At 44.5% G+C, this 144,179-nt stretch overlaps 1 protein-coding gene and 1 pseudogene across 3 annotated transcripts; one reads left to right on the top strand and one right to left on the bottom strand.

Annotated features, from left to right (window-relative positions):
- The first annotated feature begins 31,156 nt into the window (after positions 1 to 31,156).
- Positions 31,157 to 124,969, top strand: DPMS1 (Nucleotide-diphospho-sugar transferases superfamily protein). 3 transcript variants are annotated; one of them, XM_086528770.1, is made up of 9 exons: positions 31,157 to 31,268; positions 119,567 to 119,725; positions 123,005 to 123,104; positions 123,203 to 123,236; positions 123,322 to 123,398; positions 123,487 to 123,512; positions 123,631 to 123,795; positions 124,123 to 124,237; positions 124,621 to 124,969. In XM_086528770.1, exons 2-9 carry the CDS (start codon positions 119,613 to 119,615, stop codon positions 124,723 to 124,725), a joined length of 735 nt encoding a protein of 244 aa, XP_086384896.1. In that variant the 5' UTR covers positions 31,157 to 31,268; positions 119,567 to 119,612; the 3' UTR covers positions 124,726 to 124,969. The 3 variants fall into 3 exon arrangements, with proteins under 3 accessions (XP_086384896.1, XP_086384895.1, XP_086384894.1); XM_086528769.1 differs by having other exon boundaries at positions 31,160 to 31,276; XM_086528768.1 differs by lacking the exon at positions 31,157 to 31,268 and adding an exon at positions 73,460 to 73,601.
- LOC147442663 (uncharacterized) lies at positions 31,615 to 37,272 on the bottom strand (annotated as a pseudogene).
- Positions 124,970 to 144,179: the final 19,210 nt, after the last annotated feature.

Genomic DNA, 144,179 nt, shown 5'->3' with positions numbered 1-144,179 from the left:
ATGATTGTAATTTGGGTTTGGTAATAAAGCAAGAGACCTTCGCTACCAAGAGGCAAGTTGAGTTAGTATATACATGTAAAAGTAGAGATTGAAACAGGCACGCTATTAAGACGAGACACAATTTACCACGAGCACTGATTTTTGGAAATCCTTTTCCCTCCAAGTGCTCGGGAAAAATCATTTCCTCGAGCATGCAAATTTCTTTCCACTGAGTTTGCCAAGAGGAAATTTTAGGCTCGTCCATTCACTGTTTCTATGATGTTCAACGCATGAGCATGGTGGGAACCCTAGACCACCAACACACACTTGTCCACTAGTTTATTACTCCCTTTGAATTTGATGTTTCTTGCATGTGTCCAAATGTGTCAAATCCATTTAATAGATTTGATGGTAGGTTAGCTTTAAGACTTAGTGAACGTTGAGAAAGAGAAGGGAGGTTGTAGTATATAAGTGGTCTTGCTGCTTCAAAAATTAGAATCCTTCTATTGGCAGGCCCTCGTGATCCCTCACCTTGTTATTTCACCTTACATTTCACAACTTCACATGGCTTTATATTTTTTGCATTTTATAGCTTGATTCCAATTAGTGTTAACATTCAAGAAAGTCTCTTTTATTAAGCGGTTGCTGATCGAGTTTTCCTCTCACAAAGAAAAAAATCGGGAATACTAGCAAAATTTTTGAGATTTGTAAAATGTTTGGACGACTTTCTCACATATTTCATCCGTTTTTCATTTACCATGGTTTGCAGCTAGCTAGTCTCGATTTTCAATCGGTTCAAGACTAAGTTGATGCAATCCTTTCCCAAACACTGATACCAGTTTAAACAATTTCATCACTTTCTTATTGTTTTTGAAAGCCATCATGACACTTTCACTTGTTTCTTTTTCTTGTTGCAAGATTGTATTAGAATTCCATCAAGAAATTTACAACTTCAACTGAAGCTCATGCCGAGCCTCGAGTGATAGATAGTTACATTAGTCGTACCAAGTACGGAACTATTAACGAACCTTTACACATGACGACTTGATCGGATGGCGAGAGTCGCCTAATCCATTCATCCGAGTTTTTCCCTTTTCCTACCACAAATGAAATCTCCTTGCTTTCCTACACTATCTTTGAGAAGTTAGCCATAGATAGTCGTTGTCCAAAACTCGGCAGTTCCTGGTGTTGGGGTATAGGCGTCTGTGCCTTGCCTGGCCGCCCAGAGTCTGGGCGCCCACTGACTTGTATACCTTATACATAGCATAAGTGTATAGGGGGCTGCTCACTCTTGTGTATGACATTGAGGGTACAGGAGACGTATGTTTGTCCTTGTCCAGTGGTATGAGATTTACCCTACGTCATGTGCGTTATGTGCCAGATCTGAGACAGGATTTGATCTCAGTCAGACAGTTACGGGATAGTGGATGTCAGATTTCGCTACGAGAGCGAGATTTTGTGATGCATTTGGGTTCGCTAGTGATTGCAAGAGGTGCCAGGAGTGGTACAGGTTACCCATTGCATGTGGATCATGGGAGAGACAGTGTTGTCTCTGTGATCACGCAGCCAAGTAGACAGCGAGAGAGCAGGCGAGTCTCTTTTGCTTGTGGGTTGCAGGATGCTTTGCATGGAGTGCAGAGTAGTGAGCACGTTGTGCACACAGTTGGGGCACGACTTGAGCAGTCACACAGAGAGGTGACAGAGTCAGACATGCATGCTTTGCTAGTGACTGAGCAAAGCAGAGAGTCAGTTGTGCGAGATACTTCTATGCAGGATAGACAGGTAGAGCGGTCTTGCTCTAGTGAGTCACGACAGGAGAACGTTGTGCAAGAGTCTATGCATACGGAGTTAGAGCATGAGAGCTCTAGTGAGTCACAGCAGATTGAGTGGTCATGTTTACAGTGGATGATTGCAGAGGAGGCTGAGATGTCAGCAATTATGCAGTCATTCCTTTCTATGCTCGACAGTGAGAATGGGGATATAGTTGTGCAGGATATGTCTTCCAGTAGACACCTAGAGCAGCTGGTTTGCTCTGAGGTTGCACGACAGGTTGATGCGTCTTTTGCAGACAGTCAGGAGATGCATGTGGCTGACACGCCTTGTCAGTCAGAGATGCCTATTGCCAGGGATATATATGTTGATGCATGCTCTGTAGAGCTAGCAGGGCCCCCTAGCATTGCATCGGCATTCGGTGGTCTCATGTATGAGATGTTGATCTTGAGACCAGATATCGCAGTTACAATGGGAGCATTTTCAGTTGGGGTTGTCAGTCGTTTGTTGACTGATGATGGCATAGTGCACGAGGGAGATATGCACGTATTGCGTACATACTTGCAGTACGTGTGCGGTATGTCTGGTGGTGTATGGACTTACACGGGAGCAGGACAGCCGGATGCACACGATCACAACCAGCTAGTGGGCATCGGTTGAGAGCCCTTTTCTCTCACCTTTTGTAGTCTTTAGAGTAGGTTCCCTTGCTTAAAGGCACAGTCGCCTTTAAGTGGGAGGTTGTTGGGGTATAGGCGTCTGTGCCTTGCCCAACCGCCCAGAGTCTGGGCGCCCACTGACTTGTATACCTTATACATAGCATAAGTGTATAGGGGGCTGCTCACTCTTGGAGTCTCCCCACCCACATCGCGTGTGTGTCTCCTTCTCTCTCTCTCTCTCACTCTTCGTCTGTGGTGCTCCCCGATCCCCTTCACCTGGCCTTCCAAAAATTATTGAAGAAACAGTATCTGACAATTTGAGTACGGACTAGAAGCACAGGATTTTGAAAATATTTCCCACCAAGGCACAAATCCTTCTTAAAGAACCCAATCTTCCATGTTCTCTAGTGCACAGGGCTCGACCAGATGGGAGGGTTGCCTTAAGCCAATTCTCTGCCTTTTACTGACCACATATATTAATTCCTTGCTTTCCTATACAATCTCTAAAAAGCTATCCCCAGAGAGGTCGCTATCAAAAACACGAGAGTTCTTGGCCTTCCAGATATTATGGAAGAAACAATATCTGACAATTTGAGTACAAATTAACAGTGATGAACTTCTAAACTATTTGCCACCAAGGCACAAATCGCTCTTGAAAAATCCTTTTTCCACGTTCTTTGAATCCATTTCCACAACTTTCCTGCGAGGCCTCTAATAGACGGGCATTCCATGAAAAGGTGGCCGAGGTATTCACTAGCCGATCTACACCCTCAACATCTATAGAGTCCGATACCACGTGCTTGAATCTTGACTCCTATAGGCAAGGCCCCCCAAAGTACCTTCCACAGAAATATCTTCATACAGTGAGGCCACTGTGGATTCCAGATGTTCTTCGTGACCTCCACCCATCGAGCCTCCGACCAATGCTTCTTCCACTGCTTGTTTCATCCTTCTTACATTTTTTCTCCAATAAGGGTTCAAGGAAAGTAGCTTTAGACAGCCAGAGGGACCAGTGCAAGATGGAGTTCTGGAAGTATCTGGTTGATTCACCCCATTCCAGTGTCCTTGTTGCTCTAACGCACTTTTGCACCAACTATCCTATGATACCACTCAGTTTTAACTTGGCCCACCTCTGGGCTAAAAGTTTGGTGTGCACCTCGATCCCTTTCCATTGACCACCTTCAGAGAAAAGTTTTGCCGTGTCAATCATATCCTTGGTCATGATAGCCCAAGACTGGTCTTGATTTGCGATGGACACCACAAACTTGTCACATAGGGCCTCCACATGAATAGATGGGTTAAGAATTCCAACGCCACCTTTGATCAGCGGTCTAGCGATGCCTTCCCACTTTGCCCATTGCCACGGTGCCAAGGTTTTAGTGTTTTTTCTCCATAAGAATCTTTTAACGGGTTTTAAAAAGCCCTTGCAATACATTTGGCCATTTTGAGGAGCGGGCTAGTGAAGGCAATATAGAGAAGCATAAATGAATTGATCACCCTGACCCGAACCTGGAAGGGAAGCAACACATACTCCCACCCTCCCATTTTCCTTTGAATCTTCTCAAGGACCCACTAAAACCTTTGCTTATGAGTAACGTCCACTCGCACGGGGGGTGCCAAAGCCTAAAAATCCTACCTTTAGACAGAATCTCCCCACACCACACCGATGGGTCAAAGAGTCGTTTTTTGTCAAGGAGATTAGTCTACACTTCTCGATAGTGCACTTTGATCCAGAGGCCAGGGAAAACGTCTACACAATCTCAAGGGCCTTCCTGAGCACCTGGAGGCAGGCCTTCAAGAAGAGGAGGTAGTCGTCCATAAACATCTTGGCGAGGAGCTAGTTGTTCCCGGGCAGGGTTAACCCTTGTATTTCCCCCCGCTCAACAGCAGCTTCGAGCATCGTGATCAAAGGATGCGACCCAATAGCAAAGAGAAGAGGGTCCAAGGGGCATCCTTGCTTGATCAATCTTTTGGCTTCAAATGAGCCCACAATGCTATCATTGAATAAGAGCTCCGATAGGCTACCCACACCAAGAGTGTGTATAAGCTAATAAAGGCACGGCCCAAAGCCAAGTGATTTCAGGACATCTTCAATGAAGGACCACACAATCCTATCATAAGTCTTGTCCAGATCAAGCTGAAGCAAAATGCACTCTTGCTTTGTGAATGCTGCGTACTCAATGCCAACCATTGTTGTCAACATGTTGTCATCAATAAACCTTCCTTTGATAAACTCGTGTTGATGAGGGGAAATGAATCTATCAAGGAGGGGGTTCATTCTAAGAGCGACTGCCTTGGCAATGATTTTGTATGCCATCGACATCATAGTTATGGGGCGCCAATGCTTAAGTTGCGAGCAGCAAACCTTTTTGGGTATAGGTTTGATAAGCCCTCTTTTCACATTGAGGTTCAAGGACCCCTTGTCCAGAGCTTGTCCAGAGCCTGGTTAGCCATACACAACCTTTAGGTCCCCCCAGAACTCCCTGAAGAACTCAATGGTCAGACCGTCCCAACCTGGGGATTTCTCCTTGCCAAGACCTTGCAATGCAAGCGAACATTCATCTTCAAAGAAGGCCAACTCAAGACGATTGGCTTTAGGTTAGGAAACTTTTTATGTTGACACTCTCTAACAAGATCGCTCTGGGTTCATTCACTTCTTGAGAGTGCGTCTCTAGTCGGCCAATGATTTGGCTAAGGTGATTGAGCAGCATCCCAATCATTGGATCTTGGTCATGAGTAGCATTCTCATTCTCATCTATGAGCGAGTAGACGGAGATACGGCTCTTCTTGATTTTCATGGCCCTAAAGAAATGTGCTTGATTGGCAGCCACTGGCCAGAGGAAGGACTCTCTAGATAACAATCTTGCCCTCTTGACCTCCTCGAGCTGTTGTTCAGCTAGGTTGGCTTTCACTTCCAGCCATCTTCTGTGCTCTTCTTCGGAGGCCAGCCCAGAAGCTTTTTTGAAGTGAGATTAGAAACCTCCTCTTCAAGCTGCTTCCAGTGTTCTACCTGAGCCTTTTTCGTTTCGCGAGCCCGATTTTTTTTCACTTTTTGTATACTTCGAGCAGGCTTTGGGATTTTCCAAATTAACATCTTTATTGAGTTTGCACAAGGCTTTCTTGGTAAGACTTCTATATAAAGGGTCCTTGAATAGGTGAGCCCCAATAGTAACAAGTAGCTTCTTACTCCTGTTGGGGTTCTGACCCCCCCCCCCCCCCCCATTGGCTTCCCTAAGTTCCAAGTGTAACGGCATATGGACCGACATGCTCTTAGTTGGTAGCACCTTCAACCCAAGAAGCAATGGGATCCAATCAACTTGGTGAGAGCAGTAGCACATGTTAAGGCGGGAAGCCATGCGGGCATACTAAAGGTTTGTGTAGTGAAGCCTGACGTGTTGGTCCACGGACCCGCCTCCCATAGGTCCATCAAAGCCCATTTCTCATAGAGTCCCTGCCATTTAATTTCTTCAGAACCTACCAACATACTGGGGCAGAGCTTGTTTTAACTTTGCTCTTCTCTACCATATTAAAGTCACCAATTAGCAGCCACTCTCCTTCAATAGGGGAATCCCTAAGGTGCATCCACAATTTGGCTCTATCTTTTGCATTGCAAGGGCCATAAACATTGACTATAGTGATAGGCTGGTCTGCCCATATAATTCTCACTCCTAGGGCTCCCCCAGAGACGTGATTAAGGACCACTTTTGGCTCCAAGTCCTTGTCCACGATAGAGAGGACTCCACTGAACCCATCCACTCCCTCTCCATAAAACAACTGTTTCTTTCGCAATGCCTGTTTTCTTTTGTTGTGAGCATCCAAATGATGTTCTTGGATGGCCCAATAATTAATTTCCTTCTCCTTTCTAACTTCCTCCTAGAAGAGGGCATGCTTCTTTTGGGTCTTCAAACCTTTCACGTTCCATGACTAAATAGCTAGGGCTTCCATCGTTGGGAAAGGGGTACAAACTCTTCAATATCTAACCCCTCCCCGGACACGTCATTAATGGCCCTAGGAGAGTCAGGAGGTTCCTTAGGGTCAAGGGACGTCTTTTCTTGCAACACTTCAAACTGGTTGTGGAGAGGTTCGACACAAGACATCCCCTTGAGAAGTACGGGGGGGCGAAAAGAAGAGAATCCCTTTCAAGGCTCTGTTAGACTCTGGTGACATGTGTTCTATTGCCACCACCTTCACCCTTTTGGCCCTCTTTAGTCCTGAGACCTTCACAGCCGACGTAGTTCTCACTATCAAAATCTTAGGTGTAGTTGCGGGCCAAAATTGTAGAGGATCCGAGAACCACTTTTAGTGTAAAGTGTACTTCTGATCCTTATGTATGGATTATCTTTGCGAGGGCATTTGGGGCTTTGCATTTTGAATCTTTTCACCTCGGCTGTCTTCTCTTGCAACTTGGTGGATTCATTGTCACAAATCATAGCCTCTTTTCCCTCCCCTATACTTGTCCCTTTGCAGCTCTTTACATGTTCCTTGCCCTCTTTCACTAATGCAACCTTGGTCATGACATGATTAATACTCCCTGGATGGGGGGCCTGGGTTGTAGGCTCTGAGTTCGCTTTAGTCCTCATGGGGCAATCATTGGAAAAGTGTCCAAATTTGTTTCACTCGAAGCATGCCCCAAAGTAAGTCTTGAAGTTGAGTGAAACGGTAACAAGACCAGTTTCAACATTGATCACCATGATTTTGGGTGGAGTCTTGGATCCGTCCTATCTTATACAAACCCAATTGGAGGACCTTCCAAGACCCCTCTTATTAGAGACAAACAAGGGGTGCCCAGTTGGCCAGCATCTTGAGATTATCCCATAGCTAACTAGGTAAGCCCACAAACTCGACCCAGACAGGATTAATCCCTTGTAGGGATTATGCCGAGTCGAACACTGGATCCCATGGTACAACATAGAGTGTAGTCATGTTAAACATAAGGGGACCTTTGTCAAGGATTTTTGAAACGTCAAACACCTCCTTAAACCTAACTGAGAATAAAACCCTTGACTAGGAAAGTGGTATTTTCAATTGTTCCCCCATTCCCAAGGATTTACGGCCCCTGAATCCATTTTATCAGCTCATATCTATTTGGGATTCTCCCATTGAAGCCAAATACTAGTGTCGGTTTAGTTTGCAGAGGAAGATGCTTTTTGAGAGATTTAGAGGAATCGCGACAAAAACAACCTCCGTAACCACAACCTGCTGTGGGAGATACTTCTTAAGAGCACAGAAAGCTCAATCCACCAACCTGTCTTCGAAAGACGCACCTTCTTCTCCCTGTGAGCATGTTCTTTTGTTACCATGCAGCACTTGAGGTCTCAACAGTTGTGGTTTTAGGGTAATACTTAGCGTAAAAACCTTTCAGAATTCTTGCAAAAGAGATTCCTAGTCTAAGAGCTGAAGGAGAAGCCGCCACCTTGTCTCCATCCGTATAAAACGTGCCATGCGCTTTGTCAAGGCCATGCCAGGTGCCACCGAGTGCAATGCCTTTCCTCAACTACACCGTGATTCCTGACATCCCTCCCACTTGAAACTGGCACCAAGATAGGACTCCTCCTACTCTTAGATGCCAACTCAAGGGGGTGTTAACATTCACTTATGTCATTTGGGTCCCTTGACCCGAAAACACCTTTCCTCATCAGTTCCACTTACCTTTCAAAGTCATCATACTAAATTAGAAGATGAACCTTCCAGGGTCAAACTGGTGGGAATTCTCTGATTCACCCTTGGTTCAAGGTCATTAACGGTTTTTTCCTGGTTAGGACCAAGCACAGTCGTGAGTGCGTTCCCCTAAGATGAGTGGAATTACTACGAATCCCTCGTTCCCAAGTTTGGTTCCCCCTCCGTAGATCCAATTCCCGTTCCACATGCTTGACTCGACTTATTGGACAACATAAAATTGGGTTCAACTTTTCGGCCAACAAATTCATTAGGAGAAATATGGACTTTGCATTGGCTTTGTAAGGAATCCTAATTTTTAAGGATTAAGACTAATGTTGTGTAGGGTTAAGGGGACAAGGGCATTGAAGAAGGTAGTTTTGAGTAGGCTTTTCTAGCCTTTTTTTTAGACAAATGTAGGATGTGGACCTAAGAAGTTACTTTCTCTCTCCAGCTTTTTGAAAGTGAAGGAAGTATAGGGGTGCAGCCACATCAGCAAAAACGTGGGTCACTAAGAGCCAAAATTTGACTTTTTTTCAAAAAGCTTATTTTTACTTATTTTTGACTTGAAACTCCTTCCCAACATATATACATATTCAAAAATCATTTTTTGACCCTTTTTTTTCCCTACAAGCTTTGAAAGTCCATTTTTTTCAAAAAAAATTCTCTCAAAAACTAAAAATCACTTTGTTCTCTCTTCCTCCTCCCTCCTCCCTCCCTCTCCAATCTCTCCCTCCCCCCCCCCTGCCCCCTTCTCTCCTCCCATCTTCCTCCCTCTCCCTCCCCCTCTATCTTCTCATCCTTTGCTTCCTCACGCAACAGCTATCATGGTGCTTACGGACATCACAAATCATTTGATTCTACCACCATGTACTTTGCACACCAAAATCATGCATATTCGCTTTCTCACGACGTTTGCACCGAAGGCCATATGTGAGGGTGCTCAAAGGTCATCACAAGAACGTCGCGTCGCTGGTGAGACGAATGTTGACATTTGAGTGGACGGCCATTTGTACCCTTACGATCCTATAAGCCGCTTCAATCCATCCTTTAATAGCCTTTCAACATTTCTTCAATATCTTGGGAGGGGAGAAGCACGCTTGTTAGGCTATTGCAAGCGATTGTGTATGGGTGCATGTGCTTCTTTGCATATGTGGATGCACGAATGTCAGGCTCTCAGCTCAAGATGGCAGCATTACAAGATAGTATTGCCTCTTCGGAGAGGGAGGTTGAAACTCTTCAACAATAAATGCAAGAAAAGAATTCCCACATTATGAAGCTTGCCAACACCATCACATATTTGAAAGAAACACCCCTTGGTGCAAGGGAACGCAAACACACGTATTCATCCATTGAAACCCTTGCACATTCAGATGGAGCACGCAAACAACGAGTGACAACCACAAGGTGATTTTGGCTTTACTTGAATGATACATTTTTATTTCACACTATTTTCTAACATTTATCTTATTGGTTGCTAGAAACTTCATCCAAGAGGCATGTGGTGGAACTAGCCAAGATGATCTAGTCAACCTTCTCACTAGTTGTCTCAATACCCATGATGTGATTTCTATCTTACAATCACCTGGAGGTAATCACATTAAGGATGCAGTCACCAAGGACCTTATGCGCAAATTGAGAAATGTGGTTAGTGAAGATGACGTGCAACAAGCTTGTGACGAGGTAGGGATCAGCACCAAATCCTATCAGGCTATTTCTCAACTCCTAAAGGATGCCCTCAAAGAGCATGGCATTGTGGAAAACCTACTTCCCATTCCGCACAAGGTCAACCTTGCAAAGACCACAAACGAAGATGTGTTCTCCCGCATTGGGGCATACCTACACATTGAGGATACAATGCCAACTTTACTTTATGCTTTGTGCACAACAAAGGCAAGGGGAAAAGGTAAGAAACACTCCATAAGACCCACGGAGAAGGGCTTCTTTTACACATTGTGGAATAATATATTTGTGGACCTTAAAAGGCTTCAACAAGCCATGCTTAGATTTTATGAGTTGCCTGCAGAAGGTGACACACTAAACTTCTTTCTTTTGACTGTGTTGTTATCCTAGAATTTGAATTATAAGGTCTTGTCGCTATTTATTTTGCATTGCTTGGCACAAAGGTCGCTTTTGTGCTAAAACTCGATGAACACCATATTAGAGAGTTTGAGACTTTAGAGCCAATTTGAGAATCACCAGTCTTGAAGATTTGGCCATATGGACAAATCTCAAATTGTTTTGTAGAACCAAAGCTTCCACAAGGTAGTACTTGACAAGATCTTCCAGGTCTTGCTCTCAAACCTTTGGCTAAAATTTGACCATGTGGTCAAATCTTAAGCTCTTGTTGAAAGTGGAAATTGGGAAATTCTCAAAGTCACTAATATGGTGTTGATGAGTGTCAAATAGTGAAAGGTCAAAGGTTAGAGAGTCTAAGTGTCACTCTAATGAATGAGGCCCTTTTGCAAACCAAGCGAAGGGATTCAGTCGAGCCATCTCCCACCCCATCTTTTAGTGTGCAATCAGAGAAAGACATTTGGTGGTTGGGTGCTATTGAGGTGCCCAAAGAGACCAATGGAGTACTTTCATGGATTTTTGAGAGAACTCCATGGATCACAGAAGTAATACACTCCCAAAGTGTAGCTGAGAAGTTGGAGGTTGAGGGTTTTGGTAACTATGATGTGAAGTGGCACTTAGGTCGGAACCTGAAGACCATAAAGTGTTTGCTTGGCTGCAAACAAGGGGCTTCTTCTCTCATGCCTTGTCCATTTTGCACTGAAGGATACAAACCTAGCAAACAAAAATCGCACAAGAGCTCTGCAAAGGTTGGTTCAATGCTTCCATGGCAAGGGGATGGAGAACAAGGGCTAGACTGTCGTGATGTCGGAGATAAAGGCAGAGAATGGGAAGCGTCTATTTTAAGATGTCCCATGCTCAATGCGCCAGACCGTGCAAAAAAGGACCAGGTTTGGACTCCAATCTTTTCACTTCCTCTATCAAAATGTACATTTTTGTACAATACACGCATTCATGCGTATTTTTTAAAGGCTATTGAAGCTACACATTGACTATGCTTTCACAATGAAGCCATTGGAAAAATCTCAGGAAGTGATCAAAAAGGTGGAGGCACTCTTGAATTCCATTGGCTGTCATGGTGGAAATGTGTCTATCGTTGCAAGGGAGGCCCATGAAATTGTGCAACAAGTGTCAATGAGTGGACAAAAAGCCAAACACTTTTTAAAGAAAGTAACCCAAGGAAAGCCAGATCGATATGATGCTCAAAACAGCTCCAACCAGTAGGTAGGTAACCTTTGGGAACTTTGGAAGGAGTTATGCAAAGCTACTATTGGCAATGATTCAAATGGAGAGCTTGCAAACAAGCACAAGCAAGTTTGGGCACATTTTGATAAATTGGTCAAGCTTATGGGCCTTAACAGCACAACAGAAGAACAACTCCAAACATTTCAAGAAGCCTTGGCAGATTTTACCAAGGTCTTCACCCTTTCTTGGGGTGAAAATAACATCACACATTACATGGTAAGCCATGTACGTGGTGAACTTATTACAAGAGATTGTTTTCATTAAATAATGTGGATCATTTACTCATGTGAACAACATATCTTGTTTGCGCATGGTGCATTTTTTATGCACAAATATGGATCGCTTGAGATTTTTAGCACTCAAGGCATGGAGAAGTCCCATTATCGAGCAAGAGGGGTGTACTTCAAAAATACTGGACATGGTGGTGGAATGGTGCAATCCAATTATTTGGAGGAGATGTTCAATTGTTTTTTTTGCACAATATTTTCTCGTAAGCTCACAATGGAGCGTGCACGACAATCTAAGATTGCCAAGGAAGTGCAGAAATGGAATCGTCAAGAGCACAGCAACAAGTGGCAAATGTCGCAAGGCCCCGCCAAGCATGTTGTATTGCACCAATGCATTGTGCGACAAGGGTCTAAGTGGATTCTATGCGAGTGACTACATGTGGACGTAGGGTCCAACTCTTGACATGTTTTAAAAAAAAGTTTGGTGCATCCATTTAATAATAATAGTTTTTTTTTAAATTAGTGTGAACAGGGCCCTCTTAAAATGGGCCCTTATAAATATTGCATGCTCTCATAAATCACTCATTTCTAAAGTAGAGTTGAGCTCTTACCATTACCAATGGCGCACACCAAACAAACCGCAAAAGAGCATCCGCCTGCCAATAGAAACATCCTCCAAGGATGTGAGAAGCCGGCATGGCTCAAAGGCACAAGAAAACCCCCACGAACACCTAGCCGTTCCAGGCACTCGTGGACATGGTAGTTGGGTCCAGGAGACATTGAGAGCAGAAGATACTTCACCTGCTTAACAACAAACGCCTAGACGTAGAGTGAAGCAATGCACCCAACGTTGGCAAGAAGAGCAGGCTCATCAAACACTAGAGTTTGATAGGGAGGACCCGCCACGCCACACTTTGCAAGTAGGACCATCCAGATCTTGGGTGGTCCATACATATAGTGAATCAAACACAGAGCCACCATGGTAGTGAGCTGATATACCACGCTGTTGTGCGTGTATGGCGTGGTGTGTGCAAGAGAGGGGAAGAAGAGAATGGGGAAGGGGATGATACACAGACAGCCTCTGTTTGGGTTAGTGGAGAAGAAAGAGAAGAGTCAACCCTCTGCCTATATTGATTAGGTGAAATCAAGTGTACAAGGGTGGTTTCCCACGGCCACCTAGCCTACACCCCAACAACCTCCCACTTGAAGGTCATGGTGGCCAATAGTGGCATTAGTATAGTTAATCTATACAAAGTTGATGAAGCATTGCTGAGGCTTCATCCTACACCCATAAGTTCTATACAATGTGTAAATCTCTCCGAGGCTAGGCTCTTTGTGGGAGCATCTGCGGGGTTGTCGTCAGGGTGAACCTTGACAAGCTCGATACGCTTGCCAGCCAATGCATCTCGTATGACAATGGTATCTGACCTCTATGTGTTTCAACTTTGAGTGAAACACCGGATTCTTTGCCAAAGCAATGGCACTTTGACTATCACAATGTAGTACTGGAACCTCGTAAATGCCCAAATCTCCCACTAGTGAGCCAACCATATGGCTTCCTTGCTGGCCTCAGACGCAGCAACATATTCTGCCTCAGTGGTAGATGAAGACGTACAATCTTGGAGACACGATCTCCAAGAGATAGTTACTCCAGCAAACATGAACACATAGCCAGATGTGGATCTTCTACAATCTACGCAACCCGCATAATCCGCATCCGTGTAACCTACAATAGATGCATCACTGTTTCCAAAGCGCAAACACTTGCTAGCTGTACCTTTCAAATATCTGAGGATTTTCTTCACTGCTTCCCAATGCTTCTTGCCAGGGTTTGCCATGTACCTACTAACCACTCCCACTACATGTGCAATGTCTGGTCTTGTGGCTACCATAGCGTACATCAAACTGCCAACTGATGAAGAATATGGTACTTTCACCATTTCCTCTTTCTCAGCCACTGTCTTGGGAGAGTCTTCCTTGCTAATTTTGGAGTATGCTTGCATTGGGGTACTCAATGACTTCCCCCCCTGCTTACTAAAACGTTGCAAGACTTTGTGAATGTACTTTTCTTGAGATAATTCAAGAATTCCACATTGTCTGTCTCTCTTGATGTGCATAGCAAGAAAGTGATTGGCATCTCCCAAATCTTTCATGGAAAACTGAGTGCTTAGCATCTTTTTCAACTGATTGATCTCATCAATTGATTTGCCTACGATAAGCATATCATCTACATACAAGATCAAGATGATTAAAGAACCATCGTTCAATCTTTTTGTGTGTAAGCAGTGATCCTCTTGACTTCTTATGTAACCCTGAGACTGCATGAATTTGTCGAATTTTTTGATACCATTGCCTTGAACCTTGCTTGAGGCCATAGAGTGCCTTTTTAAGTCTACAAACCAATTCTGTCCTCGTTGGTTTTTGAGTTTCACATACGAAGCCCTCTAGTTGTTTCATGTAGACATCTTCATCTAGATCCCCGTGAAGAAATGTTGTGTTCACATCCATTTGGACAAGTTCCATGTCCTGGATAGCAACCAAGCCAAGCACAGTGCGAAGTGTAGTCATCTTGACTACTGGAGAGAAAATCTCATCGAAATCCACACCTTTTTGTTGCTTGAAACCCTTGGCAACTAGACGAGCCTTGTATCTAGGCTCGGGACCTTCCACTATATACTTCTTTTTGTATACTCACTTGCAAGGTAAAGCATTTTTGCCTTTTGGTAGTTCAACCAAATCCCATGTCTCATTAGCCACAATCAAATTGTATTCTGATTGCATAGCCTGCTCCCACTTAACGCTATCATCCATTTGTATAGCTTCTTTGTAGCAGGTTGGCTCTCCACTGTCAGTGACCAAAATGTGGTGTATACCTGACTCAAACCACTCGGGCGCACGTGATACTCTCTCAGAGCGTCTCAGTGCCTAACTGCTGGACTCTGCTCTCTCCGGAGCAGTAGTAGTATCTTGCACTTGAGGAGTAGGTGCAACACTATTGAATTGAGTTGGTTCGGAGGCTACATCCTCAAAACGAACACGTTTGTACTCAACATCTTTGATGGGCTTCTTGTGCATTTTTGATTCATTGAAACTCACATGTGAGGTATGAATGACTTTGTTCGATTCTTGGTGCCAGAGAAGATATCCCATCTCTCCATTTGCAACATAGCCAATAAAAATGCATTTGTGTGATCTGGGATCTAACTTTCGACGAAGTTCTTTGGGCACATGTGCATATGCCTCACATCCAAATACACATAAATGCTCATAGCTTGGCCTTTTGCCACTCCATAATTCCTCTGGAAGTTTGAGGAGAACTAGGTGACCTATTGATGATGTGCACTGTTGTCAGAACAGCTTCCCCCCAAAACTCTGGAGTAAGCTTCGCCATAGACATCATAGAGACAACTCCCTCTTGAATCGTACGATTCATTCTTTTAGCTATCCCATTTTGTGCAAGTGTGTATGGAGCAGTAAACTGCCGCCGAATGCCTCTTCTATTGCAAAACTCCTTGAACTCCATGGAGACGTATTCTCCACCGTTGTCCGTGCGAAAAGCTTTTAGCTTTTTTTCTGATTGGTTCTCAACCATGGCGAGGAATTTTTGGAATGTTGAAAAGACTTCTTCCTTACGCTTAAGGAGATACACCCACACCTTTCTGGTAGAATCATCTATAAACGTGAGAAAGTAGTTCGCCCCCCCTAGAGTTTTATGTGGCATTGGACCACACAAATCACTGTGCATCAAGTCTAGAGGTTCGCCTAGTTTCTTATTCAATGGCGAAGATGTCAATCTAGTCTGTTTGCCATATAGACAATGCTCACACAATGGAAAGTCCGTGTAATCTAACACAGGTAAGTAGCCAAAACGCTGAAGTGTTTTCATTCCCTTTTGGCTAATATGCCCTAGCCGGCTATGCCACAACTCAAGAGATGGCAACTCAGCAACATAGATAGAGTGTTCGTCGACACTCGAAACAAACAAAGAGTACAGGGATCTGTTTTTATTACCTTTCATCATGATAAGGTTGTTCTTGCGAATCATCCAAAAATGATTACCAAAAACTGTAGTGTAGCCAAGATCATCCAATTGCCCTATAGAAAGCAAGCTTTTTGTAAGCTTGGGCACATGTCTAACATTCTAAAGCACAAAAGTAGTGCCATTATGCATCTGAAGTTTCACATCACCAATGCCAATAATGTCAAGCTCATAGGAATCACCAAGCTTGACAATTCCATGCATGGATGCATAAGAGGAAAACCACTCTCTATGCGGTGTGACATGAAAACTTGCACCAGAATCAAGAATCGAATTCTGTGCATAACCCTCATCCTGTGCAACCAAAGCATCTGGAGTGAGATCTGAAGTGAAAATGAGAACATCTAAGGGATCTGTTGTCACCTCGGCATGAGTCTCTGTGGTCATAATGAGCATCATTGGAGGAGGAGCATCCTCTACTGCAGTGGTAGGTATGGGAGACTAAACAACATTGAGCTCTTCAATCTTTACCATACTTTTGCCTTTGCCAGAATTATCCTTTTGTATGTTTTTCTGATCTCTTAGGAAACTGTGACAATCCTTTTTGTAATGACCCTTCTTGTGGCAATAATAACATTCGACATTTCTGGCATTGTGGTCTCTACTTTGGTTCCTGTGTCTGCTAGGACTACGAGGATTTCGCTCTCTACTTTTGATTTTGTATTTGTTCCTGTCACGGCCTCTTGCCTTTGTTGAACTTCCAGCCATATATGCATCTCCATGACTAGCACCGTCGAGAGATTTACGATGAATCTCTTCAGTGAGCAGCGCATCTGTGATAGCATTGAACTCTAACTTGCCATTCGGAGCCAAATTGCTAATGGCTATGCAAAAGATATCCCATGAACTGGGTAGAGAGCATAACAAGAATATAGACTTGAGTTCATCATCAAACTCCTTAAAGCACTGCGATGTCAGCTGACTGAAGAAGGAGTTGAACTCATTTAAGTAACCAGAAACTGTGCTACCTTCTTTCATGTTGAGCTTCATAAGATTTTTCATGAGAAAAACTTTGTTGGATGCACTTTTGCTCTCCCATGCTAAACATAAGCTATCCCAAAGTTCCTTGGTTGTTTTCTTTCCTATAATAGTGAAGAAGATTGACTCGGCTAGATGTAGACGTATCGTAGCCATGGCTTTTGCATCCAAAAGATCCCATTGAGCTTGTGTATAATCATCATCCTCTGCACGCTCTTTCAACGGTTCTCAGAGACCTTTGTTTATCAAAACATCTTTCATGCGCTCTTTCCACATGGTGAAGTTGCTGCCATCGAACTTCCAAATGAAATACTCCTCCTTTTTTTAAGAAGAAGCCATCGCTGACAAGAGGGTTTGAGAGGTGCCAAACTATGACGAGAAGCTGTAGAAATTTGGGCAGAGTAACCTTTGTATCGGGAGTAAAATCCCAACCAAAATAGACTCAAAAGTGCCAACAATGAAAGTCACGACTCGCGGGAAGTAAATCCGACAGAGTCTCCTTAGTATGAGGAGTCAAAACTCAACTCAAAATACATATTGACAGGAGCAAAGCGAACCCCGAACTCCGACAGCCTCTAAAACACCGGGGACCGAATGGCGCGCCTCGAGCCTGTCATGGTAAAGCAAACAGGGGGCACCACCTAGCTTCAGCGGCTAGGACGCAAACAACACACCACCATAACAAAGTTTTCATCCAAGAGAGATGGATGCTTGGGAGTAATGATGAAAAGGAAAGGGAATGAGATCAAGTGAGAGAGAGAGAGAGAGAGAGAGAGAGAGAGTGAGGGAGGGGGTATAGCGGCTTAGTACTTAGGCATCACAAAAGGATGGCGAATCCGCACACCCTTCACACATACACAAGCTCACTCCAAAACACGAGACTAGGTGGCGATCCGCACACCTCACATGGACAAAACATTGCAAGAAAACATACTCACAAAACCTCAAGCTTTATTTAGAGAATTAGGCGATGAAATGGGGAGCATAGGGTAGGGGAATGAGAAGGGAGAGAGTGGTAGAGCACATGGCGGATAGGTGGGAGTTGATGGGGGCGAAGACTCGCACGAGGATTATGGCCATCATCCTTCATTTAGTTGCCCTTCATCTTCCATAGCCACGGGTGTAGAGGTCATGCTCAAGACAAGCATGGTGATTGCGGTGATGGTGATGGTGTGGGTGTGTGTGGGTGTGTGTGCACTAGGCACACACACAGTGCATAGTGTGTTCTTTGGTGATGTTGTGTGTTTTTGTGTGATGGTGACCCCTCTTTATATAGGGGAGGAGGGGGGGGAGAAATTCTAGAATTTAGAAATGAAGAAATCATTATCTATATAGGCCATGTGACTATGGGCCCCACTTGTTTGGCTGTGTGTATATGTGCCAAAACAGCAGTCTCATGAGAGAGAGACTAAGAGAGAGAGATGGGTTGATGAAAAAAAGTGAGAGGTGACATGGAGAATAAAGTAATTACAAGAGGGGAGAGAGAGGAGTGTGTTCAGAGGTGAATCTGTGTGCAGATGTGTGTGAACACAAGAAAAATCAGGTAACCACCGGGTGGGGATGGGTCTGTGGGCACCTTTTTTTAGTGAAACTGAGTGTGTGTGAGTGTGGGGGAGGTTATTTAGCTACAAGACAAGAGACATGGCGCCCTTTAGAGAGAGGGGGGGGTATTTGGGTCATGGGATATGATAGGAGAGAGAAAGGGGGGGTGGGGTATACTATTTTGGAAGATAGGGTAAGTTGCATGTGAGTTAGGGTGCATTATTGGTGAGTTAGAATGCATTATTGGTGAGAGGTGGGGTAGCTTGAGGGGAGAGAGAAAGGAGAAAGGACAAGGGGAAGAGAGAGGGGGTTGACCTTTTGAGTGGAGGAGAGGAAAAGGGACACACGGCGGGGCAACAGTGAAGAAAAAGGAGGCAAGGTGGGGATGGGCTGCCCCGCAGGCATGAGGTGGCCTATTTTACCTTTCTCATATATTTACATAATCATACTTCATTTTTTTCTTACTTTTTCCAATGTCTTTTATCACTCCCTCCCTAAGAGGGGGTTTTCATGGGGTGGGGACGAGAGAAGAGGGGTATGGGAGCTTGGCTTGTGAAAAGCCCCCATCAATATAAATGTGCCAAATGCACTAACTGAGCATCTGCTGCACAAAACCACTGCTGTGTGACTGCCAACTCGGTGTCAAAAGCATAAATAACCGTCGAGATACATATCCTATGGCGAGGGTACCGTAAAGGGGAACTCCAGCTACCTATACCACCGAAGGTGTTTCAACATTCGAGCACACCCCAGCTCAAAGAAAACCTCATGCTATCGACCCTCCAAAGGCTAATGCAGACACAAATGGACTAGCCACAGTCTTAGAAAGGGCTCTTCTGGTCCGAGTCTCGAAAATGGCCGCGAAAAACTGCCAAAATAGCCAAAAATGGCGCCACACGCCATCATCTCATCTTAAGAGCTTCATCAAGCATAACTATATTTTTTGGTGGCAGGCACAACAATTTAAAGAGTGCTTACTCAGGTTTCCATCAGATGTTGTTGTTTTGATCATCAACTTTGCCGAGAATTATCGATTTAAAATACAAAATGAGATATAGTCCATGCATTGGTGGTCTAATCAGGTTACGATACTTGTTCACATTACTTATGTGAGAAACTCAGGAGGTGGTGTTGAAACGACACTCCATTTTTACATATCTGATGATATGTTGCATGGCACTCTATTTGTACAGCATTGTTTTCTTCTTCATGATGACAAGTGATTGAAACAAAAAGGCCATTCTTTACGACGTCATTGGGTGTGGTCAGATGGTGCAACATCTTAGTTTAAAGCACGAAGACCTTTCTACTTTGTGGCTAGGTATTATCGATTGACAGGTCTGCAGATAATGCATAACTTTTCATCATCAGGATATGGAAAAGGCGAGCACAATGGAGCAGGGGCACTCATAAAGAGAACCCTCACTCATGAGGAGTTAAACCAGATGGCTGGCCTATGAAGTCTACAGCTGATGTAGTCAACTATCTAAATGAAACATTTCAGCATAGATCTAATTTCATTGCATTGATGGATATTCACAAGGTAATCCATGCACTCTATAATATCGGGCACTCATGTTTTTGTGATTCATGTATCTGTGGGAAATGGAGAAGATGCAAGAACATACAGCATGTAGAAGAATGGAAATATCTTATAGTCCAACCATTATTGGAATCAGACGATCCTTGCAGTGATGAAGACGATGATTCCAAAGAAAATAACAGTTCTGATTTCAATTTGCCAATGCAAAATGTTTCTAACCTCCCCATGTATGAAGGGAACTCTGACTATTTGTGTGAATTGTTGTCAATTGGTGACAACTTTGTAGTCAAGGTAGTAGAGAAAGGACATGATTTTTATCTGATCAAATACACCAAAAAGATGTAGCAGACAGTGAAGGCACAAAAGGCTGCATGGCACAACAAAAATGTTAGAGGGGGGAAAGTAGTTGAAGGCTTGTACTATGGCCAAGTTGAAGGCAATTTTGATACATACAGCCTTCTAGATCATACACCTCTAGTTATGATCTACTCACACCTTGTAAGGGCAATACGGTTTCCCATGGAGCCTATCCTTGGATGCCAAAATAGATTCAGGTTATCTATCAAAATTTATGAAAACATATACAATAGCATGCCATATGATGATGAGAGTGATCAAGATGAACTAATCATGTAACAAACAACACCAAACACAGAGGCAAATTTCTATTACGATCTCTTACAGTACTTGTGTTAATTACCAAAAACTCAACCATGTACTTCTTTTGATAGCGTAATGTCTTTTTGTTTCTCTTGAGGTTCCTCTCTTTCTGTTCTTGTGTTCTGATAGCAGGTACCAAAGAATAACTTGGGTTAATCATCCTATCCCAATAACTTAGAATAGTTACTGAAACAAATGTGGCAGTACCAAAGATGAATAGTACCTAGTACCAAAACTAGTATTGCACCAACTGTAACCCACCTACATGATATTTTAGTGCATCCTCTCTTGATGGCTAATGTCCACAGTACCAAACTTGGTACTATTAAGTACCAAACTTGGTACTGTATATTGCTAATGTACAGTACCAAATAGTTACATAACTAAATGTTGCAGTGCCTAACATGTATAGTACCAAAAGAGTACCCAAGAAGACCAAATTGAAGTTAACAAGTTGAAAAATACACATTTCAAGTAGTTGGAAATAACAAAATTACCATAAATGGTAGTAATATTAACAGTTGGATATTGAACATTAGTAGCCAATTGGGATACATCATATATTTGGGGGGTCAAACCGATATGAATAGCCTTCCATCTCTACAAAATAATCAGCAAGTGGGGAAAAATCATCTTCAACATCAAACAATGGGTGTTTCCTGCAATAGGCAAGTGGGCAAGGATCTCTGATCCACTCAACTAACCAAGGCTCTACTATATCGGCGAGATACGAGGAACCCTTGGGCTCCACTCCTGGCTCAAAAGAACGGATCGGCAAGCAATTGTCGTAATCATTCTTCAAAGACTTATAGCGGGTGTCTTCAAGAAGGATCGTGTTGCTAGTGTTGAATTGTGGGTGTTTTTCCCACACTGTTCGCAACTTCTTCAAGAAAATAGGCTTCTACCAGAATTTATTGTCAACATACGGAACACATTTTAAACTATCCCACCAAATCTCACAATCCTCCTGAGAAAATATGTCTGCATATACAAAAGAAATCATATAAGACTTAATCAAAACAAGGCTGCACATCAGCTTATTACTCACTTACTCCAAGTTACATTACCTTTTATGAATTTTGGGTTCTTCATAACTTTTGGGAAGCAAGTATCCAAGATTTGCATCAGTTTAGGCTTCATGCAACAACTCCAAATCATAACGCTTACTCGAGCTGCCAATACTTCCAAGAAATCTTAGGCACCTGGCCTCAACTTACAAAAACATAAATTATTGACACGTATTCCTTGTAACACTTGCTTCAGTTCCCATTCATCTTTTGGTAAGCTAGACCAACTCTTCAAGACCACCCCATTGACATCAAGAATAATCAATCTGCCCTTTGATGCAGGAAGATCCTTTGGAGCATTACACTTAGTGTGCAATGGAAAGATAGATAGCCCTAGAGTGATGGGCGTATATACAATGCAAGGGGGGAAAACCTCCTAAAGAGGGAAAAAATGCCTCGACGATCCTAGTGTGTTCACACACATCACTACCACATGTATATGGTAACAAATCCCCCTTGTAGTGATGCGGTGAACAAGAGCTGGCACATGAGTAAAGGGAAGTGCCATTCCGTGAGGACATGATCAGTCCACAAAGGGGAGTAAGCCCAAAGCTTTGCAGAAAGCTTTGAGCTTCTCACGAGACAATGCCTTTGTGAAAAGATCTGCAAGGTTGTCCTGTGTTGGCACATAAGCCAAGCTAATCTCTCCTGCTGAGAGCCACTCCTTGACATAGTGGTAATGCACCTCAATGTGCTTTGTGCGAGCATGAAAAATTGGGTTCCTCGCAACTGCCAATGCGCTCTGGCTGTCAGTGTAGATAGTGTTGGCAGTGTCATGTCCAACACCCAAATCAGCCATAAGGCGTCTGAGTCATACACACTCAATCGTAGTTGTGAAGACTGCCCTGTACTCAGCCTCACAACTCGAAGTGGCCACAGTAGGTTGCTTCTTGCTCAACCATGATATACATGAACTTCCAAGCATGAAACAAAAACCACTTGTGGACACTCGCGTGTCAAAACAACCAGCCCAATCTAAGTCCAAAAAAGCATGTAAGTCTGGCGGCAATGATCCCCCCTTGCGATAAAACAAGCCAAGATGTAAAGTGCCACTAAGGTAGTGGAAAATCTTCTTGACATCCTGCCAATTCTTAGACCGTGGGCTATGCATAAATCTATTGACCTGTGAGACTGCAAACTGAATATCTGGCCTCGTGTTGCATACATAAATGAGGCAGCCAATAGCAGTTTGGTAAAGTGACATCAATAGAATCGCCAGCATCATGTAGAATCAACTTCAAACCTTTTTCCATGGGAGTGGCAATAGGTTTGCAATCCTCAAGTCCAAACTTACATAGCAATGTCTCTATGTAACTTTTCTGACACAAGGCAATACCAACATCACACTGCTTAAACTGTATGCCCAAATAATGATGCAACAGCCCCAAATCTTTCATCTTGAAAGTAGCATTCAAACCAGACTTAAATTCAACAATATGTCTCTCATTTGGTCCAGTGATCAACAAATCATCTACATAAAGAACCACAATGAGAAGTACATCACCCTCACTTTACATACAATGTGCTTTATGTTGGACTGTTCTGAAAGCCTCGTTTGACCAAATCAGTGTCAACTTTCTCATACCAAGCATGAGGAGATTGCTTCAACCCATACAAAGCCTTCTTACATCTGCACACTTTGTCCTCTTGTCCTTTCACGACAAAACCGCGAGGCTGCGTTACATAACTTCCTCAAATATGTCACCATTCAAGAAAGCAGTAACAATGTCTGATTGATGTACATCCCAACCAAAATGAGCTGCCAATGCACATAGAAAACGCAGAGTAGTCATACAACAAGTGGGAGCAAAAGTATCTTCATAATCTATGCCTTTTTGTTGTGCATAACCCTTTGCAACAAGTCGAGTGTTATGGCGATCGATATCACCATCCGGCTTGCGTTTCAACTTGTAAACCTACTTTGTACCAATGGCCTTTTTGCCAGGAGGCAAATCACATAAAGTCCATGTGTCATTTTCTATAAGTGCATCATATTCTGACTGCATGGCATCCATCCAATTTTTTGAATTATGTGCTTCATCAAAAGACAGAGGTTCCTCAACATCATGTAAGCTAGACACAGCCAAAGCATAACAATCTGATGCATAAGATGCATGGTGAGAGCCTAAACGAGTACGACTAGACAAAGGTGCATCCAATTTACTGTCACGCAATGTATGCACCAGCCATTTTGGCATACCTCTAGCCAACTCATTTTCAGCCCTTTCCTCATCGAGTACATCATGTACATCTACATCAGTAATAGGTTGATCTATAACATTTTTTGAAACCCCCATAGGCTGTACATTTGCCTCATTGGAATTTACATTCGAACTTCCACCACTAAAAAGAGACAACAAAGTGTCATAAATGTCCTGTGAGCTTACATTAATGTCTCTAGTACATGACATCAAGGGCTGAACAGAATCTTCCACAAACACTACATCCCATGAAACCAGAATACGCTTTGTTTGCGGATGATACAACCTGTGCTTTCAGCACTATAACCAACAAAAATACATTTGACAGCCTTATCATCCAATTTTTTGCGTTGTGTTTGTGGCACCACAGCATATGCCAAACAGCCAAAAACACACATGTGCTCAATAGAAGGCTTTCTATCATGCCATGCTTCATATGGAATAATAGACTGCAAAGCTTTCGTAGGACACCTATTAAGTACATAAGTGGCACACATGATGGCCTCAAGCCAAAAAGAATGCGGCAAAGCTTGACTTTTGACCATACATCGTGCCATTTCCGTAAGTGACCTGTTTTTCCTCTCAGCAACACCATTTGCTGAGGCGTATAGGACACTGTACTTTTGTGTTTTATCACACGACTAGCCAGAAATGCATTAAATTCATGAGACATATACTCCCCCCCTCGATCAGAACGGAGGGTGCCCATAGTACATTTCGATACATTTTCAGCCATGGGTAGAAATTGTTTGAAGCACATAAAAACTTCGGACTTCCCTTTAAGCGGAAAGACCCATGCATGCTTGGAGTAACCATCAATGAAAGTCACGAAGTATAGGTAATTGTCCAAGGACGGAGTTTGCATGGGCCCACAAACATCACTATGCATAAGCTGCAACCTGCATGTGGCCCTAACTGAACCATCCTTTGGAAACTTAGACCGCTGCATTTTACCCAAAATACAACCTTCACAAACATGATTGACAGGTGCTTCAAGAGGTGGCAAAGAAAAACCATATCAGATTTTTGCAAACGCAGTAAACTGGCAAAATTCAGATGACCAAAACGTGCATGCCAAAGTTTTGCATTTGAAATAGCCCTTGAATCTGCAACTGCATTTGCAAAATTTTGTCCACACTTGTCATACAAAGTGAGCTTATACAGCCCATGGCACAAAACGCCATATGCAACAATTTCATCACCAAAACTGAGATCATGAACTGTACATCTATCATCCACAAATTTGACTACAAGTCCAAGTCTAGCAAGTGCAGAAACAGACAAAAGATTCTTCTTGATCCCAGGTACATAAAGTGCATCAACAAGTGTGAAAGAACTGCCATTTGCAGCAGTAAGCACAATCTTTCCAACTCCCTGAACAGGATAAGAGGATTGTTGGCACAAATCACTGAATTCCCATGAGGGACAGACTCGAGAGAGGTGAACAATTCACGATGTGAGGTAATGTGCTTTGTAGCACCACTGTCAAAATACCACACATGTGAATCGACAGTAACTGACATGCATGCATCATGGACAACAGGATTGTAAATGCACTCTGCACTAAAAGCCCATTCTGCATCAACATCAACTTCACATTCTCCTTTCACAGAAGACTCAACAACGGCTGCATTTGTAGTGGAACCAGCATTTGCAGTGGAACCACCCTCTTTCTTCTTAGCCTCTTTGGCCTTCAACTTAGGGCACTGCTTGATCACGTGATCATTAGCTTTACAATAATGGCAATGCATCTTCTTTTTGCCCTTATCACCAGAATTTCCAGACGAATTGCTGCCAGCAGAAGCATTAGGAACATAAAATTTTCCACTCTCGCAGAAGAACCATAAGAAGTGGCTGCATTACTGTTACCACCTTTTCTTTGAGCAACAATAAAGGCCCGTTCAATTGCACGCTGTCTAGTCCTGTTTTTCTGGAAAGTGACTCTTGCAACAGCAATGTGCATAATGCATCAAACTTGACAACTTTAGGATTTCCTTGGGTCATAAGTCTCCAAGTACTAGCAATAGTATGGTAAGAATCTGGTAAGGCATCAAGAACAGTCTGGACAAGGGAACTGTCAAAAATGACTTCACCTGCAGAAATAAGTTGCTCGTTGATATCCTCGACACCAGCAAGGAAAGTGTCCATGTCATCTTCCTCATGCATAATCTTCGATTCCAACTCTTTACGCAGCAAAGCAATTTTAGCCTCATTGCGGCTTGCGTAAAGACCTGCTAGAATATCTCAAGCCTGTTTTGCAGATTTTGTTGAACGAATGTGAGGAACGATGGTGCACTTCACAGACAACACAATCATGCATGAGCTTGCGCATCCTTTACATCCCAATGAGCTTGTTCTGCCATAGGCAAAACAACTCTAATAACAGCAATCCTTGCAGCAAGACCTGCAACATCCTCAACATCGCCTACATCCTCAGAACTAGGACGTACATCAATGCCCTGCACAATGTTCCAGACGCCCTTTGACACAAGAACATGTTGCATTATATAAGCCCACATAGGGTAATTGTCCCCATCCAACCTGTCCTCAGCAGCAAACATCTTGAACACATCTGTGTTGTTGTCAGCCATGGTAAATGTTGCACCTGATGTGAAAATTGCCCGAAAAGAGGAGAAACGAAGCGGGAACAACACATGCTATATAGCACAAACCGTAGAAGACTGCAAGGCACCTGTTATGCAGAAAATGACACTGACAGAAATTCTGCACAAATTACGAAATTGCATGTGCAGGCCTGCCTGTAGTGGAAACGGAGGCCGAAATGAGCAGGCGTGTGCTAGAGCAGCTGGCGACTAAGCACGAGAGGACGCAACCTACTCTGATACCAATTGTTGAAATTAGGGTTGCAGAGAAACGCACACAGCTTGTAGAAGACGAAGGAAGCTCAAGGCACACAACTGAGAGTGTACTACTTAGTGTGCAATGGAAATATAGATAGCCCTAGAGTGATGGGCGTATATACAATGCACGGGGGAAAAACCTCCTAAAGAGGGAAAAAATGCCCCGGCGGTCCTAGTGTGTTCACAGACATCACTACCACATGTATATGGTAACATGTATCCACCTATCCTAGCATCACCATATCAACCTCTAGCATGAATATGTAAAAGAATTTCATATCGCTCATCTCCGTGGTACAAGGCATCTCTGTCCTAAGAGGATCAATTCGTTGCGTCTCGCTGGAGCATGGCCACTCTGACTCTGTATCTACAGACACGTCATGCAAAACACTATGGAGCTCATCCACAAAAGTACATGTTTGCAAAGTCATCGAGACTACACCGTCTCGCACATGTGATTCAAAGCATTGAAATCTATCACTACCATCGGTGACTGCTCTAGTCGTGCAATCAAAGAGTTGTCCTACTCTACATGTCTGTCCTCAGACCCTACATGCACAACAAGTAAAGTGTCTCACTGCTCCTCAGCAAAGTGTACTTTCCTAGACTACGAACGTTTGCATGGCAAAGGACTCACAAAGACTATGGCATCTCTGACACCAAGAACATAGAGAAGAGTCAAACGAGCACCATGATGGCCTCACACTATCACAAGCAAACCTCTCCTCATCAAGTAGGACTCATCAGTCAACCAAACATGACACCCATGATCTCTACGCTGCGAGATGGACATCAAACTCTTATTAGCATCAGAACATCATGGACCACAAGCCTACTCCCACTGGCAAAATGCAAATGAATGTCACCCACACCATGAGCACCATCCTATCTCAGAGCAGAAAATGTGCTAAACCACTCCTTGCGATGAGTAACATGGCGTAAAGCACTACTGTCTAGCTGTCGATCATGAGACAAAGTCCACACACACCACTGTCACTTCCATCCACCTCTCTTCACTGCTACCATGTATGTGATAGTGATGTGTGTGAACACACTTAGGACCGCTATAGCATTTTTTTTCCTTCACTAGGAGATTTCCCCCCCATGCATTGTATATATGCCCTTCATTCTAGGGCTAACACCTTTCTATTGTGCAGTAATCAGTACGCTCTTTGTTGTTTGCCTTGAGCTTCTTCATCTTCTCCAAGCTGTGTGTGCATCCTTGCAACCCTAATTCCAACATTCGACACTAGCGTGTGGTACAATCCAACAACATCTCAACCTAGGTAGTATGCATATATATATATGTGTGTGTGTGTGTGTGTGTGTGTGTGTCTTGATGTAAACGATCACAAATGTAGAAGGGTGAGTGAGACAAAGGTGACCCAGTTTCAACAGAGAGGAATGTGATGGAGCTATTTGACATTTTAAAATTTAGAAACAAAACGAATTGAATAGAAATAGAAGGGAGGCCGCTGGGCCAGTCTCTAGTGAGGTGAAAAGTAGAGTGTTGCAAACTTGCATGTGTAGAGCTAGAGGCATGAATGCTTACTTTACAACATCACAAATCACGATAAAGAATGGATTGGTGAGTCCTTGAAGCTACACAAACTTCAAAGTATTTGACTTCTTTAACAAGTGTGCATGTACACTTTAATGAGACGTGTACAACTGATAAAAAAAGCTCAGAAACGGTGGACACATGGCACTCCCATGTAAATGTGCGCCCAAGTCTCTCTTCCTCTAAGGCCTTTTTAGCAGGCCAAGAAAGAGAGTAGTCTGGACTACTACTCAAAAAATGTTTTTCTTATGGTGCTTTATCTGAAGGGAAGATAAACCCATAACTACAACCCATGCCTAGAAATTGAGCTCTACAAAGATCCTTTTTACATAGTGCTCAATAAAACCGATAGCCTACATGAACGGGATCTTCTTGCACTTTCCCTTGCAAGCGGCCACCTTTTCTCTTGCACTTTTGCCTTTTCTTGCATAGATGGTCCACCATAACTACGAGTTTTTTGCCGCAAGGCATGACAGCTCAATGCATAAGCAAGCAAGCATTTGCGTAAGCAAACATCACTTGTTCAAGGACATTTGTTCTTCTTTGGGTAGTGCCATTCTGCAAAAGTGCAACTTGTTAAGTTTTTGTATCTTTGATGGTCTTTGTCAATGGATTTGCCATAGACTCCTAGTTATTACTAACGTTGCAATTTCTACACAATTAATGAACTTTTTGTTTCCTTGATGGTCTTTGTCAATGGCCATATAGACCCCTAGTTACTAATGTTGTGATTTTTACAAAATTAATTAAATCAGCATTAGTTTGCCGCTGCCCATTGTCTATATTGAAGTCTACACATAGTGCAAGGAAACTAAATAAAAAGGAATTCCCTAATGGCTTTAATGGCTTAACAAGCTCTCCTAATGGCTTCTATTCACTACTTACATAGTGTAAGGACACTCTAAGAAAACACAAATGCACTAGACCATCTCTATTTATATGGACAAAAAAAGTCTTTTGATTTTCCATTTCCATAGGTCTTTTCATTTCCTAAACTCACCCTTCACTTATGTACTTAAGATGTTTTGAAATGCTTTATAATTTTTCGAGATTGGGGAGACTTAATGGCTTCAAAAAAAATAAATTCACTACCTTATAGTTACATAGTGCAAGGAATCTAAATGCTAAACAAAAGGTAAGGATGAAGAAATGGATACTGGACCTACTTGCTCATACTCTGTAGCACATACTCGCAGGTTCTCCCTTTTATCTGTTTATTACTTAGATTCTTCCATGGAATCTTTGGTCCCAACTTAGTCAATCCGTTACTTTTTAAAAGTGGTACAGAGGATTTGAACTTAGAGCTTGTCGAGTATCAATCACTTTATGGTTCTCCTAGACCACCCCAACTCCGCGAGATCCTTGATTCTTACCTCAATGTTAACATTAGGAAAAAAACAGATTGCTCATTTTCCTGCCAACTACACACCCATCCACTTGCGCTCCCGCTTGGTCCGTCTTTGCCCCTTGCTTCGAGTTCGGTGCCACCTCTGCCTCCTTCATTGCCCCCCCCCCCCCCCCCCCCCCCCCCCGTTTTTCTTGCTTCGTTGGCGATGCAATATCATTTTTTATTCGGCTCTGCATTTCTTTTTCAAAATGGTAACACCTACTGGTTACTTTGTTAATATATTCAATTCTACACAGATTCCATGCGGATCTCATTCGGAAGACCAGATGCTGTAAAAGGACAATTGAAGGAGTCAAACTCAACCCCCTGAGCAGAGAAAACCTACAAGCTTATAACGTAACCAACTGAGAAGCCACGTTGAGCTGCAATTCCGGCGATTTTTAAGTTAAAAAAAAAAACAAACGCCCCCTGCCTCGCCGACCCTTGATGAACTGCTCGTTCTCTGCCCCGTCATCCCTCGTGAACCCTGCGCTCCTACCTAGGCTTGGCTGCCTGCGCTTTATCTCCTTTTTGCCTAGGCATGCTCGCCAAAGCGGCATCTGTTCAGATTCTAAGCGTTTAGATTTTTAACGATTAAAAGGTGTTCCTAATGGCTTCAAAAAAATTAAAAGGTGTTCCTAACTCAAAACATGCTTAAGCACTGATGAGGGCATGCAGCAAGTAGTAGTGACGTGTGAGAGAAGGATACAGGCAACCCTGATGAGGGCATCAATTAGCAACGCAAGAGAGAAGGATAGAGAGCAAGAGCAAGAAGCCATACACGTCTCAAGGGCAACGGAGCTGACGACATCAGCTAGCGATGCGAGAGAGAAGGATAGAGAGTGACAGCAAGAAGCCGTACATGTCTCGAGGGCAACAGAGTCGCAGTAGCTAGAGGCCATAGGGGAGAAACATTGATTGCATTTCGGATATATACAAAATGAGGGCATCATAGACCTTCATTATTGTTATATAGAAACACAAAGCACTCTTGACCTTCCAAATCCTTTAGGACTCCTCCATCTCTTCATTTCCATCTCATGGAATATTTCATGTTTTGTAAGAATTTTTATTAGATTGGGGAGACCTAATGGACCACTTCTTTTTATATGGAGATGACTTTCCATTTCCATTGGACTTTTCATTTCCTAAACTCACCCTTAGCTTATGCATTTATCTTCTAAAAGGTTTTTTACCCCCTTCAGTGTAAGATGCTTGCACTCCAAAGTAGAGGCAGAAGCTACCCACGTGGCACACTATTATTGGATGCAGTAAATAAAGCAAGACGTTAACGTAAAGCTAAAAATAAAGCAAGACGTTAACGTGCCGATGGTGGTAATATAAGGACCCTGTCACACTGGGGCACCCAAAACATGGCCAAGCAGAGGTGGCGCCCTCCTATTCGTCTGCCAAAGAGTGATTTCGGGACTAGAAGCTTTGTCAGATGGCCGGCCTCACCAGCCCGGGCCAACTTTCCAAAGTGGTGGCCATCTCTCAAAGAGTAACCCGCGAGCGCACGTCACAGGCTTTGAGCTCTGACCATCAGCGCGAGACGCGGAGAGTCTACCACCTGGCCAACGCACGTTGGTTGAAATGGAAGCCTACCTGCAGATTAATATCCCAAGTGTGACACGAAATGGGTGCCCACCCAAAAAAATAATGGGTGCCCACCCAAAAAAATTCGTTGGGCAGGCGGCCCAGTGTGACAGGGGCCTAAGCAAAACGCACAGCGAACAGGGCATTAAAAGAAAGGAACGCAGGAGCTGTAAACAGCAATCGCAGGAGAAGTTAGGAGAATTTTCTAGCAGGATTCGATTCAAGGTAGGCAGGTACTTACACATGCCTCTGTCTGTGTGTGTGCGTCTTTGTGTTACACGTGCCTGTGTGTGTGTGTGCGTGTGTGTGGAGAGAGAGAGAGAGAGAGAGAGAGAGAGAGAGAGAGAGAGTCCACCGGCAAAGCTTGACACAGCTCAAAGCAGGCAGCCTTGCAGGACAAGCTTGACACAGCTCAAAGTAGGCACCCTTGCAGGACTCAGCAGACAGAAGGCCGTAAGGTTGACAGTGTCTCACTGTGTGTAGAGTCGCCCTTGAAGGGAGGGACGCTCAGTCCTCAGTGCTCTTCACATCTCAGTGAGGACCCAAGAGGTTGTACTGTGTAGCAGCTGGATTGAGAGAGAGAGAGAGAGAGAGAGAGAGAGAGAGAGAGAGAGAGAGAGAGAGAGAGAGAGAAGTAAAGCTGAGGGTTTGAGACTGTAGCGACAGTCGAGAGCGTCGAAAAGCCTGATACCGACACCGACTTTAGCAAAGAGAAGCCCAGATTCCAGAGTCTAGAGAATTGAAAACGACCAAGTAAGGAAGAGAGAACTCAGAACTTCAGGGGAGAGAGAGAGAGAGAGAGAGAGAGAGAGAGAGAGAGAGATGGTGACGTGCGCTGCAAACAAGTAAAATTTTCTTCAATTCGCGATTGTCTTGCGTGTTGGTGGAGGCGGGACCGTTTTCTGATCCATTCACAGCCTTGCAAACACTAAGACAATCCTCTGTAGTTGGTCGAGGAGTGGGATTGGAGGCTCCCACAGGGCAATGTCAGGGTTGGAGAGGAGCAATTGCTAATGAGGATGGGTATGCACTTGAAGGAGAGGCAAGAGATGAGCCTCGATATGCCGACCAGGAGGGACTTCACCTCCGGTATCGAAGGGAGCATAGACGAAAGGTACCGGAGTAGGGTCAACATTACCGCTAGGGTCAAAGGGGTTTGAAGAAGAATCTCTTGGTGAGGGAAGTTGTTTCAAGGCTAAATAACTGAGCTTGTGTTGCAGAAGAGATGGCATGGCAAGCTGAGTGTTGCTTTGGTAGAGGCCCTCAAAAGAGAAGGGTTGGAAGTAGTGCTCAGAAGTAAGAGGCATAGCTTTATAATCATCAAGCAAGTCCAACGTGGAAAGAAAATAAGAGTGAGGAATAACCTGATCAACGTCAGCAGGTGCCTGACCATTGAGTGGGGCAAGAGAAGCTTGACGAAGTGGTCTATGCATCGTGCAAAGTTGACGGTGAATGGATGCGTTCTTCGCAGCATCAGGTGCAAGGTGATGAGTGTTTGTTTTTGGATTGTCTCGCTTGCGAGGATTGAGGGTATTCAAGGGTTTCGGGCTGAAGCTACATCTATGAAAGCGTCCTTTGCAGTAGGTGTATATTGAACCGTTGGCTTCAAGACACCACCTGGCTTTGCCGGTTTGAACCAGAATTTTGAAAGTGGTAGGAGCAGTGGGTGAATGACCCAAGGCGGGGTGTTCGGCAGTAGAAGAGATCGCCGAGGTTTGCTCAGTGTGAGCAGCTAGATGAGCCAAAGAGGTGGCGTTTACTTCATCATCATGAGCACCATGTAGGTGTGCAGGTTGACAGGTGTGTAGGCCGGTAGCAGCATCATGAGCAGGTTCAAGAAATGCTTGTGTGGATTGAAGGAGAGCCTCTGGTTTAGCATCACGGCCAGTAGAAGCTTCAAATGGAGAGGCCGCAAGAGGGGTTGGGTGCGTTGATGACGTAGCGTCTGGGCTAGCAGTGCGAGAGAGGGGAAGGGCTGAGATGGGTTGAAGCATAGTAGGACCTGCAGGATCCGGGTTCACAAGGAAAGCACCATATGCAAGGGGTCGGCTTCTTGTGGATTTACCCACAGCAAGAGCTTTAGCATCAAGTGCGGCGTTGGCATCTGCGAGCGCAAAGCTAGGATTGGGGTGTGCAGCATCATGTGCGACAGCGATTTTGGTGAAAACCTCTCTTTTGCAGGGTGAGCGGCAATCATGGCCACAGCAGGGTCGTCTACATCAAGTGCATCAAGGGCAACCGGAAGGGTTGCATTTGCAAGGAAGGTAGCATCAGAGTTTTTTGCAGTAGTGTCTTCGGCCTCCAAGTGCCCAAGGAAGGTATCGATGATGGTTGCATCACCATCACAATCAACATCTGCACTCTAGGATGAGTAAGGCAGGGGTGCGCCAGACTTGTCTGTGTCACAGCAAGACGTGGTTGGGGAACCTTAACCACCAAAGCAGCATGGCTGGAGAGGAGGGTTTCAATGATGGTAGCGACATCAACATCAGTGCCAAGAGTGTGGTAGGCTGGGTGGGTTGCGCATGCATGGAGGAGCCCGGCTAGAGCTTGCGAACCAGGCGTCGGGTGGTCGTATGACGAGCCTTGAAGTTGGGGCTATGCCTTGTGCGAAGACTGCTGAAGCAGTGCCGTGAAAGCTGCAGAATGTTGGGCGTTAAAAGTGCCCACCGTCAGCAAGTGCATGACCATTGAGTGGGGCAAGAGAAGCTCGACGAAGTGGTCTATGTATCGTGCGTAGTTGACAGAGAATGGATGCGTTATTGGCAACATCGGGTGCAAGGTCATGAGTGTTTGTTTTTGGATTGTCTTGCCTGCAAGGATTGAGCGTATTCAAGGGTTTTGGGCTGAAGCTACATCTATGAAAGCGTCCTTTGTAGTAGGTGTATACTGAACCACTGGCTTCAAGAGGCCTCTCGGCTGTGCTAGTTTGAACCAGGATCATGAAAGCGGCAGGTGGAGTGGGTGAATGACCCAAGGTGGGGTGCTCTGCAATAGAAGAGATCGCCGAGGTTTGCTCATTGTGAGCAGCTAAATGAGCCAAAGGTGTGGCGTTTACTTCATCATCATGAGCACCATGCAAGTGTGCAGCCTGACAGGTGTGTACGCTGGTAGCTGCAGCATGAGCAGGTTCAAGAAATGCTCGTGTGGGTTGAAGGAGAACCTCTGGTTTAGCGTCACGGCCAGTAGAAGCTTCAAATGGAGAGGCCGCAAGATCGGCTGGGTGCGTTGATGGCGTAGCGTCTGGGCTAGCAGTGCCAAAGAGGGAAAGGGTTGAGATGAGTTGAAGCACAGTAGGAAAGGACCATATGCAAGGGGTCAGGTTCTTGTGGATTTAATGCATGGCAAAAACAATACACCTCAAAAACAATAAACCTCATCCTAAAACACTGTCGTAGTGTGTCCATTGCCACACACATGCACATATCCATAGTCATCTGCTGCTCTAAAACCAGTCCAAGCAACCAGCCAGATGAAGTTGCTCGACTGCCATTTCCGCATTCTCGAGGTATACGTTGCCTTGCTGCCTTGCGGGCTGTGATTCCTTCTTAGCCCATATATTTTAACCACCATAAGCACGAGCATGATCGCTTGCCAGTAATCCATTCATCATATTCAACATCGCATTCCATGATCATGGGCCCAGCCCAAGCCACTCGCCAAACGAAACAACTCAAATGAAACGCAGGCTGGCGGTGTTAGGTGCAGCGCAATGATTGTTTGCGCTTTGCTCAAGATGAGTGCTCCGAACTGTGCTCAAGGTTCCTTTTGTTCTTATGGAAGGGAGAGCCTTCCGTTCTTAATGAGAAAATGCTATGATCACAAACAAAGTGAATGGACACTGTACGTGCAAGTGTATGAGATTGAGAGATAGAGAGGGAAGAGAGATACGACACCAGAGACGTTGTAAAACCCTCCTCCGAAGGCCCCACTCTCGTCGGCGAGAGTGGTCTACTATTGATTGCACAATCTGGTACAAATGGTATGCATGAGACTGATGCAAGGCTAGGCTATGTCGACGATGACGACGGTGATGACGAAGTCGACCTAAGGGCTGAAATCTGCAATCTTTCTACTGCTATCCAAAAACGCTATGGGCTGAAATCTGCAAATCTTTTATCTGCTGAATTCTGACTCTATGTCGATGGGGACGATGCGACGATGACGCGTTGAAAACGCAGATGGTGAAATCTGCGTTTTCCGGGTTGAAACTGTAAACCTTGCGGAAATTGATCGTGCGGCGAGGAACTGCTGCGGGAAGGTGAGATCTGCAAGGTTCGGGACTTGATCTGCGATGTCTAACTGTTGAAAACTGAAAACGCTGGTCCTAGGGCTGATTCTGTCGCGATAGATCTACAAAACACTGAGGTTGTTGGCAGATGCAAAACTGAAAACGCTAGGGATCTGGTACTGCTTGAGGACGATCTGGAAACGCTAGGCTGTAGGATACTGTGGCGACCAAGCAATGCTGAAAAACGCCAAGCAATGGGAGTGTCTGATGATGGTGAAGACCCAAACTGAAAACACTAGGCTCATGGAGAGGAAAACGCCAGGCTTGGGGGTACTGCGGGTTCTTGCTGAGAAGATGCCTGTTGAGCATGTGCTCCTGCCGTCTCTTCCTTTAGAAAGTGCTAACTTGGGTTTGCTTATATATTTTCTTAGCAAAATTGCCCTACCTACTTTTGTTGGAAAGTCACTTAAAAATAATAAGTAAAAAATGTCAAAAATAGGGAAAATAGGCTAAGTGCATTGGAAAATTCCCCTAACTGATTCTAATGGCTTCTGATGGGAATACTGATGATCATGCTGTGTGCAACCAGAGGATATGCATCTACACTAAGTGATTGGATATGCACGGTCTACGAATAGACTCACAAAAGTGCTAGATTACTTCTGAATCTAGATTGACTGGACTGACTGAACCTTGATCATGTTGTAGCTTGTCCACGGACACATAGGGTTGGATGTGTCACGAGACATCCCCTCCTTTTCAAAGTGATGTACTGGTACCGAACTGTATGGCGGCGAGGGTTATCGCCAATAGCATCCGGAATCCTGGAAGAGACTCTTCGCCGGCCCACTCTGATGTGTGGGTCGTGCGGTACTTGAACTTTATAAAGGTCTGCAACGCTTGCTTCTTTGGGCCGCACTGAAAGCGAGACAAAGTCTTCTGTGGCTCCTTCTTTGCTTCAACTTCGTCTAGAGTCATGCTTCTTTCGTCTTCAAGAATCTCCATGGCTGAAAATTCTTGAAACCATTTTCAACACAAAACCATGAATATACCTATTCCATGTAAAGTGAGTGGAAAAAATCTCTTCTTCACTAAAGACTGTGTATGCAATGTAGATGAACATAGAGACGGAGTGACAACCCGTTCATCAAACACATGCAAACAATGAGATCGAATCTTTCTCTTATGATCTAGAGCAATCAATCGTGGCAAAACACAATGGAAATCCCCACGCTTGGTGCTCATACTTTCATATGCTTGTTCGGAAACTGTGTCATGTCAAGGAAGAGACATGGAATGTGACTTCTTTACATATATACCTTTCAACTTTTCATGAAAAATCCGCATACATTTGTGCTCATCCATGAGTGAAGTGTGCTCAACGTACAATATGTCATGTCTAATAAAAAGGATCACATTAAGATGCTGACTAAAATACAGGAAACGATCACGAATGAAACATTCGAACAGTGCGTGCGTATCAATCATGCGAACACATAATACTTCCTGTGAGGACTCTGTTGACCTAGGCTCGAGAGCCAAGATCGCTTCTTCTTGAGGGATCGAATCGTCCTGTGGGTGTTCTTTGGACCTCGACTCGAAAGCCAAGATCGGTTCTTCGTGATTGATCGAATCTGCAATGAGGTTAGCTTCGCTAGAAAAAGCATCAACTAACACATCATCCTTGTGAACAATCACATCTTCTCCATGCAACTCATCATGCTTGTGAGAAATCACATCTTGATCATGCAAATCATCATGCTCGTGAGAAATCACATCTTGATCATGCAAATCATCATGCTCATCAGTATCATCCAAATCATCATGCTTAGCAATATCATTCAAATCATCATGCAAATCATGTGTGTCTTGCTTAGGAGAAGAAGAGATTGAGAGAATCTCCTTTTCCTGATTCTCTTGCATCTGTGCTTGAACTTGAGAAAACAGTCGCAAGAACTCTTGCATTCTTGCTTTTGTTCTCGCAATCAAATCTTGCTTCTCTTTCTTTGTTCTCGCGATCAAATTTTGCTTCTCTGGCTTTGGCTTCCAAGCGTGTTTGCTCGCTCTCACGCGCTATGGCTGCCATTCTTTCTTGGTATTTGCGCTCTATGGCTGCTATTCTTTCGTCGCTTTCTAACTTCCTGTCCATCATCCTCTTGTCGAAAGCCTCCATAGGAGTTAGTGCAATCCTTGTCGTAGACGGGGAAGGGTCAGAAAAACCTCCTGGTGGGGAAAATTCTTCTTTGCCTCTCTCATGCTCATCACCTCCAAGCGAAGTATCCATTCCGCTTCGAGTGATGACCATTCTGAAGTCGTGGGTTCTTGTGGTTCTGGGGTCCTTGGGTTCTTAAGTTCACGGGGAACTTGGGTTCTTGGGGGTCTTGGTTCTTTGGTTCTTGAGGGTCTTGAGGTTCTTGAGGTATTCTTTCGCTTGCAAACCGCGCTTGAGAAGGATCTTCTCTTCACCCGAGTTCTACTCTTTTCCGCGGGCGCACCGCTTGGCGGCCTTGCGCTCACACCAAGGTTGCTTTTTCCCACCTCACGTCAGTTGGCCGGCCGCTAAGTGGACGGTCCACTCTCAATGAGTGAAAAGAGACACAAGGGGAGGCTGCACAAGCCCTTCTTTCCTGGGATTCCTGTCACTGTTCAAAAACACGATTAGGAATCGACACGCCCAAGCAAACTTGGGTTCGTGCGACCTCAACAAGCAAAAAAAAAAATTATGTGGTTCTTGTGGTTCTTTCCTTGAGTGATACAGAACACTGCCAAAGCTCTGATACCAATGTTAGGTGCAGCGGAATGATTGTTTGCGCTTTGCTCAAGATGAGTGCTTCAAACTGTGCTCAAGGTTCTTTTTGTTCTTATGGAAGGGAGAGCCTTCCGTTCTTAATGAGAAAATGCTATGATCACAACAAAGTGAATGGACACTGTACGTGCAAGTGTATGAGACTGAGAGATAGAGAGAGAAGAGAGATATGACACCAGAGATGTTGTAAAACCCTCCTCCGAAGGCCCCACTCTCGTTGGCGAGAGTGGTCTACTATTGATTGCACAATCTGGTACGAATGGTATGCATGAGACTGATGCAAGTCTAGGCTATGTCGACAATGACGACCGTGATGACGAAGTCGACCTAAGGGCTGAAATCTGCAATCTTTCTACTGCTATCCAAAAACGCTATGGGCTGAAATCTGCAAATCTTCTATTTGCTGAATTCTGACTTTATGTCGATGACGATGTCAATGGCGACGATGCGACGACGACGCGCTGAAAACGCAGATGCTGAAATCTGCATTTTCCGGGCTGAAATTGTAAACCTTGCGGAAATTGATCGTGCGGCGAGGAACTGCTGTGGGAAGGTGAGATTTGCGAGGTTCGGGACTTGATCTGCGATGTCTAACTGCTGAAAACTGAAAACGCTGGTCCTTGGGCTGATTCTGTCGCGATAGATCTGCAAAACACTGAGGTTGCTTGCAGATGCAAAACTGAAAACGCTAGGGATCTGGTATTGCTTGAGAACGATCTGGAAACGCTAGGCTGTAGGATACTGTGGTGACCAAGCAATGTTGAAAAACGCCAAGCAATGGGAGTGTCTGACGATGGTGAAGACCCAAACTGAAAACGCTAGGCTCATGGAGAGGAGAACGCCAGGCTTGGAGGGTACTGCGGGTTCTTGCTGAGAAGATGCCTGTTGAGCATGTGCTCCTACTGCCTCTTCTGCCAGAAAGTGCTAACTTGGGTTTGCTTATATATTTTCTTAGCAAAATTACCCTACCTACTTTTGTTGGAAAGTCACTTAAAAATAATAAGTAAAAAATGTCAAAAATAGGGAAAATAGGCTAAATGCTCTGGAAAATTCCCCTAACTGATTCTAATGGCTTCTGATGGGAATACTGATGATCATGCTGTGTGCAACCAGAGGATATGCAACTACACTAAGTGATTGGACATGCACGGTCTACAAATAGACTCACAAAAGTGCCAGATCACTTCTAAATCTAGACTGACTGAACACTGATCATGCTGCAGCTTGTCCACGGACACATAGGGTTGGATGTGCCACGTGACAGGCGGTCACCGGAACCTGCATTCTCACAATATGGTTCATGCAAAAACCACCGAAAATTCTGCCACCCTTTTCATTACATCGTCTAGTCGTAGTGATCTTGTCTCTACTACGCTGGCTATTCTCATGCGCACTCATGTTGTGCTTCCGCTCCGTGAACAATCCTCTTTGACGAGGGGGAACCCATCGACTAACTGCCCTCAACATCCAGCTAAACTCTCTCTAGCCTATTTGAAACATTAGCCCTTGACTATCCCAGGTCTGCTCAAGCATCCCATTCAGTTGCATTCCCTCTTGGTTACGTGCATATTTATGTCTTGCATGTTTTGCACTCGTGGGCTGCTCAACTGTCCCACACTTTGCTTCTTCACAATTGAGCACGCCACAAAACACTATCGACTCGTGAGGCTCCTAACAGTCCCCACCCCAACAGTCTTCAAGATTTACCTCTGCCTCACAAGCCAACAACTCCCCATCACACGGGGCATGACGAGCACTGCATCAAACTTCATGTATCAGTTCTTCCTCATCATAGGCATTGACATTGCTGGGAAACATTACACCCAGCTTTCTCGCCCATTTCTTCCTCTTGATATCTACTCACAGACCTAAGTCTCCTAAAAACATGAGCAGAGCAGAGGTCTATTGCGCTGCTCGCTACTGCTGAACGCCCCTCCCCTGCTGCACCATCGCTGCCCAACCCCCGGCTCATTGCCTCTTGAGATCCTGCCCACTGTCCGCCTTATCCGTTCTCTCTCCCCCCCCCCCCCGTCTTCTTCTTTCCCGAAGACTCTTGCAATTGGCTCTGGCAACATTGTTTCTTTGGACGGTGCTCGACGCGCTTGGTTGCAGAGTCTCTTTACCGTCCACTTCTTCACCACAGCAGTAGACACAGATGGAGGCTCCAGCTTCGCCACAGAGGGACTGGTCCGAAGCCCCCTCGCCCGACCCGGCTGAGCCCACCATTCGACTTGCTCTTTCACCGACAGAGCAAGCGAGCCTAGCCGCAGAGGTAGAGTGCTTGCAGGCGACTTCTGTCATCTGCAAGATTCTCGATACCTGACCTAGCAGAGGAGAGCTACGTGACCTTCTCTAGGCCCGCCTTCTCGCAGAGGTGGGCAAGATCTTGGACGTACAGATACTCGGACGAGGTTACTATCAGATTGAGTTTGAGACCTCCGAGATGGCGTCCAAGGTCATCGCTATGAGTCCATTGACTATCCGAGAGCAGCACAAGTCCACTTTCGACAGTGGAGACATGGTTTCGACCCTACTTCGGATGTTCTAGTAGAGGAGGCAGACATCCCCATCTCCGTCTGCTTTCCGGGTTTGCGGAGGGAGTACTTACCACTTTTGTCCATGATTGGCTCAGCCATTGGGACTGTCCTGGAGACACCTCCCACGGCAACCTCAGTAGCTGCCCAGGCGGTTGGCATTCCCTCAGTTCACGTTTTGGTCAGAGACACTCACATGCTCCCGAAGGTTATTCTTCTGCCTCGGGTGAGTGGGGGTTGGTTTAGACAGAGTGTGGAGTATTTGGGCCTCCCGAACCAGTGCTTCATTTGTCGACAGATGGGCCATCTAGCAAAGGCCTGTCCACGGAGGAGGCCTCGACCTACACCTCAGCCTCAACCCCAGCCCTTGCAGGCTAGCCAACAGACACAGACAGACACACAAAGCACACATTGTTGCCAAATTGGCTTTATCTGACAGAAAAATAATTCTAAATGAATTATTGGATTTATAAGTGAGAGGGTTTTCTCGCTTGGAACACCAAGGAAAAATATTTCTAAATGAATGATTGGAATTTTAAGTGAGAGGGTTTTTCTCACTGGAGACATCCGAGTACAGAATATTCCTAGTGCGTCATTCAGAGTAATGACGGGAGCACTGTGAAAGGGAATATCTGTAAGGCCACCAGGAACGGGTACTTCTGATGCGTCACATCGGATGGGTGACAGGGAGCATCGGGAAGAAGTATTCGACCATCCGGGAACGGACATCTCTGATGTGTCATATGATGGGTGACATAGAGCATCGTGAAGGAGATTGTACCGTAAGTTCGGTAGGAAAGAACTAGGTGATGGGTATTCCTGATGCGTCACAAGGTGGGTGACGGGTGCATCGGAAAGGGAATATCCATAGTCGGGAGGAAATTCCGAACTATGCTAGAATTGTGCACAAGGAAAACGCAAGCACTTGAATGAAGATGGATTCAGAGGAAACTTTGAGGAAAAACAGATGCTTTTTGAGAAAGCGGGATTGCTTTTCTGGAAAGCAGATGCTTTCCTGCGAGGAAGTCTATGTCTGCATTGCAACTGTGCATGTGATTGCATCCAGGGACGCTTGGGAAGTGCTGTGAAAGCATTGTTTTTAACTTATAAGGTTTTATTGAGTTTTTGGGCAGGTTCAGACTATTTTTAAAATACGCCGGCCGCCCACTTAATAAGTGGACAGCCATCTGATAGATAAGGCAACAGATGAGCCAGCGTTTTCTCTCTTTTTCTGACAGAATAGAAAAAAAAATGATTTTTTTTTGAAAAATTAAAAAAACGGCTGCGATCTCTACGCGAGCAGCTATTCGTGCCCGTGGCAGCTATAAAAGCATCACATGCCCTCACTCAGAGGGGAGGACCAATCTTTGCAAGGAGGAGATGCTGCTGCAGATTTCAGCCATAAAGAAGACGTTGCCGGTGATGCCCATGGCTGCCCCAAGTGTACCAGATGTCGCCAAGACCTAGTGCGCGAGTTCCCTCGCGAAGAAGTGCCTACGAAGCGTGTTTCCATCGTGACAAGTTGCTGTTTTTCTCTGTTTTTAGCCCATAAACGTCGTAGACGGGGCTGATTTACGAGAAGGAACCCGAGAACACACCTCTTTTGTGTGTAGGATTGGAAGAGAGGATTTTCTATGGAGAGATCTCTTCCGGGGAATTGCTTTTCGAGAACGGAGTTGCGTTTCGAGCGTCGAGACTTTGAAGGTAACGATTTTCATGTTATGAACTCTGAGTATTTGTTTGCAGGTGTACTTCCCCTTAGTGAGGGAGTAGGAGCAGAGGAAGGTATGAGCCTTTGTAGGAGAAAAGCGCTCTGAGGAACTAGAGCCGGATCAGCCCAGGGGTTTCGTACCCGAGTTTGGGAAGTAGATCCACGGATCGGAGAGAGGTAGTCTCTCAAGTTGCGATCCGGAAGTTGGGATTCCCAAGTAAGGACTTCGTGTCCGGGAAAGCAAAGTTGTTCTGCGGGAAGAGGACTCTGGAAACAGAGTTCTAAAAGAGAGTTGCAGGGATGTCATGCTCTGAGTCTGGAAGGTGAGATCTAGAGGCGAGAACCTTGATTCTCGAGAAATTGGAATAAGGAACGGAAGTTCCTTGGAATAGGGTTTTGCCCTAGGAATCGGAAGCTGAGGCTTCCGGGAACCATAAAGTCTTATTCTAGAATGAATGTGGTAATACGTTCGGTTCAAGTGCTTGTATAGACTTCTCCTCAGTAGTAAAGATACTATTACGGGGGGAGGACCAGCCCATCTTCTGGTCCCCAGTACTGTGTCGATCTTCTCACTTTATCTCTCTCTCTCTCTCTCTCTATCTATTTCTCTCTATATCCTCTGGCTTCAATATTAAGTGATAAATTTTATTTATCCGAGTATATTTTATATTGCTATGCGCTCCCGTTTGTGACACATGTAGAGCCACCCTCTGAGCCTGAGGCTCCAACGGAGGAGGGATGGCATCAGGTCCGCGGTCAACGATGACAGGGGCAACATCGAGAGCCTGACACTCTAGAGTGGTCCTCAGGTGCCTACTCAGCAGCAGTGGGTTCCCACGGGGAACTGGTTTGGTCCTCTTGAGCAGGATGAGGTCCCTGCTCCAGCCCCCATCCCAGCTTCACCCTCGACCCCCCCCCCCCCGAGTTCCACCCCTCTTCCTCATCCTCCCCCCCGCCCCTCTATCTCTGCCGCCTCTCCCCCCCGCCCCTCTTATCTCTGTCACTCCCCCCCCCGCCCCTCTTCTCCACCGCTCCCCCCTGCTCCTTATCCCCCCCCTCTCGCTTCAGTTCCACAATCGACCCAGGGGGCAGGGCCTTCTCTGGCTGCTAGGAGATCTCTTGGCAACGCCTTTGCCACGAGTCGCTTGGCAAGAGAGGGACAGCCTTTCTTGCGGCCCCCTCTACAGGTACAAACGTCTCCCCTTGCAGCTATCCCTCGTGGTCTGACGAGCATTGACATCCGGCGCCGATGGGACTTCTTTGACTAGGACTTCACTCGTTTTCTCGGCGACCCCTCAACTGTCACCAGCGTGTGACTACTATCTATCCTTTTTGTTGATTTCTTTCTTATTATCTATTTACTTTCACTTTTTGGAAACACCCCTCGGGAAATCTAACTGCCCTGCATTGCATAGCTAGTGTGGAACTGTCCAGAGGGAGTCCAGGCCTGAGGGCAAGAGAGCACTAAGGTTGGACAAGGACTATGGTTAGCCAAGTGGGGTCATTGACTAGCCAAAGTGGAATCCTTTGCTACAGAGGCTACATTTCAGTTTTGGATGTGGCCGCAGTGTACAAAGAGGGTCGGATGACCTAGAAAGATACAATGGCAGCATCTCCTAAAATTTAGGGAACTGCTATTTTGGGACCTGAAAATGTCTTCGCGTCATTACGTGCAGTTTGACATGGGGATCATTTTGTTACTCTGTGGCCAAGTCAACAGAGGCTGCAGGTGAGATATTTTTAGACCCGAGGGTCTAAAGCGGGAAAATGCACAAATGAGTGACACTTGGCACTCTGAGGCCAGTTTACTACTTATAGAGAAGGCAAAAACGTGATTTATAGCTGGGAGGCTCATTTTGCAAGTCTCTGTCACAGGTTAAGAGCTATGGAGTGCTTGCTTTCCCTCTTATGCACAGTGCGGTGCCAGGAGTGATGCCCTGCACGCTACGCACTGCCCTCTCTCTCCCCTTTGGCAGTATGTTATGCCCCTCTAGTGGGCTCTTCATTTGACTAATGTACAGTTGTGTGGGTTCATGCGCGATTGCCGAGGCAAGAGCCTCTTGCACAGGTACTGGATTAGCTAGCGGCTAATCCCCCCGCAGGTACAGGTGAATTCGGAGAGGTTTCACGCCAGAAATCTCGTCCGATTCAAAGGGCAAGTAGCCCTACAGGTGCGGGAGCTCGAGGACTTGCTAGGGATGCGACCGGCACGCGAAACGGAGCCCGAAACAGTGAATTACAGCCTGCTGTGTATTTTTGCAGGTTTAGGGTTTTGGCCCTAAACGGACCCTAATACCCCCAGGAGGTTCGGGGACGCAAGGGGACCGCTGTACAGGCGATCTGGCGTATTTTCAGGGCTGAAAACAGAGAATTCAGCGTGCTGCAGATTCTCGCCAGGTTTTGCAAAGTGCCCGTATGCGTCGGGAAAGTCAGTCAATGCGTGGGAATACTGACCGTGAAGGGTTCTAGTACAGTTATGCTGCCGAAATCGGGCTGGAACAGTGGAAATTCAGCCGAGTTTGTGCGGGGCAGCTTGTAGGAACCACAGCGTTTATTCCCTCTTTTGAACAATAAAGAAATACCGAAAGGGGCGCCTAAGTTAGGGGCCAATCTGGTGTCTGTCTACTCATACAGGTGCAATCTAGCAGCCTGTATCCCTCTCCCCTTTGTTGTGTCTTGAAAGTACAGGTAAAATAGACGACTAATAATGGGTGAAAGCTAAATCAAGGTTTAAAGTAAAGTCTACCGCCCTTTTTAGATTGAACAGGTCGGTTTCATGGTTCCATCGACGGGATTAAATCACTTTTTCCCATAGAAGTGAGCCTTGGTCAGTTTTCGGCTTGAAGACACAGGGGATCATAGACGAGACACAGGGAATTGTAATTATGGCTGACAGACCAGATGATGTGACTGAAGAGGTTTCCTCTTCACAGGGTCAACAGACACATGAAGTGGGTGAGTCCTCAAGACCACCACAGACTGATGATGATATATTCAGGACCCAGTTGGCTACTGCTGTGGCTATGTTCACACAAGTAATGCAGAATCCGAGGTTTTTAGCCTTTCTGCAACCTCCGGTTCCGTCTCAGCAAGTTGGGTCACTGGATCATATTCAAAAGCCTGTTAAGGCTCGAACACAGGTGATTCATACCGCACAGTCAATGGAAACACCTGTACACTTGACGGAGAACATGCAGTCTCCACAACGTATGCCTAAGGTGCAAGAACAGGTGGCTGAGATGCCAGTTTTTCAAGCTGTACCAGTTCAGCCCGCCACCTTTCAACAGCCTATAGCTGGTTCTAATGGGCAGGGAAGCAACTTACAGGCTATGCAACAGGTCTTCCCACCACCTTCAGTACACCCTGGCTATTTTGGAGGTGGATCGGTATTTCAGAGCATGGCTGGTCATGCACCTGGAAATCAGTTTTATACGCCAGGAACAGTGTTTGGGGGTGCTCAAACGATGATGCCTAACCCCATGTACAGTGTCATGGGTATGCAACCAGGGTTTCAAAGCACTCAGGGACAATTTGGGATGCCACAAGCAAATTTTGGCATGGCTGGAATTACAAATCAGCAGCCAAATATGGCATTTCCAGGTCAAGTTAATAGCGGCCAAGGAACACAGATGAACCCTAATAGTGTTCCCATGTTTCAGTCACTTCCATATGACAATTTAACGCCACTGGAGAGGCCAACTCCGTACAAAGAAGGTGACAAAGGTGTGTCATTCACGACCTTTACAGGGTTTGATGACAGGAAGAAGGCTCTCTCATTCCTCCAGCAGTTTGACAAGGCCTATGCAGGGGGGAACTTTACAGAGGCTTCAAAGGTCCGCAAGGCAGCCACTTTCTTGACAGGGAATGCGGGACAATGGTGGACAACTTTATTGCTTCAAGGGCAAGCTCCGTCCACATGGATTTACTTCAAGCAGATTTTTGCAGCAGCATGGTTATCTGATGATTTCGAAGCAGATGTCATGACAGAATGGCACCAGCTAAATGCTGCCACTTGCAGAAATCTGGATGATTACAATCGGAAGTTTTGGAAAGCTCTACTTCCAGTAACTTCCTATAGGTTTGTGCCATTGACAGAACATATTGAAAAATACTGTTGTGGCCTACCCAAAGGATTGAGAAAGTACTGTACGAAGACAAAAGTCACTACTTTGACGCAGCTCATCGAGGTAGCAAACACTGGCAATGGTTTGCTCAAGGGAGAAGATTGTGAATTTAACAGTGGCGTCAAGGCAGGATCAGGCAAGAAAAATTCAGCCAAGAAGCACGTTCCCAATGAGGCTCCTAAAGGGACTCAGGAGTCAGCCAACGCAGGGAAAGACAAAGCTACGGCTGAATCAGAAAAAGGACCAGCAAAGAAATGGAAAAGACGTTTTCCTCGCAAGTCAGAAGAGCAAAAGAAGGTCCTGAGGACAGAGAACAAATGCTTTATATGTGAGCAGCCTGGCCACATTGCTTACAACTGTCCTACAAAGAAAAGGCCAGCTGATTCTGAAGACAAGGAGGACAGGAAGGGAAAGAAGCCCATGGCTGGTCTAGTGCCAGATATGGTGGGCGACAAGCCAAATTCAGATGCAAGTGAGCTTTGCAGAGCATGGGGAAAGGTTAGGGATCAAACAGTGCTTATCTTCTTTGATCCAGGTGCCAAAGCCAACTTTATTTCCCCAGAATTGGCTTCAAAGTTGGGAATCAGACCTGAAGAGATGGGGTATACAGCAGAGGCAGGTTTGGCATGTCCTGGCCATACAGAGGCTGTGACACCCATCATTGGAAAGTTGCGTCTACATATCCAGTCCTATGTAGATGCTGAAGAATTTTACATCATGCCACTGGACGGATGTGATGTGTTGTTAGGTATTCCTTGGTTGTTTCGTGTAGAGGGAATCATGGATGCCTACAACAAAAAGATCACTGTACAGAGCAGGGGAAAGACTCACATTCTGGATGTAAAGCTTAAAGGGGAGTCTATTCCTACTGTATCAGCTTCTGCTATTACTTCTGTAATGAAAAAGCATCTTTCTGCGTACTTGGTTTTTGCACGTGAAGTGTCAGATTGTGATGAATCAAATTTATCTGTGCTAGATAAAGAAAGGTCAATGTTTTTACAACAGTATAGTGACTGTTTTTCCGATTCATTACCGTCTCAATTACCGCCAGAGAGACCCGAGGACCATGCGATAGATTTGGTGCCAGGCTGTAGCCCACCAAATAAGCCTCCGTACAGGGTTAGTGCGGCTCAGCAGAAAGAGATAATGGGCCAAGTACAGGAGTTGTTAGAAAAGGGGCTGATTCAGCCCAGTTCATCTCCATTCTGTTCTCCAGTGTTGTTGGTGCAGAAAAAGGATGGCTCATGGCGTATGTGCATCGACTACTGTGCACTGAACAAGAATACCATCAAGAATAGGTTTCCTATACCTAGAATTGATGATATTATGGACAAATTAGGAGCAGCTATGCTTAGCAGGATAGATCTAAAGAGTGGGTACCATCAGATCCGCATTAGATCAGAGGATGTGCACAAGACTGCTTTTAGAACAACGTTTGGCCTTTACGAATTTTTAGTGATGCCCTTTGGTCTCACAAATGCTCCTGCTACGTCCAATAGGATGTGCTACGTTCAATAGGATGATGGACAGAATTTTCCGTCCACACCAGCAGTTTGTTGGTATATTCTTTGATGACATGATAGTCTACTCAAAGAATGAAGAGGAGCATAGGCATCACTTGGCCATTGTGTTCAAAGAGCTACGCAGTCATAGGTTGCTCATCAATGCAAAGAAAAGTGAGTTTTTTCTGGAAGAGATTCACTTTCTGGGACACATTGTCTCAAAGGACGGTGTCAGAATGGATCCTGCAAAAGTTGAAGCGATCAAGTCATGGCCAAATTTGAAGACGGTGCATGATGTCCGAAGCTTTTTGGGACTATGCTCCTATTACAGAAGGTTTATTCGAAATTTCGCTGAGATTGCTTCACCTTTACATGCTCTTCAAAAGAAGGCAGTCACCTTCAGATGGACACAGAAAGAGATTTCAACTTTTAATCTCTTAAAGGAAAAGATGACTTCAGATCCAGTCATTGTGTTGCCGGATCTTAGGAAGTCATTTGTGGTCCAGTGTGATGCCTGCGGTAGTAGCATTGGTGCAGTGCTAATGCAAGATGGCAGGGTAGTAGCCTATGAGAGCAGAATTTTGCAAGGGCCAGAGATGACCATGCAGGTCTATGAGAAAGAGTTACTGACTGTGATTCATGCGCTCTTAAGTTGGAAACACTACCTGCTAGGTGCAGATTTCGTTGTCCAAACGGATCATCAGACCTTGCGATACTTCTTGACACAGACAAAGTTATCTGAGAAGCATATGCGATGGGCAAATATCTTGTCCATGTTTCATTTTCAGATTGTGCATGTGGAAGGCAAGAAGAACGTTGTGGCTGATGCCTTATCAAGGAAGCCACAAATTTCAGCTGTGTCGATTCCTTATCATCATGAACTTGATGATATGAGAGAACAGTATGCAAATGATGAAGATTTTGCAAGGGTCTTCGAGCAACTAATGGATGGACAACGTCATGAACACTATCTTCTTAAAGACGGGTTCATGATGATGCATGGCAGATTGTGTCACAAAGCCATTGCGACGCAAAGTTATGGAAGAGAGTCATGTCCCACCGTATGCAGGGCATCGTGGTATCGATGCTACAGTTAAAGCGGTTGAGACATTCTTCTACTGGCCTACATTGAGAAGAGATGTGGATGCCTTTGTGCGAGAATGCCTAATATGCCAAAAGGTCAAGTTTGATAGGCAAAAGGCACCAGGGTTATTGCAACCACTACCTATTCCAGATAAACCATGGGAAAGTATTGCTATGGATTTTATCTTTGATCTTCCGAGAACGCAGACAAGAAACGATGGTATTTGGACCATTATTTGCAGATTCAGCAAACAGGCTCATTTTATTCCTGTCAGGAAGAAGATAAAGCCAGATCAGATGGCACGCTTGTTTATGAGCAATATTTTCAAGTATCATGGCATGCCACAATCGATTGTTAGCGATCGTGATCCACGCATGACAAGTTTGTGTTGGAGAGGCTTGTTTGAGAATATGGGCACCACGCTCAAATTCTCTTCGTCATTTCATCCTCAAACAGATGGGCAGTCAGAAGAGGCAAATTCTACTGTCCTAGATCTGCTGAAGTGCTATGTGTCAGAGCATAAAGGAAAATGGGAGCAATATTTGCCATTGGTGGAGTATGCATACAATAATACAGTGCATTCATCAACTGGCCAGGCACCCTTTGAGATAGTTGAAGGTGGCAAGAAAGTTCCTCCCATACTGCATACAAAGGACAAGATATTTGAAGCAGATAAGTATGTTCAGGACATGGATGAAATGTACAAGAAGGTCAAAGTGGCCTTAGAAAGGACTCAGGCAAAGCAAAAGAAAGCAGCTGATTGTCACCGTCGTGAAGTGGTATATTCACTTGGTGATTGGGTGCTTTTACGCTTTGAAAAGGCAAGGTTAAAGAAGATGAAGGGCAAGGAAAGACTGTTTCCAAAGCTCAGCATGCGTTACTATGGGCCTTTTCAAGTGTGTGACATAATCAGTGATGTTGCATATAGGCTGAAATTGCCTGACAGTTGGAAGATTCACAATGCGTTTCATGTGAGTCTTCTTAGACCCTATGTGGGTGATGTGCCAGAAGATATGCCAGCTGAAGATCAGCCGGAAGTCGAGGAACTTGACGAGATCTTGGTCCCTAAACAGATTTTGGCACACAAAGAAAGGAAAGTGAAAGGCAAGGTTGCTAGGCGTTACTTGGTAAAGTTCAGAAACTATCCACCAATGGATGCTAAGTGGATGGAAGAAGGTGAACTTGCAGAGTCACCAATTGTGTTATCACTTTACCTGGAAGCCTTCGATTTGCAACCTACCTTGACCCCTTGAGTTTCAAAGCTACATGGATTGTCAGTGTGACAATGGCTTGTGAAACAAATGTTGTACATGGTATTTAAAGTGAGCTCAAATGAAATACCTGTTACATGAATGTTAGAGCTGTACAGATTGTCAGTTTGGCAATTGCTCTTATGGAATGTCCAAAAGTTTGGTTAGTGCTATAGAAGTGAGTATTTCTTGTCAGTTTGTCAAGGATACAGTGATTGCTTCTATTGAAGAGTACATGTGTAACTGCATTCTTAAACTATCGGTTTGGGTATGCTCGAAAGTGTTACGGGATCCAACGTGTACTATAAGACAGTGGCAAAATGTGCAGCTACCATTTTGTCATTGGAAAGTTAGTGACTCAAAGCAATGGCAGAGTGCGAAGCTACCACTATGTCATTGGGACAGGGTTCACACGCAGGCAATACATGAGTCGACGAGGTGTTGAATACACCAGGGTTGACAATGAGCATGTATGTGTCGTATATGTGTCGACATGTGTTGCATACATCAGTGTTGACAGTAAGCTTGTACGACATAGATGCAAACGAGGACGTTTGAGATTTCAAGAGGGGGGTATGTCACCAGCGTGTGACTACTATCTATCCTTTTTGTTGATTTCTTTCTTATTATCTATTTACTTTCACTTTTTGGAAACACCCCTCGGGAAATCTAACTGCCCTGCATTGCATAGCTAGTGTGGAACTGTCCAGAGGGAGTCCAGGCCTGAGGGCAAGAGAGCACTAAGGTTGGACAAGGACTATGGTTAGCCAAGTGGGGTCATTGACTAGCCAAAGTGGAATCCTTTGCTACAGAGGCTACATTTCAGTTTTGGATGTGGCCGCAGTGTACAAAGAGGGTCGGATGACCTAGAAAGATACAATGGCAGCATCTCCTAAAATTTAGGGAACTGCTATTTTGGGACCTGAAAATGTCTTCGCGTCATTACGTGCAGTTTGACATGGGGATCATTTTGTTACTCTGTGGCCAAGTCAACAGAGGCTGCAGGTGAGATATTTTTAGACCCGAGGGTCTAAAGCGGGAAAATGCACAAATGAGTGACACTTGGCACTCTGAGGCCAGTTTACTACTTATAGAGAAGGCAAAAACGTGATTTATAGCTGGGAGGCTCATTTTGCAAGTCTCTGTCACAGGTTAAGAGCTATGGAGTGCTTGCTTTCCCTCTTATGCACAGTGCGGTGCCAGGAGTGATGCCCTGCACGCTACGCACTGCCCTCTCTCTCCCCTTTGGCAGTATGTTATGCCCCTCTAGTGGGCTCTTCATTTGACTAATGTACAGTTGTGTGGGTTCATGCGCGATTGCCGAGGCAAGAGCCTCTTGCACAGGTACTGGATTAGCTAGCGGCTAATCCCCCCGCAGGTACAGGTGAATTCGGAGAGGTTTCACGCCAGAAATCTCGTCCGATTCAAAGGGCAAGTAGCCCTACAGGTGCGGGAGCTCGAGGACTTGCTAGGGATGCGACCGGCACGCGAAACGGAGCCCGAAACAGTGAATTACAGCCTGCTGTGTATTTTTGCAGGTTTAGGGTTTTGGCCCTAAACGGACCCTAATACCCCCAGGAGGTTCGGGGACGCAAGGGGACCGCTGTACAGGCGATCTGGCGTATTTTCAGGGCTGAAAACAGAGAATTCAGCGTGCTGCAGATTCTCGCCAGGTTTTGCAAAGTGCCCGTATGCGTCGGGAAAGTCAGTCAATGCGTGGGAATACTGACCGTGAAGGGTTCTAGTACAGTTATGCTGCCGAAATCGGGCTGGAACAGTGGAAATTCAGCCGAGTTTGTGCGGGGCAGCTTGTAGGAACCACAGCGTTTATTCCCTCTTTTGAACAATAAAGAAATACCGAAAGGGGCGCCTAAGTTAGGGGCCAATCTGGTGTCTGTCTACTCATACAGGTGCAATCTAGCAGCCTGTATCCCTCTCCCCTTTGTTGTGTCTTGAAAGTACAGGTAAAATAGACGACTAATAATGGGTGAAAGCTAAATCAAGGTTTAAAGTAAAGTCTACCGCCCTTTTTAGATTGAACAGGTCGGTTTCATCAACAGACCATGGCGCAGCCTGCTTCAGTGTCCATGTTTTGTTCCTTGCAGCTAGGGGGACAAAGGCCTTGGACTCAACAGTTGGCTTCTCCTTTCCCCTTTGCGGCAGGGACCAGACTAAGTAGACTCTCGACTCAGTGTTGGGATGGTTGCACACAGGTCCTAGAGTTCTCTCACCACATGGGAGAACTAGGAGTTACAGACATGCTTTAGACTTTGTGGCCATTGGCCAAGTTTGCGGTGACACCTCCGGATTCAGCAGGATGTAGACACATTGTGGTTTACTTCTTTGCTGATACACAATGCTTGTCATGCTATGTATACATTCATGAGGTCTTCTGGACAGAGGAGGTTGCATTACGTACGGCTCGCTCTGCTTAGGCTTGGGCCAGGCACTCGTTGCAGTCACGCCTATCTAGAGGACGCTCGGATGCGGATTACTCCCTGTCCAAGCCAGCCTCGAAGATAGCCCGTCTAGCTGCTGCGGCGGCAGCATCTGTTCTCTCTCGCTCCCCATGAGGATCGTCTCATGGAATGTGCAGGGACTAGGTGGGCCCCAGTTTCAGCGTCAGCGGGGCCGACTGCGTCAGGAGCTTCAACGTTGCCTTGTGGGAGGAGAGATTGATCTCCTTATGCTTCAGGAGCACCATCTGTGTGAGAGCCGCATTAGACGTTGTGGTGAGCTCTTGCGTGGACGATATGATACTTTTTGGTCAGCGGCTTTTGGACCTGGAGGCATCCAGGGTGGGGTATGTATGACTATTGCGGACTCTTTGCAGCAGGCCATTGTGGGCAGAGGGATTATTGTGCCAGGTAGGGCTCAGTGGATTACTATGCAGGTTCAGGGTTGCCTAATGGGCTTTCTGAACATCTATGCGCCCAATGTGGCGAGTGCGCGAGCAGAGTTTTGGTCACAGATAGTTGAGTCTCTGCCGCAGGCAGAACATTGGTGCATAGGAGGGGACTTAACATCTTGGAGGACCCTTCTGAGACAGGATTGGTGGTAGCCATGCTACTGTGCATGGAGTTGAGCTGGCAGCTTGGGAGAGGTTTTGTATGACTCTGAGGGTCTCGGATGTTTGGCAGCACTCTGGTTTTGTGAGGCCCCCAGACAGCCTTGCCTTCTCTCATTCGGACCGCAGAGTAGGAGTGAATCTATCGCGGATAGATTGCTTCTACACTAGTGACCATTTCAGTGACTTGGGAGGGACAGTGTGCATTCTGGCAGGGACTTCCTTCTTGGACCATGCACCAGTGATCCTCACAGTGGCAGACAGGCAGAGGTGTGGGAGCACGATGCTTCGCAATCCAGAGAGGGTCTTGTTGGACTCAGCACTCAGAGAGCAGGTAGAGGCTCTCTGGACAGAGAGCTTGGACAGGTAGGATTCTCCTGCTGGCAGAGTGGCCTCAGGCCTAGCTCAGATTAGCTGTTTCTTGCTCCAGGAGTCTGGCTCGCCGGGCTGCAGCGAGAGAGGAGGAGTAGCATCTCAGACGGGGCATTGCTTCGTTATAGAGGATGCAGGAGCAGCATCCAGACAGTCCTTGGTTAGAAGAGCAGCTACAACAGGCTCGACATGAGCTTGTTAGCACAGAGGAGAGGCGACATGAGTTTGCTTTCCACCGACAGACATCTCAATGGACCCAGGTGGGCGACGGAGTGACTGGTGCTTTCTTTGAGGCAGTGGGACCTCGTCATTCGCATGCCAAGGTCAGTCAGTTGAGGAGGCCTGACGGGTCAGTTGCTTCTGAGCCCGAGGATATGCGTGCAGCTGCTACTGCCTTTTACCGTGAGTTACTGTCTGCAGAGTCCCAGTCAGATGCCTTGTCTTGTGACTGAGGAGATGCGTCAGAGGCTTGAGCTGCCACTTCAGCTTGAGGAGCTGCACACAGCTCTTAGGGCCCTCCCTCGTGGTAGCTGTCCAGGTGAGGATGGGCTGACTCCCATTTTTTTCTTGGAGTATCGGGAACTGCTTGGCCCAGATCTCTGTAGTGCTTTTCAGTACATTTTGCACACAGGAGTGATGCCTGCCTGACAGCATGAGTGAGGGCCTGATCTACCTCATTCCCAAGGAGGGTGGCTCCTTGGATGAGATTCGACAGTGGCGCCCCATCACCATCCTGAACTCAACCTACAAAATTCTTGCCAAGGCTCTGAGTTTGAACTTCTAGAGAGCCTTATACATGGGACTCAGACAGGTTTTGTCAAGGAACGCAGTATCCTTGACAACATATTTACTTTTTGGGAGGCTTTTGCCCTAGCACGGCTCTGTGGTGAGGACCTACTGATTCGTCAATACCAAGTTACTCTCATTCTCAGCTTGTAGATTTTTATTTATGTGGTTAGTTATCTCAAAGAGTCATACTAGTTAATTTTACTACTGAATGAAGTCCGAAGAGCTCCATGAAATTTTTCACTTGTCTACACTGATCCAATCCTAAAAGGGGGTCGAGCATCTTACTGCAGCTCGCACAGCTTTCTTGAGTGTGGTGAATTGGTTAGTTCGTGTATTTCTCTGCTTCCATGATCATGATTTGGTGTTTCTCTGCGTTGAGAGAGAGAGAGAGAGAGAGAGAGAGAGAGAGAGAGAGAGAGAGAGAGAGAGAGAGAGAGAGAGAGAGCTCTATGATGTCTCTGTCCAGACCCTTTTTTCTCTTTGGGCAAGTTTTGCTATGTAGTCTCTTCCTTAGAGGGGGGCTCTGAAAAGGAGCCTTGTAGCTATTGCTCCCTGTGGGAATTGTTAGTCTAACAGATGCAATGCTGCAACGTTTTGCAGTTTAGACTAGTGAAAATATGTAACTCTGATCGCAACCCCTCCCTGTGAGAAGCATGTGGGGTTGTTATGTCCTTTTCTAAAGAAAGAAACATAGGAAACACTTTAGACTCCATCTTTACTGAAGTCCCATGGCATGAACGTATTTTGTCGATATCAACAATTAGAGCGAGTTCTGAGGGACATACTTGTTTATATTGTAATCTAGTGGTTTGTCTTGTTTTCAAATCTCTAAATGCTTGATTTCATGAGGCCTTGCTTTAGCTTTACATGAAACCTGCAACATGTTAATCTCCTTATAGCTTCCAACCTATACTTCAAACTAAGAGTTACCAAAGTTGAATGTACAAATTCAGCCTATGCCAAAGAGTTTCACTTGTGATTATTCTAAACGTGAAGCAATGTGATGTTCTCTGGGCTGACCCGCGACCTCGTTTACCCTCTTTTCGAAATCACTCATCTGCTATTAACAAAGAGACCCCTGGGATGCTGTTCATATAGGTGGCCAGGCTCCTTATTTGTTCAAATTGTCTGATCAAGTTCAAGCTACGAACTGAGCATGCATCAATCTTTAGCTTTTATGTCAAGGTAGTTAAAACCTAATCAAAGTGAGAAAAGAAGTGGTCAGGAGCATGTGTGAAACTAATGGACTCGAGAGAGATGGTGCCATGTGTAGCGGAAGGGTTTAAGGATTTTGAATACTTCACACGAACACAAGGTTACTTTACTTCACTTGAAAGAGAATCGAACACAATGAGAGAGAGAGAGAGAGAGAGAGAGAGAGAGAGAGAGAGAGAGAGAGAGAGAGAGAGAGAGAGAGCATGTCGGGTCTCAACCACTCTCAAGGACTCCCTTGCACTTACTCTAAATTACTTTCATATTGTTGATACAATGGCTAAATCTTGAATGTTGATGCTGAATGCTTCATAAAAAAACACTAGGTTGGATCTGATGTTGACGTTGAAGATCTACAAAATGCCAGGGTTGATATGATGTGATAGACTGAAAACACTGATGATGTTGAAGGTGCTAGTGATGGAAACGTTGATGGGTGTTGTGTTGAATGTTACGTGCACATCTAACCCTATGTGTATGTGGACAAGCTGTTCCTACTCCTAGGGTATAGGAAGCCTAGGAAGTGTTTTGGCACCTTTCTGAGCTTGTACGCAGGCCGTGTATGTCAGACACTTAGAGTAGTTGCATACTGAAAGCGCAAAGCAGAAGGTACCGGGAGAGCTAGCGCTAGAGATCGAAGCAGAGAGAGAGAGAGAGAGAGAGAGAGAGAGAGAGAGAGAGAGAGAGAGAGAGAGAGAGAGAGAGAGAGAGCTCACGTTTTTTGGGAAAACTCAATAAGTGAGTTTTGGGTTTTCCCACTTTTTATATAAGTGACTTTAAAAAAATGTGTACAAAAAGGGGTTATTTAAGCCTTTAACCCAACAACCTTCCACTTAAAGGCGTCATTAGTATGCAATGTTCATGTTGAGCCTTAGCAAGACTTTTGGTGAGAACATCTGCAGGGTTATCCTGTGTACGGATCTTAGTCAAGGTGACTAGACAATCCTCCAATACCTGGCGTATGAATTGGTACCGCATATCTATGTGTTTGGTATGCGCATGAAACATGGCATTTTTGGCTAAGTAGACAGCACTTTGGCTATCACAACCCAACACGGGTGTATGAGCAGGCATGCAAAGTTCTTTTGCAAGTCTGTCCAACCAAATGGCCTCCTTTGAAGCCTCTGTGGCTGAAATATATTCAGCATCAGTAGTACTCAATGCCACAATTTTTTGCAACCTAGAACACCAAGAGACTGCACCACCAGCAATGGCAAATACATATTCACTGATAGATTTCCTGGGATCCATGTCACCTGCTATGTCTGCATCACAATATCCTTGCAACTTTAAGTCACTTTTTCCATAACAAATACACTTTGATTGTGTACCTTTCAAATATCTCAAAATGCATTTGACAGCTTCCCAATGCGCTTTGCCAGGATTTGACATATATCGACTAACAACTCCCACTGCATAAGCAATGTCGGTACGAGTGGCAACCATAGCATACATAAGAGAACCACAAGCTGATGCATATGGGATTCCCTTCATTGCTTTCAATGCCACCTCATCCTTTGGACAATGTGCTTTGCTAAGCTTAGTGTATAGAGATAAAGGTACTCCAAGAGGCTTAGCATCAGCCATATTAAACCTGTCAAGTACTTTTGTAATGTACCTTTCTTGAGATAAAAACAACAATTTAAGCTTTCTCTCTCTTTTAATACGCATGTCCAAAATATGCTCTTGCATCACCCAAATCCTTCATAGCAAATGCTGAATTTAGCGTATGTTTTAGAGCATCAAGACTAGTCTTATGTTTCCTGGCAAGCAGCATGTCATCAACATAGAGAACAAGAGTGATGGTACTACCATCTTCATCCCTTTTCGTATACAAACAATGATCTGCATGGCTGCGTTTAAAGCCTTGAGACAACATAAAAGTGTCAAACTTCTTAAACCACTGCCGTGATGATTGTCTCAAACCATACAGAGCCCTTTTCAGTTTGCATACAAGTTCCTTGCGTGTAGGAACTACAAAACCTTCAGGTTGTTTCATATATATGTCCTCTTCAATGTCACCATGCAAAAACGCTGTCTTTACATCCATTTGATTCAATTTCAAATCAAGCATTGCAACGAGAGCAAAAAGGACACGTAACGTTGTAAGCTTTACAACCGGAGAAAAGATTTCTTGAAAATCAATTCCTTCTTTCTGTGCATATCCTTTTGCAACCGATCTTGCCTTGTACTTGGGGTTTTTCATCCACAATCTTAATCTTGTATACCCATTTGTTAAGAAGAGCCTTCTCCCTTTAGGCAATGGCACAAGATCCCAAGTATGATTTGCATACAAGCATTTCATTTCCTCTTGCATTGTAAGCTTCCACTTACTGCTTGACTCACATGACTTAGCCTCTTTATAAGTAAGAGGTTCACCCTCATCTGACAACATTACATGATGCAAAGAAGGATTAAATCTCTGCGGTTGCCTTCTCAAACGAGTTGACCTGCGTACCCAATGATCTACGTTCTCAGGCAACGGTTCTACATCATAAGGCAGCTCATTTTCAGCTCTATCATGTTGCTGAAAATCATTTTCAGCCAATTCAGGTGGCTGTCCATCCTCATTAGGAGCATCAAAATCATGTCCTACCTCTTCTGGCTCAAGGTTAACCGGTTGATTATCAATTTTAGCTTGCGGTAATGCATCATGAGGCTCTTTTTCAACATCAATGGTTGGCACGGAAGGCTGAAATCTGATTGTTTTCTTGTCAGTATCAGATTTTGTAGCATTCTTAAGCAATTTTGCCTCATTGAAAACTACATCTCTGTTGCGTATTACCTTTCTAAACTGTGGTAACCACACTCCTATAGCCCATTTCACCTTCTTCCCCATAACCTAGGAAGACTCCTTTAATGGACTTCATATAAAGTTTTTTCTGAAGTCATTGCATACATGAACAAAAGCTTCGCAGCCAAATACTCTCAAATGATCATAAGAGGCAGGTTTGCCTGACCAAACCTCCTCTGGAATGTCATTTTTCAGCGTACTATTAGGAGAGCGATTGCAAATATGAACTGCAGTTTTCAATGCCTCCCCCCAAAACTCTTGGGAAAGATTAGCAGTGGACAACATGCAACGCACTCTCTCGCATAAAGTACGATTATACCTCTCAGCCACACCATTAGAAGACGGATTATAAGGGGCTGTCAACTTCCTTTTAATCCCATTTTCATCACAAAAATGCTGAAATTCAGCAGATACATACTCTCCTCCATTATCAGATATGAGACATTTAAGCTTAGTACTCTTTTGCGTAGTGACAAAAGCATGAAACTTCTTAAAAGCATTAAAAGTCTCACTTACTTTTCAACAAATGCACCCATCCTTTCCTAGTACAGTCATCAATGAATGTAACAAAATACAATGCACCACCAAAAGACTTAACAAGCATAGTTGTTAGGTGGAGCGGAATGAATGTTTGAACTTTGCTCAAGATGAGTGCTCCGAACTGTACTCAAGGTTCCTTTTGTTCTTATGGAAGGGAGAGCCTTCCGTTCTTAATGAGAGAGTGCAATGAACACAAACAAAGTAAATGGATACTCTGCGAGAAAGTGTATGAGATTGAGAGAGAGAGAGATTACAACACCAGAGACGTTGTAAAACCCTCCTCCGAAGGCCCCACTCTCTATGGCGAGAGTGGTTTACTTATGATTGCACAAATCTCTACGATGCTTGGACTTTCCGACGATGTCGACGACGATGAGGACGACGACGAGACGGGCTGAAATCTGAAAACTCTAAGGGCTGAAATCTGCAAATCATTATCTGCTGAATTCTGACTCTATGTCAGGGACGATGTCGATGGTGACGATGCAAGGACGACGCGTTGAAAACGCAGATGCTGAAATCTGCGTTTTCTTGGCTGAAACTGCAAACTTTGCGAGATCTGACCGTTCGGTGAGGATCTGCTGTTGGAAGGTGAGATGTGCGAGGTTCGGGGGTTCTTTTGCGAGTGCTAAAGGCTGAAAACTTAAAACGCTGGTCCTATGGCTGATTTTGTCGTGATGATCTGCAAAAACGCTAAGGTTGTTTTGCAAACCAAAAATGCTAGGACTGGAAAGGGTCCTCTGCTGCTGTTGGTGGCCTTGCAATGCAAAACGCTAGGTTGTCCTGTTGTAGTCTTGTCGCCAAGTCGATGCAGAAGCAAAACGCTAGGTTGATCTTGTCCAAAACCGCTAGGTTGTTGCTGGGATGCAAAACGCTAGACCATCTGGGGGTGTCTTGCTGAGAAGTTGCCTGTTGAGCAAGGTGCTCCTGTTGCCTCTTTTGCCAGAAAGTGCTAGCGCTAGGTTTTTATTTATACAAACATAGCAAAATTGCCCTACCTACTTTCCAACAAAAGTCACTTAAAAATTAATAAGTGAAAAATGTCAAAAATAGGGAAAATAGGCCTGTGCACTCTAAAAATGCTATTGATGGGATCTGATGGGAATGTGATGGTCATGCTGTGTGCAACCAGAGGATATGCATCTAATCTAAGTGTCTGGACATGCACGATCTGCAAACAGATGTGTCACTCTTGTCGGCGAGAGTGGTCTACTATTGATTGCACAAATCTCTACAATGCTTGGACTTGCTGACGATGTCGACAATGATGAGGATGACGACGAGACGGGCTAAAATTTGAAAACGCTAATGGCTTAAATCTACAAATCTTTATCTGCTGAATTCTGACTCTATGTCGGTGACAATGTCGATGACGACACACTGAAAACGCAGATGCTGAAATCTGCGTTTTCCGGGCTGAATCTACAAACTTCGCTGGATCAGACCGCGCGACGAGGATTTGCTGCGGGAAGGTGAGATCTGTGAGGTTCGGGACTTGTTCTGCGGGTACTGACTGCTGAAAACTGAAAACGCTGGTGCTATTGTGGATTCTGTCGCGAAGGAATTGCAAAACGCTAGGTCGCCCGCTGCTCCAAAAACACTAGGGCTGAATTCTGCTAACGCTAGGGCTGATCTGCTGTCCACTGTCGCCGTGAATCTGCAAATGCAAAAACGCTGGCTGATCTGATGCAAAAACGCTAGGCCATGTTGTTGGGGGTCCTGCTGAGAAGGTGCCTGTTGAGTGATGCTCCTGCTGCCTCTTCTGCCAGAAAGTGCTAGCTTTGGTTTGCTTATATATTATCTTAGCAGAATTGCCCTACCTAGTTCCCAACAAAAGTAACTTAATAAATAAGTGAAAAATGTCAAAAATAGGGAAAATGGGTTTAATGCACTGGAAAATTCCCCTGATGGAATGCTTATGATCATGCTGTGAGCAACCGGAGGATTTTCATCTACTCTAAGTGACTGGTCATGTACGGTCTGCGAACAAACTCACAAAAATGCCAGATCACTTCCTATTCTAGACTGACTTGACGGAACTGAACCCTGGTCATGCTGTAGCTTGTCCATGGACACATAGGGTTGGATGTGTCATGTGACATCCCCTCCTTTTCAAAGTGAGGTACTGGTACCGAACTGCATGGCGTCGAGGGAGATCGCCAATAGCATCCGGAATCCTGGAAGGGACTCTTCGCCGGCCCACTCTGATGTGTGGGTCGTGCGATACTTGAACTTGATAAAGGTCTGCAACGCTTGCTTCTTTGGGCCGCGCCGAAAAGCGACACAAAGTCATCTTCAATGCTTCCACTTCGTCTATAGTCATGCGTCTACCTTCTTCAAGAATCTCCGAGGCAGAAAATTCTTGAAACCACTTCCAACACAAAAACATGAACATACCCATTCCATGTAAAGTGATTGGAAAAAATTTAATCTTCCTCAAAGACTGTACACGCAATGTAGATGAACAAAGAGACGGAGTGTCAAACCGTTCATCAAACACATGCAAAACAATGAGATTGAATCGTGTTTTCCTGATCTAAAGCAATCAATTATGGAAATTCACAACGGAAATGCCCATGCTTGGTGCTCATGCTGTCTTGTGCTCTTGCTATGACTGTGTCGTGCCAAGGAAGAGACATAGAATGTGACTTCCTTGAATGCAAACATTTTAGCTTTTCATGAACAATCCGCGTACATCCGTGCTCATCCATGAGTGGATCGTGCTCAACGTACAATATGTCATGCATAGGAAAAGGGATCACATATAGATGTTGACTAAAATACAGGAAACGATCACGAATGAAACACTCGAACAATGCGTGCTGACAAATCAGTCGAACACCTAATACTTCCCGTGGGGGTTCTCTGGACCAGGCTCGAGAGCCAAGATTGGTCCTTCCTAAGGGGGTTCTTCCTGAGGGGGTTCTTTGGACCTCGACTCGAGAGCCAAGATCGGTTCTTCGAATCGGAAATGAGGTTAGCTTCACTAGAGAAAGTATCAAACTAACACATCATCCTTGTGAACAATCACATCATCTTCATGCAAATCATCATGCTTGTGAGAAATCACATCTTGATCATCATGCAAATCATTATGCTTGTCATTGTCATCCAAATCATCATGCTCATCATTATCATGCAATTCATCATGCTTATCATCATGCAAATCCTGTGTATCATGCTTTGGAGAAGAAGAGACTGAGAGAGTCTCCTTCTCCCGATTCTGTTCAATCTGCGCCGCTTGGACACTAGAAAAGAGTCGGAACAATTCTTGCATGTGTTGGGCTCTCTGTTCGGCCGCCAAGCGTGCTTGCTCATGCTCACACTCTAGGGCTGCCATTCTTTCGTGGTACTAACGATCAATTTCTGCTTTTCTTGCTTCGCGTTCTAACTTCCTTGCGTCGCGTTCTAACTTCCTTTCCATAAACATCTGCTCCAAAGCTTCCATAGGAGTTAGTGCAATCCTTGGCGTAGATGGGGAAGGGGGAGGGTCAGAAAAACCTTCTGGTGGGAAAAATTCTTCTTTGTCTCTCTCATGCTCATCACCTCCAAGCGAAGTATCCATTCCGCTTCGAGTGATGACCGTCCACTGAAGTCTTGGGTTCTTAAGTTCACGAGGAACTTGGGTTCTTGTGGGTCTTGGGTCTTGGGGTCTTGAGTTCTTGAGGTTCTTGAGGGTCTTGAGGTTCGTGAAGTTCTTGGGGTTCTGCTTTCACTTGCAATCTGTGTTAGAGAAGGATCTTCTCTTCACCTGAGTTCTTCTCTTTCTTGCGGGCTCACCCCTTGGCGGCCTTGCGCTCTCACCAAGGTTGCTTTTTCCCACCTCACGTCGATTGGCCGGCCACTAAGTGCACGGTTCGCTCTCAATGAGTGAAAAGAGGCACGTCACTCTTCAAAAACACGTTTAGGAATCGACACGCCCAAGCGAACAAGCAAAAAAATTTTGTGGTTCTTGTGGTTCTTTCCTTGAGTGATACAGAACACATACCAATGTAAGGTGCAATGGAATGAATGTTTGAACTTTGCTCAAGATGAGTGCTCCGAACTTTGCTCAAGGTTCCTTTTGTTCTTATGGAAGGGAGAGCCTTCCGTTCTTAATGAGAGTGCAATGAACACAAACAAAGTGAATGGATACTGTGCGAGTCAAGATCGTTTCTTCGTGATTGATCGAATCTACAACGAGGTTAGCTTCGCTAGAAAAAGCATCAACTAACACATCATCCTTGTGAACAATCACATCATCTTCATGCAACTCATCATGCTTGTGAGAAATCACATCTTGATCATCATGCAAATCATCATGCTTGTCTTTATCATTCAAATCATCATGCTTATCATTGGCATCCAATTCATCATGCTTCTCATCATGCAAATCATTGTGCTTATCATTGTCAATCAAAACATCATGCAAGTCATTGTCAATCAAATCATCATCATGCTTCACACAATCATGCAAATCTTGTGTATCCTGCTTTGGAGAAGAAGAGACTGAGAGAGTCTCCTTTTTCCGATTCTGTTGCATCTGTGCCTGAGCGTGAGAAAAGAGTCGCAATAACTCTTGCATTTGTGCTTTGTTCTCGCGATAATATTCTGCTTCTATGGCTACCCTTCTGTCTTGGTACTCACGCTCGATGGCTGCCATATCATCTTCGTAGGCTTTTCTTTGTGCTTCTCTTTCTTGGTCCAACTCCTCTATAGGAGTATGGCAATCTTTGTCGTAGATGGTGAAGGGGGAGGGTCGGAAAAACCTCCTGGTGTGGAAAATTCTTCTTCGCCTCTCTCATGCTCATCACCTCCAAGCGAAGTATCCATTCTGCTTCGAGTGATGACCATTCTAAAGTCGTGGGTTCTTGTGGGTTCTTGGGTTCTTAAGTTCACGAGGAACTTGGGTTCTTGGGGTTCTTGAGGTTCTTGAGGTCCTTGATTGGTGAGAATCTAGGGTTCTTGAGGTTTTCTTTCGCTTGCAAATCGCGTTGGAGAAGGATCTTCTCTTCACTCGAGTTCTACTCTTTTCTGCGGACGCACCCCTTGGCGGCCTTGTGCTCACACCAAGGTTGCTTTTTCCTACCTCACGTCGATTGGCCGGCCGCTAAGTGCAGGGTCCGCTCTCAATGAGTGAAAAGAGACACAAGGGGAGGCTGGACAAGCCCTTCTTTCTTGGGATTCCCGTCACTCTTCAACAAAACACTATTAGGAATCGCCACGCCCAAGTAAACTTGGGTTCGTGCGATCGCAACAAGCAAGAAAATTCTTGTGGTTCTTTCCTTGAGTAATGCAGAACACTTCCAAAGCTCTGATACCAATGTTAGGTGTAGTGGAATGAATGTTGTATTTTCTCAAGATTAGTGATCTTTATTGCTCAAGGTTCCTTTTAGTTCTTTAGGGAAAGAGAGAGCTTTCTGTCTTGTAGAGTGCTGTGGTCACGAACAAAGTGAGTGGCTTGTGTGTGCAAATGAATGAGACTGAGAGAAGGAGAGAGAAGAGATACGGCACCCGAGAGGTTGTAAAACCCTCCTCCGAAGGCCCCACTCTCGTCGGCGAGAGTGGTCTACTTATTGATTGCACAAAGGTGTACAATGCGTATGCAATGGACTATGCAACTTGGTCTATGCCGATGCCGATGCCGATGCCGACGACGACGACGACGACGACGATGATGACGACGATGGCTGAAATCTGAGATCTTCTAATCGCTGAATTTCGGGACTGTTTCGGTGGCTGAAAATGACTGTTTTGGCTGCGTTTTCTTGGCTGAAAAATGAGGTTTCTTAGGGCTGAAAACTGATGGTCTTTACGGGCTGAATCTGCTACACTTTAGGTGAATGATGCCGGTCTTAATTTGCTGCTGAAATCCAAAAACGCCAGGGGCTGAAATTGGTCCTTCTGTCGCCGGGGTTCTGCAAATGCAAAAACGCTAGGCTGATCTGCTGTGTCGTGATGATGCCGGGGCTGATCTGCTGTGCACAAATCGCCAAGGCTGATCTAATGCAAAAACGCTAGGTCTTCTATGGAGAAAACGCCAGAGTAGTCGCGGGGGTTGGTCTTGCTGAGAAGTTGCCTGTTGAGCAAGGTGCTCCTGGTGCCTCCTCTTCCATTTAGTGCTAACTTGGGTTTGCTTATATAGAAACTTAGCAAAATTTCCCTACCTACTTTTGTAGGAAAGTCACTTAAAAATAATAACTGAAAATCCCAATAAATAGGAAAATAGGCTAAATGCATTGGAAAATTCCCCTAACTGATGCTAATGGATTCGGATGGGAATTCCGATGATCATGCTGTGTGCAACCGGAGGATATGCATCTATGCTAAGTGACTGGGCATGCACGGTCTACGAATAGACTCACAAAAGTACCAGATCATTGCTAATCTAATTTGATCGGATTGACTGAACCCTGTTGTGGTGTAGCTTGTCCACGGACACATAGGGTTGGGATGTGTCACGTGACAGTGTGTCCTGCTGAGAAGTTGCCTGTTGAGCAAGGTGCTCCTGCTGCCTCTTTTGCCAGAAAGTGTTAGGGCTAGGTTTTTATTTATATAAACAAAGCAAAATTGCCCTACCTACTTTCCAACAAAAGTCACTTGAAAATAAGAAGTGAAAAATGTCAAAAATAGGGAAAATAGGTGGATGCACTGTAAAAATGCTACTAATGGGATTTGATGGGAATGCTGTGTGCAACCAAAGGATATGCATCTAATCTAAGTGGTTGGACATGCACGGTCTGCGAACAGACTCACCAAAGTGCCAGATCACTTCCTATTCGAGACCAACTTGACGGAATTGAACCCTGGTCATGCTGTAGCTTGTCCACGGACACATAGGGTTGGATGTGTCACGTGACATGTGTCACGTGACAATAGTGCATACATCGGAGTTTTTAAGATCAAGAGGATTAGCTTTGCGAGAGACACCAGAGTAATAAGAAGATTTCTTTTGCTTTCCATAAAGACAATCATTACAAAAATCCAAGTTTTTGCCTTTTACATCAACCCTCTTCAAAGAGGAAAGCACATCAATACCCTTATGGCTCATATGGCCAAGTCTCTTATGCCACAATTCTGTGTGTGAAGCAACTTTAGCAACAACAATAAACTTACCAGGTAAAGCTTTGCATAGAAGATAGTACAAAGTACCCTTTTAGACCCTTTTACAACAAGCATAGAGCCCTTAAGCAACTTCCATGAACCCCCAACAAAAATGGTCGTATAACCATGTGCATCCAATTGAACAACGGATAGCAGATTTTTCTTAATGCCTGGTACAAACCTGACATCATTAAACACAAGCTCTTGACCATTGCTAAGAGCGAAACGCATAGTACCCATTCTCTCAATATTGCAAGCAAAATTATCACCAAGGTACACCTTGCCATAATTGCCTATAGCATATGTAGCACTCCAAAGATGGAGTCACATGGAATGAAGCACCAGAATCCACTATCCAAGACTGGGATAGGCCATCATTAGCACTAAGTAATGCATCCATGACATCTTTCTGCAAGATAAGCATGTCTTCTGCATTAGTTATCACCAAATCTGAGGAGCATGAAGCAGTGTAACAGGGAATGGCGGACGGAATGGGGCCCTTCCGTTCCCGGAACGCGTTCCCAAGCCCCGCATCTCCTCGAAACGGGAACGGGAGCGGAACGCTGTTCCCTTGCTAGGCATAACCGGAATGGCAACCGGAACGGGGCCCGGAACGTGGAACGGCAAATCCGGAACACCAAAGTTTAAAAAAATGACAGTTTGGGGTAGGTTTTTTGAACTTTGGGGGGAGTGTTTTTTCCATCCTCTCCTATATAGAGAAGGGCTTTAAACCCTCTCTCTCTCAAGCTCTCTACCTCACCCTCTCCCTCAAGCCTCTCTCTCCCTCTCCCTCTCCCTTTCCCTCAAGGCTACCGTTCTGGCTTCCGTTCCTGTTCCGGAAACGTCCCAGAGCCCCCCGTTCTCGTTCCTCGTTCCCGTTCCCCGTTCCCCGTTCCTGTTCCGTGTAACTATGGCATGAAGCCGCAACCAAAATTTCCTCAACGTCTGACAACTCCTCAATGACCACACTAGAGGATACATTTGCATTCTTAGCATCCCTGGAGGAATCACCTGTTGATTTTTTCCCTTTCTTCTCATCTTTCTTCTTCTTTCTTGCATTTCCTTCTTCCTTTCCTGCTCTTTCTTGAAATACCTGCAATCGGGTTTCTTGTGACCCTTTCTGCCACATTGATAACAAGTGACATCCTTATCTTTTGTCTTGGTCTTACTTCTATTTTGAGTCCTGTTGCCCGCATCACGCTTTTGATTTCTACCTCTTGCATTGCAGGCAGAATTGCCACCTTCCCCACTAGACTTGCGTCTAATCTCTTCATTGAGAATAGACCCTCTCACATCGTCATAAGTGAGGGTGGGATTGTTGCTCAAGGAGAGAACCAAAGTTTCCCAAGTATCTGACAATGTCATAAGCAAGAAAATAACTTTCAGCTTGTCATCGAATTGTTGAAGCCCATTGTCCTGTAACTGACTCAACCCACCTGTAAAAGCACTCAAATGGCTCAGAAGCTGACTTCGAGTCATGAAGCTGCATATTCACCAACTTTCGCATCAAAATGCACCTGGTTCACAGGCGTGGTGTTTTCATAATTGGACTTTAGCTTTTGCCATATTGCATAAGCAGAGTCCAAACGCTTGATGTCCGTCAAAATGTCATCATTGATAGCCATTTTGATGTAGGTCATAGCCTTCTTATTTAACCTGGCCCACTCTTTGTCAGACAAACCTGGTGGCTTATTCTGTTCCAATGCACCTTCACAATCCTTTAAGAAAAGGATACCTTGAATGCGTTCTTGCCAAAGATTGAAGCCTTTACCATCGACCCGTTTGATTTCCATCAAACTTTTAGTGTCAGATGCGGAAGAGGAAGAAGCCATCTTAATTCAACCACAAGTGTGTATACAAGGGAGATGCAATAGGCCGAAAATTTCAGCAAATAGTAGCAACCACAAGACTTTGCATACAAAGAGCCACAGTTTCTTTACATGAAACAGTCCAAATCTGAAATTTCAGCTGAAATGTGCAATTTCAAGCATTTGTACTCAGCTTTTCACTTAATTTGTCATGACAAACATCAATACATTTGATCCCACAACTTTGGTACACCTGCGTATCACTGTTTTGACCTGTTATATGCTGTAAATCACCTGTTTTGACCTAAAAACAGCCTGTTTTGGTGACCTTTTCGACCCCGGAAGCAAGGGGCGTCGGGATGGAAGCGAAATTGATCGCGAGAGCGCAATATTTACTTGTTGTCTAGCAGACTGCGCAGGGTTGTTTTGAAACCCTAGGGCTCTGATACTAGTTGAAAGCGCGAAGCAGAAGGTACTGGTAGGTGCGCGTCGCGATGTAGTGTAGGATTGGGGCAAGAAACAGGAGGCACAAAGCAACAGAGAGCTAGCGCTAGAGATCGAAGCAGGGAGAGAGAGATAGCTCACGTTTTTTGGGAAAACTCAATAAGTGAGTTTTAGGTTTTTCCACTTTTATTATAAGTGACTTAAAAAAAATGTGTCCAGGTTCAATGTGAACCTGCACAAAGTATAAAAATGTACAAAAAGGGGTTATTTAGGCCTTTAACCCAACACATACCCTCTGATTGCACAACCCATGATCACTAGTATCATGACTCAGTACCTAGCATGAGTATTTTCCACCATGAGAACCCAATTTTATGATAGCATGTGAACCACCTCTTATAGGTCACTTAAATTATTAAGTGACTTAATGATTTTCCAAATCGTGGAAGGGTAAAGGGAGACTACTCGACCCAGAGTTAGTCACCTATATAAGGAGGGCATTGGCGCCATGATGAGGCAGAAGACCCAAGTGCTGAAGACCTAGGAGCTTAGTTCAGTAGCGCTCCTCAAGAGCAAGCCTTGGCGTTTTCTCAAAGCAGCAACATCAGCTGCGTTTTCACAATTCAGCATCAGCTGCGTTTTCAGAATTCAGCGTCAGTTCGTTTTCAGAATTCAGCATCAGCAGCGTTTTCAGAATTTAGCATCAGTAGCGTTTCCAGTTTCGGCCATAGCTTTTTCAACGGTTTCAATTTTCAGCCCATCGCCGTCCTCGACGGAAGCAAATCAGCCCTCAGCTTCGTCGTCGTCGACAGCCTTGTTGTCGACATAGTCGTCATCACTCCCAAGTCAGCCAAGAAGAAATAAAAAGCCTTTTAAATTTCAGCCATTTAACTGGCGCTTTCTTGTTCAATAGAAGGGTGTACCACCATGTTCGAGCATTTCCCTTGAAGAAAGAGGTAGCCCTCTGAATCTTGGAGTGCTCTGAGTAATGCCCTCCAGAGAAAGCTATATCAAACTGCTGTATGATGAAGGCCAAAGTCCTCGAAGCATCTCGGAATCCAAAAAAAGTGTCAAACTTAAATGAGTGTCCACCTTCTTTAAATTCTCGAACTTTCTTGCTTTTGTCTTCGAGGAAGTCATACTCGTTGGCTTTATAGAAATGCTTCTTCTTTGTGTAAAATCTGTGATCGTCAGAGTTGGAACTATCTGAAGACGAGTCCTCTGTAGAACTCTCAGAAACTGGGCGAAACTTAGGCTTCTTTGCCTTTTTCTTGCCCTTTCCGAAGCTTTGCTTTTTGCTTCGCTTTTTCCCTTTCTTGTCTTCTTCGCTCAAGTCAGAAGAGCTAGAAGAAGAAGAAGAAGAAGAACTGGATACTCCTTCAAATCGCACATGCTTCTTCTTATTTCTTGCCAAGGCAAAAGTAGATTGACGATCCAAATAACCCGGGAAGTCAGTTCCTTTCTTCTGCTTTTTGTCGTGCTTTTTGGCTTTGTTGTTCGCGTCAAAAGGTTGAGTAATCCGTGTATCAACCACCTGTTCCAATTCTTGGTTTGTAAACATCCTCGGAGTAGGAGGTTTCTTAAGTGCCGGTTTGAGGGGTGGCTCTGTGGCTTTCTGCCACTGGGTGTGCACTTCGTCGAAGGATGTCTGAGTCAAAAATTTAGCAAATTTCGGATCTTCACAATGTTGATCATCATCTTTGTCACGTGATGATCTTTGTCGCGTCGTCAACCAATTGTCGACGTTCCATCTCTTCAATCTCCGCCTGAGTAGGCAGAGGCAAGCCATACTCTTCCTGAGAATCTTCTTCGTGATCTCTTCCCGCATCCCCAGATGCAAAGGAAGTTGATTGTTCGTTGTTGGAATCCATAAGTGCCACGAGAAAAAGGATCGGATTTCCTTGTAGAAGAGAAATCAGCCGCACTCTGATACCACTGTAACAAACTTGGACACTCCAAGTCAAGATTCTACCGCGACACAGCAGAGATTCACTTCAAAACAGTTCACAATTCACAATTGATTCAACACGGCCCGGCGGAGTTCCGTGCCTAGAGATATTGGCCCCAAAGATTGGTGCCCCTTTCGGTATTTCTTTTTGTATTAATCTGTGTTCAAAGTACAAGAGAGTGGGAGGGTTCTCAATCTCAGACTCTGCGTCCAGATGCTCTGAGTTGTGAGAGCCCTGCCCACGTATTTAAAGGTTATAAGGGATGCCCAAAAGCTGTCGATTTTAAAAGCCTCTTAAAATAAAGCAATGAGTCTAAAAGATGTCCCAAAAACTCAGCCAGCACAAAAACAGTTTTCCGTACAGCTTTGCCACGTCATCAGCTGCGCCAAAAACTGCTTTTCCGTACGGATGCCGCATCAACACTGTCTCCGCGTTTTCCGCAGGAAAATATGGGACTGCCACGTCAGCATGGTTTTTGCATTTTAGCCTACTGCCAGGTAGTGTGGGAATATCTGGGCATGCCACGTCACCGGTTTGTGACATATACCTAGATGAATCCAGGATAAGCCCATATTCACCCTTGAAGGAAAGTGCAAGGTATGGACCCATGGTAGTCACCCACAAGACAAGATAACCATCAGCTCCATCATGCACAGTATTGACTAAATACCACGACATCCCCACTAACATCGTCAGTGCCCAATAGTGGGTGTAGAACTAGGTACTAACATATGCTCTCCAACCTAACACACACACACACACACACACACACACACACACACACACACACACACACACACATGAGCATACATCAACACAGTTCAGCGTACTGAGTTTCTGTCATGACTTCGGAGATCAAGGGCAGACTCAATCATAATGAAGCCTAGCACTAAAAGAAGCATTAAATTGAAAAAATTAGCACAAAAATGAGGTAGTTGATAGGGCATACGCACCACTAAAGATAGAAAGAACTAGCACAATATCAACTGGTCGTAACTCGAATGAAAACTTCACAATATGAAGTTTGCATGTCCGCTATACGACTAAAAAATATACCTAGATGAATACAGGATAAGCCCAGATTCACCCTTGAAGGAAAGTGCAAGGTATGGACCCATGGTAGTCACTCACAAGACAATATAACCATAAGCTCCATCATGCATAGTATTGACTAAATACCACGACATCCCCACTAATGTCGTCAATGCCCAATAGTGGGTGTAGAACTAGGTAGTAACATATGCTCTCCAACCTAACACACACACACACACACACACACACACACACACACATGAGCATACATCAACACAAAGTTCATGACTCCGGAGATCAAGGGCAGACTCGGTCATAATGAAGCCTAGCACTAAAAGAAGCATTAAGTTGGAAAAAATAGCACAAAAATGAGGTAGTTGATAGGGCATACGCACCACTAAAGATAGAAAGAATTAGCACAATAGCAACTGGTCATAACTCGGACGAGAACTTCACAATGTGAAGTCTGCATGTCCGCTATACGACTAAAAAATATACCTAGATGAATCCAGGATAAGCCCAGATTCACCCTTGAAGGAAAGTGCAAGGTATGGACCCATGGTAGTCACCCACAAGACAATATAACCATCAGCTCCATCATGCATAGTATTGACTAAATACCACGACATCCCCACTAACGTTGTCAGTGCCCAATAGTGGGTGTAGAACTAGGTACTAACATATGCTCTCCAACCTAACACACACACACACACACACACACACACACACACACACACACACACACACACACACACACACACACATCAACACAAAGTTCAACGTACTGAGTTTCAGCCCAAGTCTGTTACACGGCCTATGCTCAGGGATTTTGGGAACGGAATCGGGAACGGTATGTAGGGCTTCACGCTCTAGGAACAGACAAAAACAAAATTGAGAGTTCGACTCTTGGGAATTTCCCACAAGGAAAGGAATATACCATTGAGTCTTATGATCTAGAACGGAGGGGTCACTCCGCTTCTTGTGCTTGTAAAAAGACTCTCCCCTAATAAAGATTCTCTTTGGAGGGGGGGGGGGGGACGAGCCCATCTTCAGGTCCCAAATACTATGTCGATCTTCTCCCTCATCTCTTTTGAGTTGAAATTTTATTCATTTTCAGCTTGTTGATTATTCATGTGCTCTCCCGTTTGTGACAATATTCATAGTAGGCAAATGCAAACTGAGAAATGTTGCAAGACGGAAAGGGATCTCCAAGCTCTCTGCAAGGCATATACACTGGCTAACATTGACCATAATCAACCCCTTCTACCGCACAAAACACTCTAGATGGCTGGCTGAAAATATGCAAAGGTACCAAGCACAAGCACAGACCGTCGCACACAAGTCTCCTCTTGCCTTCAAGACACGGCCCCAATCTTGTCCAACTCATCGTTGAAAAGCAACACTCATCCGCTACCTACTAGCCAAAAAACGCACACTCTTAAGAGTTCTTCACGACAAAATTGAGGCAAAGCACCATCTGTCCCCTCCAAATTGAAAAACGCAAAGTTGAAGTAGGTCTCCACAATGAAAATGCAGCCACAAGCTCACACTCTTGCTGAAAATATGCATCCCAATCAGTCCTTCACATGCTCTCAAACCACTGGTAGAGCCTCACAAGGCTGGGCACAGCCACAAAGAAGCCCTCTCACTAGATCTAGACATGAAATCCATGAGATGCCCTACAAAGAAGCCCTCTCTTACTAGATCTAGACAGAAAACTCTTGACACTGTGAAAGAGACATTTAACCACTCTCTCTTGGCACCAACCAACACTAGAGTGATGTGTCAAATGCACCAACTCACCTAGCACAAACCATCACTTGATTGATGTGTCAGACCTCTACTCTTATCTTTTGTGGCGTACCTATTGTGAGTGTGCACGTATAAAATCTGTTGCGCCGGTGTGAAATGATACAAAATAGGATGTCTTATGAACCAAAGGTTAAGGGATGGTTGTCTACAGCATTCTTTCTTTGTGGAACTAATGCATGCATGTCATCGACTGATGATTGAACATTGCATGAAGTAGTATCAGTTGATATGCTTTCTTGGGTTTTGTTTTCACAAGTGTAATAAAGGGCAATCTTCTTGAAGAAGGGAATATGAAGAACTGAGGAAGGCCTGCACACATAGGAGCCAAGTGTACAAACCCGCAGATCGTGCCAGAGAATCCTCTGCTAATTTCTCCAAAATCAGGGGCTGTAGGGACGTTGATAACATGGCCTTGTACGTACTTTGCTGATATGGAAGATTTTGCAAGCTGATGCTTCGTGTAGTTTTTTACCCCAAAAAAATCAACCAGTTAGTTTTACCATGGCTTTTACATCAGGGCTTATGAATAAGAGGCCATAATGTCAGTTGTATGTGATTTTTAGAGTGTTATGTTTGAGTAAAGGGCCTTGTCACTTTGTTTGATTAACACAAATAAAGAAATACCTCCTCTTGTGTAGAGTGTTTATCGTTTTCAATCATGTTTCCAAGTTAGTTTCACTTATTCACCGCCTGGCATATGGTACTAGCCGGTTACTTTTGTCTAGACTTGATCTTTGTACTATACCCGGTGTTTAGGAAAGTCTTTATTCCTAAGAGGCCCGGTTTCTTGCTTATAAAGATGCAAATCGAAAATGCTTGTAGAAATTTCCAGGATTTTTGCGATTGGCTAATCTCGATTTTCAGCCTGCTCAAGGCTAAGCCGAGGCAAACCTTTCTCGAACACACACTAACTATACAAGATCAGCCCATTGTCTTCTTTACTTGGCCATATCCAATCTTACAATACAAATGCAAACGATTTTCACTTCATTGTACAAATGTGACAATACGAATGCAAATAATTGAAGCCCATCTCTTTACAGAGTGAAACCAAAAGATCCAAAGATAGAAGCAATGTAAGCATGTGTGTGTAAATATTGAATGTTCTGGGGTTACCGAGAAACATACCAAAAATCTGCTGCACAATCGCGTACTGTTGAAAAGCACCACAATTGTTTCCTTCGCCATCTTCAAATTTCAGTTTAAAAGTTTAAGCCAATACTCGGAGTTCGTTTTCCCACACTCAGAGCAACAGGTACCGATTGTGTATTTGTGATAAGAGTTGTTTTGCAGGTACTCCATCACAGAAAAGGAGCAAAGAAGCCTTTGACTATGCTCACGGATTCTGGGAACGGAATTGGGAACGGTCTGTAGGGCTTCATGTTGTAGGAACAAATGGAAATAGAATTGAGAACTCGACTCTCAGGAATTTCCCGCAAGGGAAGGAATTGACCATCGAGTCTTATGATCTAGAACAGAGGGGTCACTCCAGTTCTTGTGCTTGTAAAAAGATTCTCCCTAGTAAAGATTCTCTTTTTGGGGGGGGGGGGGGGGAACCCATCTTCTGGTCCCAAATACTATGTCGATCTTCTCCCTCATCTCTTTTGAGTTGAATTTTATTCATTTTTCAGCTTGTTGATTATTCAAGTGCGCTCCCGTTTGTGACAATATTCATAGTAGGCAAATGCAAACCTAGAAAGGTTGCAAGGCGGAAAGGATCCCCAAGCTCCTTGCAAGGCATATACACTGGATCACATTGATCCATAGTCAACCCCTTCTACCGCACAAAACACTCTAGATGGCTGGCTGAAAATCTGCAAAGGTACCACGTACAAACCGTCGCACACAAGTCTCCTCTTGCCTTCAAAACACGGCCCATATCTTGTCCAACTCGTCGTTGAAAAGCAACACTCGTCCACCATCTACTAGCCAAAAAACGCACATTCTTAAGGGCTCTTCACGATGAAATTGAGGCAAAGCACCATCTATCCCCTCCCAATTGAAAAACACAAACTTTAGGTAGGTCTCCACAATGAAAATGCAGCCACAAGTGGCACTCTTGCTGAAGATATGTAGCCCAATCAGTCCTTCACATGCTCTCAAACCACTAGTAGAGCCTCACAAGACTGGGCACATCCACAAAGAAGCCCTCTTACTAGATCTAAACAGGAAACTCTTAACATTGTGAAAGAGACATTAACCACTTTCTCTTGGAACAAACCAACACTAGAGTGATGTGTCAAATTTGAAATGCACCAACGCACCTGGCACAAACCATCACTTATATATACGTAGATGAATCCAGGATAAGCCCAGATTCACCCTTGAAGGAAAGTGCAAGGTATAGACCTATGGTAGTCACCCACAAGACAATATAACCATCAGCTCCATCATGCATAGTATTGACTAAATATGTAAGGTGCAGCGGAATGAATGTTGTATTTTCTCAAGATTAGTGATCTTTATTTGCTCAAGGTTCCTTTTAGTTCTTAGGGAAGGAGAGAGCCTTCCATCTTATGGAGAGTGCTATGATCACGAACAAAGTGAGTGGATATTGTGCGTGCAAGTGAATGAGATTGAGAGAAGGAGAGAAAAGAGATACGACACCCGAGAGATTGTAAAACCCTCCTCCGAAGGCCCCACTCTCGTCGGCGAGAGTGGTCTAACTTTGATTGCACAAAGGTGTACAATGATGATGCATGAACTGATGCAAATGGGGGCTATGTCGATGACGACGATGATGACTTTAGGGCTGAATTGGGCCCTCTGCTATCTGCTGTCCACAAGGGGGAAAATGCTGAGGATCTGGGTGATCTTGGGGGTGCTTCTCATGGCTGAAAATCCCTGGTTTTGGCAAGGGGATTAGGGCTGGAAAAAAACGCTGATGAAGCTAGGCTTTGGCTGCGTTTTTGCTGCTGTGATCGTAGGCTGAAAACGCTGGAGCGAGGCAAGGCTGCGTTTTAGGGGCTGAATACCTGCTGTAAAAACGCTGTCAAGGGCTGCGTTTTTCCATGCTGAATATCTGATGTAAAACGCTGATTCCTGCTGGGTGTTTGCAATCCAAAAACGCTAGGCTTTGGGCTGCCTGAAGGGGGGAAAAACGCCAGGGAAAGCAGCTTTTATGGCGATGGCTGAAGCTTGGGAAAACGCCAAGGGAGAGATAGGCTTGATGGTGATGGGAGGTGGCCTCACCAAGATGGCTTGGGGAGGGTCTTGTTGAAAGAGGGAGGGAACACCTGTTGCTTGGTAGTCTGCTGTGCTCCTTGCTCATCTGCCCTATTTGTGCTAACTTGGGTTTGCTTATATATTAACTAACCCAATTTTCCCTACTGAGTTCCCAACAAAAGTCACTTAATAAATAAGTGAGAAATGTTAAAAATAGGGAAAAAATAGGATAAAGTCACTTGAAAAATCCCCAAACTGACTCTGATGGAATCTGATGGAAATGCTTATGCTTATGCAGTGTGCAACCAGAGGATATGCATCTGCACTCAGTGACTGGGCATGCACGGTCTACGAATAGACTCACAAAAGTGCCGGATCACTTCTAATCTAAACTGATTGGACTGACGGGAACCTTGTTATGGTGTAGCTTGTCCACGGACACACGGGGTTGGATGTGTCACGTGACATCCCCTCCTTTTCAAAGTGAGGTACTGGTACTGAACTGTATGGCGTCGAGGGAGATCGCCAACAGCATCCAGAATCCTGGAAGGGACTCTTCGTCGGCCCACTCGGACGTGTGGTACTTGAACTTCATAAAGGTCTGTAACGCTTGCTTCTTTGGGCTGCGCCGGAAGCGACACAAAGTCTTCTGTGACTCCTTCAATGCTTCAACTTCGTCGAGAGTCATGCTTCTTTCTTCTTCAAGAATCTCCATGGCTGAAAATTCTTGAAACCATTTCCAACACAAAACCATGAACATATCTATTCCATGTAAAGTGAGTGGAAAAAATCTTGCCTTCGCTAAAGACTATGTATGCAATGTAGATGAACATAGAGACGGAGTGACAACCCGTTCATCAAACACATGCAAACAATGAGATCGAATCTTTCTCTTATGATCTAGAGCAATCAACTGTGGCAAATCACAACGGAAATGCGCATACTTGGTGCTCATACTTTCATGTGCTCTTTCGGAAACTGTGTCATGCCAAGGAAGAGACATGAAATGTGACTTCCTTACATACATACTTTTCAGCTTTTCACGAAAAATCCGCATACATTCGTGCTCATCCATGAGAGAAACGTGCTCAACATACAATATGTCATGCCTAGGAAAAGGGATCACATAACGATGCTGACTAAAATACAGGAAACGATCACGAATGAAACACTCGAACAATGTGTGCATATCAATCATGCGAACACATAATACTTCCTGTGATGGTTCTTGAGACCGAGGCTCGAGAGCCAAGATCGCTTCTTCGTGATTGATCGAATCTGCAACGAGGTTAGCTTCGCTAGAAAAAGCATCCACTAACAGATCCTCCTTGTAACAATCACATCATCTTCATGCAACTCATCATGCTTGTCGTTATCATCCAAATCATCATACTTATCATTGTCAATCAAATCATCATGCTTCTTATAATCATGCAAATTCTGTGTATCATGCTGTGGAGAAAAAGAGATGGAGAATGAACAATGTCCTCTCCATGAATGACAATAGGAGAATCACTTTTGGCATTGAGAGCTAAAGTGTTAGTCTCAAAATCAATGAGAGCCTTTAGTATCATGCAACCATCGAATGCCCAAAATCATATCACATCCGGAGAGAGGAGAAACAACAAATCTTCTAGTGAAGGCAGTCTGTTGAATTGCAAACAACACATCAAGGCACTCCTCGGTGATGAGAACGTCTATACCGGGACGAAAGCCAGAGACCTCGATAGGAGATCTCGGACTAACTTCGAGGCGGGCTCTCTCAACAAGAGAGGAACTGATCACATCATGCATACTACCTTGGTCAAACAATATGACAAAATGGTGCTCCGACGTACGACCATAAGATTTAATGAGAGAATCATTAATGGGAGGGTCGTGAGAAACTGGGGGCACACTTGTGTTATCATTCATTGCATTGACAGAGGAAGTGGGTGCTGTGGGTTCTTTAGATTCATTCGATTCAAGCTTAAGATATGTTCTTTTTATGTGACCCTTAATGTGACAATGAAAACAATGACCTTCCTTAGAATAAGTGCTTTGTTCTTCCGACGTGATGTATCCTCCTACAATTCGATGCGCTACCTTTTCATATGGAGTAAGCTTAGGTTTAGCAATTGTGTTAGCCTTACCCTTAGATTCATTGGAAGAATTCTTTGATGAGAGACTGTTGGAAGATTGGTTAGAAGAGTTATCATTCTTACCATTCTTACCATCCTTACCGTTCTGAGGGTTCTGAGAAGTCTGTGAGGTACTTGTGGAAGCCTTGTTCTCCTTAGGCTTTCCCTTGTTGTGCTTCATCTCCTGTGCGAGAGCAATCGCTACCGCCTTGTTGAGATCGATTGGATCGAGCACCTCCACATCGTACTTGATATACTCGTCCAAGCCAAAGAGAAAAGCCTCTTTGCGCTCATCATCCGATTCTCGTAATTGAGTGCCTAACTGCAAAACACGATTAGAAAAAGACATAACCGGCATACCATTTTGCTTAAGAGAGCGCCAATTGTCCTTCAATCATGCGAGGTACTGAGGTGGCATAAACCGCGCCTTGAGCTTGTCTTGGAAATCAGCCCAATTGAAGGAAAGGGGTGTGAATCAGTTGGCTTCCTCTAGGTGCTTGGCTAGCTGTGCCTCTTGCCATGCGTGGTACCAATCGATGACATCATCGGCAAGATACATAGCTGTCGTCAAAACTTTGCTATTTCCTGTCTTCTTAGTTGTCGCAAAATAAGCATTAAATTGATGCAACCAAGAATGAATAACCGTAGCATCCATCTTACCATCATACTTATTGAAGGTCAACTTCTCTATGACTGGATGGTTGGAATCCGCATCGTGGCTTGCACCACTTGATGAACTCCCACGATCTTTGGGTGGTTCGGTCTTCGAGGCTAGCACGTGGGAAATAAATTCTTGAGTGCGTAGCTCCCTTTGAGCTTCACTCTCGGCGTCCCTTTTTGCTTTTCGTTCGTTTCGTTCATCGCGCTCGCGTTCGAAAGCAAGGCGATTGGCTTCTTGTTGTGCCAGCGCTACTCGATTCGCTTCTAAAGTAAGGCGAGTCGCTTCTTGTTGTTGTAGTGCGTTTCTTTCCTTTCGTTCCATCGTAATGCGAGTCGTCTCTTGTTGTGCCAACATCATGTCCATCATTGACTTGACCATCATCTCCATAGGAGTTAGAACAACTCGTGGTGTAGATGGCGAAGGGGGAGGGTTGGAAAAATCTCCTGGTGGGGAGAATCCTTCGTCACCTCTCTCATGCTCATCACCTGTATGCGAAGTATCCATTCCACTTCGGGTGATGACCATGCACTAGAATCTTTGGTTCTTACGTTCACGAGGAACTCGGTTCTTGAAGGTCTTGTGTTCTTGGGTTCTTGAGGATCTTGAGGTTCTTGAGGTTCTCAAGGTGTTCTTTTGCTTGCAAATCGCGTTGGAGAAGGATCTTCTCTTTACCCGAGTTCTACTCCTTTCTGCGGGCGCACCCCTTGGCGGCCTTGCGCTCACACCAAGGTTGCTTATTCCCACCTCACGTCGATTGGCCGGCCGCTAAGTGCACGGTCTGCTCTCAATGAGTGAAAAGAGACAGAAGGGGAGGCTGGACAAGCACTTCTTTCTTGGGATTCTTGTCACTCTTCAACAAAACACGATTAGGAATCGACACGCCCAAGAGAACTTGGGTTCGTCCGACCTCAACAAGCAAAAAAAAATTCTTGTGATTCTTGTGGTTCTTTCCTTGAGTAATGCAGAACACTTCCAAAGCTCTGATACCAATGTAAGGTGCAGCGGAATGAATGTTGTATTTTCTCAAGATTAGTGATCTTTATTTGCTCAAGGTTCCTTTTAGTTCTTAGGGAAGGAGAGAGCCTTCCGTCTTATGGAGAGTGCTATGATCACGAACAAAGTGAGTGGATATTGTGCGTGCAAGTGAATGAGATTGAGAGAAGGAGAGAAAAGAGATACGACACCCGAGAGATTGTAAAACCCTCCTCTGAAGGCCCCACTCTCGTCAGCGAGAGTGGTCTAACTTTGATTGCACAAAGGTGTATAATGATGATGCATGGACTGATGCAAATGGGGGCTATGTCGATGACGACGACGATGACTTTAGGGCTGAATTGGGTCCTCTTCTATCTGCTGTCCACAAGGGGGAAAATGCCGAGGATCTGGGTGATCTTGGGGGTGCTTCTCATGGCTGAAAATCCCTGGTTTTGGCAAGGGGGTTAGGACTGGAAAAAAACGCTGATGAAGCTAGGCTTTGGCTGCGTTTTTGCTGCTGTGATCGTAGGCTGAAAACGTTGGAGAATTGCGAGGCAAGGCTGCGTTTTAGGGGCTGAATACCTACTGTAAAAACGTTGTCAAGTGTTGCGTTTTTCCATGCTGAATATCTGATGTAAAACGCTGATTCCTGCTGGGTGTTTGCGATCCAAAAACGCCAGGCTTTGGGCTGCCTGAAGGGGGGAAAAACGCCAGGGAAAGGAGCTTTTATGGCAATGGCTGAAGCTTGGGAAAACGCCAAGGGAGAGATAGGCTTGATGGTGATGGGAGGTGGCCTCACCAAGATGGCTTGGGGAGGGTCTTGTTGAAAGAGGGAGGGAACACCTGTTGCTTGGTAGTCTGCTGTGCTCCTTGCTCATCTGCCCTATTTGTGCTAACTTGGGTTTGCTTATATATTAACTTACCCAATTTGCCTACTGAGTTCCCAACAAAAGTCACTTAATAAATAAGTGAGAAATGTTAAAAATAGGGAAAAAATAGGATAAAGTCACTTGAAAAATCCCCAAACTGACTATGATGGAATCTGATGGAAATGCTTATGCTTATGCAATGTGCAACCAGAGGATATGCTTCTACACTGAGTGACTGGGCATGCACGGTCTACGAATAGACTCACAAAAGTGCCGGATCACTTCTAATCTAAACTGACTGGACTGACGGGAACCCTGTTATGGTGTAGCTTGTCCACGGACACATAAGGTTGGATGTGTCACGTGACAAAATACCACGACATCCCCACTAACGTTGTCAGTGCCCAATAGTGGGTGTAGAACTAGGTACTAACACATGCTCCCCAACACAACACACACCACATCACACGCACACACATGGGCATACATCAACACAAAGTTCAGCGTACTGAAAGATAAGGATGCACGACCCCGACTCACTCTTCGGGAGAGAGCCAACTACATCAAAGAGGGGAAGTGTTTTGGATGAGGGGAACATGGGGCGAAGTGCCCTAAAAAGGCACAGAAAGAACAAGATGAAGAAAGGCCTGAGAGGTCGAAAGCAGCTGAGGAACGTGGACAAAAAGGCAAGATGAAAGTTGGACTGGTTCCCGATTGCATGTGTACTGACCCAAGCAGGATTGATGAAAGTAGAGAACGTTGCCGAGCTTGGGGCAAAGTGAAAGATCAAGAAGCCCTGATTTTCTTTGATGGAGGAGCCAAGGCCAACTTCATTTCACCTGAATTGGCGGCGCGGCTCGAGATTACACCATTGAATGGGACCACAAGCAGAGGCAGTTCTAGCAGCACCTGGCAGGGACGTGGTCATTACACCTGTCATTGGCAAACTTCGGTTGCATTGTCAGGGGTATTTGGGGCACGAGGACTTCTACATAATGCCCTTGGAAGGTTGTGATGTTCTCCTGGGAGTCCCTTGGTACCATAAGAACAACGCGGTGGTCGATTATCGTGCGAAAAAAGCAACATTGACTACTATAAAGGTCTGAACCATTGTACTTGATGTGAAACTTAAGGGCGAGTCTGTCCCTTTTGTATTGGCTTCGGCCGTTTCAAAATTAAAGAAATCCAGTCTATTTGTTTACTCGATCTTTTTGAAAGAGTTGAACGATGAACATAGGACAAATATGTCTGAACTTGATAAAGAACGCCAAGATTTTCTCCACACTCATGCCGATTGCTTTTTTGAGGGCCTGCTAGGCGAGTTGCCACCAGCTCGTCCTGAGGATCATACCATTGATGTGATACCTGGAAGCACACCACCGAACCGGCCACCTTATCGTGTGAGCCGAGCCCAGAATGAAGGAATTATGAACCAAGTGAAAGACCTCTTGGACAAGGGTCTTATCCAGCCGAGTACTTCACCTTACTGCTCTCCGGTGTTGTTGGTTTTGAAGAAAGACGGATCTTGGAGAATGTGCATTGATTATAGAGCTCTCAACAAAATCATCATCAAGAACATATTTCCGATTCTTAGGATTGATGATATTCTTGACCGACTATAGGGATCCTCTTGTTTCAGCAGGATCGAAATGAAGAGCGGATATCATCAGATGCGAATCGCATCGAGAGATGTCTACAAGACAACTTTTCGGGCGACCTTTGGTTTATTTGAATTTTTGGTGATGCCTTTTGGCCTTACCAATGCTCCAACGACCTTTAACCGAATGATGGATAGGATTTTCAGGGAGTACAAATCTTTTGTTGGCACTTTCTTTGATGACATTATTGTCTTCTCCAAGGATGAGGCAGAACATAGAGAACATGTGCTACAGGTCTTTCAGGCATTGTGGGATCACAAGTTGTTGATTAATGCAAAGAAGAGTGAATTTTTCCTACCAGAGATACACTGTGGGACACATCGTCTCAGAAGCAGGAGTGCAGATGGACCCGACCAAGATTGAGACTATACGTGATTGGCCCGATTTGAAGAATGTCCATGAAGTTAGAAACTTCCTTGGCTTATGTTCTTACTACCGGCAGTTCATTAGAAAGTTTACAGAGGTTGCTTCCTCTTTGCATATCTTGACAGAACGGAGTCCCTTTCTCGTGGGTACCCACAGAGGTGACTGCCTTTGAGCATTGAAAGAGAAATTGACTACGGGACCAGTTTTGACTTTGCCGGATTTGCAGAAGTCATTCAAAGTATATTGTGATGCTTGTGGTCGTAGTTTGGGTGCGGTCTTAATGCAACAAGGCCATGTCATTGCCTATGAGAGCCGATTGTTTTCAAGGCCGGAATTGACAGCACAGATCACCAGAGTTTACGCTACTTCTTGTCACAGAAGCAGCTATTGGAAAAGCAGATGCGGTGGGCAAACATCTTGTCACATGGTCTTAATGCAACAAGGCCATGTCATTGCCTATGAGAGCCGATTGTTTTCAAGGCCGGAATTGACAGTACAGATCACCAGAGTTTACGCTCCTTCTTGTCACAAAAGCAGCTATCGGAAAAGTAGATGCAGTGGGCAAACATCTGGGCTTATCCTGGATGCATCTAGGTATATTTTTAGTCGTATAGCGGACATGCAGACTTCACATTGTGAAGTTTTCGTCCGAGTTACGACCAGTTGATATTGTGCTAATCCTTTCTATCTTTTGTGGTGTGTATGCCCTATCAAGTACCTCATTTTTGTGCTAATTTTTTTCGATTTAATGCTTCTTTTAGTGCTAGGCTTCATTATGACTCAGTCTGCCCTTGATCTCCGAAGTCATGATAGAAACTCAGTACGTTGAACTTTGTGTTGATGTATGCTCATGTGTGTGTGCTTGTGGTGTGTGTTGTGTTTGGGAGCATATGTTAGTAACTAGTTCTACACCCACTATTGGGCACTGACGACTTTAGTGGGGATGTCGTGGTATTTAGTCAATACTATGCATGATGGAGCTGATGATTATATTGTCTTGTGGGTGACTACCATGGGTCTATACCTTGCACTTTCCTTTAAGGGTGAATCTAGGCTTATCCTGGATTCATCTAGGTATATATAAACATCTTGTCACAGTTTCACTACCAGATTGTCCATGTGCAGGGACATAAGAACTTGGTGGCAGATGCTTTGTCCTGGAAGCCGTTGGTTCTGGCTATTTCCGCGATACACCATAGAAGCTTCGAGAATACGGTCGATCAGTATGTCATAGATACAGATTTTGCAGATATATTCAGTCGAATACAGAATGGGGAGGTAGTAGCGGGATATTCCATTCGGGATGGCTACTTGATGATACGTTACACAGTTGTTGTGGGAAAAGGTTCTAACTGAATGCCATTGTCTACCATTTACGGGCCACGGCGGCATTGATACCACCTTGAAAGGTGTGGAAAAATACGTCTTTTGGCCGAGACTCAAGTAGAATGTGGACGATTTTGTACGCAGTTGCTTGGTATGCCAGAAGGTCAAGTATGACAATCATAAAGCACAGGGATTGTTACAGCATTCCCACCCACCCCTCGGAAAGTGTTGCTATGGATTTCATTTTTGATCTCCCGAAGACACAAAGTGGGCATGACGGTATCTGGATTGTTATTGACAGATTTAGCAAGCAAGCTCATTTCATTCCAGTGAAAAAAACAGTCAAGCCGGATCACTAAGTGAGACTGTTCATTGCCCAGATATTCAGATTACATGGTATGCCTGAGACAATAGTCTCTGACAGAGATCCCCGATTCACGAGTTTGTTTTGGAAGGCTATTTGGGAGAACATTGGCACACGGTTGCAGTTCTCGTCATCTTTCCACCCGCAGACAGATGGGTAATCTGAGATTGCAAATTCGGTCGTTCTGGATTTATTGAAGTCTTACATTTCGGATCAAAAGACTCAATGGGAAAAGTTTTTGCCCTTGGTGGAATTTGCCTACAATAACACGATTTACTCTTCGACAGGGAAGGCGCCATTTGAGACCATTGAAGGTGCTACAAAGGTTCCACCCTTCCTAAGCACGAAAGATAAGATTTTTGAAGCCGACCAGTACACACGGGACTTAGACACTGCTTTTGCCAAGGTCCGGGAGGCTTTGCAGACATCTCAGGAAAGACAGAAAAAGGCAGCAGATCGACATCGTCGCGATTTGAAATTAAAGGAGAACGATTGGGTGCTCTTACGTTTTGAGAAGGCACGCCTGAGAAAGAAAAAAGGAAAGGAGCGGCTTTTTCCAAAGCTTAGCATGAGATACTATGGACCTTTCCAGATAAACGAGAAGATAAACGATGTTTCCTTTAGACTGAAGCTGCCCGATACTTGGAGGATTCACAATGCTTTTCATGTGAATCTCCTGAAGCCTTTTAAAGGCGATGTGCCCGATGATGGGGAGTCAGATGAGCAACCCGAAGTGGAGGAAAGTGAGGAGATACTCGTTCCAGAACAGATATTGGCACACAAAGATAGAAAGATAAAAGGTAAAGCGATAAGGCGGTTTTTGGTTAAAGTCAAGAACTATCCCGCATTGGATGCGAAGTGGATGGAGGAGGAGAACCTGGTAGATACTCCTCAGATTGTGAATCTTTACCTTGAAGCATTCGGTTTAGCATAGTTTACTCCGATAGAACCCCGACTTCAGCTTGGGTGGAATTTGGTGCAGCGGGCTTGCACAAGAGGGGAGTCATTCCGCTCCTTTGTCAACAGATTGCCCCGATTTTTACCCTATTGGGTTTCAGGGATACTGTGAGCTGACAGTATTGTGTTGTAATGACTTTAAGACTTGGAATTCCTGATAATATGATACTAATTTGTACTTGACTTGAGTGCACGAACTGATAGACGAAATGACTGCAGCATTTCGGTCTGATAAATCTCTATAGACATGATTGCAATAAGGATTAGTTAATCGGGCATTTGTGAGATCGGGACTGGATCTAGATGCGATTGCTAAATACGTTGCCGATTAATTATGGTCTGAGATTTGGAAGGATATTTAAATGTAATTTGTTATGTGATGTCAAGTGATGTCCTGTGATGTGACTGTCGATTGGTACATGTGCTAGATGTGTTGTTCCTAGTGAGTCGGTACTAATAGTCAATGTCTGCTAAGACAGTTTATGGCCTCTGTCTGTTTTGCAAGCGTAATCGAGGGCGATTACAATGCTTTCAAGAGGGGGATATGTCACAAACCGGTGACGTGACATGCCCATATATTTCCACACTGGCTGGCAGAAAGCAGTTTTTGGCGCAGCTGATGACGTGGCAAAGCTATACGGAAACCTGTTTTTGCGTTGGCTGAGTTTTTGGGACAGCTTTTGGACTCATTGCTTTATTCTAAGAGGCTTTTGAAATTGACAGCTTTTGGGGCTCTGCTTTTGGGCATCCCTTGTAACCTTTAAATACGTGGGTAGGGTTCTCACAACTCAGAGCATTTGGACGCAGACTCTGAGAGTGAGAACCCTCCCACTCTCTTGTACTTTGAACACATATTAATACAAAAAGAAATACCAAAAGGGGCGCCAGTCTTTGGGGCCAATATCTCTAGGCACGGAACTCTGTCGGGCCGTGTCGAATCAATTGTGAACTGTGAACTGTTTTGAAGTGAATCTCTGCTGTGTCTTGGAGTGTCCAAGTTTGTTACATAGGCACACCAAGTCGGGTATCTGACACGACACACGAGAAATCACTCAAAGTCACTTCACAAATTTGATCACAATTTAATTAGAGACGACACAAAAGGCTCGCCGGCGTACTTCTGTGCCTTGAGATATTGGCCCCAAAGTCTTTCGCCCCTTTTTGGTATTTATTTTTGTATTATATCTTGAGCAAACTCCTCTCTGGTCAGTGCTTCGAGGCAAGTTGAGGGACAGAGAGGCCCTAGTTACAATTTTATAGAATCTGGAACTTCTAAAAGTAGTACATGAAAAGCTTTAGGTCTCAAAAGCATATGGTCCAAAAGCTAGCGCTCCAAAGGTTGCCAATGTAAATCGCGGATTTCCGTCCAGCATGCCACGTCAGTAGCTCACGCAATTTGTCTTTTTTTTAATCTATATGTCCCTTGGGCCCATCAGACGGGATTGATCCCGTCCGCACTAGATTCAACCCTACTGATCCACGGGATCTCTCGGTCTAGTTGAAGCTAGACCGAAAGCCTCAAGGTAAAGTTTCAATATCTGAGGAGTATTTGCTATGTCCTCCTCCTCTATCTACTTCGCTGTTGTCGTAGGCAAACTCCACCAAGGGCAAGTACTTTTCCCATTGAGTCTTCTGATTCGAAATGTAAGACTTCAATAAATCCAAAACCACTGAATTGGCTATCTCAGAGTGCTCGTCTGTTTGTGGGTGGAAAGAGGACGAGAACTCAACCATGTGCCAATGTTAGCTCAGATTGCTCTCCAAAACAAACTAAATCGGGGATCTCTGTTTGAGACTATGGACTCAGGCGTGCCATGTAACTGAAAAATCTGTGAAACAAACAGTCTCGCCAAATGATCAGGTTTAACCGTCTTCTTTATCAGAATAAAATGGGCTTGTTTATTGAATCTGTCGATGACTGTCCAAATGCCATCATGCCCACTTTAAGTCTTGGGAAGATAAAAAATAAATCCATGGCAATGCTTAGCCAGGGATGGGAGGGTATGGGTAAAGGATGTAGAAGTCCTGGTGCCTTATGCCTGTCAAACTTGACCTTTTGGCATACCAAACAACTGCGAACAAACTCATCCACATCCTTTTGGTCCTTGGAGCCTCGGCCAGAAGAAGTAACGTGCAACCCCCTTCAAAGGTGGACAATGGCAATCTGTCAAAACCTTTTCCCTCAAAGGTTGTGTAACACACAACATTGCTTTCCGCACCAAATAGCCATCCCGTATGGAATAGCGTGCAGTTGTCTACATTGCCAATAGCTCCTACTCACAAGATCACTGTCACGGTCTCGTTATGGGCTGCCCTAGCCTCCGAGGCTCTGGCGGGATCTCCTCCTGGCAGGAAGGCTGATATGTAGGAAGAAGGAACCGGATCGGGGCTGCCCTTTGGTGTGGCTGCCCCATGACGAACATGGATCTGCTCCTGTCGTATGCTTGCACCATGATGGAGGTGCTCTGCATCTGCCAGATCATAGCGCCTCCATGCAGCTGCACTCAGGAGGAGAAAACGCTAGGGATGCTGTGAAAAACGCTAGCTTGATCCCCTGTTGCCCATGAGGAAAACGCTGGGCTGAGTGCTGCCAAAAACATTGGGCATAGCAAAAACTCTGGGATGTGGAAAAACGATGGGCAGATCTGCCTCTCCTGTCCATCGCCCATGCTAGGACTGCCCTCTAAGGGCGCCCTCCTGTCCCCAGGGCACTGAACACAATTGCTCTCTCAAAGTGCCCATATGAGGTTGGCGCTCTACCACTCCGCCTGCGAAGACCTAGTGCATGTAGCTAATCATAGTTGAAGACTTGCTGCAAGCCCGCTCTTGAGTTGGGTGACCGGCCTTGCTAGTCACGCTCACCTACAGCGTGGCTAGCAGGCTGATGTTTATAAAGAGCCCATGAGAAAATACCTCACACTGGTGGGGCACAACCATAAAACAACCCTCTCCCTAATCTGCTCTTGGGAGATACCGGAGCCACCACCGGACAGGAAAATGAACTCTTAACACCCCCTCTTAGGTCTTGGACGGGAAATGAGTCCAAGGAGCTAGAGTGAGCAATCTGCAACTGTAAAGAGAGGGTTTTGTGGACGAGGATATCTGCTATAGAAGTCTGAGGTTGAATAGTACCTTGCCAGTATACCATCCAGCCGCTATCCCCGAACGACGTCTGGGAAGTACAATGCTGTCCGCTGAAAGTAAATCAGCTCTATCAAGAATCTCCGCAAGCCAACCGACTCACAAGTCGCACAACCAACATCTGCAGAAGGTAGTGCTGCTGACCGCTTGAAGAGTATGCATCAAAACTGAGGGTAAAGACATAAAAGATTGGTATCCGAATTATTTCCCAACTCTAAAGTGCTCCACTCTCGAGAAAAGAGTCGGAAATTTGCACCTCCGGTCATATACCACATACCAGAAACTCAAGCTGCTACGGAAGTCTAAGGAAAGGGACAACTGAGGCTACTATATGTCCGATGACGAAGAACCAAAAGAACTACACCAACCATCATATAGAATGATGAACTGCAAACAACATTTGAAGGAACTTCATTGGAACTGAGAGTGAAACTGTTATCGATATGCCTGGAACACCACCCAAGAGAATATCCCCCCACTCTCAGAGTGAATCGGGAACAAACATCGAGTAGAAAGAAAACACACATCAATATTGAGACTGCAGCTAACACGGCAGGATTAGAGACCTTGCTCCCAAGCTCTGGAAGAGAAGAACAAGGTGCTGTAGAAAGCCACCAACTAGATTGTCAATCCTATCTGTTGCACATGGAACCACAAGAACTGTATGGAAGTAGTCCGTGGAAACTGACTCCTAAATTGGCTCCACAGCCCCCTCTGAAGGGAGAACACCTGAACCATGGATAACTGTCATAACTCTCCAACAGTCTCTGCCTGTGTAACTGGATCACCATCAGTAGGTGAATCTGAAAGGAAAATATGATATACTTGTGGAACTTGGAACCAAGTTTGGGAGAACCAGGAAGAGTGTCTCCCCATTATGAAGAATGCTCAAGCTAACTGTAAGTGGTTCCTAGTCAGAGAAGGACCACTATCCACCGGTTTGAGATAACATGCTAGTCTAAGGATAAGGGAAGTAAGTGTGTCCTGTATGGTACAGTCTCCAGGGATCAATCTGGAAGATGAGGCATAGGAACTACTGTGCAAACACTGTCACTGAAAAGCTCAAGAGCTGAAGCTGAGGACTCCTCCAAGATAGGAAGTCCCCCTCCTGCTCAATCTAAGGAAAAGAGAATAAGTACCACCAGAAAGAAGTTTGAGACAACCTGGAGTAAAACTGCTTCCTTTGTAATTGAATAGCAAAGCTTGAATCTCATGGAACTCGAGACTCAAAGAGAATCACACCATCGGTAAACTTGGATTGCTAAGAATAGGAAGACCCGAAAGGTTGTCACCTGTTAGATTTACACCACTCTACTGCTTCACACAGGTCTAGGGCACTGCCTTGTATGGCTAGTGTCTCCGAGTTGGCCACCCATAGTCTAGGTTGTACCTTGTCCGGCTGCCCGAGTTTGGGGCCGACCGTCCACTTGAGTTGGACGCCCACCTTGGGCACTCCACATATGGAGTCAGGGGGGTACTCATTTCATACATCATCTGATCATTGTACGGGTCTTCTTGTTCTGGTAGTCAGTGGGGGGCTGATCGTCCCCTCTCTCTCTCTCTCTCTCTCTCTCTCTCTCTCTCTCTCTCTCTCTGTAACGCTTCCGCACACGTGCACTCTCACATGGTATCAATAGCTTCAGGCTCTACCGTGTTCCAAGGCGCATCTCCGCATTAGGTAATCTTTCCAAGCGATCACAACAGCCAGCGTATTTGGAGAATCACCATCAATCTCAGTAACTCAAGCCTAGCGCTAGCCTATTTGCAGCTTTTCAATGTGAGAAGTGCCAATATTCAGCCTAGTGTTTTTGCATTGCTCTGCGTTTTTGCAGTTCAGCCTTGCTTTTTTGCATTCCAAGGCCTCGATCTCATCCTCCCTCTCTTGGCGCCCCCTCTCCCAAAAACGCCCCAGATCTGCCTTGCGTTATCTAATCCAGATTTGCGTTTTTTGGATCAGCTTGCGTTTTTAGGCACTTGCTGTGTTTGCTAAGATTGCTGCGTTTTCTGCAAACGCTAAGCCTCTTGCATACACGGGAGCGGCCAAGGCACTCACGGGAGTCTTCTACATTGCCTGGAATTTGCAGATCTACACCTTTGTCAAGTATGTACACCCAATCGGCACTATTTTTGGCATTGATTACTTGCTGTTTTTTCTCTGTTTTCAGCCCCTTGACGGCTGAGAAGTGCGAGAATCCCCTCCTCTAACACTCTGCGACGCTCCCGTACCGGTCGGTGGCGTACAGGCATGCTGAAATCTCTATTACAACAGCGTTTTCAGCACCCTTTGCAGCGTTTTTTGGGTGGACAACAGGCTGATGTTTTGCCTATTGCGTGGTCGATCACTCCATTGCGACGGTACCTTCTACGACAACTTGAGCTCTTATCCATGATCATTGGGAGATCCATTCATTCCAGCCATCATTTGGTGGTTGCGCACTCCAGAGGGGGTGGTGACTTGTGGTTTGCTATGGACACGCCTATGCACTCATCAGAGGAGTTCACACGAGATATGGCTATGCTCATGGCATATGGGATTCCGACATTCCCAGAGAGGACACCAACATCTTGGGTGGACAGACACTTACCACTTGACCTCAGATCACTTGCTTACACAGGAGCATCTACATGGACTTAGGGAGAAGATCTTGGATCTCTTCCTGGACAAGTTCATTGCTTGGATCTATAGACTGGAGTGGGACTTGAATGCTTTGGACTCTCTTGGAGAGTTTACTCGCGAGATTCGGGAGATTAGGTGTAAGGTACAGCGGAAGTGAATGTTGAACTTTGCTCAAGATGAGTGCTCCGAACTGTTCTCAAGGGTCCCTTTTACTTATGGAAGGGAGAGCCTTCCGTTCCTTTAGTGAGAGAGTGCAAGTGATCACAAACAAAGTGGATAAACAGTGTGAATGAAGGTGCTGAGACTGAGAGATAGAGAGAGAAGAATACGACACCAGAATGTTGTCAAACCCTCCTCCGAAGGCCCCACTCTCTATGGCGAGAGCGGTCTACTATTGATTGCACAAATCTCTACAATGCTTGGACTTGCCGACGATGTTGACGACGATGAGGACGACGACGAGACGGGCTGAAATCTGAAAACGCTAATGGCTGAAAGCTGCAAATCTTTATCTGTTGAATTCCGACTCTTATGTCGGTGACGATGTCGATGACGACGATGTGTTGAAAATGCAGATGCTGAAATCTGCGTTTTTCGGGCTAAAACTGCAAACTATGCGGGATCTGACCTTGCGGTGAGGATTTGCTGCGGGAAGGTGAGATCTACGAGGTTTGGGACTTCTACTGCGATGTCTGACTGCTGAAAACTGAAAACGCTGATGCTTCTTGGTGTTCCGATAAATCTGCAAAACGCCGAGGCTGATCTACAAACCAAAAACACTAGGGCTGAAAACTGTTCTGCTGCGGGGAATCTGCTAACGCTAGGGCTGTTCTGTGGTCTTGTTGTTGCCAGGCTGTTGCAATGGAAAAATGCTGGGCTGATCTTGATCTTGGTGCAAAAATGCTGGTCTGCTGGGGGGGGGGGGGGGTTCCTGCTGAGAAGTTGCCTGTTGAACCGAAGTTCTTGCTGCCTCTTCTGCCCATAAGTGCTAGCGCTAGGTTTCTTTATGTACTTGCTTTCTTAAATTGCCCTACCTTGTTCCCAACAAAAGTCACTTAAAAATAATAAGTGAAAAATGTCAAAATAGGTATATGCACTGTAAAAATGCTCCTGATGGGTTCTGATGGAAATCTGATGATCATGCTGTGTGCAACCAGAGGATATGCATCTAATCGAAGTGTTCGAACATGCACGGTTTGCGAACAGACTCACAAAAGTGCCAGATCACTTCCTAATCTAGGCTAACTGAATTGAACCGAACCCTTGCCGTGAAGTAGCTTGTCCACGTACACATAGGGTTAGATGTGTCACGTGACATCAGGCATCCTGCGACTACATCCTGTGACTACATCCGGAGTCACCTGAAGCTTGGCTTGGATGGTAGTGCAGTTGCTCTTCTACACTCACTGATCATTTGGATTGCTACCTTTAGAGTTGCTTACACTCACGCTCGGTAACCTTACAACAGACTTATCCCCTGACCTGGGTAGTAGGCCACTCCTAGCTCATTCACATTAAGAGCTACACCGAGTTGCGGCTTGGTGGCGTTGTTGGAGCGGATTCTGTTTTGGTTGACACCGTAGGATTGGAGGCAGGAGATACAAGCAAGATGGCACAAATGGATTAGCACAGACTTCTCAGTCTCGCTTCCCTACTTCTTTAAGATGATCACGGTGTAAACAGCTTGGTCTGACCGCACCTCTTCTCAAGGGCCCTTCACAGCGCAGACTGTTGAGTCTTGCTTTCCCCTCATCTTGGATTACCCTACTTACTGACAGGACACCATTCGGTGGTGGTCCGTGCGGTCTCTCGGTGACTGCTGCAGCTTACGATAGCTTCTACAATGCAGATGTTTTAGTCTGGCTCTCCTTGATTCGGAGGAGTTTACGACACAGATTGTTACATCCGGCATTCCTGGAGTTTTACACAGCTTAGCCACCTGGCCACCCTGGGTTGCAGGTTCATGCATTGATAGGCTTTCAATCATTCTCATGACAACCATTTTCTCGAGACGGTTTGACTATAGACACCACAGATCCTATTGGGCAAGACCCTTCTTGTTGCTAATTGGACTATTTTCTTATTTTTAATGATTAATCTCTTTTTTAGGATATTTTATTGTGTGCACTAAGAACTGTTAAAAGATTGTAGCTACAGGAACTGCCATCAAGAACGGACAACTCTGATGTGTCATTTGATGGGTGACGGTAAACATCGCGAAGGAGTTTCCGTAAGTTCGGTGGAAAGGGCCGGGTTACGAGTGCCTGTAACCGGCCTGTTTGATCCAAAAAGGGCGGTAGACTTTACTTTAAACCTTGATTTAGCTTTCACCCTTTATTAGTCGTCTATTTTACTTGTATTTTCAAGACACAACAAAGGGGAGAGGGATACAGGCTGCTAGATTGCACCTGTATGAGTAGACGGACACCAGATTGGCCCCTAACTTAGGCGCCCCTTTCGGTATTTCTTTATTGTTCAAAAGAGGGAATAAACGCTGTGGTTCCTACAAGCTGCCCCGCACAAACTCGGCTGAATTTCCACTGTTCCAGCCCGATTTCGGCAGCATAACTGTACTAGAACCCTTCACGGTCAGTATTCCCACGCATTGACTGACTTTCCCGACGCATACGGGCACTTTGCAAAACCTGGCGAGAATCTGCAGCTCGCTGAATTCTCTGTTTTCAGCCCTGAAAATACGCCAGACCGCCTGTACAGCGGTCCCCTTGCGTCCCCGAACCTCCTGGGGGTATTAGGGTCCGTTTAGGGCCAAAACCCTAAACCTGCAAAAATACACAGCAGGCTGTAATTTGCTGTTTCGGGCTCCGTTTCGCGTGCCGGACGCATCCGTAGCAAGTCCTCGAGCTCCCGCTCCTGTAGGGCTACTTGCCCTTTGAATCGGACGAGATTTCTGGCGTGAAACCTCTCCGAATTCACCTGTACCTGCGGGGGGATTAGCCGCTAGCTAATCCAGTACCTGTGCAAGAGGCTCTTGCCTCGGCAATCGCGCATGAACCCACACAACTGTACATTGGTCAAATGAAGAGCCCACTAGAGGGGCATAACATACTGCCAAAGGGGAGAGAGAGGGCAGTGCGTAGCGTGCAGGGCATCACTCCTGGCACCGCACTGTGCATAAGAGGGAAAGCAAGCACTCCATAGCTCTTAACCTCTGACAAAATCTGAAAATGAGGCTCTCTCCTCTTCAAATTCAGCGCCACTTCTTGTTGCATAAGGCAAGTGCACCAGAAGGTGCCACTTGGCACTTTTACAAGCATTTTCCCGTTTCGGGGTTGCCGCCTAAAAATATCCCAACCGGTTGCCCAGTTGACTTCACGGCAGAGTAAGAAAATGTTCCCTTTGTCATTCCGGAGGTAATGACGCCAACACATTTTCAGGTCCCAAAATAGCAGTTCCCTAAATTTTAGGAGATGGTGCCATTGTATCTTTCTAGGTCATCCGACCCTCTTTGTACACTGCGGCCACATCCAGAACTGAAATGTAGCCTCTGTAGCAAAGGATTCCACTTTGGCTAGTCAATGACCCCACTTGGCTAACCATAGTCCTTGTCCAACCTTAGTGCTCTCTTGCCCTCAGGCCTGGACTCCCTCTGGACAGTTCCACACTAGCTATGCAATGCAGGGCAGTTAGATTTCCAGAGGGGTGTTTCCAAAAAGTGAAAGTAAATAGATAATAAGAAAGAAATCAACAAAAAGGATAGATAGTAGTCACACGCTGGTGACAGTGCCCCTGATGCGTCACATGATGGGTGACGGGTGCATCAGTACGGGGGCATCCCGTAGGCTAAGAAGGAAAGACTCCCCTTTAAGCTTTACATCCAGAATGTGAGTCTTTCCCCTGCTCTGTACAGTGATCTTTTTGTTGTAGGCATCCATGATTCCCTGTACACGAAATAACCAAGGAATACCTAACAACACATCACATCCGTCCAGTGGCATGATGTAAAATTCTTCAGCATCTACATAGGACTGGATATGTAGACGCAACTTTCCAATGATGGGTGTCACAGCCTCTGTATGGCCAGGACATGCCAAACCTGCCTCTGCTGTATACCCCATCTCTTCAGGTCTGATTCCCAACTTTGAAGCCAATTCTGGGGAAATGAAGTTGGCTTTGGCACCTGGATCAAAGAAGATAAGCACTGTTTGATCCCTAACCTTTCCCCATGCTCTGCAAAGCTCACTTGCATCTGAATTTGGCTTGTCGCCCACCATATCTGGCACTAGACCAGCCATGGGCTTCTTTCCTTTCTTGTCTTCCTTGTCTTCAGAATCAGCTGGCCTTTTCTTTGTAGGACAATTGTAAGCAATGTGGCCAGGCTGCTCACATATAAAGCATTTGTTCTCTGTCCTCAGGACCTTCTTTTGCTCTTCTGACTTGCGAGGAAAACGTCTTTTCCATTTCTTTGCTGGTCCTTTTTCTGATTCAGCCGTAGCTTTGTCTTTCCCTGTGTTGGCCGACTCCTGAGTCCCTTTAGGAGCCTCATTGGGAACGTGCTTCTTGGCTGAATTTTTCTTGCCTGATCCTGCCTTGACGCCAGTGTTAAATTCACAATCTTCTCCCTTGAGCAAACCATTGCCAGTGTTTGCTACCTCGATGAGCTGCGTCAAAGTAGTGACTTTGGTCTTTGTGCAGTATTTTCTCAATCCTTTGGGTAGGCCACAACAGTATTTTTCTATCTGTTCTGTCAATGGCACAAACCTATAGGAAGTTACTGGAAGTAGAGCTTTCCAAAACTTCCGATTGTAATCATCCAGATTTCTGCAAGTGGCAGCATTAAGCTGGTGCCATTCTGTCATGACATCTGCTTCGAAATCATCAGATAACCATGCTGCTGCAAAAATCTGCTTGAAGTAAATCCATGTGGACGGAGCTTGCCCTTGAAGCAATAAAGTTGTCCACCATTGTCCCGCATTCCCTGTCAAGAAAGTGGCTGCCTTGCGGACCTTTGAAGCCTCTGTAAAGTTTCCCCCTGCATAGGCCTTGTCAAACTGCTGGAGGAATGAAAGAGCCTTCTTCCTGTCATCAAACCCTGTAAAGGTCGTGAATGACACTCCTTTGCCACCTTCTTTGTACGGAGTTGGCCTCTCCAGCGGCGTTAAATTGTCATATGGAAGTGACTGAAACATGGGAACACTAATAGGGTTCATCTGTGTTCCTTGGCCGCTATTAACTTGACCTGGAAATGCCATATTTGGCTGCTGATTTGTAATTCCAGCCATACCAAAATTTGCTTGTGGCATCCCAAATTGTCCCTGAGTGCTTTGAAACCCTGGTTGCATACCCATGACACTGTACATGGGGTTAGGCATCATCGTTTGAGCACCCCCAAACACTGTTCCTGGCGTATAAAACTGATTTCCAGGTGCATGACCAGCCATGCTTTGGAATACGGATCCACCTCCAAAATAGCCAGGGTGTACTGAAGGTGGTGGGAAGACCTGTTGCATAGCCTGTAAGTTGCTTCCCTGCCCATTAGAACCAGCTATAGGCTGCTGAAAGGTGGCGGGCTGAATTGGTACAGCTTGAAAAACTGGCATCTCAGCCACTTGTTCTTGCACCTTAGGCATACGTTGTGGAGACTGCATGTTCTCCGTCAAGTGTACAGGTGTTTCCATTGACTGTGCGGTATGAATCACCTGTGTTCGAGCCTTAACAGGCTTTTGAATATGATCCAGTGACCCAACTTGCTGAGACGGAACCGGAGGTTGCAGAAAGGCTAAAAACCTCGGATTCTGCATTACTTGTGTGAACATAGCCACAGCAGTAGCCAACTGGGTCCTGAATATATCATCATCAGTCTGTGGTGGTCTTGAGGACTCACCCACTTCATGTGTCTGTTGACCCTGTGAAGAGGAAACCTCTTCAGTCACATCATCTGGTCTGTCAGCCATAATTACAATTCCCTGTGTCTGGTCTATGATCCCCTGTGTCTTCAAGCCCAAAACTGACCAAGGCTCACTTCTATGGAAAAAAGTGATTTAATCCCGTCGATGGAACCATGTAACCGGCCTGTTTGATCCAAAAAGGGCGGTAGACTTTACTTGAAACCTTGATTTAGCTTTCACCCTTTATTAGTCGTCTATTTTACTTGTATTTTCAAGACACAACAAAGGGGAGAGGGATACAGGCTGCTAGATTGCACCTGTATGAGTAGACGGACACCAGATTGGCCCCTAACTTAGGCGCCCCTTTCGGTATTTCTTTATTGTTCAAAAGAGGGAATAAACGCTGTGGTTCCTACAAGCTGCCCCGCACAAACTCGGCTGAATTTCCACTGTTCCAGCCCGATTTCGGCAGCATAACTGTACTAGAACCCTTCACGGTCAGTATTCCCACGCATTGACTGACTTTCCCGACGCATACGGGCACTTTGCAAAACCTGGCGAGAATCTGCAGCTCGCTGAATTCTCTGTTTTCAGCCCTGAAAATACGCCTGACCGCCTGTACAACGGTCCCCTTGCGTCCCCGAACCTCCTGGGGGTATTAGGGTCCGTTTAGGGCCAAAACCCTAAACCTGCAAAAATACACAGCAGGCTGTAATTTGCTGTTTCGGGCTCCGTTTCGCGTGCTGGTCGCATCCGTAGCAAGTCCTCGAGCTCCCGCTCCTGTAGGGCTACTTGCCCTTTGAATCGGACGAGATTTCTGGCGTGAAACCTCTCCGAATTCACCTGTACCTGCGGGGGGATTAGCCGCTAGCTAATCCAGTACCTGTGCAAGAGGCTCTTGCCTCGGCAATCGCGCATGAACCCACACAACTGTACATTGGTCAAATGAAGAGCCCACTAGAGGGGCATAACATACTGCCAAAGGGGAGAGAGAGGGCAGTGCGTAGCGTGCAGGGCATCACTCCTGGCACCGCACTGTGCATAAGAGGGAAAGCAAGCACTCCATAGCTCTTAACCTGTGACAAAATCTGAAAATGAGGCTCTCTCCTCTTCAAATTCAGCGCCACTTCTTGTTGCATAAGGCAAGTGCACCAGAAGGTGCCACTTGGCACTTTTACAAGCATTTTCCCGTTTCGGGGTTGCCGCCTAAAAATATCCCAACCGGTTGCCCAGTTGACTTCACGGCAGAGTAAGAAAATGTTCCCTTTGTCATTCCGGAGGTAATGACGCCAACACATTTTCAGGTCCCAAAATAGCAGTTCCCTAAATTTTAGGAGATGCTGCCATTGTATCTTTCTAGGTCATCCGACCCTCTTTGTACACTGCGGCCACATCCAGAACTGAAATGTAGCCTCTGTAGCAAAGGATTCCACTTTGGCTAGTCAATGACCCCACTTGGCTAACCATAGTCCTTGTCCAACCTTAGTGCTCTCTTGCCCTCAGGCCTGGACTCCCTCTGGACAGTTCCACACTAGCTATGCAATGCAGGGCAGTTAGATTTCCAGAGGGGTGTTTCCAAAACGTGAAAGTAAATAGATAATAAGAAAGAAATCAACAAAAAGGATAGATAGTAGTCACACGCTGGTGACAGTGCCCCTGATGCGTCACATGATGGGTGACGGGTGCATCAGTACGGGGGCATCCCGTAGGCTAAGAAGGAAATCCGAACTGAGTAAGAAAATACGCGTAAGAATGCAAGCACAAGAATAAAGATGGGTTCAATGAAGCTTTTTACGAAAAGCAGGAACATTCGCGGGAGGGTAGATGTTTTCCCGCGAGGAGTCTGTGTCTGCATTGCATCTGTGCCGTGTTCTGCACTCGGGGATGCCTGGAATGTGTTCGTGTAGCATTATTTTCACTAGTTCAGTGAGTTTTTAAAGTTTGAACAGGTTCACACTTTATTTTATAAAGTGGCCGACCACTTTTAAGTGACCAGTCCTATTATAATAAAATAAAGCAAGGCTCTTCTTAAAAAAAAGCCAGCGCTAAAAAGCTACGCAGGGGCAGGGGGCTGAATCAGCGATCTCTCTCTCTCTCCTCTCTCTAGGGGGCGCCAGGGTCTTGCTTTTCGGCTCTATTCCCGCCGGGTGCCAGGCCCTATAAAGTAGTAGCCAACGTTCCAGTTTTAACACGCCGGAAGCTGCAGAAGAAGCTAGCGCTGGGATTCTGGAGCAGAGGTTGGTGACGGAAATTGCAGGTCTTCGTGTGATGACTGAGTACGGAGGTCGTTTTTCCGAGCAAGGAGCGACAGGTATAAGGTGTTGATACGCATTGAGAATTGTTGCTTTGTGTGGTTTGTTTTGCAGGAATCTCCCGTCTTCCGGGAAAGCCCCTCACGGGAAGTACGGCTTCACGCCTAAGTCCCTTACGGGAAAGTACGGCTTCGCGTCCAAGTCCCTTACGAGAAGGAACGGCCTTGTGCCCAAGCCCTTTACGGGAAAGCACGACCTTCGGGTCTAAGATTACAGAACGGAGGGGTTTCCTCGGGTTCTCGTGCTTGTATAAGAATTCTCCCTGAATAAAGAATACTCTTAACGGGGGGGGGGGGGGGGGGGAACAGCCCATCTTCTGGTCCCCAATACTGTGTCGATCTTCTCCCTTCTCTCATGTTTCCAAAGTATTATATTTTTCAGATTTCTAAGTGCTCGTGTACGCTCCCGTTTTGTGACAGTGGTATCAGAGTTCGGACTCCTCTCTTTCTCTGCAAAGAAGGACGATTCCGGGAAGAACCATGTCGGGCCAAGGGAGAAGCGTTGAAGAGGAGCTTCAACAAGTGCAAGCTCAGCTTGCGGATTTGCAACAAATTTTACTATTGCCAGATGTCCAAAAGCTCTTGGGCGGAACGAAGAAAACGAATGGAACCGATGCAGCCAGGCATCAAGACAACACTGTTGGCGTGAGACCACAGGAGGAAAGAGAAGAAGAACGTGCCGAGGTGCACAAAGGATCTTCGGATCGGAATGAACGGCCTACTCCAAGGAAAGGCCAGGAAAAAGCGCTCTCTTTGCTAGACGAGAGCAAGGACATCTCTATCTCATCTCCATCTTACTCTCCTGATTATACTTCTACTTCTCGATCATCTCGACAGAAGAAGGAAGCCGCTACTACTACTACCTTACATCAACCTAAAGATAAGCCTCAATTCAAGCAGCATGGTCGCAATTCTCAACATCGCATGAGAGTCTTCAAATCAAGCGACAAGGACATCAAGTTCGAAACCTACAACGGACGGAGAGACATCTCCAAAGTATTGTCCTTCATCAGACAGTTTGAAGTCGCCTTTACAAATGGGCACTTCACAGAAAGATCCAAATTACGCCATGTGGGAATGCACCTCAAGGAAACGGCAAGTAATTGGTGGTTAGCTAAGATTCTGGAAGGTTCACATGCCAGAACTTGGGAAAGCTTCAAATCTGAATTTTATGAATAATTTCTTCCACCTGACTTCGAGTAGGACATACGGAAGGAATAGGACTGGCTTGTCCAGAAGGAACTTGAAAGAGTAACGACCTATGTGGACAAGTATTGGTCGGTTCTTCTGAAGGTCACTCCCTTCATGAAGATTGCCGACGAGGAAAAGAAACGAAAGTTCGAAGCAGGTCTCCAACCGCAGCTTCGAAAGAGTATGAAAGTGTATCCGCATGACACTCTTCAGAGGATGATGGAGTCAGCAATCATTGCTGAGGATTTGCACTCAACCGGGACACCCAGAAAAATGGAGCATAGCACTTACCGTACAAGACAAAGAGGGGTCTACGATGACCAAGGGAGCCAAGGAAGAAAACGTCCTCCATCTAGGGACTATGATCATTCTAAGAAGCCAAAGGGCAATGGCAAGCGAACTAAGTATCTTTCTCCTACTCAACTTCAAACTTTCAGAGAGGAAGGAAGATGCTTCTACTGTGGCGAGAAAGGACATATGAAACCGGATTGCCCGCTAAAGCAACAACGCCAAGAACAAGCCTCTACGAGACAAGAGAAAGCAAGGAAGGAACCCGCTCCACCAAGCTCGAACTCAATTCCAAATGTTCAAGGAAACACAGAAACGGAGAAAGGAAAGCGTCAACTTCTGAAGGGCTGGGGGTCTTTGAACAACCAGCGAGTATTGATTCTTTATGATCCAGGATCCACGGATAACTTCATCTCCTTGGATACTGCGGAACGTTTGTGCCTCACACCGACTCAGCTTGGCACACCGGTTACATCCGGATCGGCATTCGAGGGGTTGACAACCAATGCAACTCCCGTGCAAGGACAGCGCAATCTTCGGATTGGCGAGTACAAGGACCGCGAATCATTTTTGATGGCACCCATCGAGGGATGTGATATCATCTTGGGCATGCCATGGCACTTCCACATGACACCTATTCCCGATTATGTGGAAAAGACCCTCACTTTTGATCATGGGGGTAAGAAAATAAAGATTCATGCTGATGTAGGAGATTGGCAGTTCCCAATTGTAAGCCATATCTCCATTAAGAAAGAAATGAAGAAGTGTGTTTCTGCTTACTTGATTTTTGCACGTGAGAAGGATAAAACTAGTAGGGACTCTCTCTCTAGTCTGGAAATTAAGTGTCTTCAATTTATTGAAAAGTACAAAGATTGTTTCACAGAAACACTTCCTGATGAACTCCCTCTGGTACGCCCGGAAGATCACCGCATAGATCTCATACCGGGTAGCTCGCCTCCCAATCAACCCCCTTATCGGGTGAGTCTTGCTCAGCAAGAGGAAATTTTGAAGCAAGTTAATGAGCTTCTTGAGAAAGGGTTAGTACGGCCCAGTGCTTCACCCTACTACTCTCCAGTTTTACTGGTGCAGAAGAAAGATGGCACGTTTCGAATGTGCATAGACTATAGGTCTTTAAACAAGATCACGATCAAGAATCGCTTTCCGATCCCTCGGATTGATGATATACTTGATAAGTTGCAGGGTGCAAGTGTCTTTAGTCGCATAGACTTAAAGAGTGGGTATCATCAGATACGGATCGTCCCTGAGGATGTCCATAAGATTGCTTTCTGCACAACCTTTGGACTATATGATTTTTTGGTAATGCCTTTCGGCTTGACCAATGCTCCTGCGACGTTCAATCGCATGATGGACCGGTCTTTCTGGCACAGATCTTTAAGCATCATAGAATGCCTAAGTCTATTGTGAGTGATCGAGATCCTCGCATGACAGGAAATTTTTGGCGTGCCTTGATGGATAATCTTGGTACGAAGATGAATTTTTCATCTGCCTACCATCCTCAAACGGACGGGCAAAGTGAGATAGCGAATTCCACAGTATTGGATATGTTAAAAGCTTGTGTGTCAGACTGGCAATCTGACTGGGAGAAATATTTGCCTCTTGTCGAGTATGCGTATAACAATACCATACACTCATCGACGGGGAAAGCACCTTTTGAGATTCTCTATGGTAAGCCTTTGCTTCCACCGATCCTTTTAACTAAGGATAAGATCTTTGCAGCAGATGAATTTGTCCGGGATTTGGACACAGCCTATGGGCAAGTTAGGAGAGCTATTCTACGCTCTCAGGAAAAGCATAAGAAAGCTGCAGACAAGCACAGGAGGAATCTAGACTTAACAGTCGGACAGTTAGTCTTACTCAAGTTTGAGAAGGAAGACTTAAGAAACAAACGTCTCATAAGGGGAAGGTGGTAAAACTTTCTACCCGTTATTATGGGCCGTTTAAGACATAGTTACCGGGGAACGCCCCCTAGCCCCCGTTCCGGCGTTCCGGGGGGCAGTTCCCTTCCCGAACGTTCCGGAACGTCCCGGAATGTCTGACGTTCCGGGTGGCCAATGCAAACCGGAACGGCCGTTCCGGAACGTTCCGAAATGCCCCCGGACCGTTCCGGAATGCCCCTGGAACGGCCAACGGCTACAAACAAATTTGGCAAAAATTGAAAAAATTGAAGTAAATGTTTGGGCTTCTTTTGAAAGTGTGCAAGGCCTCAAGGACTCATAAAATGCACCCCCCTCCCCCTTTCTCTTCACAAGCTAATTCTCAAGGCTCAAGCTCTCTCCCTCTCACTCTCAAGATCTCTCCTTCTCAAGACTCACTCTCTCAAGGCTCAAGGCTTCAAGCCTTCAAGCTCTCTTCCTCTCCCTCCCACTCTCTCAAATCTCTCCCTCTCCATCTCACACTCTCTCTCTCTCTCTCTCTCTCTCATCATCTAGTCATAGCAAGGTTGAATGGTCTTCAAAACGAGTTTTTTGTGAGTATTAGAGTCAAAGCACTCTAATACTCCTTGTATTTAAACACAAGGAGCTAAAAATTGCACTATTTGGCTGTTTTTTATACCTCCCGTTCCGCGACGTTCCCGTTCCGGATCCCTAGCCGTTCCCCCGTTCCGCGGGGATCCCGTTGCCGTTCCCGTTCCGCGTTCCGGGTAACTATGGTTTAAGATCACTGAGCAAGTGAATGATGTCACCTTCCGATTAGAGCTACCGCCTAATTGGAAGATCCATAATGCTTTCCATGTCAGTTTACTCCGGCCGTATGTGGGACCCCCTCCAAGCCAGCCTAGTGCTGAGGAACCTCCTGAGGTTGAGGAAACAGAAGAAATACTCCAACCGGAGCAGATAGTAAGTCATCAGGAGCGGCCTCTCAAATCCGGAAAGATAACACGGAAGTATTTGGTTAAGTTTAAGGACTATTCGAATCTAGATGCTCAGTGGATGACACAGGAGGAATTAGCAGCTTATCCCAAGATACTGGAGGTATATGTCCAAGCACTACAGTTGAGGTCAACTGTTTAGAAGCCAGAGGGATGTTGCTAATTGGACTATTTTCTTATTTTTAAATATTAATCTCTTTTTTAGGATATTTTATTGTGTGCACTAAGGACTGTTGAAAGATTGTAGCTACAGGAACTGCCATCAAGAACGGACAACTCTGATGTGTCATTTGATGGGTGACGGTAAACATCGCGAAGGAGTTTCCGTAAGTTCGGTGGAAAGGGCCGGGTTACGAGTGCCCCTGATGCGTCACATGATGGGTGACGGGTGTATCAGTAAGGGGGCATCCCGTAGGCTAAGGAGGAAATCCGAACAAAGTAAGAAAATGCGCGTAAGAACGCAAGCACAAGAATAAAGATGGGTTCAATGAAGCTTTTTACGAAAAGCTGGAACATTCGCGGGAGGGCAGATGTTTTCCCGCGAGGAGTCTGTGTCTGCATTGCATCTGTGCCGTGTTCTGCACCCGGGGACGCCTGGAATGTGTTCGTGTAGCATTATTTTCACTAACTCAGTTAGTTTTTAAAGTTTGAACAGGTTCACACTTTATTTTATAAAGTGGTCGGCCACTTTTAAGTGACTAGCCCTATTATAATAAAATAAAGCAAGGCTTTTCTTTAAAAAAAGCCAGCGCTAAAAAGCTACGGAGGGGCAGGGGGCTGAATCAGCGATCTCTCTCTCTCCTCTCTCTAGGGGGCGCCAGGGTCTTGCTTTTCGGCTCTATTCCCGCCGGGTGCCAGGCCCTATAGAGTAGTAGCCAACGTTCCAGTTTTAACACGCCGGAAGCAGCAGAAGAAGCTAGCACTGGGATTCTGGAGCAAAGGTTGGCGACGGAAATTGCAGGTGTTCATGTGACGACTGAGTACAGAGGTCGTTTTTCCGAGCAAGGAGCGACAGGTATAAGGTGTTGATACGCATTGAGAATTGTTGCTTTGTGTGGTTTGTTTTGCAGGAATCTCCCGTCTTACGGGAAAGCCCCTCACGGGAAGTACGGCTTCACGCCTAAGTCCCTTACGGGAAAGTACGGCTTCGCGCCTAAGTCTCTTACGAGAAGGAACGGCCTTGTACCCAAGCCCTTTACGCGAAAGCACGACCTTCGGGTCTAAGATTACAGAACGGAGGGGTTTTCTCGGGTTCTCGTACTTGTATAAGAATTCTCCCTGAATAAAGAATACTCTTAACGGGGGGGGGGGGGGGGGGGGAACAACCCATCTTCTGGTCCCCAATACTGTGTCGATCTTCTCCCTTCTCTCATGTTTGCAAAGTATTTTTTTTTTCCGAGAAAAAGATCCTTCTATTAGTTAATGAAAGCTGCCCATAGGGCTACATCCACCTCTGCAAGAGAGGGCTACAACAAGCATGATGGGGAGACTCTCCCAATGAAAAAACAGCATATATACAATGGGGCTAAATCAAGAGATGGGAGGAGGGAAAAGCCACACAGGTGGACAATAGTGCCATCTGAGCACCCCCTGGACCATGGAGTAGAACGGCCCAGGGCGCCAGAGACGAAGGAAAGCCTCGCGGCGCTCCCGCATGCGGTCGGAGCTGCCCTGTAGTCCCTCAAGCTGTCCTCTGAGAGTGTGGATCAGCTCTAGCCAAAAGTCACGAATAGTCTCCGTTGGTGGTACAGGACGAGCCTCAAAGATGCGGAAACAACGGGCCCGCCAGATGAACCAGAGAGCTAGGCCGCTGATGAGCTCCCAACACTCCGCTCTCTCACTGCTCCACTCGTGTGGAGTAAGGTCTGTAGCAGGCTGGAGTGTAGGTCGACCCCCCTGTATCACTATCATCCTGCTGGTGGAAGATAGCTCAAACTGAAGTGCCGGGCCCGTGAGGGTGGACCAAGCCGCCGCCCCCCAAGTGTACTGTCGAGCCGTGGAGAGGGCAGGCATCAGCCGAAGAACTCGTAGCCACACCTGTTGGGCCGAGGGGCAGTCCCAAAGACAGTGTCGCTGACTCTCCACCAACTGGTCACAGGCTGTACATGCGGCCGAGAGACCACTATGTACAAGCCAGCTCCCTACTGCTGTGGCTCTGTGTGCAACCAACCACTGGAACAAGGTGACGTGCCTCGGCTGTCTGGAGTCCCACAGCCTCTGCTAAAAAGCTGCCAAGAACTCAACTGTGAGACCCTCCTCCTGCCAATGACGTGCTGCAGCGGGGCGGGCCTCTCTCTGTGCTGCAAGTATATGACGTCCAAGCCGAACAGTGTACTGAAAGAAAGGGACTCCTGGGCGGTCTGCAGAAGAGAATGGGTCCCTCCAAAGCCACTCACCAGGATCCCACTGTACTCGTGCCAGTGGACAGCACTCCCAAGCCCATAGCCTCCAGTGTCCTGTCTCAAGAGCTGCTGGGTCAGGGTCTATGACGCAAGTCCTCCCACAGATGCCCACAACTCCGATCCTCTGGAAACAACACTCTGCTACCTGCGGGGCCTCTACTGCAACTCTCTGTAATCGTCCCCCACCCTGAAGCTCGAAGAACAGGGCTGGGACAGTCTCTGAGCAAGCCTTGACTGAAATGAGAACCTCCAGTCGTGTGAAGGATCCCATCCACCGGGGTGCTACAGGCTCGAGAGGCGTGAGCCAATCAGCTGGAACTGACTCTGAGATGTCCTGACACATGCTCTGAACCCCTCTCATGCCGTGTAGCTGGACAACCTGCACCTCCTCTGACAAACCTGTGAACTCTAGCCAGTCACCTAGAGAGCGCGCTGGACCTGCTGCCATGGGACCCCAAGAAACATGAGGCCTACTCCCGACCAAGTGGCCTCTCTGAGTGCTAACCATGGGGTTCCAGACGAGGGGCTGCCGTAGGCGCTCTTCCGTGCACGTCGGCTGCCGCTGCTCTAGGCCACGCCGCAATAGCTCCCAAGAACGAAGCAAACTCACAGCGAATCGGTCCTCCAATCTCCTGCTCAAACCAACTCGGCGCAACTCTATAAAGATCCATCTGGTCGAAGGTTGCCAAGGGCCTCTTGACTGAGGCACCCTGGCACGAAGCCTCTGCAACAAGAACTCCTTCCAGGGCTCCTCGCCTGGAAGAAGTCCTCTGACGACGAACTTCCCAAGAAGGGCTCTGCTTTGCTGTGCTGGATCAATGATCCCAAGCCCTCCCTGAGAACAAGGAAGTGTGGTGACCGACCAAGCCACCTTGGCTCGGGCAATCTGAGTGTCGCGACCAGACCAAAGGAAGTTCCTGATCAACCTCTCTACCTGGCTGATGCAAGAACTCGAGAAGATCCAGCAAGAAGTGATGTACCACATAGTCGCCAACAACACCTGGTTGGCAACTACTACTCTACCAGCCAGCGAAAGTCGTGGTGAGCTCCAATGTAACAGCTTTCTCGTGATGGACAGGAGAAGAGGACCAATCTGCTGCTCGGGGGACAAATCCAAACCAACCTGACAACCCAAGTACCGAACTGCAGTCCCTGGAGGAATCCACCTGAAACCCTCTCCTGGCATCCAATCTGGCACAGGAGCACTACCAACTGAGAAAGCCACTGTCTTTCTCCAGTTGATCAGTGCTCCCGATGCACAGCAGAAGGTCTCCAAGGCCTGCCCACATCTGTGTAAATTGGCCTCCTGGCCCTCTAAGTACAAGGCTGAGTCGTCGGCAAACTCAGCGTCCAGAAGCTCATCTCCCTGTATAGGGAGTGCTAAGCCCCTCAAACCAACCTGCTGTGACACCAAAAATCTACTCATCGCCTCCGCATAGAACAGAAAGAGAAAGGGGGCAAGAGGACAACCCTGTCTGACCGATCGTGTGAGCATGAAGCGCTCACCTCTACCTCCTGCCAAAAGCACCTGACGGTGGGCCTGCCTGTACAAAGCTGACACCCCTCTGATCCAAGCCTTTGAGAAGCCCATCCTACGTAGCGTGCGCTTTTGAAAGTCCCAGTGAACTCTGTCGTATGCCTTCTCAAAATCGAGAAGAAGAATCACAAGGTCCTCCCCACGGAGCCGTGCAAGGGCAGAAGCCTCCCAAAAAGTGAGTCCATGTATAAGGCTCTCCAAAAGTGGCTGAATCCTCAAACTCAGAGCCTTGGCAAGAATTTTGTAGGCTGAGTTTAGAATGGTGATGGGACGCCACTGTCGAATCTCATCCAAGGAGCCACCCTGCTTTGGAATGAGGTAGATCAGGCCCTCACTCATGCTATCCGGCATCGCTCCTGTGTGTAGAATGTACTGAAAGGCACTACAAAGATCTGGGCCAAGCAGGTCCCAGTACTCCAAGAAGAAGGTGAAAGTCAGCCCATCCTCACCTGGACAGCTACCACGAGGGAGGGCCCTGAGGGCCGTGTGCAGCTCCTCAAGCTGAAGAGGTAACTCAAGCCTCTGCCGCATCTCCTCAGTCACAAGACAAGGCATCTGTGCCCAAACCTGCTCCCTGCATGCATCCTGTCTCTCTGACTCGGGCTCAGCCGACAGTAGCTCACGGTAAAAGTCAGTAGCAACTGCACGCATATCCTCTGGCTCACAGACAACTGACCCATCGGGTCTCCTCAACTGATTGACCTTGGCATGTGAGTGCCGAGGTCCCACTGTCTCAAAAAAAACACCTGTCACTCTGTCACCCACCTGAGTCCACTGAGATGCCTGTCGGTGGAAGGCAAACTCATGGCGCCTCTCCTCTGTGCAGGCAAGCTCCTGTCGAGCCTGCTGTAGCTGCTCCTCCAACCATGGACTGTCTGGATGCTGCTCCTGCATCCTCTGTAGTGAAGCAATGCCTCGTCTGAGACGCTGCTCCTCCTCTCTCGCTGCAGCCCGTCGAGCCAAAGACTCTTGGAGAAGGAAGTGGGTAAGCTGATCTAGGCCTGAGGCCACTCTGTCTGCAGGTGGAGCCTGGCTGTCCATGCCCTCTGTCCATAGAGCCTCGACCCTCTCTCTGAGTGCTGAGTCCAACAAGACCCGCTCTGGGATGCGAAGCATCGTGCTCCCACTCCTCTGCCTGTCTGCCACTGTGAGGATCACTGGTGCATGGTCCGAGAAGGATGTCCCTGCCAGGATGCCCACTGATCCCCCCAAGTCACTGAAGTGGTCACTAGTGTAGAAGCGATCTATGCGCGATAGATTCACTCCTCCCACTCTGCGGTCCGATCTAGAGAAGGCAAGACTCTCTGGAGGCCTCACAAAGCCAGAATGCTGCCATGTATCCGAGACCCTCAACGTCATACAAAACCTCTCCCAAGTTGCTAACTCGACTCCATGCAAAGTAGCATGGCTGCCTCCGATCCTGTCAGAAGGGTCCTCCAACATGTTGAAGTCCCCTCCTACACACCACTGGTCAACCTGTGGCAAAGACTCAAGAATCTGTGACCAAAACTCTGCACGAGCACTCGCCACATTGGGCGCATAGATGTTCAGGAAACCCACAAGGCTACCCTGAACCTGCATAGTAATCCACTGAGCCCTGCCTGGTACAATAATCCCTCTGCCCACAATGGCCTGCTGTAATGAGTCCGCAATAGTCATACATACCCCACCTTGGATGCCTCCAGGTCCAAAAGCAGCTGACCAAAAGGTATCATAGCGTCCTCGCAAGATCTGACCACATCGCCGAATGTGGCTCTCAGACAAATGGTGCTCCTGAAGCATAAGGAGATCCATCTCTCCTCCCACAAGGCAACGCAGAAGCTCCTGACGCAATCGGCCCCGCTGTCGTTGAAACTGGGGCCGACCTAGTCCCTGCACGTTCCACGAGACGATCCTCATGGGGAGCGAGAGAGAACAGATGCTGCCGCAGCAGCAAGACGAGCTATCTTCGAAGCAGACTTGGATGGGGAGTAATCCACATCCGAGCGTCCTCTAGATAGGCGAGACTGCAGTGAGTGCCTGGTCCAAGCCCAAGTAGAGCGAGCCGTGCGTAAAGCAACCTCCTCTGTCCAGGAGTCGGCCTTACGAGAAGGAACGGCCTTGTGCCCAAGCCCTTTACAGGAAAGCACGACCTTCGGGTCTAAGATTACAGAACGGAGGGGTTTCCTCGGGTTCTCGTGCTTGTATAAGAATTCTCCCTGAATAAAGAATACTCTTAACGGGGGGGGGGGGAACAGCCCATCTTTTGGTCCCCAATACTGTGTCGATCTTCTCCCTTCTCTCATGTTTGCAAAGTATTATATTTTTCAGATTTCTAAGTGCTCGTTTACGCTCCCGTTTTGACACTTCTAGTTCTATTGGCACTTCTTCACGCATAGAGGGGGTGTTAGATTTACACTACTCTGCTCCTTCACACAGGTCTAGGGCACTTCCTTGTACGGCTAGTGTCTCCGGGTTGGCCACCCATAGTCTAGGTTGTACCTTGTCCGGCTGGCCGAGTTTGGGCCCACTGTTGGGTTAAAGGCCTAAATACCCTTTTTTGTACATTTTTATACTTTGTCCATGGACACATTTTTTAAAGGTCACTTATAATAAAAGTGGGAAAACCCAAAACTCAGTTTTTCCCAAAAACGTGAGCCCTCTCTCTTCTGCTTGCGCTTCCTCCCCTGCTGGCCTTCGCCTCCCCTCTCTGCATACACACTGCACTTCCTCGCGTGCTCTTTCACTTGCACACACCGCCGCGCGCTCATCAACTCGTATCAAAGCCCGATTAGGGTTTGCCCACAAACCTGCAAAAACTAAATTTCAGCCAAGAAGGTCAACTTTCTTGCGAGATTTTGCAATTTCGTCGCCAAAGGACTCGTCCCCGGACACTAGAGAGCTCCCGACAACCCAAATTGACCTAAAACAGGCTGAAATTAGGTCAAAAACAGGAAATTACAGGTTATGACAGCGAAAATACAGGTTTTGCAAATGATGTATTAAGGTGTGGGAATACTTTTGCTAAGTCCCCGCTACCCGAAAACCCTGAAATTACCGAAAAACAAGCCCTAAAACAGGTGTTTTAAGCAAATTTCAGATTTACGCAGGTTTTTGCAAGTGTTTTTATGGTGCGATTACATTGGGGAAAGTGCAAATTGATGTAATCTACGCACATTTGACAAATTTTGTCGATGTATGACCATTTGTGGCTCAATTTCATGCAATTTTGATGCTACAAATCGGGTCTTTTGCGCTTACATGCTTCTAAAGGCTGTGTATTAGCCTTATGTATATCTACTGAGGCTAAAAACAACTAAATTTGTTGTTTTCGAGCACAAATTCGCTCGCTGAAATGTCCTGCGCATAAATTTCAGAAATTGAATTTTGTGCCCAAATCGTCCTATTTTGCCCCAAATTGCTCCCGTGACCATTTGGAGCTGTAGTGCAGATCTCTGTGTGTGCCCAAATCGTCCTATTTTGCCCAAAAATTCAGCGTATTATCCCTCTTATTTCGTGCAACTATGGCCTCATCTTCTTCGGATGTGAAGAACCTCTTCGAGATTAGGAGGTTTGATGGTACAGGTTTTGATCTTTGGAAAGACAGGATTCAAGGAATCCTATTTCTTAAGGATTGCGAAGGGGCACTTGAACAGGTGAAGCCACAAAATATGACAGATGAAGCATGGGTTAGCATGAACAGGAAAGCCGTTATATTCATTAAAAAGGCCATGACAGATGAGACCGTCATCGATGTGAAAGGTCTCACGACTGCTTTTGATGTGTGGGAGAAGTTAAAGGGAATGTATGAAAATACAACCCCTGTCAACCAGGTGCACTTGATGCGAAAACTTGTTGGCATGCAACTAGATGAGTCCAAGAGCGCAGCAGAGCACTTGTCATTGTTCGCAGGTACTTTGTCGTAGTTACAGGATTTTGTCTTGCCCCCTTTTGATGATAAGCTGAAAGCTATCTTTTTACTTATGACCTTACCTGAGTCATGGGAAACTTTGGTGGTTTCGTTGTCCAATAACCCCAATTTGACCTTTGATGGTGTTACGGGTTCTATCTTGAATGAAGAAATCAGGAGGAAAGCAAGTGGAGAGGCAGGCAGCTTGCCAACATGGTTAGAGGCAGGACAGAAAAGAAAAATGCTTATTCACAAAGGAGTAAGAGTAAGAGTAAAGAAAGGGGAAATGCAAGCAAAGGCAAGGGTGATGTGACTTGCTATCAATGTGGCAGGAAAGGTCACAAGAAACCCGATTGCAGGTACTATAAAGCTGAGTTAGAAAGGAAAAGGAATGACGGAGACAAAAAGAAAGAGAAGAAGGAAGTCATGGCAGACGCACAGGATAGCTCAAAGGACAAAGAGAAGGCCAATGTGGCTTCTAGTGTCGTGATTGAGGAGCTGTCAGATGTAGAGGATATCTTGTGTGCCACTTTGTCAGATGATGATGCTTATGACTTTGATGCCTCTCTAAATGTTCATTCACAGGATATGCAGATCACCAAGAGTGATCTTATTGATGCTTTATTGACTGTCAATGATGCATGGAATTGGAGCTGATCTCTTGAGACAGCTAATTCCAGTGTTGGAAGATTTCAGCTACTAGTGTGGGAAGATTTCAGACAGCAGACTGGACAGGAATCAGAGACTAGACTGAAATGTGGATATTGAAATAAGAATCAGACTTATGTACTGGAAATAAGGTTCAGATTCAGATTCAGAAGACTGGACGAGAAGTAAGTATAACTGAAATATATGCCATGATTGGGATTACAGATCAAGATTACAGCGAATATGATTACAGAGAGAAAGTATAGCCGACAATACTGCCAATGATTCTCAAGTACAAGTATAGCCAAAGCGCTAACCCAAATGATAATAACTGCCAACCCGATTACAATGTAATGGGCCCTATTTATACACTTCGGGGTTTACTGTAGTAATTACTAAGTAATTCGCTGTCCATCTTCTAAGAAGACGTTCCCACATAGTGACTATCCAGCCGTCTATATCCTTCCCTTCTTTCTTGAATTTTGGCAAGATTCCAAAATTTCTGTAAAATTCCCTTGTCTGATTCTGATGTGAGACATAAAAATCCATCGTCTGGTTCTGATGTTGGGATGCCAGCTTGATCACTGATAGAATGGCCATTCAAAGATTACGAGTAGGCAGCTGAAAAGGCCAAGGATCGCGAGAGGCAGCGGAAAAGGCCAAGGTGGAGCTCTCACCAGGCCATGGTGGAGCTGTCATCTCTCCCTGCTTGCTGAGAAGAAAAGTCGCCACTGAATTCTGAGATGGAACTACCCAGTATCCTTCCATTGGACCGTCTTCCGTTTGCCTTTGCCCTTTGACCTGGACGGTGCCTGAGAAGTCCCAGTACCAGCATTCTCCTTCTGAATCAGTCGGTAAATGGCCTCCTGCTCAAGCTGATCCCGTCGGTCGGTGGTCATCTCTACTTCATAAGGCGTGAGAATGATAGGTTTTGGTGTCAGGATCATAGAGTGTACGCTTGCCCTTGCTCAGTCTGGTTCTGGCCAGCTTATGACAATGCGAAGCAGTATGGATCCATCCTTCTGGAAGAGGCTGATTAGTTTTGACCCGAGCTTCGAAAAGAATCTTTGCCATCTCCCTGTACTGTTGTGCCAGACTCGGCTTTACTGCAATGTCTTTTTTAGGCAATTTGGAAGATTCAACCGTAAATTGTAGCAACTGATTAGTAATCCTGGTCAGTCCTCTGACTTGAATCTTCCACTGGCCTATACACAGCTCGATCCTTTTCATCTCCTCTTTTAGTGCCTGAATGTCATTGATTTGGAGAGCATCATTGAACAACGTCTGCCAAGTCTTCCATTCCACAGTTGACCGCTCATACCAATCCTGAAGCTCATCAGTAATTTTGAAGTATGTGAGACGATCAACTGGTTCTTGATGTTGAGGATACAGCGTTGGAAAGAATCTTGGCAGCTCGGTTTCTCTTGCTGGAACAATATACAAGAGAACTGGAGAATCAGGCACAAATTCTAAGAAATTGAGGACAGCCTGGTTCTCCTATTGCATCATCTTTCTGGTGATTCTCACTAGTTGGAACAGAATTCGAAGAGCAGTTGCCTGTGCTCCGACTGACATTCGCGTCTGAGGTTCTCTACTCGTGGCTGTGTGGTCCTCAAGAATGGCTTTGACTCTCTGATCCAAAATACCTATGGCAGTTTGTATTTGTATCAAAACTTCCTTGAGTTGTACCCTAACATCCTTCATACAACGGTAAGTTGGTTTGTTACCCAACAGAAGTTCCAGTTCCAGGGCTAGGGAGCGACAATCTGCAGTAGACTGCCTTTGCCAGTGCGGGTTTGCCACTCTCTCATCAGCATTGAGTATCCATTCAGGAACTCGTTCCAGCAGCTGGACTGTGTTGGGATGCGCAGGTAGTCGGCAAGCTTCTTTATCATGGAAAGCTGCTGATTTCCAATGTTCTACCATTTTCGTGGCTCCCACATATAGCCTTTGAAATCTTTCCAAGTCAGTCAAGAGATCATCGTCCTCCAGATACTGTCTGGTGATGGAGACCTGTTGATGTCTCAGTTGCCTATTTAGGGTAATGAGTTGCAGTGAATGCTGATGATCAGCAATTGGTCCCTCATCCTGTACTTTCATTTTCCCTTTAGCATCTCTGCTGAGATGGGACTGATCAGTTGGCTGATTCCGAGTGTGACTGGGCTGCTGCTCTTCAATCTGGTGATTATCCGACTGGTGCTCTTTGCCTTGTCCTTCCTGCTGGCCCTCATTCTGGTTTGGCTGTGACTGGCCTCCTTCATTTGGCCCTGTCCCACCAGTACCAGGGCCTGGAGGTGGAGATGGTGGTGGGGCATTATCATCATCCTTTGTATGCCCATCTTCTTGATCATCCTCTTTCTGATCAGCTTCATCTTCCTCGTCTTCTTCTTCCTCATCCGGAGAAGTCTGTTACTCAATATAATCCATTATAGCTTGGTTGATTAGAGCATTATTGTACTCACTCACCTTGTCCTGCAAATCGCTCTGCATACTTTCCATCAAGGACTTTAAATTCTCTAAATTGAAAACAGCATTGCCTGATGGATTTAAAATTTCAGACAAGATGTTATAAATGTATCTTTCAGTCAGAGAAGCCTTTAGAGCTGTATGGTGCAGTAGCAAGTTTTCAGAATTCCGCTCGCTTCATCCTGAGCATTGTTTCAGCCCGCTCGGCAGCTCTTAGTGCTTCATTCCGTTGATTCTTGATGATCATTATTTCAGATTCAGCTTTAGCTAACTTTTTGTTCAACAACTCATTAGTCCTTTCTGAATGAGCTTCCAGTACCCTCTATTGTATATTCTGCTCTTCCTGGGCTTTCTGGAGCTTTTCAATCTGATGCTGTGCTTTTGTCAAGTCAGCTTTGAGCTTTTTGACTTCCTCTTCTGATCCAACAGCCTTTATCAGTTGTCCCATACAACTGACAACGGTATTCCAAGAAGACTGTATAAGGACTGAACATATGTCTTTGACTGTGGTTTGATCAGAATCAGTAGGCTCATATATTGCTACTGGAGCCACGTAGGGTAGAGTTGCATAATATGCTTTGCTGAGCAGAAGATGCCCTTTCAATTGTTGAGTCTGCATTTGCTACAAGTTATCCCGTTTTACCAGTTGCAGAAGGTTTCCAGTGTTTGTAGGAACTCCACCAGGCAAAGTCGAGAACGCTGGACCTTTTCCTTTGTTCAATTGACTCTTACCTTTGTCCCCTGACTGGTCTGATATCTTCTCAACAGTGGCTGGCTTGGCATGATCTTTCCCAGACCCAGTAGCAACTGTATTTTCTACAATTGACTGGTCAGGTACAGTCTTCTAAACAGATTGCTGCTCAGTCTGGCTCACTACAGCTTTCTCAGTGGTTACTATCTTGACCTGGCTTTCTATCTGCTTCAAGAACTCACTGCTTTTTGTCAGTGTAATTTTTTGCTTCTTTGAACTGCCAACTTGTTCTGCAGTTGCTTTCTGTTTCAGGTCGGTTGAAATGGTTTGACTGTCTGTTTCATCGAGGACAGTTCAATGTTCTTTGGTTCAGAAAGTGGCTTCTCACTCCAAGCCTTCTTTACCTGCTCATTAGCATCTGCTGCAGTAACCCAATACAAGAATTGCCAAACATACCAGGCTTTGAAAACAGTTTGAGATTTTAGCTTGGCAGTTTGCTGGAGTATATTATGCGAGAGAATTTGACAAAGGTTGATAGAAACTTGTGGATCCAGTATCTTGGCCAATAGCATAGCAAACAATTTTTCGGATACATACGTTGGGTTGTTCTTAAGGTTTACTGCTTCAGCTACAAACCTGTAAGCAGTGGAGGCTTCCAGTCCTGCTACTGGAACTCCTTGAGCACTTGCCTTGCGCTTTCGTCTAGCCGTTTTATCCTCCTTCAGAGCTATACTTATCTACTGCGCAGTTGCCACAAAAGGTTTGGGCTCATTGGGCATCCGGAATGCAAATGCTATGGCTTCTGGTGTCACTGACACCTTCCTACTATTTACCATGGCACTGCCATTTTCAGCGTCGAAGGAATCAAGAACTTGCTTAATGATATCTGCATCAAAAGCAATTCTTGTAGCTTGCAACACAACTCGAAGATCCCAGAGTTGTAGCAGAGTCATTGCTTGATCAGTAAATACGTAACGTTGGATTTTACTGTATGGGATAACGGGAAGGTTTGCCTTTGCCTCAGCAACTATGGCCTGGGTTTGCTTAAGAGACTCCTGCATCTTCTCTGAGCGTTTCCTTCTACCCATACACTGTGAGGTCGATGACGATGAAATAGGCGAAGGAGAAGATGACTTACTTGTCGTGTCGAAGCCACTTTCTGGTGTCGCTGGCAAGACTATCCGACAGTCAACCGTCTCGTCAAAGGTCGAAGTTTGTGGCTGCAGCGAAGAAACCTCGAAGCTTGGCGATGGCGAATGGTTAACAGGAGGAAAGCGTCGCGTAGGGGATTTGTGAGGAAAAATGCTAACTCTCTTGATTGTTATACGTGTTCGCGCCATAAAAGCTCCACCACTCGTCGCTTCTAGACTTTTGTGCGTCGTTGCTGTCGTGGCAGACATGCATTGGACAAGACTGCGACCCATCCTTAAAATGATTACCACTGGCGTGCCATTTGACCGTTGGGCGCTTAAAAATTGGAAAATGTGTCCATACTGGTACTGGACCGATTTCCAGTTTGGCTGGACCATACTGGTACTGATTCTAAGGTCAGCCTGATCTGGTCCTTCTGGTACTGGTTCTGAAGCTGGAACTGGTTGCACATGAAAAAGTCCAAAAAATGTCTGATTCCGGTATCTCTTGATCAGCAACCTCCAGTTCCTTAGTACCTTGTTCTGGCCCAGTTTCTCTGGTCTCTGAATAATAAAGCTTGATCTTTGCTCCATTATATACTCCTGGCAACATCAGTCCAGATAAATCTTTCAATCTGACTGTTTCATCGGAGAAGACCCAGTCTATCTCAAAAGGTCCTGCCCAGGCAATTTTCTAGTTCGGCTTCTTTGGACCCAGTCTAGACTGATATAGAAGCACTAAGTCTCCTTTCTGGAATTCTCGAACTTTAATTCGGCGATCATGCCAGTGCTTCCTTCGTTGTTGAACAATTTCTTGTTCCAATATAGCCCTTTGCCTGAGTTCATCTAATTGCATCAGTTCATCCAGCCTTTTCTTAAGATTATGATTGAAGTCTAATCCATACTTCATAGCCATTCTCAGACTAGGGATCACAAACTCCATAGGAACCAGAGCTTCAGTGCCATACACCATTCTGAATGGTGTCATTCCAGTAGTTACCTTATAAGCTGTCCTATAAGCCCATAGAGCAGTCTGAAGTTTCAAATCCCACTAGTCTGGTTTCTTTTGCACCACCTTAGTGAGAATAGTCTTTATTGTCTTATTGCTACTTTCAGCTTGTCCATTGCATGTGGGATAGTAAGGAGTAGATTTCCGATGCTTGACTGAAAGCATATCCAATAGGATTTCCATAGTGTCATTGATAAAATGTGTTCCTTGATCGGTCACAATCTCTACTGGACATCCATATCGGCAGACAATATTCTCAAACAAAAACCTTGCAGTTGACTTGGCTGTGTTGTCAGGAAGAGCCTTAGCTTCAACCCACTTGGTAACATAACAAGTAGCCATTACTATGTACTTGTCTATTAAGGACTAAGGTTTGACGCGGATCGGAAGCTATTCTCAAGGATCTTCTTCGTGCTACCGATGCAAAGGGGATGAGGGGGTGATTCTTTCTTCATAATCATACTACATATCCCTCACATGCTTTTTGAGATTCCGTCATGTAAGAGCAAGAGGAGGTGTGTAAGGTTTTAGTATTACGGTTTCTACATCGTAAGGTTTTAGTATTACGTTTTTTACGTCGAGCCATAAACACGTCGGATCAATGCGTTTTTTTGGCTCGCCCCAAGCTCACTCTTAGAAAGGTGGTCCATGCCAATCTCTTGGTCTAAGCCGGAATCCTCTCTGCCACGATCAGTTCTCTCTATGTGGTATTTGCATATGAAGTCATCTGCATGATGCTAGGACATCTGAGTGACCTTCGGGTGTTGGACTAACTTGATTGAGTTTTGTAGAAATCGGTCGAGGGGTCTAAAACCTAGAAGAAGAAGAAGAAACCGAGAATACCAACTTATGAACTTCTTCCGAGGGGGACCTAAAATATTAAAGGGACACACACACAAGCAATTGTGTAAAATATGATGTCGTGGTAGGAGCTGTATGGACAACTATGTAAATTGCATTGATTGATGACGTGGCACTGTTGTACTGATTCCACTTTTTGCGTGAGCTTTTGGATGCAAATGCTTTTAGGATTAAGTGATTTTGGATCTGATGCTTTTGGGGCTCTGCTTTTACGCCATCCCTTAAAAGTTGATAAGTGCCCTACGGGCCACTCCTCTAGAGCATCTGGACGTAGAGTCTCAGAGAGAGTGGAACCATCGAGAGTTGTACTTTGCGAATTGTAATAATAGAGGGGTGCCGGTCTTTGGGGCAGTGCATCTTGGCTCGGAACTCCACCGTGCTGTGTTGTCTACTCTCTCTTTCTTTCACAATTATTCAAGTGTTTTGAAGTGCTAAAGTGTTACCAAGTGGATAGATTGCAATTATCTCTGTGTTTTCGTCCAATCATTTGTCGGAAGTGATTACAGGGGGCAACCAATTGCTCCACTCGAGTTCCTCGAGCACTATGTGTTGATTGTGTTGGTGATTCTTGGGACATGAGGGACTAATGCACTGCACCTTGTAGAAAAAGTAGTTTGCAAAAAAGCATGTAGTGTATGTTTCCTTTTATTTTTGCTGAACATCAAGTTTGCTGATGAAAGGCAGTAGTAGCTGATTGGCATTTTCCTTTTATGACTTTTGCTCAATTGCCAAGCTAATGAAGGCTTACACTTTGCACACAGTAACTATTTATGAGTGAAATCACTAGTGAAGAACCCAAGCCTAAGTTTGTTGCGATGCCCTTGTCTTACAATTCATCTTTATCTCTATTCTTGATGCCGTCACCATTTTTTATGGCTAATGTTCCACATTGTTGTCACAGAGCCTTCATTTTTCTTACTTACTGTGGTCTTGATGAGTTTGTAGCATACAGATGATGCTTCAAAAGGTAATCGCATACATGGTTTTCTGTTGCAATGCAGTTTCTTTTATTGGCAACATCTTCAGAGGGCAGTGTTACAGCACAAGATGTCTAAAATTGATGGCACCAAATTCCATCCAAAGTACAGCATTTTGGTTCCAACGTATTGTGAACGTCTCAATATAGCATTGGTTGTTTACCTGCTCTTCAAATCTCTTGAGTAAGTTTACTTTACTCTGTCCGTGGATCCAATATTCATGCTTCATGATCTGTGTCTTTTGTATCATTTTGTCCTTGGGTTTGGGTGGGGGAGATGTATCCTTGTTAGAAATACAACTATGGAACTGCTCCCATGCTCACAACAAGCACACAAGTGCAGCTGAAAACACATGCATGTGCATGAATGCACATACAAACACATCTGTCACATATTATATTTTTTGTTACTTCTGGAAAACATTCAATAAGATACTAGTAACTACTAGGTATAACCAAGATCACGGCCGTCCCTACCTTTTCCAACTCCTTTTGCTTAGGGTGTTTACACACTAGCTGCCCAAATTTGGGCACCTGGCGTGTACATTGGCATGGACATGACACAACAAAATACAATTGGTGCCGTGTAAAGTGCAATGGATATCTTGATGGGCAACCAAAACTCCCTGCCGTTGTCGGTGGATCTTGAACCCTAGGCCCCACACTTCCAAACACGTGGCTTAACCAGTATGATACGAGCTCGCTCAGTCTGCTGTGCCAACTCTTTTATTTACCAACATACGTATGGCTGTTGGTGTGTAGACAGGCACCCGCCCATTCCCAAAGGGGGATGGGCAGGCGCGTTTTGATGTGTAACCGGCCTTAGGCTCAAGAAAAAGGCCATTTGCAGAGAACATTAGAAGCATTTAAAGAGCTCGTTAACTCTTCCAAAGCAATTAGTTGCATAGCTCAGACCATGGCCTTGTCGTGCCTTGAGGGGCTTGATTAAGCAGACACCGGTTTATGACAGTGTCTGGACAAAGGAGACTAAGTGTTGATTCATGGACTTCTAAAGCAATATTCAGCGATGGACCACTGCAAACAGCTCAATCACTAGGATCTGTAACTGGGTTTGTGTGCAAGCTGTTGAGAATGTTAATGAAATGTTCATTTATGTCTGCAAAAGGTCTTAAAGACCAGAAATTTACTTCATCATGAGATGATCCAAATGTCCAGTGCACAAAATACGAGAGACTGCATAAAATACGAAAGACTATAGTAATAAATGCTAAGTGAACCAGTAGAACCAGCCGGTAGGATATCTCCCAAAGCTTGATCTCTAGAGTAGACGGCCACTGTAAGTACTATCTCATAAACTCTCTCTTGGGCTGTTGCATCATGGCATCAGTCTCCTCCTTGATAGAGAACCTTGTAAAAGCTGCTCTAGGCCTCCCAGTAATGACCTGTGGTGATGGTAAGTATATAAGTGACGTGATCTATGAGAGGGTTGAGGGCTTCGAGGTCCACTAATTTGTGTGGCTCTATCCAGGAGAGTACCATAAATTGAAAAGTGGTGTATCCTGGGGTCCTGCTAAGAGTTTCTAGTATATAAGAAATCTGTCACCTGCCTTTGAATGGGTCCTCTGTTAGAGCGTGTGGACCTCCATAATAAAGCATATCTGTGCCTGCGTAACTCGAGCAAGAATAGCCCAAGGCATCTGTGATCATTGTAATGCATCACCCTTGATAGAGGCCCGAAGCTTTCTTGAAAGAGAGAGTGACATTGTTCCCATATCTCATAATATATTGGACGCCGACGTATGTAATGTTCCTCTATCTCTGGTGCTGAGTTCAGGACTTGTCGAATAGATCTTTGAGGTCTCCTGGGTTATTCCTATGACGTGAAAACTTCTCTTCTTTCTTCTTTCTTCTTCTAGCTCTAGGCCGCATAGCTGGCATAATTTCTGTGCCGAAGGCACAAAAGTGTAACTAGCTTTCTCTATATGCAGCTGTTGAGAGGAGATGCAAAGGTGTGCTATCATACCTCGAAGCTCGTGTGAGAGGTGTGACCAATTATCTCGGTCATAAAAAAAGTCCATCCTCGGTAATGCGAAGAAAACTCTCTTTGTAAAAAGCCAAATTTTCTCCCAACTTCTGATGAGGAGTCACCCATGTTCTCTCTATATCAATTTGCGTGAGATCCTTTTTGATAATTGTGTTGATCTCTAAACGTGTGAATGCAAGCGATGCTGTGTCCAAGGAGTACCGAAAGGATGGCAATGTGTCCATCATAAAACCATGCAAAGTCAAACCAAGCAAACATTTGTGCATACCACCAACATCTATAGTCTCCTCCATCTATGCCTAGCTGTTGGGATGACTTGGGGGACAATCTAGCTTAAGGATGACCACAGGCCATGTCTGAAAGATATGGATCTAGTAAGTGCTTCAATCACAATCGGTGTAGCTCCCAATCCTGCTCTAACGACTCTATGTGGTAATACACCCTTGAATGGGATCATCCTGGAGATCATAGTAACTAGCGGTCTCTCCATCTCTGTATATCTATCATAAGTCTGACCAGACCGACTATGATGGTCTACACTAGATTCCCATACAATCACGTGGATGTCACCAATGTATTGATCTTGTTTTAGTGAGCACGTCTACTACAGAGGTACAAGGGCTGCATATCCTTGTGTCAATCTTGAAGCTGCTGTCTCTCTCAGAGAAAGAGGGTTCCTGTAAGAACGATTCCCAAAAGATGGCTGGAGGTTTCCCTATCACGTAGTGCAGAATTCATGACATGCATCGATGAATCCTCTACCCATTTTGAATTCAAAATGAGGACAGCACTCTTTTTGGAGGTGCTTGACAGAGGGACATCACACCCCTTGGGCCCTATTGACAAAGACCAGTTTTTAGATCATAGAAGACAATTTATTCTTAAAAAATATGTCACTGACTGTGCACCTTGGTCATTGGCATAACTAATTGTTCTCATGAAAGGGCAATATTATTGTCATGTTATCTTAGGAGAGTGCCTTGTGCTTTAGTTCCTGCATATTTATGAAGTGATCATGTAATTCAGCTTGAGATCCATCAAGCTGGAGCTCAAACAAGAGACAGAGTCTTTGAGTATTTACAAACATTCTGCCAGAGATGCCTTTTTTTACTGCTATTGTTCTGCTTTCTAGGTTTCCTTTTCTCTGATCTAGATGGGTCTTTTATTTCATCCTATTAAACACATGCAGTTTTGGCCTATAGATCCATGACAAGCTCTGCCATTATTCTTGCCACGTCTGTTGCTATCAGTTTACCCTGTATAGGTAGCGTAGGAAAGTGGCTGTTAAACTTGAGGGACTACTCTTCTGGATTTGACATTCAGCAGTGTGTCCCAGTTTACTTTTGATGAAATGTCATTCTGTGTAACATTTTGTAACAAGAGTCTTATGAAGAAGCTTTTAAAGATTCACGGAGCTGTTTCTATCTTGAGCTTTTACAATAACAATGTATGTATCAGGAATGTCGACTTTGAGGTGATAGTGATCGATGATGCCAGTCCTGATGGTACACAAGAAGTTGTTCGACAGCTGCAGAGACTCTACGGAGAGGACAGAATTGTAAGGATAAAATTTTACACAATTGTTTAGAAGCTCATGCTCTTTTTAGATGTAGTAGTACAAGTTTTTAACGATTTTTCAATGATTTCAATGAGCAGCTCTTGAGGCCAAGGCCTGCCAAGCTTGGATTAGGTGAGCTGAATTGCCTTGTTAGCTTAAATTCGAAGGATCATAACTAAAACTCGGACCGATAGTGAGAATGTTGGTATGGCCTCAGGGACAGCATATGTGCATGGTGTGCAGCATGCATCAGGGGAGTTTGTGATTATAATGGATGCTGACCTTTCTCATCATGTATGTAGTAGCTTTGTAGCCTTCACTTTGACATCATGAAGTAAGCTCTCATGCTTAGGCCTCTCATGCTACTGCTGTCTCTTTGCAGCCGAAGTATCTTCCAGCTTTTATCAGGTTTGCACCCCCTTGCCTCACATGTGACTACTGCATTTGGTGAGCGATGCATACATCCATGTTTCAATGCTAGGAATTCTAATCCATGAAGTCTATACCCTTGTCAAGTGAGTTGCAGAAAACAAGAAGAAACTGGGGCTGACATTGTTACAGGGACACGGTACGTTAACGGTGGTGGCGTCCATGGGTGGGATCTTCGCCGCAAGCTGACCAGCAGAGGTGCCAATGTTCTCGCGCAGACTTTACTGTGGCCGGGAGTTTCAGACTTAACTGGATCCTTTCGGTAATCTCATAGTTTCTGTCATTAAGTCATTTCCTAAGCTTAATGCTAAAGAGGCTTGTAAGAAAGAGACACATGCAACCATTGCAGATGCTTCTTCAAATACAAATCTTGCAAATGTTGTGCAGGATGCCGGATGGGCTTTTAGTGTGCAATGCCCATACGACCCATCTATTGTAAAAGCAAACCCCTCTGGCCAAACTCTAGTATGGTCCTGAGGGGTGTGCGAGGGTCTCTGCAAGGGTCTTCTGTGGTGTTGACTGTCGAGTGAGCATATCTATTCTCACAAAGTTGGTTGCCCTTTGACCAGCTTGTTGCTGATTTTTGCAGTTTGTACAAGAAGGGGATCTTTAAGGAGCTTGTAAGTGCATGCGTAAGCAAAGGGTATGCATTTCAAATGGAGCTCATTGTCCGAGCCTCTCGGAAAGGCTGCAAAATAGAGGAGGTATATACAAGTAGATTTACTATCGCTGTCTGTTGTCTCAGTTCTTGAGGGGCTCACTCACAAATATGGGTTATAGCCCTCAAGGCTATCTTTTATACATTTTTAACATACAGAAGGTTATATTCAAAGGGGACATACACAGAATCAACTAGAAAAGGGTGTGATATATATGTGTGTGTACGTGTGTACACACACACACACACACACACACACACACACACACACATATATATATATATATATATATATATATATATATAGAGAGAGAGAGAGAGAGAGAGAGAGAGAGAGAGACGGGTTTTTTAATGAGGCCTTAAATGCATGTGATATGGAGGGTTTACATATATTGAACCCCTTGGGTCTCAATTAATGTTGTTTCTCAGGTACCAATCACATTCGTTGACAGGGTGTATGGAATCTCAAAACTGGGTGGTTCTGAGATTGTTCAGTATATCAAAGGGCTTTTGTTATTGCTTTTTACAACATAGCTGTCTCCACTCGCTAAACTTGTACCAAACCTCATTGAATATTTGTGCAAGATAGATATTCTCTTTGATGAGAAAATGCAAAAAAGGGGAAATTGTGACGAATGTGTGCTAAAAGCAGTTTTCTTTTCACAAGATTTTTTGTAGTAAGCATAAATGAGAGTGTTGGGATTTATGATGTTACATATCACAACATTTACATGTCATTAATGACAGTTTTGTAGTAATGATCCACAATTTTTCCTAACGATAGATTCTTGTTATGTAGTGAGTCGACAATGAGGAATCTCATCCATGTGCAATGTAACTTCTCTCTTGTTTTGTCTTAAGTGTCTCCTCTTTGAGCAAACACCTCATAGTCTTCATGGTAAAGCAAATAGAATAGCATTTATACACGGTACTCTTGGTTTATATTGCCAGAAGTCCAGGTGGCACCTAGTGGTTGGGTGATTTGCGTATGCTTTCATTTTATGTATTCGGCGTGCTGTTTTGCGACCATTGTATTTTCACAAATCTACATACATGCCCCTGAAAAAAAATTCCTCGTAGGAAATTATGGAAAATAAACAGCTTTTTTTTCATGTTTACACTATCTGTTGTGATTTTCAAGTGGTTTGTTTCCTTCTCCTCTCTTGTCAATCGGTTATTTTGATTCAACAATGGGCTCAAGGCCAAGCTGAGACATTTTTCCCACAGATGAATAGGGGAAGATCACACACAAGAACCTGCTAGAAAAATTGGCTAGCTTATGTTATGATTGTTTGTGAACCATGAAATGCATGCATAGTTAAGGGACATATAGCCTAAGAGAGCACAACATCAACATAATCTTTGTCATCACGAGTGATAAATGCTCATCTCCATAGGCCTAGCAACAATCCTCTGGTTCTTGATTTAACATGGATGTGATGAAGTCTCATTAAAAGTTTGTTTCAAATTGACAAAGCCCTTGGTTACTACATTTTGAAACAAGATAGTGATGCAGTAAGAGCCTCGATCTTGATGTGTTAAGCTAATTTTTTTTTGGCTTAGGGTTATGTTTCTTCTTAAATGTTGTAAGACTTCATTTATGGACAATGGTGATGAATGTTCCTGCTTCTTCATATAACAACAACTTCTGCTTGATGCATGAAATTCTAAGACCACAGTAAGTATCGTATAAAAGACAATGCACTTTAAACACTTTTGAGTTCATCTAGTCAATTTGTATGTTCCATTTCATCATGAACGCTTTTCCCATCCCATTGTCTTGTTTACACAATTATCCCAACATTACATATGTCTAACTACTTAACATCACAGAAAAGTGGGCACATTTTAATTTATAACTATAATTTTGATCTTCACGTGGTACATGTACTTTTAAATTTTCATCGTAGCCTATAAAGTTGTGCATATGAAATATCCAAGCAAGGAAAGTTGGGCAATAGACTTTGGCTCCTTGGCTATAAAGCCCATTGTTGCTCATGAAAATAAGAAGACACTCTCAAACTAGAGATTTGATGAAACAAACTAACAAGAACACTAATGTAGACAATGTTGGCATTGTGGCCATGGGAGTGCTAACTTGTAGGCACTTGTCTTGTATGCTATACTATTGTGTGAAGTATCAACAATACCAAAGTGACAGCTTAGGTGTTGGAAACTTATAAAGTGTTGGTCTAGTTTTTGAACTTGCTAAAGATTTTGACATACAAAAAGATTCAGTAGATTCTTTACTTTTCCAATCAATTTAGTGCGTATATTGTTTTTGCGATTGCTTGAATTGTGTTAAGAAACTTCAAACATATCAAAATAATCTTTCAAAGATATATTTGTTAGAATATGTCATTTGCTAGCCCATTGTCCTTTACATCTTGATTCACTAATCTCATCTTAATAGGTGACCAAGGTTGGAATCTATGTAGCCATTGTATCATGACTGAGAGCTACACACATATGGCCAACAACAATAATGTCAATTTGTGGAGTTCTACAACCCGGCTACTATACATGAGTACAAAAGTCCGCGCACACAATGTCACAAATAGCTCAACTCAACTCCACTTCGCTACAAGCTCATGAAGAGAGCAAAGATATCACATTGTATGTGCTGCACTCTCTTGAGCATGGGTATGTGCAAGTGTGAATCCCATCCAAACACATTAATGAATGTATATGCATGCTATGTTGGTTTTAGTTCATAGATTGATTGTGTAGGATTGAGAGATCACCTCTCATTGCACACACATACATCATTTGAGACACCGCTTATACTCATGGGAAATAACAAGTGCAGATACATAAGAGGAGAGATGCTCTTCATTGCATCAACGTAAGCTATAAACCAAGTAAGGAAGCTTGATCTTATTGGCAATGAGTTCTTGCATCATGTGCAATCACCGGCCATGGTTGACAACAATGGTCCCTGAGGACAAACTAGATGGTGACAACTACCCACTTTGGCCATACATGATTAACATGTCCTTGTTGCAAAGGTCATTTGGAACATTGTGCAAGGTTATGATGTAAGACCAGATTTTGTGAATACAGGTTCTGAGGATAATGGTGCAAATTCTAACAGTTTTGGTGCTAAAGCTATTTTTCCTTCTACTCAGCATTCACGTTGGGATGCTAAGGATGCCCAAGATCATGTATTCATTGCACTTTTTGTTAAGTGCTCTATTACTCCACACATTTTCTCAACAAGAATAGGAAAACAGGCATGGGATAAGCTAGCTTCTCTGTATACAGGTACAAATCTAGCAAAAGTTGCTTACTTGCATAAGGAGCTAGAGTCCATGGTTATGCACGAGAAGGATAATATAAATGTATTTAAATATTTCAATGATAAATTAATTCTGATTGGTGAGATCATTCTTGACCTTACTCTTGTGTAGACAATTCTTGATGCTTTACTAGATTCTTATTAGACTTCTACCTCCATCTTTAGGCTTGCGACAAAGATTAAACCTGATGATGTGAAGTTTAATGGTCTTGTCTCTATATTTTTTCAAGAGGATCAATCCAAAAAAAAGGACTAAATAGTGTGCTATTGGATAGGCATTTGTGGCTACATAGCAAAAGAAGAGTGTTGGTGTTGCCACTTCTAATGCTTCTACAGATAGCAAGTATTATGAGAAATTTGGACTTAATTTTGGGCCCTGTAAGAAACACCAACTCAGCATAGATAGAGGTAATTCTAGAAAATACAAAAGCAATTTTTCAAAAAATTTATTTCTCATAGTTCATGCGTAAAAGTATGCTCGATCACTTAAATGCATGCTAGTACAAAATGCTTTTTGAGTGTGTGCACAAAAATCCATGTCATGAATCTTAATGAGTGATGTGACGTGCGATGAGAGAAAACACATAAGAGATGTTTTCAAAAAATATAAAATGAATACCACAGATGCATTTGAAACGTCCAAAAACCTTAGGATAGCACCTTAAAAGGCTCAAATCTTACGTCTCTAGCTCAAGATATAGCCTTTTTAAGCCTAGGGCATCAGGAGGTCAAAAGAACCAAGCAAATAGAGGCCCAAGAGATCCCTCATGGGTCTCTATTCGCTTGGTTCTGACCCATTCATAGTTTTAAATAGTACTTATCAATCTCTATCAAGTGCAATCTATTCAAATTTGAATTATGAGTAGCTCATAAAAAGGTGATTGGTGCTTGCGCGCGATGCACACATACAAGTACTTCACTTTATAGGATAGCAACAACGGGTCATAAAAAGGGGCTCGACGCTTGTGCACGATGTCACTATTAAGCGCGTTACTTTCCTGGTGACAGTGACAATTTCACCAAAATGGTTTTCATGGACATTTTCAAAAATGAGAAAAAAGACCTTTTCTTTGTAATGTTAGCCTTCTTCCTATTGGTTGAGGAGCATTCTCTCACTAGAGCTAAAAGGCCCTAAAATGACTACATTTATTTCATAATGCCTGCCCCCACAATTGTTGCTTCTACAAACCAAAATAGGTATGAGAACTCTCATGATAAAGGCAAGAAGAAGTTGAAATGTCATTAATGCAAGGCATATTATCATCTCATCAAGAAATACCCTAAGCTTCAGACTAAAAATTCTTGGAAGAAAGAGGCAAATGTAGCCACTGCAACTGCTTCTGCCAATGCAAATCTCACAAATTTGAATGCTTTGGGTGTACTTGGAATCAAGTAGAATCTTTTTTTTTTTTTTGCAGTTACACAACTTAGTCTTGTAACCAAGTTTGTGGATGACAGATATATCGTGCATGATCTTAGTTTTGGTGATGCTATTGTTTCATTTGGTACTTTGTTTCATGGGTTGTATAAGCTCAATGTGTACAAGAAATGTGTGGAAGATTCAACATGCACATTATTTTATTCAAAGACTATTTTAAATGCAAAACTTTGGCATGCTCATCTTAGTCAATATGCTTTTGACAGTTTGTTGCGTTCAAAGAAATTTGAAATGGTTGCTTCATTGCTCCCTCTAGAGGTACCATTGAAACATGTATATGAAGGTTGTATTTTGAGCAAAATGCAATGTTCTAAGCCTCCAAAGGATGGTTCTATGCCAGCTACTTGCAAATTTCACATTGTATACGATGCTATTTGTGATCCAATGCACATCCCTTTTTTTGGAAATGATTTTTACATTGTGACTTACATTGATGATTATTCTAGGAATGCGTGGGTGTATGCACTTAAGGCAAAGAAGTATTTATGTGCTTCAAGGACATTTTGCTTATGGCTGATAATGTATCACGTTGTAGTGTAATGTGTAATTTGCATATTACAACACTCTCAAAATGTGATGAATTACCAAAAATATTTGACATTTGCATTGCATATTTTCTCCAAGCCTTCACAAATGCTCTTTACATCTATCCATGTGTAAATCTACAAGTGCATGTTGCTCTGTATGTGCAATAATGAGAGCCGATGGCACTGAAATATACATATGTCCTCTGTCGAATTTTCCTAACATGTATTCAAAGGAATCGCGTAGTGAGGTGGATAATCAGAAGGAGGGCTTGTCATTCAGGGGAGATAGGTGTCGTATGACTACTTTTTGTAGCATTTGTCCATTGCATCTCATAATTGCCAAAATGTACATCATTGAGACATAAAGACTTGTTTTTTGAATGGAAATTTGTATGAAGAAGTGTATGTAGTGCAATCTTCTGGTTTTGTTAAAAAAGGCCAGGAACACAAGGTGTGTAGGCTTAAGAAGGCTTTATATAGATTGAAGCAAGATCCACATGCTTGGTAAGAAAAGATGTATGCACACTTGGCTACCCAATAGTTTGAAATCAGAGCACTTTGTATGTCAAACATGTGGATAATGTATATTTTTTATCATTGCGTTGTATGTTGATGATATATTGCTCATTGGACCAAATGAGGACACATTGTTGGTTTGAAGCCTCAATTGAATGCCTCTTTTGAAATGTCACCTTTGGGGTGTTGCATCATTCTTTAGGCAAATAGTTTAAGCAAGTTGATATAGTTATTTCTTTATGTCAGAAAAAGTCTATTGAGACATTGTTGCGTAGGTTCGGCCTTGGTAACTACAAACCTATTGCTACTCCTTTGGAGATAGCTTTGAAGCTTGGCCTTCATGATGCTAGAGACTACTTTATTGTCAATCTCTATTAGTAGCCCGACCTTCCAAAACTACCTATAGTACATGCGTTCAAAAGGTATTTATAAAATTCCTATATACACACATGACCATGGAAAAATAATACTTTTCTTCATAAAATTGTAACCTTTTTTAAAATTTCCAATTTTCAACTCTTGAAATTTTTAAAAACCCCTCTAGAAAACTCACCTACTACATTTACAAATTTTGCAATGGATCCCTCGGGATTAGTAGACTGATGGGGCTGCATGCTTTGCGTATGTATTTACAAGGATAAATGTTCAATATGCAATCTTGCAAGTGAACATATCTCTTGAGTGGGTGGGTGGGTGGGTGGCGGGGGGGTGTCGGGGTCACTCAAAAATATGTAAAATAGCTTGTGAGTTCAACAAAGAGGGATAATCTATCTTATGTAGTTTATGAAAAATATACATAACTAAGAGCATTTATAGAATGTAGAATAGGGAATTTTATAAATACCTCTTACATGCACGTGCTATATAGGACCCCTATATAGCGACCCCCTAAACAAATATAAGCATAGGCTAGGGTTTATACACTAGTTCATGTATCGTATCAAATGGGAGTCTAACATTACATCACACTTGAGTCTCTTTCACTTGCCTTTCAACGCATCTTTAGCTACTTGAGAGTGGTACTTCATATCTTGGGTTGTTTTAAACGGATCTTGTTGGAATTAGGGTTGCAGGGAAACACACACAGCTTGGAGAAGATGAAAGAAGCTCAAGGCACACAACAAAGAGTGTATTACTTAGTGTGCAATGGAAGCCCTAGAGTGATGGGCGTATATCCAATGCACGGGGGGGAAAAACCTCCTAGTGAGGGAAAAAAGGCCACTGTGGTCCTAAGTGTGTTCACACACATCACTACCACATGTATATAGTAGCAAATCCCCCCTAAGAGTGATGTGGTGAATGAGAGCTGGCACATAGAGTATAGGGAAGTGCCCTGCCTTGAGGACATGATCAGTCCACAAAGGGGAGTAAGCCCAAAACTTTGCGGAAAGATTCAAACTTCTCACGAGACAATGCCTTTGTGAAAAGATCTACAAGGTTGTCCCGTGTTGGCACATAAGCCAAGTTGATCTCTCCTACTGAGATCCTCTCCCTAGCATAGTGGTAATGCACCTCAATGTGCTTTGTGCGAGCATCAAAAATTGGGTTCCGTGCAACTGCCATTGCGTTCTGGCTATTAGTATAGATAGTGTTCGCATTGTCCTGTCCAACACTCAAATCAGTCATAAGGCGTTTGGGCTATACACACTCAACCGTAGCTCTGAAGACTGCCCTGTACTCACCCTCACAACTGGAAGTGGCCACAGTAGGTTGCATCTTGCTCAACCATGATATGCATGAGATGCCAGGCATGAAACAAAAACCACTTATGGACACTCGTGTGTCAAAACAACCAGCCCAATATGAGTCCAAAAAAGCATGTAAATCTGGTGGCAATGATCCCCCGGGGCTTGGGATATAACAAGCCAAGATATAAAGTGCCACTCAAGTAGAGAAAAATCCTCTTGACATTCTGTCAATGCTTAGACCTTGGGCTATGCATGAGTCTGCTGACCTGTGAGACTGCAAACTGAATATCCGGCCTTGTGTTGCATACATAAGTGAGGCATCCATCAATAGTTTGGTAAAGAGTGACATTGACAGGATCACCAATAGCATGAAGACTCAATTTCAAACCTGTTTCCATGGGAGTGGCAATAGGTTTGCAATCCTCAAGTCCAAACTTACATAGCAATGTCTCTATGTAGCTTGTCTGACACAAGGCCATACCACCATCACACTGCTTAAACTGTATACCCAAGTAATGATGCAACAGCCCCAAATCTTTCATCTTGAAAGTAGCATTCAAATCAGTCTTAAATTCAGCAATATGTCTCTCATTTGGTCCAATGATCAGCAAATCATCTACATAAAGAACCACAATGAGAAGTACATCACCCTCACGCTTTACATACAAGGTTGGACTGTTACGAAAGCCTCGTTTGACCAAATGAGTGTCAGCCTTCTCATACCAAGCATGAGGAGATTGCTTCAACCCATACAAAGCTTTCTTACATTTGCACACTTTATCTTCTTGCCCTTTAATGAGATAAAACCGCGCAACGTTACATAAACTTCCTCAAATATGTCACCATTCAAGAAAGCAGTAACAATGTCTGACTGATGTACATCCCAACCAAAATGAGCTGCCAATGCACATAGAAAACACACAGTAGTCATACGACAAGTGGGAGCAAAGGTCTCTTCATAATCTATGCCTTTTTGTTGTGCATAACCCTTTGCAACAAGTCGAGCCTTATAGCAATCAATCTCACCATCCGATTTGCGTTTCAACTTGTAAACCCACTTCGTGTCAATGGCCTTTTTTCCAGGAGGCAAATCGCATAAATTCCATGTGTCATTTTCTATAAGTGCATCATATTCAGATTGCATGGTAGGCATCCAATTTTTTGAATTATGTGCTTCATCAAAAGACAAAGGTTCCTCAACATCATGTAAGCTAGAAACAGTGAAAGCATAACAACCTGATGCATAAGATGCATGGTGAGAACCTGAATAAGTACGACTAGACAAAGGTGCATCTAATTTACTATCACTCAAAGTATGCACCAACCATTTAGGCATACCTCTAGCTTGCTCATTCTCAGTTCTTTCCTCATCAAGTACATCATGTACATCTGCATCAGTAATAGGTTGATATGTAACATTTTTAGAAATCCCCATAGGATGTACATTTGCCTCATTGGAATTTACATTCGAGCTTCCACACTTGAAAAGAGGCAACAGTGTCGTAAATGTCCTGTGAGCTTACATTATTGTCTCTGGTACATGACAAAAAGGGTTGAACAGAATCTTTCAAAAACACACCATCCCGTGAGACCAAGATACGCTTTTTTTGTGGATGATACATCTTATAGCTTTTGCTTTCAACACTATAACCAACAAAAATCCATTTGTCAGTCTTATCATCCAATTTTTTGAGCTGCACACGCATGTGCTCAATAGAAGGCTTTCTATCCTGCCATACTTCATATGGAGTCATAGACTGCAAAGCTTTTGTAGGACACCTGTTAAGTACATAAGTGGCACACATGATGGAATCAAGACAAAACGAATGCGGCAAAGCTTGACTTTTGACTATACATCGTGCCATTTTCGTAAGTGACTTGTTTTGCCTCTCAGCAACAACATTTTGTTGAAGTGTATAGGGAATTTTACATTGGTGTTTTATCCCACGACTAGCTAGAAATGCATTAAATTCATGAGACATATACTCCCCCCCCTCGATCGGAACAGAGGGTGTCCATAATACATTTCGAGACATTTTCAACCATAGCCAGAAATTGTTTGGAGCACATAAATACTTTGGACTTCACTTTAAGCAGATATACCCATGCATGCCTAGAGTAATCATCAATGAAAATCATGAAGTAAAGGTAATTTCCCAAGGAAGGATTTTGCATGGGCCCACAAACATGTTTGACAGGTTCTTCAAGAGGTGGCAAAGAAGCAACCATATCAGATTTCTACAAATGCTCTCATGCAAGCCTTATCTTTGTCTTAGCAGACGTAGTAATACAATTTCCTATGTTGTTTGCTCTTTTGATTCTCCTTCATCTTTTCCATCTTTGTGCACATTCTTGCAATTAAATTGGGATTCATCATCAATGACAGCGGCATTGGAGTCATTTCTAGCAATGCTCTGGCTCGTGTTCTTTGATTGATGTGATTTTTGGTGAGCGTTCGTTGCAGGGTGAGCATTAGAATTTTGATTCAAGATCATTTCGACTACTAGTAGTATTGTGCACACAATTTCATCCTTTTGTGCAAGATTTTTGACAGTGTAAATTTTTGTAAAACAAGCACTTTGTAGTATGCTATGGGTTATGCTATATACAACACATTGGTTTTGTAAAATTTTTCTTCAATAAAACCTACTAAAGTAAACCTAATTAAACTTAATTAAGTTATAACATAAATTAGAGTAACTTAATTATTAAAAATTGATTACAAAACAAAACTATTAAACAAACCATTCTACGTAAACAATGTTTCAAACATTAAATTAAATATTAAAAAATTTATATTCATTACTTAGATCTAATAATTTTACAAATAGAAACGAAAATTAAATAATATTTTTTTCATAAATTTATGCATGTTTCTTGTGTGTGTGCACACTTGGAAGAGGGAAGAAAGCAAAGATAAAGAGTGTGGAGAAACCCGAGACCGCTTCTTTGCTGCTCTTGCTTGCTGCTCCAAGCTCTTCAGACACAACTAGGCTTTGATACCATGTTGAGAGAGAGAGAGAGAGAGAGAGAGAGAGAAGGAGAGAGAGCCTGAGCTCTTGTAAGTGCACGTTCGCGCGCGTGCACACACACACACACACACACATGGAGGCCCCGTTCTTCTTCTTCTTCACTAACTCAAGATAAAAGGTCTACAAAACATGAGGGAAAATAACAACATAAAGGGAAGCTATTACAACGGCCTAGTGTCAACCTCTATTGAGTGAGGTGAATGGATAAATGTGTCATCACTCTGATAGGTAGACAAAGTCGATGTAGTACAATTGTAGTATCAATGGCAAAATCGACCAAGGTGTGTCGGTGATAGTAATCCTGGAGTCGAACATGTTGAGCTTGACATCTCAATAGATTTTGATTAGACTCTTTCTCCCACTTGGCGTACGTCTGTCATTTGTAGCATTTGTGCATTTGCAGTTCATAATGGTTGGAATGTATATCAATTGGACATAAAGACAACATTTTTAAATGGTGATTTGGATTAGGAAGTGTATGTATGACAACCTTGTGGTTTTGTTCAAAAAGGGCAGGAAAACAAGGTTTGTAGGCTTAAGAAGGTGATGTATGGTTTGAAGCAATCTTGTATGAAAAGATTCATGCTAACTTGGCTACACATGGTTTTTGAAAAATTCCTTGAGGGGTTCACTATATGTAATAATAGCATATCATGTGCGTTCAAAAATTCTTTTTAATACCCCTTATCTTGTATCATTTTGAATATGCATGTCTATAAGTTTCAAGAACTTAAAATACACTTCTTCTGAGTTCATGTGATAGCTACATTTTTTGCAAGTGATCTTCCTGAGGAACATTCCACCAACTTAGAGAATTTTGTACACAAAGCGTGCAAATGATGTATTTTTTTAATCATTGTGATCTATGTTGATGACATGCTACTCACTAGTCCATATGAGAGCATATTGTTGATTTTTAAGGCTGATTTGGATACCTCTTTTGAGATGTCAGGTTTTGGGATTTTGCATACTTATTTGGGCATGTCGTTTAAGCAAGTTGATGAGGGCATTTCTTTGTGCCTATTGCTCCCTTCTATGGAGACAAGTTTAAAGATTATTCTTGATGATGCTAGAGATTACTTTGATGTCACACTCTATTATCGCGCTATTGGCTAACTCATTTATGTCTGCATTACAAGTCTACACATCGGAAGGCAGTTAAAGTACATCTTGGATTGTATTATCCCAAGGGGGGATCCTTGCTGCCAGACTTACGTAATTTTCAAACCTAGATTGGGGTAGTTGTTATGACACATGAGTGTGCAGTCATGGTTTTTGTTTCGTGCTTGATTGCTCACGCATATCTTAATTAAGCAGCAAGAAGCGGCCTATAGTGGCCACTTCTAGGGTGTATTTCCAACACATTTTTCACTAACTAGGAGGTTTTTTTCCTAGCTTGTATATAATCCCATACGTTATCCTTGTACCGGCACACTCAATAGTACTACTTCATGTGTTGTGTGCTCTTGAGATTCTCTATCATCTTGTTAATCTTTGCATGTAGTCTTGTAGTTGTATTTCCATAGTTTCCTTGAGAGGTCCTATTGAACATGCCAAAATGAGACTATCTGGAGTGGAGATGTGTCCTTTTTGGAATAGGCGCTCTTGAATTGATATGTACAAAATCTCACTCCAATGACCCAAAAAGAATGGACATCTAAATGGAAGAAGAGAAAACAATACACAACAGTCAAATAAGAACAACATAGAAAAAATAAGGATCTCTAGGAAAAGTTTTATGAATAGCATGCTCAATACAAGCTTATCTAGCAGCATGCCCACCCCCAATCTAGCCTAACATGGCACTAATACTATGGTGGTGTCAAGGCTCGATACAAGTTTAACTAGCAACATACCCACCCCCAATCTAGCACAACATTGCACTAATACTATGGTGGTGTCAAGACTATAATGCACTATGGTAAGGATTCCTTGGAATATGTTATAATGAGAAATATGACTCTATGTTAGACATTGTGATGCTGCAAATAATTCCGAAGATCCTTGACAATGTGGTGAGCTTTGCTAGTGGGCTATGTGATGGGTTGCTATGAATCACGATAGCAAATGAGTGCCAAAAACTCAGTAGAACACTACGATATATTTATCACTCAATTCAAGGAGCTCTAAGAGATCCGGGGGATATCTCTTGGTCCAATTGTGCTTTAAAGGAACCAAGAACTTCTAGACTATGGGATAGTGTACCAATGGCTATTAGTTATAAGTAGACAATAGAGACCAACATAAGGACATTGTATTCCCAATAGAAACCTGATGCTATAAAGTTTAATGCTCGTCTCTTTATTATTACAAGAGGCTCATTGCAAGAAAAATAGAGCTAAGCAAAAGGTTGTTGATCAAGCATTTTTGGCTGCTCAAAAGAGGAGAAACAATGTTGCCACTTCTGATGCTCCTTTGGGTGGCAGGCCTACCACTACTTCTTCTTCAAATAACAATAGGTATAAGAAGTTTGGTGATGAAGGCCAAAATTAAAAAAAAAAAACTATTGAAAGGAAAATGATTTATTTCATTACACACGAGGTCCTCAATCAAAGGCTAGGAAAAAAATGCGGCTATTGCACATGCTTCTTCAAAGGTAAATTGTGCTAAATTCAAAATGGTTGTTTGGTGCACACTATAAATATGGCTCTCATGTTCATGATGCATGCATAGTAGTCACCGCATAGTCACACATATGGTACATTGATTTTGGTACTACAAAGCACATAATTCTCATCATGATATGTTCACTTGTATAGAGGTAGTCCTTGAAGAACATACTATCATATGTGCCAACAATGTCTCTTATTCAATTAGCAGAGTTGATAAAAGTTGTGCGACAAGTGGCAGCTGCTTTTGCTCGAGAAAATAAATAGGGTGGAAGTTGTCTTTGCACGGCCATCTCTAAGGACTAATTTGGTAAAATGCGTATAATTTTACTAATTTAACTCAATGATAGACTAATGTTTTTTTGAACAGACTCAAACTTCTTTGAAAAATCCTCAATAGATATGTTATGAGCCTATCACACTTCTATGTAGCTTACATAAAGACCGACAACATTTACTACTCGCCCAAGTTAAGTAGTAAATTACAATTTAATGCCAAAAGAGACTCCTTTTAAAAAAGTAAAAATTTGATTTTAGCATTTTTAACTCAAATATGACTCTCTAGACACATCCTAACAAGATGCTCAAGAAGTTCCATAAAGTTTTTATGTCATATACAAAAGTTATGCTTCAAATACTAGAATCTAGGCATGAGCCCCTTTAATGGCTCCAACCACTTTTGTGGCCCATTACAAGACTAGTGTTAAATAACCGACTCAAAGATTTTTGTTGCTAATGCAAAATTATGACGTGCAAATTTTTGTATATATATGAATTTTCTTGATATGCAAGGTTTGCAAAGATATGAGATGATTGCTTTGTTGGGTGGTTTTGCATAGGCCACTCGCAAATTGTAATTTGTCCATATATGTTTGTGATCCATTTAGTAATGTCAGGCCAAGGGCCAGAATTCACATGTTCAAGAAGTTCCATAAAAGTTTTTATGTCATATACAAAAGTTATGCTTCAAATACTAGAACCTAGGCATGAGCCCCTTTAGTGGCTCCAACCACTTTTGTGGCCCATTACAAGACTAGTGTTAAATAACCTACTCAAAGATTTTTGTTGCTAATGCAAAATTATGACGTGCAAATTTTTGTCATGAATTTTCTTGATATCCAAGGTTTGCAAAGATATGAGATGATTGCTTTGTTGGGTGGTTTTGCATAGGCCACTGGCAAATTGTAGCTTGTCCATATATGTTTGTGATCCATTTAGTAATGTCATGCCAAGGGCCAAAACTCACATGCGATCAAAGGGTGCTATATTTAGATAGCTACAAGCCTATATATAACGAGGTTGGGTGAAGAGTTGCATGTGATGTTCCCTGGGGTCGCATTCCCATTTCATACTCCACATAGGTCTTACTACTTTCTTAGCATCAAACCTCGGGCTTTACGAAGCTATATGTGGGAGTCCTTGATGGAGGATTGATGGAGGAAAAAAGTTGCGAACTTGATCAAGGGATTGAGGAATTGTCTCAACTAGGAGTTCTTGATTCTCTTTACTCTCAAGAATCATCACAAACTGTATTTTCATTTAGGGCATTGCATATTTAAGGGATTTTCCTATGCAATTTTTCTTGTTTATACGTCTCGCATTTTTATATGGAAGATGATTGATGTGAAATAGCACTTGATGCCTTTTCACCCTTATGGGAGCAATAAGAGAGTGATAATCAAATGTAGGCTTCTTTTAAGTTAAAACCTAGTTGACATCCTATTGGGAAGACTATGTGTAGTGGCAAGGTGGATATATTTCATGCCCCATATCGTAGGTGGGCGGTTGTGTTTCAAAACACACCCTCTGTGATGAGTAACAAGTATCTAGTTATTACAGGAAACATATATCTACTAAGAGTAGGAAAATGTCATCTACATGGTAGATGCCTTCAAGTGACTCTTGCACGCTACATAGGAGGCCTACCAGTAGTTAGGAGGTCGAAAAAGTGTTAGCATCTTTCATGTGTATCATTGGGCACCTTTGAATATAATTTTTGTGTTATTTTGAAATATTTAAGAGAGGAAGATGTACTCTCGGTTTTAAAAATTATGCCAATTATGCATTTCAATCTAAAACCAAAAAAATGAGAAGAACCCATAAGTGAGCTCCACATTGACTATTGTTTTCGCACTATAGATGGAAATGCATCACAAAAGAATCACAAAATATGCCTTAAAGCGAAACCTCTGGTTGGATCATTATTTGTTTGATGCCAATTGCAATATTCTTGCAAATATCACATTACTGGAGACCATTCAGTACAACAAGCTACCATCTGATGGCACATGCACCCATGAAAGTAATCTGCCACAAATGAGTGACAAAGACCCAGCGACCATAATCGCAAAACCTTGAGAGAGCAGACCAATTGCTGCACCACTACTCCCCACATCCCCTTTGCTCCTTTGTGCAGAAACTGATGGAATGATGAAGTCAAACACATACGAAGAAGTTATATGAAACAATCTCAAGAGATCTTCAAGATCAATCCGACGAGTCGGACATGTCATTCAAGAAGGAACTGGAATCACCAATCCATCACACTTGGGTGATAGAAAGGTTGTTCCATTTTCCTGTTCTTATTCACCCCAAACCAACCCCCCCTCCACACAGCGAGGTCCTGCTATATACCACATGAGTGTGGGTAGCAGGGGAGTCATGCAAATGTATTGCAATCCTGTATCCTCTCGCTAGAATTGAAGCCTTACCCGTACTCGTCTCTTCCTTTTACCTGTGCTGGCCCTCATTTTTGTTCAATATGAAATTAAAACTCTCCATCCTTCTGTCCATTTTGTGTACCACAAGGCCCTCTTCTGAGTTCCTCTTCTCCATCAAATCAGAGGCCAAATGGTGCATCGTATCTCAAAAACAAGCAATCATGGCCCCTCTACCAAATAACCTTTTGAAAGTGCTCGTTTTTAAGGACTTCTGCTTAGGAGTCAGAGAAAAAATCACAATTAACAATGACGAGAACCACACCTTGAGATAAGTGATTTAATCCATTTTGTAGACTGGTGTATCTTGCTGGCAGGTGAAGGACCTTTCACCTTACAATACCCATTGCAGAAATACCCGTATAGGAGCTCAAAAGAGGCAGGCCATGGTGTAGGTCTTGGATTTAACATAGTGTAGAAAGTTGATGGCGTAGGTGCAAAGCAAAGGGAATGGCTGTGGTGTGAAAAGACAGCATAAGCAAACATGTTTGACCATGTACATGCATCATTTGCGTGAATTTTCGATGTGGCATGCGGCACTTCTTATCTTTCGATCATTTTGCTTCAAAACTCTGATAAAATAGTAATCAATTTATTGTAGATTACTATTGGCGCAAAATTTCATGAATTTGTCATGACCAGCAGTTCCGGGAGGCTCTTAAACCTTCAAAATGGCTCTTCAAACATTGAAATTGTAATTTCCAAGAAAGAAAGACCTGAAAAACAAACTTTTACAAACTAAATACGTCCTGTTCATACAATAAGAATCATTAGAGAGGGCCAGGGCAGCTGGCTGCCAAAGTCCTTCCTAAACTTCTCCCAAACATCTAAGATAACAATAACCTTCACCATGTCAAACAAGGTAGAAAATTCGACATCATCATCATGAAGACAATGACGATACTGTAAAATAAGGAACACTTGGTTTTCTTAAGTTTAGATAATATTGTGCATACACCTAGAGGTGTGGTTGATGGGCTCAATGTGCCACGAGGACATGCCACTACAACCTAGAGCCAACCCCCAGACTCAGAGAGCCTTGGGGATATCCTACCGACATCTTTGTGAGTCTATTTGCAGAACCTCCATGTCTGGACACATCCATGAGACTACCCCGAACTCTTGCATTACCATCTTTGCATAATGAATTGTATAAGGCACACTCTGGCAATCGACAGCATTCGTAAGCAGCCTAGGGCTAGTAGTTGTGTGGTTTGCAATCACATACGAGCCAAAATCGTGGAGCATTATGTGTGCGAGCATGCGCACGTATCACCCAGTGTGCCTTTGTAGGTACTTATGGTGGCCACTTGGCACAATTTATGAGGAGAATTTCAATAAGTTGAGACAAGACCTATTATTTTAGTTATTGGTAAACCCAATATATTTTATATTTGAATGACCTTTGGCCGCCGCCAATTGCACTAGATGAAGAGAAAAGGAGAAGCCAAGTAGCCCTCTTCCTAGCGCCCTCTCTGCCTTGGCCTTCTTGGACAGCATTCAGCCAATTCTTCCTCTTCTTTGGGTGATCCTACTTGATGCCATCCTGTCACGAATGGACTGCAATTCAGCGAAAGGCTGTGTTTCTGGAGCCCTCATGCAGACCAGCTAAGGGCTCCCAGAGCTGACACCTTTTGCAGCCCTTCCCATTGCATTTTCCAGGTATAAGGGCAACCATTTTTTTCAGCCCCACCATCTGGACCCTGGTGTGTAGCAGCCAAGTGAACAGACATCGGCATCCCAAGCAAACAGGCAAATCCCTAGTAGTAGACGCGGCTTCAAGAGAAACATGACCCGAAGAGTGGACCAGATAACCTTATTTCTCTCCCTCGAGCATGCTGGAGTATAGAGAGTACTTCATGACCATTCTAGAGGTTGGCTTCACCGAGCGGACATGATACATCGACACATACATGCCATTTAGTGCTAGAGTGGTGATTGTTAGTACCTACGTACTAGGAACACACATCTAGCACATGTACCAAATCGACAGTCACATCACACGACATCACCGGACATCTCAGGACATCACATGACATTCAACATTCATTCGGATCTTAGACCATGATTTATCGGCAATGTAGCTAGCAATCGCATCTAGGTCCAATCGGGACCTCATCGATGTTTGATTGACTAACCCCTATTGCAACCATGTCTATTCGAGACCAATCATACCAAAAATGCTGCAGTCATTTCGTCTATCAATTCCTGCACTTAAAAGAAGTCAAGAACAAATCAGTATCATAATCAGGAATTCCATTTCATAAAATCATCCAGCAGAATACTGTCAGCTCTCAGTATCCCTGAAGCTCAAAGAGACATCAATGACTTTAGTATCAAAATCAAGGCATCTGTCGATAAAGGAGCGGAGTGACTCCCCTCTTGTGCATCCCACTGCACCAGATCTCCGGCCAAGCTGAATTTCTGGGTTCCGTTTGGAGTAGACTATGCTAAACCAAAAGCATCGAGGTAAAGTTTCGCGTCTGAGGAGTATCTGCTAGGTCCTCCTCCATCCACTTCGCATCCAATGTAGGATAGTTCTTGAACTTAACCAAGAACCGCCTTCGGACTTTACCTTTAGTCTTCGTATCCTTATGTGCCAAAATCTGTTCAGGAATAAGGGTCTCCTCGTTTCTTCCACTTCGGGTTGCTCATCACGCTCCCCATCATCAGGCACATCACGTTTAAAAGGTTTCAAGCGACTCACATGAAATGCATTGTGAATCCTCCAAGTATCTGGCAGTTTCAATCGGAAGGAGATATCATTTATCTTTTCGATGATCTGGAAAGGTCCATAGTATTGCATACTAAGCTTTGGAAAAAGCCTCTCCTTTCCCTTTTTCTTTCTTAGGCGTGCCTTCTCAAAACATAAGAGCACCCAATCATCCTCCTTCAATTTCAAGTCGCGACAATGGCAATCCGCTGCCTTTTTCTGTCGTTCTTGAGACTTCTACAAAGTTTCGCGAACCTTGGCAAAAGCCGTATCCAAATCTCGCGTATATTCATCCGCTTCAAAAATCTTATCTTTTGTGCTTAGGAAGGGTGGAACCTTCGTTAGCACCTTCAACAATCTCAAATGGCACCTTCCCTGTCGAAGAGTATATCGTGTTATTGTAGGAAAATTCCACCAAAGGTAGAAACTTTTCCCATTGAGTCTTGTGATCCGAGATACAAGACTTCAATAAATCTAAAACCACTGAATTGGCAATCTCAGATTGCCTATCAGTTTGCAAGTGGAACAATGATAAGAACTGCAACCGCGTGCCAATGTTCTCCCAAATTGCCTTCCAAAACAAACTCGTAAATCTGGGGTCTCTGTCGGAGACAATCGTCTCAAGCATGCCATGTAATCGGAAAATCATCGCAATCATTCTGTGTTCTCGGGAGATCAAAAATGAAATCCATTGCAATACTTTCCCAGGGGCGGGTGGGTATGGGTAAAGGCTGTAACAATCCCTGGGCCTTGTGCCTGTCAAACTTTACCTTCTGGCATACTAAGAAACTGTGCACAAACTCTTCCACATCTTTTTTGAGTCTCGGCCAAAAGAAGTATCTCTCAACCCCTCTCATGGTGGTAGCAATGCTGCGGTGACCCGTAAAAGGTGGACAGTGGCATTCAGTCATAATATTTTCCCTCAACGGCTGTGTAACGCACAACATGGTTTTTCTCATCAAGTAGCCTTCCCGAATGGAGTATCCTGCTAGTGTCTCCCCATCCTGTATCCGTGTGAAAATATCTGCAAAATCTGTATCTGTGGCATACTGGTCGACGGTGTCCTCGAAGCTCCTATGATGTATGGCGGAATAGCCAGAACCAACGGCTTCCGAAACAAAGCATCTGCCACCACATTCTTCTATCCCTGCACATGGACAATCTGAAAGTGAAACTGTGACAAGAAGTAGCACAAACTCTGATGGTCTGTAAAGACAGTAAAATCTACTCCGAGTAGGTAATGCCGCCACTGAGTAAGAGCATGGATAACCGCTAAAATCTCTTCTCATAAATCTATGCTGTCATCTCCGGCCTAGAGAACAATCGGCTCTCGTAAGCAATGACATGGCCTTCTTGAATTAAGACCGCACCCAGACTACGACCACAAGCATCAGAATATACTTCAAATGACTTCTGCAAGTCCGGCAAAGTCAAAACTGGTCCTGTAGTC

The sequence above is a fragment of the Adiantum capillus-veneris genome, chromosome 14, assembly GCF_014529385.1.
Source record: "Adiantum capillus-veneris isolate H3 chromosome 14, ASM1452938v2, whole genome shotgun sequence".
Lineage (NCBI taxonomy): Eukaryota > Viridiplantae > Streptophyta > Polypodiopsida > Polypodiales > Pteridaceae > Adiantum > Adiantum capillus-veneris.
Note: the sequence above shows the minus strand (reverse complement) of the source record. Positions and strands in the feature narration are given on the sequence as shown.

Bases quoted from the DNA above. Each gene is read 5' to 3' on its own strand.
- DPMS1 (XM_086528768.1), top strand. The intron at 119,726-123,004 runs GTAAGTTTACTT...TGTATGTATCAG, and splicing joins CTGCTCTTCAAATCTCTTGA to GAATGTCGACTTTGAGGTGA. The intron at 123,105-123,202 runs GTAAGGATAAAA...TTCAATGAGCAG, and splicing joins TCTACGGAGAGGACAGAATT to CTCTTGAGGCCAAGGCCTGC.